Source organism: Mustela lutreola, chromosome 3 (genome assembly GCF_030435805.1).
Source record: "Mustela lutreola isolate mMusLut2 chromosome 3, mMusLut2.pri, whole genome shotgun sequence".
NCBI classification, from domain to species: domain Eukaryota; kingdom Metazoa; phylum Chordata; class Mammalia; order Carnivora; family Mustelidae; genus Mustela; species Mustela lutreola.
In genome coordinates this window covers 143,022,853-143,167,031 of record NC_081292.1, presented here as the reverse complement: position 1 = coordinate 143,167,031, position 144,179 = coordinate 143,022,853, and the positions used below count along the sequence as shown (strand labels likewise).

At 44.1% G+C, this 144,179-nt stretch overlaps 1 long non-coding RNA gene across 1 annotated transcript; it reads left to right on the top strand.

The window, feature by feature from the left end:
* The first annotated feature begins 54,522 nt into the window (after positions 1–54,522).
* LOC131828121 (uncharacterized) lies at positions 54,523–133,256 on the top strand. Its single transcript, XR_009352241.1, has 2 exons — positions 54,523–54,682; positions 132,924–133,256. It is a non-coding gene; the product is annotated as an uncharacterized LOC131828121 (long non-coding RNA).
* Positions 133,257–144,179: the final 10,923 nt, after the last annotated feature.

Below are 144,179 nucleotides of genomic sequence, written 5' to 3'. Positions count from 1 at the left end.
ACCAGGCTTGATCCCAGGATCCTGGCAGATGCTTAACCAACTGAGCCACCCAGGAGTCCCGATATTCCTTTGTTCTTGCCCCAGTTTTTTAGTATGGGGAATAGTGACCCTTGCTTTCCCCATCTACCAGCTAGAAGGGCCTGCCCCCAACTGGTACATGAACCAATGGTGAAGTATAGACCCCTTTTCTAGTGAGTAAGTTTCAGACATGATCTGTGGTTGGTTCCCCCATGTCCCTCTCTGGGTTTCTGGCTTGGAAATAATTTCTGGGGCACCACTTAACCAATGGATGTGGTCCCCTGTCTCATTTCCCTAGTGTCCTGCCTACGCTCCTTACCCCAAACATCTCAGTCATGGTGTCTGGCATGTCTGGATCCCTGTTAGCAGAAAGTACCCTCCACTTCACCACATAGCCCGTTTGTTAAATGTGATCAGCCTGAATGGCAATTACTTAAAAATTGTAAAGAAATTTGGTTTGGAAGCCGCTACTCGTAACTAGGGAATGTGGATCTCAGCTGTTCAGCCCCTGTTAAAATTATTTAGATCAATGGGAAAGCTTCAAAACAACCTGGGAGCATTTTCCAAGGACATACTCTTGGGGCCCATTTTTAGAAATTCTGATTTAGTGAGTCTGAGGTAGGGCTTTGGCATTAGCACTTTTCAAAAGTTCCCAAAGTGATTCAAGCGAACACGCTTGATTGAGAGCCATTAGCTTGGCAATCATCAGAACAGATATTCTCCTACTATCATTTAAGGAGTTAACCAAGTAATATATTTAATGTCAAGATTAGATGGTTAATATTTTAGTTCAAATTTAACAGGATACAAATTTGTGTGTTTATATATATTTCGTGTGTGTGTGTGTGTGTGTACTTTTTCATTTTACATTCCCAGCCATGAGCACACTGCCCGGCAGATAGCCAGTTCTAACTAAATGATTGCTGCATTGGTGACTGTGCATATCAAATATGTATTTGCAGAGAAAATATCTTTAAAATGTATTTCAGGGGATTTTTAAAAGACAGCCTTAAAATATTTTTAAAAATGTTTTGAAGGTTCCCATCACAGTTCATATGTTTTAAATAAATGAGAAATTCGCTTTGAAGGAGTTGGGCAGGTGGCGGCCGCGTGAATGCGGGCTTCGGGGTTCTCTCTGCACGGAAGACTTGGGAGGCGAGGCGCGCTGGTTCACGAACACACAGCAGGACTGCCCCGGCCGGAGTCAAGGCCCTTGGCAACGCCCAGCTCCACGTGGTGGCAGTTACTGGCTGCTTCCTGTCTCACTAACCTGGGCAGCCCGGAGCCTGCTGCTTGCACGCCACTGGCCCTGTTTAAGGTGGGGGACAACCAAGAAGCCGGTCTGCGCGAGGCAAGTCTGCTGCAGGGAGCCTGGTCTGTGGGGCACCCTTAGATCCAGGAGTGATTTCCGCCTTCAGCCAAGCTCATGAGGCCGCCCTGTGCTGGGCACTCCAGGAGCATAAATGCAGCCGTTGGCCTCTTCACCCGAGCTCACCTTTCTTGACCTTGAGATCTCTGACCCTGGATTGTTCTTTGGTGGTTAGGTCTGATGTTTCTGCAGGCCTCTTTGAGCTGCCCCTCCACACCCACACATTTCTTAGATTTTTCAAGAAGAAAAAACCCACAAACATTTAAAAAAAACAGTTCAATGGTTGCGGAATTCTAAAAATGACCGAAGAAGAACACTTGCCGAGTATGAACCTATGTCCAGAGCAGCGCTTTCAAGGGCCCTGTGGGAAATCCACGCCCACATGGTGGGCGAGCTGCATCTTTCCACCTACCAGAGTGGGTGAGTTTCATTAGTTTTCAGTTTAGCAAGAATTTGTTTAGGGATGTTCCACTTTCACCACCAGTTTGTCAGAGCGGAAAGAAGGGCCATGTTCTCCAGTTGTTGGCCCCTTTCTTTGTTAAAAACCGTTTTGTCTCTTCCTTGCTCAGGTACTACCCTCCCCATCCCCAGACCCCCATGAGCCTTTGTACCTGCAGGGGAAGGAGGGGTCCAAAGTGGAAGGTCAGCGGAGGCAGAGAGGAGCTGGTGCAGACTTTGCACGGGTGACTTGCATGTCCCCGAGTTCTGCCTGGCACCACCAGTCCCCATCCAGGCTTCACTGTCAATGACAGCAGGTCGGTGCAAAATAATCTTAAGAACCCACAGGCTGCCTGAGGGACGGTCGGCACCTCTGGCTCGATTGGAAATTATTCTCTGCAAGGAGTGGGCAATCTATAGGCATGGACGAAAATTGGTCTCAGATTCAGAATTTGAGAAGGAGCAGGCAAGGAAGTCTTCGGGGATGCAAAAATATTGGAAAATCCTAACTTACAAGTGGGACATTGGCACTTTCTTCCTCTTACTGCTGGGTTTTGTGAGAGGGACGACTGTCCAGTCAGCACATCTTTACTGGGTGTCTGTTGTGTCGGGCTCTGCGCTAGCTGCTGGGGGCACGCTGGTGAGCAGGAGCCCTGCTTTCGCAGAGCTCAGAGCGGTGGCCTCCAAACTTGTCTTCGTACATCCCTGTAGCATAAAAAGAAATTGAGTGTATCTATGCTTTTTAAATTTACTTATAAATTATGAAATGTATTGCTATTATGTACATCATAAAATATACATTATAAAAAGGACATACAAAATAAATTAATTAAGATGACGTAAGTAAATATATACATAAAGAGAGAGATAAATTCCATACATTCTCCCCTCCCATGACTTATCTTGCACAACTTCTGAGGATGGGGGTCAGGCACCCAGTACAGAGACCATAGATGGGATTAAGAGTGTGACCTGGAGTCAGATTTCCTGGCCCCAGAATGTACTTTTCATGTGGCCTAGGATTTGTTCTTTAATTTCTCCGAGCCTCAGTTTCCCCATTTGTGAAACGGGTGTTGTAATAATGCCTTCCCCGGAGTTGCAGTGAAGATTAAATGAGATAATTCACATCAAGCACTTAGAAGGCTTCCTGGTATTTGGAAAGAGCTCAACAAATGTTAGTTATTATTATAATTATTATAGGCTCTTTGGGGAGAAAAACATTAATTAGCCAACTAAGTACTTAATTTCAATTGTGATAAGTGTCACGAGGGTAAGTATAGGATGCCAGGAGGATGTGCACGAGGGGAACCTAACCTGTCAGCTTGGAGCTGTGTTCTCAGTATAGGAGGGAGCCAGGGTTTAGAGCAGGGACAGAGCATTCTTGGCGGAGGGGTGAGCCTGGGTGAAGGCCTGGGGCAGGAAGGAGCTAAGGTCCTCGGGGGAGAGGGACAACCGCCCGTGAGAATCGAGGACACCAGCAGGTACAATGAGAGTTGCACGCTGCCTGGAGATCAGGCAGGGCTCCATGGGCGTGGTGTCTCTTAAGGACCTTAGTTACCAATGACTAACCCCCTCACTGAAGCTGAAGTGGAAAAGGACTTTATTAAAGGGTATGAAGACTCAAAATCTCTGGGAGGGCCAGAGAGTCAGTCAAGTGTTGAGGTCAGGAAACCAGAAGAAGACTCAGACCAACCACATCCCTAGGGGGAAGCAGAAAAGGGCCTGTGCTGCTGCCTCCAGGTCTAGACCCCAGAGCCCAGCTCATGCTGCTGGTGCCCCTGAAAGCTGGATGCCCACCGCCACCCTTTCTAGGAAATGGATTTTGCACACTTGGCTTCCTCTATGGCTCATTTCCAAATGAAGCCTTGCGTAAGAATCTCTGACTGGCAGAGCCCAGATCCCTCGGGTGAGGCCTCGCTGCAAAGGGGTCAGGGAAGGTTTTTGGTTTCTACCAAGAGGAGGGGAGCCCTCTTAAGGTGGGACGTGCCTGAGATGGAGAAGCGATGTCAAGGATTTTGTACTTACCGGCTTTCATGTCGTCAGCTGTTTGCTTGGCTGTGGTCAGTAGGACTTGAGGGGCAGACAGATTCAATGTTCTTTGCAGAAATGGAAGAGAAAAAAGTCTCAAACAACCAAATCCCAAAGGCGACCATTTAAGAAACAGAGAAACTATTACCTCCTGAAAACCGTGTTTCTTTATTTGCAATGAATTTAACAAACCTTTTAAAAGAGATGATGTTGAAGGGAGCGATTGCAGGTATTTGGATGTATGTGAAACCAGTGCTGGACAGACGTCCCTGTTTGAAGGGTGTGTCATTCCAGTCTACAGTTTCTCTTGAGCCAGTTGTAGGTTGTTTTCCTCAAACTTACCACCTGGAAAAAGGCCTGCCTCAGGTGCCAACATTAGCTTTTTCTATGGAGTTCTGGGTCAAGAACTGGAAGGACCTGAAGGTACAGAAATATGAGATGGAGGCATTCGCATATCAGGTAGACAGGGCAAGGAAATGAGGTGAAGGATGAACCGGGAAGCTGCTTTCTTAATAGAAGCTGCTTCAAAAAAAATTTTTTTAGTTTATTTTTTTAAGGATTTATTTGCTTTAGAGAGAGCGAGTAAGTGTGTGTCTGTGGTAGGGAGGGGCACAGGGAGAAGGAGAGAGAATATTTTTTTAAAATTTTTATTTATTTGTTTGAGAGAGAGAGAACAATGAGAAAGCATGGGCAGGGGGAGGGAGAGGGAGAAGCAGACTCCCTGCCCAGCAGGAAGCTCTGTGCTGAGCTCGATCCCAGGACCCTGGGATCATGACTTGTGCTGATGCAGACACTTAAACAACTGAATCACCCAGGCACCTCAAGGAGAATCTTTATTTTTTTAATATTTATTTATTTTTATTATTGTGTTAGTTAGCCACTGTGTAGTACCTCGTTAGTTTTTGATGTAGTGTTCAGTGATTCATTAGTTATGTATAATACCCAGTGCTCATCACAACACCCTGTTACTCCCTCCCCCACCCCACTACTATATCATTCTTTTTTTTTTTTTTAAGATTTTTATTTATTTGACACATAGAAAGATCATAAGTTGGCAGAGCAGCAGACAGAGACAGGAGGAAGCAGTCTCCCCAAGGAGCCGAGAGCCCGATGCGGGGTTTGATCCCAGGACCCTGAGATCATGACCTGAGCTGAAGGCAGAGGCTTAACCCACTGAGCCACCCAGGTGCCCCTACTATATCATTCTTAAAGAGTCTATCCAACAAGAAAATCTAACAATTGTAAATATCTATGCCCCAACATGGGAGCAGCCAACTATATAAGCCAGCTGTTAACCAAAATAAAGAATCAGACGGACAATAATGCATTAATAGTAGGGGATTTTTAACACTTCACTCTCAGCATTGGACAGATCATCTAAACAGGAGATTAACAAAGAAACAAGAGTGTTGAATGACACATCGGACCAGAAGAACTTCTTAGATATATCAAGGAGAGAGAATCCTAAATGGGCTTGATCTCATGACCCTGAGATCATGACCTGAGCTGAAACCAAGAGTCAGACAGTTAAGTGATTGAGCCACCCAGGTGCCCCCGCCTTTTTTTTTTTTTTTTTTAAAGTATTGCTTAATGCTATCATTTTTTGTTGACTCAGGAAACTGGTTCAGTTGGCAGAGCTTTTTTATATTAAAAGAAACAAATTACTGCTTTAGTTCAAGTAATAAATAATGCATTTCTAAACACAGAACAAGTATATATAAAAAATAGCTGAGGGAAAAAAGGTCAAAAGGAACCTGGGGCAGAATGATTTCTGCGCAGCTCAGTATTTTCTGCTTAGTGGTCTGACAAGGCCAAAAGTAGGATTCTCACTCAACTGTATTATTCAAAATAAAGTGGCACAGTGCTTCACCAGTGGAAGGTTGATCAATTCTCTAGGATAAAATATATGCCACTTTAAAATAGTAAATTTTAAGTCATTATTTGAATGATTTGATTGTAATCAGAAATTCTCAGCTGATTATCAAGTTAAAAAGATACTACAAACAAGTTAAAAATATTGCAAGCTGGTTGAACAGAATGAGTTTGTTCTTAATCACATATATACACAAATGTCTTTTTTTTCTTTTACTTTAAAGCATGCTTTTGTGGTCAAAGAAAAAAAAGAAAAGCAGATTGGTTATGTTTTTGGTATCAGCATCTCCCTGAGGCTTGTACTAACTTTGGTTTAGTGTTTTTCTCTTAAAACAGTGTTTCTTCAACTTCTGGGGCTCATAGATCCCTTTGGTACCTGATGAACATTATGGACACTTTACCTAAAACAGTGTAGTCCCACCATCGTCCTGCAACAGATCGAATGGATTTCAAGGAGTTTCAAGGACCCCAGGTTCAAGTCCTGCTTTAAATCCTAGCTTTCTTTCTACACATCCTGGGGAAGGGAGACAGCAAGCTCGGGCTGGGGTGATGATGTCTGCCATGATTAATGGTGGTAGGGCTCCTTGTAGGTAGTCCCTGGAAATACTGGGTTGGTGGTTCTGACTTAATGGTCAAGAGGAGTTTTGCACTAGGAACTAATCACTTAGTGTTTATGGACTGCAACGGGTTAGGTAGAATGGAAACAAAGACCACCAAACTGCTTCCTCCCAGGCAGTTTGCTGTGTTAACGGTTTTGACTGATAGGATCTTGTTAACTTCTTAGTAATGGAGGATAGCTTCCTTTCTGAGTTTCTACATCCAGGTTAGGCCTGTGCATTTTGAAAGGAAGCAGACGTTAATGTCTTAACCCAAACGGGTATCCTCTCTAACAGGTCTGGTTGGGAACAGAGGCTGGGAGCAGTTTGAGGATGGTCCCTTTGTCAAAATCCTAAAACTCCTGAACTGAAGACAAAGGCTTATAGTTGCAAAATTACACAGAGGAGTGAAAATGAAATACCTTTTTGGACCGTTAATAGGAAATATACATTTCTACAAGGAGGAAGTGGCTGAGAGCCATTCTTTTTCAAAGAGGCTGTGGCATAGTGTCAGGGCAAGATTGAGAGTAAAAACCTGGTTCAAATCCTGCCTCTTATCTTATCAAGCTTCTAGGATCCTTGGAAAGTGATTCCACCCAAGCATATACATGCCTCATTTTTTTTTTTTAAAGATTTTGTTTCTTTATTTGTCAGACAGAGATCACAAGTAGGCAGAGAGGCAGGCAGAGAGAGAGGGGGAAACAGGCTCCCTGTTGGGACGAGAGTCCAATGGGGGGCTCGATCCCAGGATTCTGAGATCATGACCTGAGCCGAAGGCAGAGGCTTAACCCTCTGAGCCACCTAGGTGCTCCCACAGGCTTCATTTTGTGCCTTCGAGTTCTGAATGTTGCTGGTGAAATTGTGACAGTAGGAATGTCAATACTGCAGGCTTAATTTTGGGCAAGTTTCTCAACTTCCTGAGCTTAGTTTCCTTGTTTGTGAAATGAGCCTAACACCCGTCTCATGGTGTTGTTACATGGGATTCAACGAAATGACATATACTGTGAATTTCCTCAGTTCTAAGACACGTATTCCCCTCCCTCTGACCACCCCTGCAATGCTAAAAATTCTCTGAAATTGAGATGGCCTCTAGGAGTGGTCCAGGTTTTATGCCACCTAAATCATATATATATATATATAAACCTTAGATTATTTGGGGACTTTATAAAAGAAGAGAATGTAAAATAATGCATACAAGATTAATTAAGAATGTGAATATTTTTTGAGATGAGAAAAAATATGGCAACAAATTAGAAAGTTATAAAAAGTTGACATAAATCACAAACACCATAAAAACCCACAAAACACCATAATATTTATATTAACTTCACATGTCTGACACACTTCTGTAATACCTCTTTGTCGTTTTTTTTTTTTTTTTTTTTTTTTTTTGCTATATAATTGGTGATTTTGCCATGACATTTTCTATAGAGAGTTTAAGTAGACCGGTTCAGTCTTCCTTCTCTACAGTTAAGATTTTTAACCATATGTAATTTACAAAAGTGTCTTCCAGCTTTACTACTTACTTTAGGTAATGCCAGATAAATTTTCCAAGATTGTCCTCAAATTTGGGAAAATCTCTGTGAAGTTTCTTTCAGATGTGAGATGTAAGATTTGGAAGAATTTTTAACAGGTTGATTTTTGGCCTCTTATACTTTAAACCTTGTTCCTTTGCTGTTCTCAATGCTCAATGCCGTATATTTCTGGTGTGCACGGTGGGACATGTTTATATTAGATACAATCTTGAGCCTGGCACCTCCCACTGTCAGGAGGGCAGACATGGTGGAAACAATTGCAAAACAGGCTGACTAGCAGTAACTTCACCGTATGGATATAACTCTGACCACATAGACTTTATCCCACTGCTCCCAGACTAAATGCATCCCCAACTCAACTTCCCCTTTTGGAAGATCCCCAAAATTGCCCATGGTCTTGCCAGGCCGCCCAACATGAGGGGAAGTGTGGCAAAGGGGAAGTCAGAGTAGAAGGAGACAATGGTCTGAATGCAGTTAAAATATCTTTTGCACATTTTACAAAAACATATGGTCATGTGGACACGTTGCAGAGGCCCCTCTGGAAATCTTGGAAGCATCCGTGCAAATGTGGGGGCCTTGAGGCTTATTATTATTTCCTTAGCTTCACAGTGAATGCACCCTGGATGGTATCTTTCTGTTCACTGGTAGTGTTTTTGCTTTCCTGGCGACACGTGAGCTAATGGGTGTGTTACAGGTGATGGAGGCTTAGCTCCTACAGAGTATGTGTACAGCATCTGACACAGTGCCTGGCACACACCAGTGCATTAGTAAGTGTTCCTTCCTTCCTCCCTTAGTAAAAAAACAAAACACAGGGTTCCATCAGTGGCAGGGGGCGATGCCTTTCAAGAGTGTTATTGAAGAATCAGCTTTATATATGTTGATATACCATTAGTTTGCCTATAAAAATTTTAAATTGCAGTTTTTGAATTCATGTGTCTTCATTCAAAGTCAATAAAAAGTGATGGATGGGTAACCAGCAGGTGCCCAGGGACAGAAGAAGTCCCGTTGCTTTGCCAGTGGTCGATGATAATGTACTCGCTTCTAGCCGATTGCTAATAAGCCAGGCCCATTGCTAAGAAATGGGAGAAAAATGGACAACAATGTATTGAAGACACCTGACTTTTGCAGAGTGAAGGAGAATTCCCCCCAGAAACAGTCTTGACCTTGCTCCTCCACCTTCCTGAGGGCATGTGAGGACAATCTGAGCTCAAGTCCAGTCAGGATGCAACGAAAGCCATTATGTTCTTTTTGTTACTGTTTCCTTCTTCAGCTTCTCTTTCGCTTTTTCCTTTCCTCCATCCATTTTGCCCACATTTTCTAAATTGCTTACCTGTTGTCACTTCCTGAGAAAAGAGGAAGGATTCCATTTTTCGTTGTGTACTAGTGCTTGTAAGTATGCTGACTCGCCTGACTCCCCACCCCTCAAAACTATATATAATCTATTTATAGGAGTACGTGGGTGGTTCAGTCAGTTAAGTGTCCCACTCTTGATTTTGCCTCAGGTCATGACCTTAAGGTTATGAGGTCAAGCCCCAAGTTGGGCCACATGCTGGGTGTGGAGCCTGCTTGAGATTCTCACTTTCCCTCTGCCCCTACCCCCTACCCTTGTACTCAGACTCTAAAAAAAAACAAACAAAACCCAAAAAACAAAAAACAAACACCAACCAACTGTTTATAAAATTATATATATGTACACACACACACACACACACACACGTACACACACAAGATTAAGGCATGGAATACTGAAATACAGTGGCTTTGGGAAGTCCATTTGTGAGTCAGTTAAAAGGCATGTATATTTCTTCCTATGGAACTAGCTCAAATTTGCTGTAATTCTGGGGCTGCCTGCATGTTTCGTGTAAGACCGTATGATGAGGTGGCCGCCAACCATGGCAACCTCACTTGTCCCGTACCCTGGGTCAAGCTCCATTTCAGAGTAGGCATAATTATGTCTGTGTTATTTCATGAACAATATAGGGATTGTGAATATTAAGATTCATTCCAGAATGAGCAAGAAATTTACCAGATTAAAAGGATAAGATAAAAAAGCAAGAGTTCTTTCAATTTTCAATGAGGAATTTGGTGTGTCTGTAATCTGATTTTGTAACAGTTGTTTTCCTTAAAGTAATTAGGATGCTATGTTGGTTCTAAGTATTATGATTTCCTGTTTGGAACCCAGATACCATCTTGATATGTCCCCAATACTGTATTTCTGGAAATGACTGCAACCAATTACATTAGCTCTTACTCCCTCATTTCAGTGTGGTTCACCAGACAGGAACCAGGCTGTCCAAGTGTGCGACGCAGATAGTACAGGGCGAGGCAGTGGGTAGAAATAGTCTAAAATTATGCCAAGGGGCTGTGTGGTCTGAAGGAGGGTCTAAGTGGAGGACTGCGACGTAGCTGCAGGGTGGGGAGGGGGCCCTGTGTTGGATGTGTTCAATGTCTGAGATGTCTTACCCAACTGGGCTGATATTTCAGGGCTGATACTGGGGACTCTGTTTCATCTGATACCAAATCCACTTCTGGTGTTTGACTAGTGAGGATGACTATTACCACATCGATGATGAAATTTATCTTAAAAAAATTTCCCTTAAATGTAGTAGGTGTCTCAGCATTAGAACAAACTTGAGAAGTGTCCTTACAGTCCTTACAATAGTAGTGACTCCTTAATGTCACTACTATTGTAAATTGTGATGCCTTACTTACAAAGCCCTTTTCCATACTATACAGCAGGTATCGTCATTCCCATTTTACAGATGTTCAAACTGAGGCACAGGGAGGTTTGCTTATGTATTCAATGTGGCTTACAGAGTAAGCAGCGGAGAGGGGAACTGCCACCCAGTTCCCTGACTCCATTTCATCCTGTTCCTGCTGTCTCCCCCATGATAGCACATTCCACACAGCAGCCATGGCAGGGGTTCCTAGGAAAATGACATGGGTCTTTAGTACCCACAGGGTCCCCTCTATGCTCTGTGAATCTGCCAAAGAAGCAACACCCTCCAGTGCTAAGGGGTGTGGGCCCTCTCCCCATATACATGCTGGTGGCAGGGGAACTGAGGAAAGTCCACGGGAGACGGTTTTTTTTATTTTTTAAGATTTTATTTATTTGATGGACAGAGATCACAAGTAGGCAGAGAGGCAGGCAGAGAGGGGGGTGGGAAGCAGGCTCCCCGCTGACCAGAGAGCCCGATGCGGGGCTCAATCCCAGGACCCTAGGATCGTGACCTGAGCCCAAGGCAGAGGCTTAACCACTAGCCACGCAGGTGCCCCGGGAGACGGATTTTTATAACATCTGCACTGACCTGCTCAAAGAACCAGAAACATCTTCCGACTACCCAGGGTGAGCTGAGAGTTAAGGCATTTAGCATGGAGAAAACACATTCTTCTCGAATCCGTCTCCACCACTAAAAAAGGAGAGAAAGATTGAGCAAACCTACTTTGGGTCAAATTAGGGTGTTTGTGTGTGCATGTGTCTCTCCTTCTTCCTCCTCTGAAACTGAAGACAGGAGGCACACTTCAATGGTGTCTTGTCCTCCGGATACACAGAAGAAATACCCAGAAGAAAGGCACTGTGGGGATCTTGTGAAAAACATTCAGCCTAGGAATGTGCAGAGCGACAGAAAACAAGATACTCAGAAAGCACAGACATTTTCAACCCCGTTTGGTAAAAGCAACGCTTTCCAGTCCCACTTAGTCGCAGGATGCAAGAGCCGGGAGACAGCTCACTGTGAAAGAAGTGGTTATTTACGGTAGATAATAGCCCGGCGGGTTTAATTTCCCCCAGTCCTATAAGAGCGTGTAACTTGAAACCGGTTTAATGAAATAACTCCCGGATTTCAATGGCTGATGACTCGGGGCCAGAAAGCCCGGAACCACCACGGTTACTAAGGATGTGGTGGACAGGGGGCTGGGAACCTACTGGTTTCGGTAACCATGGGCCAAAGCAGGCCTTCTTCAACGATCCCTCCAAAAGTTTTCCTCCAGGCCTGGGAGCGGGGAGGCCTTTGAGAAGGCCAGGGAGGGCTGCCAGGAGTCACAGCTTCGGACTGTGTGACTGTGCTCTGTGCACGAACCCAGTCTCGTCCCCCACTCGGTGTTCCCCCGCGCGGAACATGGTATCCCCAAGCTCCCCGCGCCTGAACCCCTCCCCCCAACCTCTGCCAGTGCCCCCCGCGCCGGGACCCCATCACCGTGGGCCATGGACTGCTCAATATAACTGTTTGGTGGTTCTCCCTGGGCTGGGGCTGCTGGGGAGGCAGGGAATCCTTGGGGCTTTGAAGGCCAACAGGTTTGGATTTGGCAAGGCTAAGAGGTCTCTGGATATAGTCCAGGGCACGGTGCTCATGTGTGGGCAAGAAGTTCTCACCTTGCCGTGAACAGGGCCGGGCGTCTCTCCTGCTCTCCCAGAAGGGCCCCAGAAAGTCACTGACACAACACGCTCTTCCTGGTGCCTGAGGTCCAGGAGCTTGGAGCCAGAGCAACCAAATTTCAAAACCTGCTGCCCCCGCCCAGCCCCTCAGAGAATTACTTAACTTTTTTTGAACTGTCATTTCTTCAACAAGAAAATGAGGGTAATGATAATTGACTTTGTGGAATTGCTGAGAAGATTAAGCAAAACAAGATATGGCATCTTATTTCGCTTCTGTGGCCAAAAGTAGGCCTCTGCTCATTTTGGCCATGAGGAAAGATGCCCCCTGCTCAGCTGGTTGATGTTTGCTGGAAGACACCTTAATATGTTCATCTTTGTTAAAGGAAATTGGGAGCAGAGGGTCAATCCCCCATTTTTCATCAACTCAGTTTATGTGACATATATTTACAGCATCTTCTAGGCCAGGCACGGCAGGCCCAGAGATGAATAAGGCAGAGCTCTGCCCATAGTAGGAGTGTAGAAGTACTTTCTGGCATGGTGGGTTTTAATTATGACCCATGGTAGGAAATATCACAGTGCAGTACACATTCACACACACGGTATTTATACGAAAACTGAAACAAAAGTTTCTTGAAACCATACTTGCCCTTGCGTGCAAAGCACTATGATATTTTTATGCTCTTTTGTTTCATTAAAAATGCTGATGGTGACGCACTACATTGATTTTGTGCCTGCTTATGGATCATAACCTTCAGTCTGAAAAATACTGACTCTGACCTTCGGAACGAGTGGGGCTGGAACCCCTGTGAAAACTGTATGGGAGTGTAGGAAGGCGGACACTCAGAGGGAGCAGAAGGGGGTCTCGATCTTGATGATTCTAAGTCAGTCCTGAATTCCGTCTCCTTTGATTATTGGTTGAGGGATGGACCTGTGACACTCTTCTAGCCAATGAGATCAGAAGAGACATCTTCAGATGAGCTCCCGGGAATGGTTTTCCCTGATCCAAAAAAGGGGCACAAGGAAGAGGCGTTCCTTTTTCTGACCCTGGGCATGGTTGTCTACATGTGTTGCCTGGACCTGGGGCGGGACCATAATTAAATACAGAAACAGCATATGCAGGCCCCAAACCTGGTCATCACAGCGTGTGAATGAAAGGGAGAGACAGAGTTCCTGATGAATTCTGAGCCGCTGAATTATCCAACTTTGAAATTGTCCTTCTTTTGGACCAGTTATATGAAACAATGTCTTTTTTCTTATTGTTTAAACTCCTTTTAATTGGGGTCCTCGGTTGTTTCTATCTCTAACGATGGAGTGGTTTACCTGTCTCTTGCTTCTGGAGCGTGTACCTATGAATTTTTACCTTTGACTCACCTGGGAGTGAGTCAAAGTCCCAGACTTTTACTGGGAGTCAGTAAAATTAAGCTAAGGCCACTGAATTATTCCTTCAATGTTGTATTTAGTCAAGTTCACACCATATAAATAGACACTTTCTAATCATTTCTTGTAAACTGCAAAATGACCAAATCACTCTTAAAATTTTAGTTAACCAATGCAACACTAATTCAGTGGTGTGATTTGGGGCAAGTTACTTAACCTCTCTGTGTCTCAGTTTCTTCATCGGTTTATAAGGCCAGGTTATTTGACTAGAGATGATTCTCACCTCTAAGATTTTGTGGTGCTATAGAGTAAGTGCCTGAATAAAATTCCACAAGGAAAGGAGTTTGCCTCTACGTGGCTGTCGTGACTATTAGTGGGGCCTTCCTACTCGAACAGGAAGTCTGATTTGGGAAGTTGAGGGGTGGTGGTGGTCCTATCTTGAGATTTGATAGGGTAGGGCTAGCAATCAGAGGATTTGGATTCTGTGGCCATAAAAATCTCAGAGGCTACATTGTCCCTGTGTAAAAACTGTCTTGGACACTTCACTCTTTTATGGGCATCGGTTTCCCCTGCCATTTAATGGTGATAAGGGTGCCTCATCTGTTGACTTTTCAAGGTGATGTAAAAATCAAATGAAGGAATATAAGGACAAGCACTTGGTCAACCACTAGTGTGTAATGCAAAAGATTTTGCTGTTTTGGTGACGTTAAACCATAAGTGTGCATCTTGCTTGTGAAATTCTGTGCTGTGTATGTAACAGATTCACAGAAACTCTTTTGATCTGATTTTATACCAGGGGAAATCACTGTTCTCCTCGGCTGTGCCCTCTGACTCTCTTTTCTCTGTCTCCTTCTGGAACAGATTGTTGATGGCTGCGCAGAAGGCACAGTCCCCTCATTTTATTCCACGACTTATCTCACTTGCTCATAAATAACTTGCATTATCTCTATAATAAGGGAACAGAGAAAATGGGTTGAGGGTTAGAGAGGTGTTTGGGGTTGAGTATAGAATTGCCCGGGGTTGATTTTCTCTTAGAAAAACCCAAACTTTCATTCAAATACAATTTTGGCTCGGAAATCCAAACACCTGGTGATCCTCTGCAGGCAAGTCAATGAATTAGACCTAAATAAACAAACATGTTGATTTGGTGATCCCTGACAATGTGGTCTGGTTTTAAAATAAAAGGGGACTAACTTAGGGGCCTCTGGGTGGTTCAGTGGTTAAGCATCTGCCTTCAACTCAGGTCATCATCCCAGGACCCTGGGATCGAGCCCCACATCAGGCTCCCTGCTCAGTGGGGAGCCTGGTTCTCCCTCTCTCTCTGCCTGCTGCTCCTGCTACTTGTGCTCACCCTGTCTGTCAAATAAATAAATAAAATCTTTTAAAAAGCAGGGATACTAACTTAATTATTTCAAACTAAATGTGTACAGTCAAGCTCTTCCGTCCTTTCCTCCCCCCAGTATGAAATTCTACAGGTCTTACTCATTCTTGTTGGTGATCTAATCTAAAGTACTGAGAGATTAAATGATTTCCCTAACTGGTGAGTGTCTCTTACAAAACCTGTCTGTCTTTCGACCTGAGGTTCAATGCCTGGGCTCTGCTCCTAATGACCATCCCATATGTCTCTATAAATAGACCATTATTGAATGCTTTTTATCAGGCTTCAATTGGACAACAACCATGACTCTCAACTTCCCTTCCTTCCCTCTCATCTGATTTTAAATTATCTCCGACAGTCAGGATATGATAAGTCTACTGTGTTCAGAGTTCAGAGTTTTGAACAGATTTTTCCAACATAAGGCAGGCTAGAAATACATATTTTAGACAAAACATGGAAATCCTACCAAGTGGTGGTGAATTCCCTCTGAGTTTCTCTCTTCCCTTGCAGGAAATGTGGCTCAGGTCTCCCGTCCTTGTTAACACCAGCTTCTCCGGTCTGGCTCTAAATCATTGCCTTGGCAACGCCACTTCCCACGGTCCACAAAGCTTTGGACAGGCAGTCTCTATTTTGCCTTTGTCTCCTATTCATTGGCCGATAGGGGACTAAAGCCTGTGACCTGGCTCATCCCAGCTTTGTTTTGTCCAAACTCTTTTGTGCAAAGTGGAAAACCAGGATTTTGAAGCATGCTCTGGGCAGGGTTGGCACAGCACCCTGCAGAAAATCATAGCTCCTGGATTTTAGAGCAGGTGAACATAAACACTTTGAACAGAGAGGAGAATCTGGCCAAGACAGGACTGGAGTGGGACAGGGTCATTCTTTTAGAATGCCTCTTCTCTGTTTTTAATATACCCTGAGTCCCCCTCCCTCCCAGGCAGCTGCTGAGATGAAGGTGTCCCACAGCACGCGTCCCGCTCACAGGCCTGTGCTGATGCTGCAGATCGTGCAAAGCCTGTATCTTTCCAATTGACTTGCACATAAGGATGATTTATCATGAACTCTGCAAAAGTCAGGAGAGGAGGCTTAATTTAGTAAAATTAATTATAACATAAACACAACATAAGTTTGTTCTAATCAATAGTTTCATCTTCATTGAGCGAGGCTTTACAACTGGTTCTAGAGGGGAAAAGAACTGACATTTCCTGAAAGCCCCCTAGGTTCCAGGCTCATTAATTCTCCCAACAACCCCATGAACCCCTCACCCTTTTGGAAGTCGTGCCAAGAGTCTGTGGCGGTAGTGGATGTTGATGCTGGCGAGAAGCAAGGAGGGAATTTCAGAAGCAGTATCTGAGCTGCAAGACAATTCATTGACCTGGGAGTCGTCCCTGTTGAGTGGTTACACCCACCGGGACTCCGATGGCCAGGGGTACTGGCATGACTTCCCATAAGCACTTGGAAAACACACTGTATGACCCCTTTGAGTTACGTTGACCTCAACTGCATGCCTACATTGTGGGACACAGTTGGTTCAATCAACTGTATCTTCGAGTAACACCATGACTTTTTAAGACCTTTATCTTAGTTTCAGCTGCTGTACCAGAAGGCCACAGCCTGGTGGCGTAAAAAACAAATGCTTATTTCTGATAGTTCTGGAGTGTGGCAGGTCTAAGAGTAAGGTGCTGGCAGACCTAGTCTCTGGTGAGGGCACCCTCCTAGGTTTGCAGACATCTTCTTGTTGTATCCTCATGCAACCAACAGAAAAACCATCTCTCTTGTGTTTCTTTTTATAGCAGTATAAGCTCATGCACGAGGGCTTCATTCTCATGGCCCCATCTCTGAACACCAACACACCACGGCAGTGGGGGTGGTTAGGATTCCCACGTATGAATTGTGGTGGGGACACAAACATTAAGTCCATGACAATTTGGTTTCAATGTCTCTGAACGTATCAGATTAATCAAAGGTACTTGAGTACTTGAGTATGGTTATATCTATAAGACCTGACTTTCCATTCTGTCTGGCTGGTAAGAGCTTAGGAGTTGGAGTAGGACAAGGGATTTTCTTCTGTAGAAAAGTTCTACATGCAAGAGGCAATAGCGTACGGCACTTACTAGCACAGATTTGGGGTCAGTAATTTTGGATTTAGATGGAGGCTTCTCATCCAAATTCTCCCGCTTGTTTCTTGTGGGATATTAGGCAAGTTACTTAACCTCTTGGTGCCTCGGTCTCCTCATCTATGAAATGAGGATAATGAAAATGATGCTTCCTTCCCACAGAAGTTATGAAGGTTAAATGACTTAATACATATGACATTCAAAGTAGCTCCTACCGTTTGGCAAAGCCTTTACGTGTATTTGTTATTACTATTGTTATGGCACCTGTGATGGTTTGCCGGGGCTGCCATAACAAAGTCCCACAGACTGGTTGGCTTAAACAACAGAGATTTATTTTCTCTCAGTTCTGGAGCCTGGAAGTTGGAGATCAAGGCTGGGTTTCTTCTGAGGGCCATGAGGGAAGAATCATTTCCAGGCCTTTCTCCTTGGCTTGTAGATGGTCATCTTCCTTCTGTGTTTGTATAGGGTCTTCCTTCTGTGCTTGTGTCTGTGTCCACATTTCCTCCTCTTATAAGGACGTTTTCCATATTGGATTTGACTCACTCTAATGGCCTTATTTTAACTTACCTCTTCAAAGACTCAATCTCTGAGTAAGGTTATTTTCTGAGGACCTAGGGGTTTGCAATTCAACCTCAACATTTTTGAGAGCTAGAATTCAGCCTATAATAGTGTCTACACAAGGTTCTTGGTCAGAGTCACATTCAGAGTAAATTTTATTATTGCAAAGTTGCCTTTCCCCCCCGGTTTTGAGTAATCAATATACATTTTCTGCCTTTCTCTTGCTATCTCCTACTTACAGAATACATTTTTTCAAAAGATTTTATTTATTTATTTGACAGAGAGAGAGAGAGATCACAAGTAGGCAGAGAGACAGGCAGAGAGAGAGGGGGAGGCAGGCTCATTGCTGAGCAGAGAGCCCAATACGGGACTCCATCTCAGGACCCTGAGATCATGACCTGAGCTGAAGGCATAGGCTTAACCCACTGAGCCACCCAGGCACCCCATTTTTTTTTAACCTACATAGATATCTTTGTCAATGTTCCATGGGTGCTGGAGAGGATGGATTCAATTGTACCTTCCCCCAAAGAAAAGTCCATGGAATTATAGGTTAAGCAGTAACTCAACACCTAAATCTAGGGCAGAGACATTATAATATACCTAAGCCATTTTTGGTGGACTCAGATTATTATTTTATGAATGGTAATTAACTATGAGCAATCACTTTTCCAAAGGGTTGTTATTTGTTAGGAAATATCATGGCAGTTGAGTCCCCAAATGCTGATGCCTGGCAGGAAGAAATACATCTGTGTGTGAGCTGGGACCCTTCAGGCATGGCTGAATACTGGTGGAATTTACCTGGGCTTTGACAGTCTTAGGTCAGTGATTTTCACACAGGCTGGGTGTGAGATTCTTTGGGTGGCAAATCTCAGAAAACACTTCCAGCTAGCTCAAGCGGAAAAAAAAAAAAAAAAAAAAAAAAGCTATTTGGGGAACATACTAGGAAAACTCAAGGAGTCCTGGAAATCCCTGAAATTCCTAGGATTCAGGAGACTGGGACCAGTCCAGGCCCATGCTTTCCCATATGCCCTTCCAGTCCATTTTCTTACCCTACTTCCTGTTTCTGTGGACCGTATCAGTGGGCTCTACAGACTACATCAATGGCCTCCTACTCTTTAGACGTTTGGTTGGGTTTGGCCAATGGTTTTTTCCTGGAAGGAGCTCAGAGAAAGAAAGGAGAGTGAGGTCGGGGTGTTCCTCCCCCTAAATCCTACCTTGGGGAATGCCTTGGGAGGGCCAAGTCTCTTAGCCAGTAGTCTCAGGTCATCTGATGGTGGCCTTCTCAGCATGACTCCTTTTATGTTCTAGTGACCTTCTTTCCTTTCATTCCTTTGGCCTTCCTGTGGTAACAGCTCTGTTTCTACCACCGCCCCCAGGGAGCTGCACTATCACTTGTGGTTTCCCTATACCTTGATTAGGACTGTGCTGGGCTGTATTGGAACTTGAGGCAAAAGGAAATCTCAGTAATACTGAGTCTGTCTTTACTTAAAATGTTGACATTCTGTTTATCATAGATTTTATTTTTTGGTGTTAACTTTGATTTTTTTTTTAAAGATTTTATTTATTAAAGAGAGAGGGAGCTCACAAGTAGGCAGAGAGGGCAGGCAGAGAAGAGAGGGGGAAGCAGGCTCCCCGATGAGCAGAGAGCCTGATGCGGGGCTCGATCCCAGGACCCTGAGATCATGACCTGAGCCGAAGGCAGAGGCTTAACCCACTGAGCCACCCAGGCGCCCCTTTGATTTTTTAAAGTACCGCATTAAAATATCACTTGTCTTACTTACTGAGGTTTTTGGTGTCCCCTAAATTTTGCCTCAGAGGCCAGTGCCTCGCTCACTTTACCCTAGTCCCAGCCCTGCATTACATTTTTGTAAATTGTCCTATTATGAAAATTCTCCTCTCTGAGCAAGCAATTTGTGTCCTCCTGGGACTCTGCCTGGTTTAGAAACCTTCTCAGAAGCACAGACTATAAATCATTGGCCCTCAGGCAATATTTTACCAAAGGTATGATTTATATAACCAGTGTAGTTCTGAAATTAAGTTGACAGGTTAAAAAAAAAATTAGAAGGTCTACACATAAAAACCTAGATTTCTGGTTTCTCTTGGAAAAAAAAATAAAATAATATGGCAACATTAGGCCCCTCTCCTGCTGGGCAATGATTGGCCAGAGCTGAGTGGAAGCTGCCCCTTTAGATTGGCATGTGTCTCCTGTTGGACATAGTCCCTACCACTCCTTAGTAGCCTCCCCAAAACAGAGTGTCAGTTGCCATTATCACAGTGGACTGTTGTGTTTATCACACATCCTGCTTTCCCAGCTAACCCCTAGAAGGTACTGATTTTGAGATACCTGTTCTAGCTTGGTACTAGACTCTCCCTGCAATTCCCAACCTCTGTAACTTCTGGTTCAAACATGACATTCCCAGGAGAGGGGATCGGATTGTCTGCACCTGAGGCAAGTAGCTGCCTCGGCACTTAGCAACTGTGATCAGAGGACCCGATCTTGTGGTTGAGTCCTTGCCGGGGGCCCAACCCGGGAGAGGAAGAGCAGAGATTTCCAGAGAGGAAGAATTGTTCCCAGGAAGGAAGGACCGCTACATGCTGTGCTATTTCTTGGATCAAAGTAGTATTGTACGCATTTTAATCTTTACTCAAACTCTGTTATTCAGAGTGAGTGACTGATGCTGTGCTGTTCAGTGAAGTCTGCGGATTAAATGCTTCCAAGGACAAAAATGGCAAAGATGGGTGCCACAGGCTGGTTCTCCAAAATTCCATGTAGGACACAGATCTGTAGTGATCTAGTTTGAGGCTGATGGACTCACACGTCTGAAATGCCAGGCTAAGGATGGCAAGTGTGCAAGCCTACCATTCTGCCTTTCGCCTGGCCCATGGCAGACGTGGCTGGTAAGCTGCAGGAGTCCTTACCACTAAGGGCCAGAATCCTTCAACACGGCTGTCCAGGAAAGCTGCACTAAGCAGGTAGCACATGAAAAAAAGTAAAATATACCATTTGCCATTCCTGCCCAGAGGGCTCTCTGGGGGACCCATCGTGAAGCCTCCTTGAGCTGCTGGGGCCAGCATTTTATTGGCTCTTATGAGAGTTTGGATGGTGGCCACCATTCTGAACAGATTAGAACAGGATGCTCTCAAGTCATCAAGGTAGCTCCACCAGCTGGGATGTCGCTATAAACCCAGGGAAACCAGTCTCTGTCCTCTCCTCCAAGATGCCTCAGACAGACCTGGGCTGTCTCTCATTTAGTTGAGAGCACACACATGGTTCGGCTGGGCCACAGCTGGGAAGGTGAGGGAGTGGACCCTCAGAGGCCTCTGGAGTTAGGCTGGAAGGGGACTCTTCAGAGAGCCCAGAAGGCATGACTTCCTGGGGCCTGGGCTGGCCCAGCTGAGGAAGGGCCATCAGGGAAGCCTGCTTCTTCCCTCCCAGTGACAGGCTCTCCATCCACAATGCAGATACGACCCTTGCACAGATGGGTACAGAGCCAACCTGACCGCCTTATTCCCCTGGCCTCTTCCCTGTTTCCTGATAGTAAATCAACAATCAGATGTGGATTGATTTTGTTTGAATGAAAGCCTTGGAATTAAATGTCCCCACAGACATTTGCGTGTCCTATGATCTAGGGCTCATGTCTTAATTTCATGGATCCTCTCCTGTGCCCATCCTTCACCACCCCCTGCTTTGAGAAAGGCTTTGGGGCAGGTAGATATGAGGAGACTGGAGCTGTTTCTATCAGCCCGAGTGCCCCATTCGAGTGCCCTTGTGTCTCTGGGCCTCTATCATCTCATCTTTAGAATGTGGGGCTCAGCTGGGGTGCCTGGGTGACTCAGTTTGTTGGGCAATTGCCTTCAGCTTGGGTCATGGTCCTGGTGTACTGGGATCGAGTCCCGCATCGGGCTCCCAGCTTCACGGGGAGTCTGCTTCTCCTCTCTCATGCTCTCTCACTGTCTCTCTCTCAAATAAATAGATAAAATCTTAAAAAAAAAAAATGTGGGGCTCGGGACTGGCAACTAATTTCCCCTCAGCTCTCATAGCCATCAGTTTAGCTCTGGGCTGTTATTAAATGCTCTGACCCTCTCAGTCACTTAATAATAATCATACTGAACAGTGATTGAGACTTACTGTGTGCTTAAAGTGGTGCTAAAAGTTTTATATACATCCTCTCATGGAGTTCTCACAAAACCATGTTGGGGTAGTTAATAATGTCTCATGAATCAGTCACTATTCAGTTCAGCTGCTTATGCAGAAATCTCCTAAGCAATCATGGCTTAATTAAGATAGAAGTTTATTTTCCTCCTATGTAAAAAATAAATCATCTGGAAGTAGGACAGGCCACTAATGATATGGTGGTTCCGTGGCATCACCAAGATGTCATCCTTTTCCTCCACCATCCTCAGCACATGGCTTCGAGGTCACTTCAAGGTCCAAGATAGCTGCAGTAGCTCCAGTCATCACATGTCTGTTTCAGATAGCTGGAAGTAGGAAGAGAAGATAAAAGGGTCACTTTTTTTGAAATGAAATTAAAATTTTTTTCAAGGGTCACTTTTTTTTTTTCCTAGAAATCCCAACAATATTTCTGCTTGCATTTTATTGGTCAAAACTTAGTTACACCTAGTGGCAAGGGAGGCTAGGATATATATAGTCTACTGTTTCGCAGCCACCAATGTGAATATTTGAGTTCTGTTATAAAGAAGAAGATGAGCGAGGATACTGAAATAAATTCTAAGTTTCTTCCCATCATGTTTGACCAGGGAGCAAACAGGGCCCAGGGTGGTTAAAGCTCTAAGAGGTAGAGTTGCTGGTGATTGAGGCAGGATTTGGAGCCAGTCCCTCAGCAGGCAGAGCCTGTGGGCTTCTGTGCCATGCATGCTGTGCTCTTAGGTCCTTCTGGGAATCCCCTTGTTGATTCTTTGACTTAATCAGGGGCTTCATGCAGCCTCTGCGCTAAGCTTTCATTCTCTTTCTGTGTCAGAAAAACCCCTCATTGAGGCTTCATGTCCAACCACCTCCAAAATGCAGAGAAGTTGGACAGGGCTGCGAGCTGGGGGTCAGACTGCCCTTCATCAGGGGTCTCCTGTAGCCAGGAAGGCACAGAACACCAGTGGGGTCTCCTCAGCCCTGCAGGCCCAGCCTTCACCCCGGCAGCCCTTGGTCCCTCCCCATTTCTGCATCCCTGAGCTCCCTCTGTGGGATTCCAAATACCCCGCAGTGCCCTCCATTGCTGCTCCCTCCTAACTCCTGGAATACATTGGTGTCTCTCTTCTTAGAGGGTTCATAGTTAAGAACACAAAGGAGAAACTTTCTTTTAATAAAATCTCAGGTAAGTTTTAATGTTTTTGTTTTCTTTTCCTTTTTGGAAGTGGGAGGTGCTTCCTTAGCAAAGCCCTCAAATCCACTGTTGACATCTATTCAGGCTGTCTTGTCACCAAAGCCACTGCTGGGAGCGCCATCTCCTCCTCTTCTTGTCTGTTTGGTGTGGTCTAAGAGCTGGACCCTCAGGCTTGTTAGGGGACCAGCAGCTTTGGGATCATCTGGGAATTGTTGGAAGCACAGGACCTCACACCCCACTTTCGACTTCCTGAATCAGAATCAGATTTAACAAGGCACATCACAGGCCACCAAAGCCCTGGCCTAGGTCAAAGGGGATGTGGAGTTCTTAGTGAGTGATTATGAATTGAAGAAATTCACCCAAGTAAGAGTTTACTTATTAAATACGTTGCTTGCTTTGGGAGAAACTAGACCAAGAAAAAGAGAGCAAGTAAGAATCAGATACTGACATAAATAATTGCCATTTTTGGCACGGCCACAGACTTCTGTCTGCCCAGTGCATCACGCAAATGTCAACAGCTCATTGACTGATTGATATATTAGAAGGGAGAACAAGACAAGAGTAGATAAAAATTCTCAGGCTTAGATTTCTTCTTAAGATTCCTTTGAAAAATTACCCAAATCTGTGCACTTAAATCTCCAAATGGCTTTTGCAAACCCAATAGGCTTGGCGTTTTGGGTTCACATAATTGGCCGGGTTAGCTAAGAGACTGCTGAAAGCACCGTTGTCTAAACAACTATTTTAGTTTAAGGGTCCAATCTAGATTTAAAAGCCAACATGTGACTCACTTTAAGATTGTTAAAAGCTCAGAGGAGAGAGCTGTTGTATTCTCAATGTCTTTTTTTTTTTTTTTTTTTAAATCCTATCTCTGTCCAGACACCTGGAAGAATAACAGAACAATTTACTTCTGTGAGCCCAAGCTTAAATTGTGGAGAGCCTCAAAGAATTTCACATTTGGTACTTTTGAAATGCTTGCCTCCTGGTTCTTCACGAACAGAGGCTCATGAAGAGATTTTTACTTAAGTAGACAGCATGACATAGTGGTTCTAAGTGTGGGTAGTCAGGACTCGACCAGCTGGGCTCCCATCGAAATTTACCAGCTCTGTAAGCTGGGAAAAACAACCTACTCGCTGCCACCAGTACTGAGTTAATACAAGTAAAGTCTCAGTACGGTGACTGACAGGTAGTAAGGATCATGTAAGCATTTCATGGTTCCTCTGCCTTCCTACAGTATCTAGACCTTTGGCTCATGCTTTTTATCTTACAAAGGCGGAAATGGAGACCTAGAGAGATTCAGGGTCTATCTGCTTTGGGGTCCGGGTTGGGAGCCTTCCTTGCCCTCTCTGCTCTCTTGGGGGTGGCTCTTTGCTGGGTCAGCAACCCCCTCAGCGACTCTGTGGGGGTTCTTTTCTTCCTTTTCCATTTCACACACGCGTTTCCGTGCCCTGGATGAGGGTCAATGGCAAGAACAGAATCTGAGGCTGATTCAGGTTCCAAGTGTTCCTTGTATGTTGCTATGTCTCATCACCCCCACTCCAAGCCATTTTCACCTACTCACCCCTGACCAGGCAGGTACGGTCTTAGGAGACTGCTGGAAACCTAGCCGGTCTGTGACAACCGAGACGCTAGACCAGCTCCGTCGGCTGTTAGTAACAGCAGAACTGTTTTAAGTGACTACACTCAAAGCTACTTTTTCCCCAGGGTTTTGATAATTCCTCCTGCCAATTATAGCACTTTGCTGAGATTAACTAATTAATCCTCACCATATACCCAAGAGACGAAATTAAAGATAATTCTTTCACACATGTAAAGCACTTTTATCTAAGGATTACCAACACGGCTGCATTTGTCTCCTGTGACAGTATTGCAAGTCTCAGAGATGACAAGGAAAATCGTTACCATTTCCAGAACTGGGAACAAAGAAGACTCCCCTCCAGGACCCAGGGGAGGAGATGGGGGTCTCAGAACAGGTGTACGTCAGCAAGATGGGCACTGGAAAACTACACCTATGTTCCCGGGGTGAATGGAACATTCCAGGTGGGGCTGTGACCACCCTCTGGCCACCTTTCTTCCAGAGGTTCACAATTACCCATGGAGCTACAGAACAGGAGCTGGTTCCCTGGGGGTATTCAAGCCTGTGTTTGGCTTCCTCCTCTCCCGCTTGTCTCCAGAACGTAGGTTCCTCGTCATCTCTATTTGCCAAGTTCTATTTGTGACTGAGATGAAGAGGAGCCAGTAGCCTAATCCTGTGGAGGATAAAACTGAAAAAGACATTGCAAACCAAGGACTTCAAAGGGGGGGAGGTGGGCGGGGTGGCAGAGAGAAAAGTCAGTCTGCCAAAGCTCTGGAAATAACATTTGGGGAAGAGGGGAGAGAGCAGTCTGTACTTCAAGACCCGATGACAGCTTTGCTCTGACTTCCTTGTAATTTTTTGGCAGCACAGACAGTGGCTATGGACTGCTGCTGAGTCGGGGGACTGTGTTGGGGGGGGTCTTAGAGCATGGAGGCTCCTCTCTGGGGGGGGTCTCACAGACACTGACCCCCACACAAGGGCTCACTTTGGAGACACTTTCCCCATCAAGGCCAAACGATTGTGTTTCTTCTAAGCCTCAGATTATTGGCACAGACAGCACTCCTGGGAACAACTGGCGGTTTCCCCTCCCGATGACAGCTGCACCTGCGGAGCTCGGAACCCTGGGACTGCTGGGTCTGGAGCCCCCGAGGCTGCCACAACTCCCTCCAGGCCTCGGAGCAGTAGGGGTGTCAGAAGAAGAGGCTGTTGCTTATCTCAAAATTCAAGAAAGAGAAACTAAAAGAAATCTAAAAGAAACTCTCCTGGGAGCCTGACCTTATTTAAGGCTTCTGAGAAGCATGTAAGGCTAGGACACCCCTTCTTTTGTCAGCCCAGCATCGCTCTCTCTGGAAAACTGCCTTTTCTCCAATTATTGCTTCCAGTGAGGCTGCCAATCACAGGATTGTCCCCCTTTGAAACCCATTTGACGTCCCACATTCAAGGTCAGACATATGGCTCTGGCTAGGCCACTGGACTCTTTTGGTCAGAGATTCGAAACTTTGGGGACCTCCCCTGGGAGAGAAAGATGTTGAGTTGTGCAAAGAAAGAATGCCTGCAGGCTCTTATTACCAAGATCCCCAGGATGGCCCCAAGGTGGACCATTCCACTCTTCTTTCCATCATGTGGGTTATTTTCATCTCCTTCCAATACTGTTGTCTTTAGCGTATGTGAGCTGGAGTTCACCAAAGAAACCTACGTTGTAAACACCCCCTAGTTACAAATAGCTGGGAGTCAAGCCCTGGTCTTCCCCCACCAAGTCAGCTACATTTCAGCACAAGTAAATGCAAAGATGCACAGCGTCTTTAAGGAGGGAGAACTGAGCTGCTGTGTCAGAGGGGTTGGAAAGGGGGACAGTCCTGTGATTGGCAGCCCCACCAGCTTTTTACTACTTTACTACCATGTAAACTTCCTGAGTCTTTACCTATGGAAACACATATGCCCATATTAAAGCATAAGGCCCTCTCTCCCTCTTGTGACTGTTCTTGTACTTTCTGCAATGGTATTTAATTAAGGGTGGAGGATCTCTTTTGTGAGCTGGATCTTTTCTAGATCAAACCTAGGAACACTGAACTCCTGAACGGTGAATGTATTTAGAGTATTTCTGGCCCAGGACTGGATCCCAAAGGGAATCAGAAGGGATCCTAAGACTTTTGAAGTTTTTTCTACATAGTCATTGGATGACTGAGTGAGTGGATGAGTGGAGTGCACAGAGGGCAATGCCAGGAGCCCAGAATGCTAGATCTGGAAGGGAATTTGCAGATCACTCAGTATAACCCTGCATTGGTTGTCTATGATGCATAACAGATCTCCATTGAATTCCAATTCTTGGGGGCTTACCACAATAATCATTTATTTTCTTTTCCCCGTAGTTTCTGTGGGTCATGAGTTCAGACCCAGCCTGGCCAGGTGCTCCTGGCTTGAAGTCTCTCAGATGGTTGCCGTCAGACGTCACCTGGACTGTGGTCACCTGGCGACTCACCTGGGACTGGATGATCTGATTCCCAGGTGGCTTGCTCACCTGGCTGGCAAGGATCTTGGTGGGAAGTTTCAGGTCCTCTCCGTGTGAGCCTCTTCACACAGCTGGGTGAGTGTCCCCTAGCATGGCAGATGGCTTCCCCTAGAGCCAAGGGCACAAGAACAAGGCAGAAACCATAGTGCCTTCTATGACCTAGCATCAGAAGTCATACACCAGCACTGAAGGGAGGGAATCACACAAGGGCGTGAATACCAAGAGGCCAGGATCACTGGACCATCTTGGATCCCTACAACCAGAAACCCTTTCTCTTAAAATATGACCGAAATTTATCACAAAATATTTTCAGTACATAAAAAGAATAAAAACAATTAAATGGATACTTATGGACCTACCACTCTGCTCAAGAAAGAATGTTCCTAACATTTATCAATTCAGTTGACAACCCCTGTGCACTCATCCTGAGTTCATATCTGCTTCTCCTGTCCCACTACCCTTAAAAAGTTAATATTCTGAATTTCATGTTTATCCTTCCATACATTCTTTTATGCTTCCACGACAACTTTGTGTCCTTGAACACTATGTGGAGTTGTTTGGCATATTTTCAAAAGCTAGGTATGGCATCACCCTGTGTGACTCTTTTGCAACCTGCTCTTTTGTTTCCAGGGTTGAGTTATACATTAGCCTGTGTGGCTCTAGTTCATCTATTCTAGTCACTGTATGGCATTGTGTCACGTTAATGCATCGTTTGCCCATTCTCCAGTTACGGACATTCGGGTGGCTTACATAGAGATATTTTTGGCTATTACACAATGTTTTTATTTGTTTGTTTCTTTTTAAAAGATTTTATTTATTTATTTGACAGAAATCACAAGTAGACTGAAAGGCAGGCAGAGACGGGGGTGGGAAGCAGGCTGCCTGCTGAGCAGAGTGCCCGATGCAGGGCTTGATCCCAGGACCCTAAGACCATGACCTGAGCCGAAGGCAGAAGCTTAACCACTAGCCACCCTGGCGGCCGTCTTATACAATGTTGTGAGAGTTCTTGCCAGCTCTCCTTGTACACAGGTGCAAGAGTTTTTCCAGGGTATAAATCTAAAGGTAGAAGGGGTTAGCCCATATAGTATGTACATTTCAACTTTATTTGCTAGTGTCAAATTCTCTAAAACAGTTGCATTAATTTATACTATGACTAACAATGAAGGAGTTTCCTTGGCTGTTCATTCTATTCAAATTAAAAATGCCAATGCCCTCATGCCAAACTGAGGGACGTGAAATCTGTCCATTTATGGTTTTTAATGCACCTTTCCTTGAAGACCCATGGGGTTTATGATTATTATTTTCAAATATGTTTGGTTTCTTCTTCTGAGCACTGCTTGTTTACATCTTTTGCCAGCTTTTCTATTAAGCTACTACTCTTTCTCATATTGACTTGGAAGAGTTCCTCGTAGATTCTGGATACCAACTTTTGTCAATTGTACATGTTCCTAACATTTTCTTTCCTCTCCAGTGTTTGTCTTTTGTACCTGTCTGTTGTCTCTGTTGAGCAGAATTTTTAAGTTAATTTAATTAAGTGTATCCGTCTTCTCCTTTCCGTTGAAAATGACAGAGACTGCCAGCTGTCCACGCATCTGCAACAACTCTCTTTTCTAGCACCAGAGTTGTGGCTGGTGGTGTGTGGAGCGCTTCTAGAAGGGATATGGGCAGCGTCTGCCTCACTTGCTTCTGAGATGTCTTTGTTTCTAGATGTCCACCCTTTCCCCCAGAAGCAGGCCAGTATGGTGACAACTGGAGAGCCAGGAAAGGCTCCTTCTGATGTCGGTGGACCTGGTGTCAGGCTGGTTCTTAGTTCAGCAGCCTGGCCTAGCAAGGTCATGCAGATATCCTCTATGTGTGCATCCAAAAGTTTTCAAGTTTTTCCTTTCACGTTTAGATCTTTCATCTGCTTTCATCTGTTGGGAAGGTCACAGAAGATAGAGTCTTTTTTTCAAATGGATAAATGACTGTTCTGATACCCAACATTTTTCTTTTCTTTTCTTTTTTAAATTCCCTATGTGAATGAATCCCAGAGAAATGAAGGAACTAGATCAAGTTCACACAGCTAATCAGTGAATTGTAGGTTGTGTGAAGAGCTGGCATTGACAATATCCTTCCCTAAAGCCCTGTGGAGTAGGAAGTAGCATTATTATCCCATTTGCCCCTGTGAAAAAGTCAATGCTACACCGCCAAGGTAAGCACATCATCTCCATGCCCTCATTCCTCCTGTTCTGGCCTTTCCCATGGTCATCATGCTTTAAGAGAGAAAAGCAGCTCAAGCAAATCCAACAAATATTTATTAAGCACCTCCCACACGTAAATCCCTGTGCTAACATGCACGCCAGGGCGAGTAAGACACAGCAGCACAGCCGGTGGTATGAGGAGCTTACACGCTGGTCAGGGGACAAGGCCAAGCCACAAGTGTTAGTGTGTGCGTCCACTTAGGCTAGCAGGAGAGATCCTTCTAGTATTTGAGATTCCATCAGGCAGCCTGGGGGCAGGGGATTTCTAGGAGCCAGGAGCAGTCTGAACAGAAGCACACAGAGGGAAAGCACAGCCGTGATTGGGACCCAGCCAGACATACCCTGAGTTTGACTAGTGCCAGGTCAGGTGTGAGGTTGTGGCCAGTGACCCTGCACCATTCCAGGCTGGATCCCCCACTGGGCAGTTTCTGGAAGGAGTAGTAATGGTGGCCAGAGAGGTGTGGGGCTGCAGATTACAGGGATCGTGGGGGGAGCACTCCAGGGGGAGTCTTGCCTTAACTGCCTTTGAAAATATACATGTCAAGTCTATATCCCTATATTCTGGCAGGGGTTTCTGAACTTTGTAGAACCTCCTATCAAAGGCAATTAAGGAGGTTGCCAAAAAATGGAAAGAGCTTGGGATTTCTCTTCCAGAATCACTTTCCCCTCTTGGGAAAAGGGCAGAGTGTGTATCTGTAGATAGAGCCTGAGAGACATGGCTAAGGTCTCTAGCTTGATATCAACTACTTTCAGCAGAATTTCTCGGCCCTCTGAATTTCTCTACCAACTCACGCTTGTATACTTCTGTGACCAGTCTGCGTGGAAATACTGCCTTATTCATGTTCTCTCTCCCATAAATAAATAAATAAATAAATAAATAAAATCTTAAAAAAAAAAAAAGTGCATGGAAGATTCATAATGACCAAACTCATAAGAACATGCCACTGTTAAACTTTGCATTTGAAGATAAGGCTGATTTTCATGCTGGCTCCGCAAAATTGCAGCCTGTGGGTTTTAATATCAGTATTGATACATTTGTTCAAATGTCGTGTTTCTGTTTGTGGATCCCCAGATTCATGTGTCTGCCATGTGTCTCACATCTGTGCTACATCTCATGGCAGGGACAGCAAGCTGTTTGCCAATATCTAGTATCTCTAGGGGATAAGAGGATAATAAGTTGGTGCTGGCTCTCAGAACGGGCTGCATGTTTTCCAGCTCCCTTTGCAGCTAGATATGGCCATGTGATGCGGTTCTGGCTCTTGGGATGTGAACAGAAGGGATATGTGCAATTTTCTAGTTGTGCCCTTAATTGGAGGAGGATGCCCCTCCCTTCTGCCTCTCCCCTCTCCTTCTGCCTAGCCTGTGGATCTAATGGGGGGAACCAGTGGATAAGGCCTCCATCTGGGAGCAGTAGGACAACAGAGCAGAAGGCACCTGGGTGTCTGACAGTTCTGGAGAACTGAGCACAGACTGACTTGGACTTTCACATGCACGAGAAAATAAACCTCTATTTTGTGGAAGGTGGGCCTCCACCTCCACCCTCCAACTCAGCATAAGGCAGCTATCTGGGCACCTGGTCTTGGCTGTCCTGGGCACAGCTGTGCCGCGACAGCCGCTGTGTGCAGCTTCGGGGAATTTATTCTTCCATTCCCTTCTACCACATGTGTGTGGAGCACCTGTCTTGTGCCAGGCCAGGGGCCAGGCTTTGGGAACATAGCAATGAATAAGGCAGTATTTCCACGCCTTGAGTTTTCTGGAGAAGACTGGTCACATTTAGAAGTAAACAAGCGTGAGTTGGTAGAGAAATTCAGAGGGCCGAGAAATTCTGCTGAAAGTAGTTGATATCAAGCTAGAGACCTTAGCCATGTCTCTCAGGCTCTATCTACAGATACACACTCTGCCCTTTTCCCAAGAGGGGAAAGTGATTCTGGAAGAGAAATCCCAAGCTCTTTCCATTTTTTTGGCAACCTCCTTAATTGCCTTTGATAGGAGGTTCTACAAAGTTCAGAAACCCCTGCCAGAATATAGGGATATAGACTTGACATGTATATTTTCAAAGGCAGTTAAGGCAAGACTCCCCCTGGAGTGCTCCCCCCACGATCCCTGTAATCTGCAGCCCCACACCTCTCTGGCCACCATTACTACTCCTTCCAGAAACTGCCCAGTGGGGGATCCAGCCTGGAATGGTGCAGGGTCACTGGCCACAACCTCACACCTGACCTGGCACCAGTCAAACTCAGGGTATGTCTGGCTGGGTCCCAATCACGGCTGTGCTTTCCCTCTGTGTGCTTCTGTTCAGACTGCTCCTGGCTCCTAGAAATCCCCTGCCCCCAGGCTGCCTGATGGAATCTCAAATACTAGAAGGATCTCTCCTGCTAGCCTAAGTGGACGCACACACTAACACTTGTGGCTTGGCCTTGTCCCCTGACCAGTGTGTAAGCTCCTCAGACTAGGGGCTGTGCTGCTATGCTGATGTGGGGCTGGATCCCAGGACCTTGAGTTCTGAAGGCAGACGCTTAACCAACTGAGCCACCCAGGTGCCCCTCTTCCATGTACTTCGGAGAGATAAAGTGGCCAATCAAACATGCTTCTGCATCACAGCTCTAAGAACAATAGTGAGGTGAAGGGGAGAAATAGTGCCCCATGATTGGGTAAGTGTGTGCTGGGGCATACCCCTTTTTAAGTGATCAGACCTCTCTTACCACATGTTTGTTTTGAGGGGTTGGTATTGGTATTGTCCACCAAAGCTGTCCTCCCCTTCTTGCTGGGTCCACGACTAGACTGTATTTTCCACCCACGTTGGATGTAGTTGTGGCAGCGTGATCAGGTTCTTTCCATGGAAATCTGAGCATCGTGTGTTATTCTAAGGCCTAGACCTGAGGACTGCGTGTGCCCCTCCAACATCTCTTCTCCCTTTGCACCATTGACAACACTGATGTGAAGCAATCTGGCTTTAACCAGATAGATGACAATGATGCTGTAGGATAGTGGCAGACAATAACCTGGAAGGAACTGGGTCCATGACTGACCTCATAGACAACAGTGGTCCACCAGCCTGGTATGCTCATCTGGGACTATTACATAAGGGAAAGAAATTTCTTAGCTCTCTACTCCATGCTATTGCTAGGTCTTTTGGGTATAGCAACCTAGCCTTTTAGTTTAACTAATACACATTTCATGCATGATCTCCCCACCCCTAATTGTGGGACCGTGGATAGGAAGTTATCTGTCAGGGCTCTATGCTCTAATTCCTCTATCAGTGGAGGAATGAGGTTGTTAACCTGCCATGGTAGGTTGTTTACCTGCCAGGCACCCCTGTCCAATTGTACTCTTGAAAAAAAAAAAAAAATCTCCCCTCAAAAGAATTCACAGTAGCAGTAAAAATAAACTACCTTGGAATAAACATCTCAAAGGAAGCATACAGAATTTATATGTGGCAAATGGTAAATACTTTGGGGTGCATAAGAGAGACTAAATTTAGAGATAGACCACATTATGAAAGATTCAGTTGTGAAGATGTACTTTCTCTACCTATTAATTTGTAAGTGCTAAGTCATTCTAATAAAAATTATTATGAGATTGTTTATGGATTATAATAACAATGATTTAAAGAATGATTTACAATCATTTAAACAATGATTGTAAGAAGAGTAAATGGAAGAGGATAACCAAGAAAATACAGAAAAATAAGAATTTGGGGGAGGGTTTTCCCTACCAGACATCAAAATGATTAGAATGCTGGACGCCTGGGTGGCTCAGTTTGTTAAGCATCTGCCTTCAGTTCAGGTCATGCTCCCAGGGTCCTGGGATCTAGCCCCATGTCTGGCTCTCTGCTCAGCCAGGAGTCTGCTTCTCCTCCCTCTGCTCCTCTCCCTGTTCATGCTCTCTCTCTCTCTCTCAAGTAAATAAATAAAATCTTTAAAAAAAACGCTAAAAAATTGTTAGAATGTTACAATATATAAATCAACATTGTTTCAAGATTGGACTTACAAATTAATGGATATATGATAGAAAATCCTAATAATTGTGTACACATACACACACACTTATATGAATTTTGTGTATTTTAAGTGTATGCTTTATATTAGTAGGAAAAGTTTACACTCCTCAATGGTCATAGGATGATAATTGGTTGGCTAAGTAGAAAAAGTTTATATACTTATCCCCATAAACAATAAGACTGATTTTTAAAAAAATATTTTTTTTTTTTTTTTTTTAAAGATTTTATTTATTTATTTGACAGAGAGAGTTCACAGTAGACAGATAGGCAGGCAGAGAGAGAGAGAGGGAAGCAGGCTCCCTGCTGAGCAGAGATCCCGATGCGGGACTCGATCCCAGGATACCGAGATCATGACCTGAGCCGAAGGCAGCGGCTTAACCCACTGAGCCACCCAGGCGCCCTAAAAAAATATTTTTAAAATAAAGAAAATATATGTAAATCTTTATCTGATCTTGGGATGCCAGGGTGACTCAGTTAAGTGTCGGACTCTGGATTTCAGCCCAGGTCTTGACCTCAGGGTTGTGAGTTCAAGCCCCGCTTTGGGCTCCACACTGGGCATGGAACTTACTTAGAAAAAAGTATCTGATCTTGCAGTAAGAAAGCAAAAGATGAAATCATAAGAGAAATAGTGACATATTTGACTACCTAAGAATTTAAAAATTTTGAGTAAAAAAACAACCATAAGCAAATCTTAAAGATAATTGACAACTGAGAAAAAACCCCAGAAAATAAGTAAAGAGCTTTTATATATAAAGAGCTCTTCACATCAGTAAGAAAAAACTCCATGAAAAAATGGACAAGAGACCTGATCAGACAGATTGCAATAGCCAATTAATGTATGCAAAACTCCACCTTCACTAGTGACTAAGTAAATGATAATTCAAATAACAACGTAGTATAGGGCTTCATTTATCAAATTGCCAAAAGTTTTTAAAAATTGTTACATCGGGTAGAGAAATGGAAATCCTTACACATACAGAGTTATAATTCATCAGACCTTTTCTGGGCAAAAGTGGCAAAAGTGTATCAAAAATCTTTTATGTATGTATATTCTTTGACCAAAAAATTACCTGTCTAGGAATTTCCTATATGGACAAAATCAGAGATTGCCTAAAGATTTATGTGTTAAGCATCATGCTATTGATAACAGAGAAAAATAATTATTTTTTTTTTTAGAGAGAGAGAGATATCACAAGTAGGCAGAGAGGCAGGCAGAGAGAGGGGGGAAGCAGGCTCCCTGCTGAGCAGAGAGCCCCACGTGGGGCTCGATCCCAGGACCCTGAGATCATGACCTGAGCCAGAGGCAGAGGCTTAACCCACTGAGCCACCCAGGTGCCCCGAAAAATAATTTTTAAAACCACAAAAGATATTGTTTAAATACCTTATGGACGGCCTATGCGGTGAAATTTTATTTGACTTATTTGACAAGAAGTCAAACAAAATAGGACACACACTGGCTTACATGCCTTCCATAATCTGACCTCCCCTGCACCCCCACCCTTCACTCTGCTCCTTACTCCCTCCACTCCAGCTACTCGGGACTCCTGAATCTTCTTCTGACAGTTGTGGCCCCAGGACTTTGTACTTGCTCTTTTTCCTCTGCCTAAAACACTGCCCCGAGATACCTTACAGCTGCTTCTTCATTTTCTTGAGTCTATGGTAGAGTCACCTTGTTGACCAGATCAGCCCTAGCTTTCGTATAAAAATAGTGGCTACTCACTGCTACCCCCACCCACTGCCACCCCATGCTTCCTGTCCCCCCCCCATGCTTCCTGCCCCCACCCCCGACCTTATGTTTCTCTATTGCATTTATTGCGGTCTGTCACAGGGCACATTTTCATGTTTATTTATTTATTGTTTCCCCAAGAGGAGTGCCAAGCTCCATGAGGACAGGTGACTTGTCTGATTTGCTCATTGCCTCCTCCGCAGAGAAAAGTAGGTCATCAATAAATATTTGCAAGATGAGTAACTCTAGTAATGATATTATATGGCTTTGATACAGAAACCTTAAGTTTTAGGTAGCTGCAGCTCTAAAGGACGAGGACAAGGCACACCGAATATTAAATGTAATTATTCTTTTGTGGGTGATTCTTGCCGGTGATTTTGATGATCTCTTTATAACTTTCTGTGTTTTTGCCACTGTTGGCCATAAACATATGTGGTAATAATGCGTTGTTATTATTTCAAAATTCCATGATTTGTAAAAATCACTCAATACCCAAGCTGGCCAAATGTTCCAAAGTGTAGAACAATTCTCTCCTTTTTTAAGGCCTTCTCACTTTTTCCATTTTACAAATCGTGCGCCTCTTCCACAGGCTATATTTTATCAGCCACTGCCTCCTGCTATTTCCTTCCTCTGCCTTCCCCACTGCAAAGAGCACCTCGATGATGTGGAATTTCTTTGGGAGCACTTTTTAGTTTACAGAAGCAACGGATTACTCTTTACATCCAATGCCCTTGGCCCCATGCCAAGCCTTCCTCCCGCTTCTCCTCTTCCTCTTCCTCCTTTTTCTCTGCCCAGCCTCTTCTTTAAGTTCCTTCCTGGGCCCAGTACTGGCAGGTGCCTGGAGGCCTGAGGGAGTGGCCTGTGGGACCTTTGGGTCTCCAAGGGAAAGAAAAGCTTACTTGAGGGTAATTAGCTGAGAGCCAGAGAAGCCTGGTTTGGTGAGGACGGCTTGTTTATCCCCTTAAAAGACGTCCCTGTAGGGCCTATCTCTGGAGTTGCACCTGCGTGAGGACGGGCAGCTAACTACTGTGAGGAAGCCGTGTCCCCCGCAGCCATATTGATCCACAGGGGCTGGAGCTGGAAGCTTCTTTCCCTTGGAAGGACGGTGACCCTTAGTCCCAAACCTCAGGGTTCCCTTTATTTGAACGCTCATGTGTTTCTCTAGTCTGGCGTACCTAGCTACGCATGGTGAATGAAAGGTTATCCCTTAGGAACAGGCAATTTTTTCACATCTCACAGCACCTCATTTATTTAAAAATAATTATCCAAGTACAGAGAGTGGCCACTCCTTGAAAACCAGAAGCACACCCACAATGACCAGTGGGTGCCCAGGCCTGTGCTTGAAGGGAGGCAAACACCAGAACTCGACAGGGTGATGCTCCTTCCCCAGGGCACTGATGAGGACAGAATGAGGAGGGTGGCAAGCATTTTGAAGGTGAGGTGGATTGTGGGCTCAGCGGAGGCTGCCAGTGCCTGAGGCCGTCAGGGACAGCACTGGCTTTGTTTGAGGGAAGGTGACTGTATGCAGGCTGGTGGGAGGGTGTGCTCCTCCCCAGGACTCCAGGCTGTCTGCCCAGAGGGAGGGCTTCCTCTTCCCGGCCTCTTAAATATGGGTTCCAAGAGTGGTAGTTGCACCTTCTTAGACCGTGTCTCAGTGTGCCTGGCAGTTCCTGGTATTTCTGAACCACAGCTGCCCTGGAAAAAACCGGAAAATGCATCTACTGTCCTAGGTCTGTCCTCGCTGCCATATAAAAATCCTTGAACTGCATATGAGTGAAATTGTAGGTATTTGTCTTTCTCTGACTGACTTATTCCACTCATATGTGGAATTTAAGAAACAAAACTGATGAATATAGGGGAAGGGAAGGAAAAATAAAATATGAAAACAGAAAGGGAGGCAAATTGTAAGACACTCTTAACTCTAGGACACAAACAGGGTTGGTGGAGGAGAGGGGAGCTGGGGGATGGGGTAGTGGGGCGATGGGCATTAAGGAGGCACTTGATGGAGTGAGCACTGGGTGTTGTATGCAACTGGTGAATCACTAAATTCTACCTCTGAAACGGATAATGCAGTATATGTTAATTAAATTGAATTTAAATAAAAAATTTTAAAAAATTCTTCAAACCCCTACATCAGACCTGTCATCGGCATTTTCTGAACATGGGGCATGTCTCTGTGTGACGCTCACCATATATGAGTCATCTGTTCATATGTCCTTTTCTTCTCCTAGACACTCTCCACTCATATTTTAGGTACAGTGTTTGGCACACTGGAGGTGCTCTGTAAGTGTTTCATGAACCTATTTTTGGAGTCCTGTTTTGAAAGTTCATTGTAAAACCTTCCAAACCATGGTGATTCCTTGGAAAATATTTCATTTAGGGCAAGACTCATGGGGATACTTCTGGGGATTGACTGCTTCTGAGTCTTCAAATGGTGAAGGGGAAGGGGTCTTCAAGGCATCAAGGGGTCTCTGAGGCACTCAGTGTCTCAGGTGGACTTTGTTACTATTATTTGATATAATGATTGTCACAATGGAAATCTCTTTCATGTGTCTAACACATCATAGTTTAAAACCCTTTTAATTTTCTTATCACCTATTATTATGTTCTGATCTCAGAGACATTATCTGGGGGGCCGTATTTAAAAATCTTATAGGGGTTCCTGGGTGGTTCACTTGTTTAAGCATCTGACTTGATTTTGGCTCAGGTCATGATCTCAGGGTAGTGAGATATGGCTCCCACTTGAGAGTCTCTCTCTCCCTCTCCCAGTGCCCCTCCCCCAGCTCTTGTGCATTCTCTTTCTCTCTCTCTCTAAAGTAAATATTTTTATTTATTTATTTATTTATTTATTTTTAAGATTTTATTTATTTGTTTGACAGAGAGAGATCACAAGTAGGTAGAGAGGCAGGCAGAGAGAGAGGAAGGGAACCAGGCTCCCTGCTGAGCAGATAGCCCAATGCGGGGCTCGATCCCAGGACCCCGAGATCATGACCTGAGGTGAAGGCAGAGGCTTTAACCCACTGAGCCACCCAGGTGCCCCTAAAGTAAATATTTTTAAAAAGTCTTACTCTTTGCAATTTATCTGAAAGCCTAGTTTTAGAATTAGGCACGATTTTTCAAGACACATTTATTGCACATCTGTTATGTGCCAGGCACTGTATAAGACGCTCATGATACACAGATGAAAAGTCACAATTACTGCTCAGGTTAGAGGCATTGATACAAAGTGATAAGGACGATAATGAAAGGGTCATTAAAAGCTCTGGGAACTTTGGGCAAGAATGCTTGACTCTGCCTGGAGAGCAGTGGGGAGAGGTGTCAGACCAAGATGATGTATATTAAGGATGGCAATGCGGACGGTGGTGGTGAAGACAGATAGCATCAGCAATATATGGTTCTTACCGTGTGCCAGGCACGCTTCTGGGTGCCTCACCCATATTAACTCATTTAATCCTCACAACTACCCTGTGAAGTAGGGGCTCTTGTTGTTTCCACAACTACCCTGTGAAGTAGGGGCTCTTGTTGTTTCCACTTTACAGATGAGAAGATTTAGGCATATGGAGATTAGAGAAATTGTTTAAGATTATATCAGAAAGGGGTGGACATTATCTACTATTCCTTGGGTTTCTGGACCAAAACCAGCAACAGTAATACTGGTAAAAAACAGGGTCTTTGGCTATTGCCAAACCCCACTTTCCATGGTTTCTTAGCTGAGGTGCAACCCACTTATTTCTTGAGCCAGTCCTTGAACTTATCCAATACTCCACGGGCCTTCCTATACAGATGGTAAGTCTGGTGTATGGCCCTGGCCCCATGTACTCAAACAGCCCCACAGGGAAAAAGAGAAATGGTTAAGATACGGGGTTTCAAATGAGACCACTGTGGCTGGACCTCTTGTCCTGGCAATTCTTAGCTATTGACCTGTGAGCTGTAGGTTCCCCACCTAAGAAATGGGGATCATAGCTGTATCTGTGCCTCTATGGCCTCACATGTCAGCTACTTCTTGTCAACCCCCTCGCCAAAGATGAGGCCCCCGAACCACACAGATGCTGAAAATGAGCCAACCTGGAAGCCTGTGGAGTTCCCCAGCATGACTGGAGCCATTGTTGTGTTGAGGGGGGAGGGCCCTCTGGCTGGGGAAGCAAGGAGAGAGGCTCAGTGCCCTCAGCCGACATCTGCCTCAGAGATTTCCTCTGCCTTGCTGCCTGGAGGTGCAAGCTCTTCCTTCAGAGGCTGAAGGGAATGTGGCTGAAAGAAACCGCTTCATGGAAACAACAGTTGTGCCGGACCAGAGGCCTGGCAAGAGGGTTGGAAGTGGGCTTTGCCCAGCCGTGTGTCCCTGGGGTACAGCTCAGAGAAACCTTGGGGCCAACAGCACACACTCTGTTTACTCAGGGGTTTCCTCGCTGAGCCCGCTGAGGAAACAGCTTTGTAAGGAAAGGGAAAACAGATGGGTTAGGCAAGGGACCCGACGGGCCTGACGGAGCCCAAGGGGCTGCCTCCAAGTCGCCTTCTACTTCCGTGCCAAAGGGGGCAGAGTGCCGTGCCGGTCCCGCCCGCGGGGGGGCAGAGTGCAGTGCTGTTCCCGTGGGCGTGGGCGGGGGCGGGGGTGGGGGGCGGCTGTGGCCCTGCAGGCCCTTCAGAGGGGCTGGCCTTCTGGACGCCACCTCCTGGGTGCACCAGATGCTTTTTAGGGAGGGCCATGAACTCTTTGAAGCCTTTTGGCCCCTTAAGTCATTTTGAGAGGAAGAAATTTGCCTGTGACAGAACTGTCTCTTCACTTCTCGGTTCCACTCACCCTCCGCCTTGGTGGGAGGGGCTTTTTAAAGCATGCTCATGCTTCACAGTTACGCTGCGAAGGATTACGATCTTAGCAAGAGCCAAGTTTGTTTGTCTGATGAGGGTTGCGCTCGAAGAAGCGAATTCATGCATGCAGCTCTTTGACAATGAGGGGCAGGCTCTGGGCCTTGGTGGTGCTGGCGGTGGGGGTGGAAGGCAGAGGGCGTGTGGGAGGGAGGGAGGGAAACTGAGGAAGCAGGAACTTGGGCACATGTGGAGTTTGACTCTGTGGGGTCTGCAAGGCGACTCGGTTGGAAGGAAATAGATGACTTTGTCATCTTCTGGACTCCCAGCTACCTGTGATCAGCTACGAGAAACTTTGGCTTCTTTCTGGAATTGGACTGTTTTAGGGGAGAGTACAACAGACCTTAACGCAGTGGCCCCCGTATTTGCTGCGTGCTGGCTCCATGCTTCTTGGGAGGAGAGATGGAAGAACTTGTCAGGTGCTGAAGGGCTGGTGTACTTCCTGGAGGCGTGGGGGTGGGGAGGGGGGAGAAGTCCTTCTGTTGCAACAGCAGGAGCTAAGGAGCAGTGAGGGCCTCCTGTGGGTGATGGTCAAGGGAGGAGACACGGAAGAGGCAGATCTCCTGGCCCTGAGGGATGACAGGACAGAAACAGGGAATGGGAGTTGGGGTTGGGCCAAGCACACCGCATTCCAGAGCTGGCTTTCCAACCTGGCTGTAGCATAGCCTTTGAGGGGAAACTTTCCCTGCCTTCAGATCCTCCTTCCTGCCAGGGATTACTGTCCTCTGACCAGTCAGTGTGCAGGACTGGATCCAGGCTGCAACGGCATTGAAGAGCTTGACCAATCTGGGTTTGATGGCTCAGGGAATTCTCTGGACTCTGGACTCCGTGATGTTGTACAAACCCCAGTTGTACATATGTGCTGGGAAATGAGGGAAGCTTATCCCTGTGCCAGGAATATGTGCCTTATGCCTGTGCTGAGGAAGACACTGGCAGAAGCTCAGGAGGTTTTGGCTGATGGGAGAACTAAGCATGCTGCCCACTGGGAGTGCAGGCAGCATCTCCGCCCAGACCCACTGCTGGGGGGTTACAGCTGAGCAGAGAGGGTGGGCGGCGCGCAGAGCTTGAAGGCTGGGCTGGGCTCGAGCATGTGCTCTTGCTCCAGGAGGTTCTGCTGGTGCCCAGATGGCTACAGAGCGCTTAGTATACCGCTCAAGTTCTGATGTCCAAGTCTGAAGAACCTCCCGGTCCCTCCTCCAGGGACTTCCTCCAGATAGATACAGCATCACATGATCTGGACTGTTCTCCCCAAGACCAACACCCACCCTGCCCCACCTTGTTTATCTGCCCTCTGTCCCATGGGCATATTATACCTCCTGGAAATGTATTGCTCCTCCCCCACTCCTTTCTGCAACTATTTCAAAAATGTTCTCCCTTTTGTTTTCTCCTTCAAGAATTTCATAGGACAGAAGAATCTCAGAATGGTTGGTGCAAGTAAGGAGAAAAGCAGGATGGGCTGGGTAGTTACAATGTCAGGGGATTTGGAAGAGGAAATTCTTCTTTTCTCTTGTCAGTGCACGCAGCAGGTAAATAGCTTTAGCCACTCCAAAAATGGGAGTGTTGCAGAGGATTGAATGTGACTTGGTAGCAAAGCACATCATATATGGTATCTTGTATTCATAAGCAGATTTTATACGTAATGAAGAATACCACTTTGAAACCAGGGCAAGGTGTCAGATTGATCTTACACGACGACAACCAGCATTTGCTAGCATGTACAAGGCATCCTGAGGTCAGAGCTGAGAGTTCTCTGGTCTATAGCATCCAAGGGGAAGGATCCAGAGAGGGAAGATTAAAAAATTTTATTTATCTATTTTTAAAAAAGATTTTATTTATTTATTTATTTATTTGACACAGAGAGAGAGAGAGTGTGTGTGTGTGAGGAGGGGGAGCAGCAGGCAGAAGGAGAGGGAGAAGCAGGCTCCAGCTGAGCAAGGAGCCAGACGTGGGACTTGATGCCAAGGACCCCAAGATCATGACGTGAGCTGAAGGCGGATGCTTAACTGACTTGAGCCACCCAGGTGCCCCAAGAAATCTTTTCTAGATTTTTTAGAGTTGAACAGCAGACCTTAGAATTTAGGACTTTATACTGGTTTAGTAAGACCATGATTGCCATATATATATTTTTTTTACACTGTAGACAATGTAGAGTTTATAAGATGTGTTTTTAGAATGTCATTTAACATGTGCTCTGATACCACACTATTTCATTGCTGGGTTTGTTTTTAGGATCTAAGTGTGCTTCGCTCCAATTCTCTGTGGAGGGTCTCTGTTAAGGCCTTTGATACTTAGCATGTTTATTTTTTATTTCCAACCAGAAAATTTTTAGTAACAGACTCTTTTATTCTTTTTGTCCAAATGAAGCCCTATCGATGCAAAACTTTCAGCAAAACAGCTCCATTTGCTATTGCCACATTGGAATGTGCACGTGATCCGACCTCTATTTTTTCAAATAGTTCAGGTCCCTACCATCTCTCCCTTTTATTATTGTAATTACATGACTGCTTTTCTTACCTCCACTCTTATCCCCACTCTTGTCCATCAACCATACTGTTGGTAGAAGCTATTGAAATGAATGATGGTGTTTGGATGATGGCATCTGTAAGAGCCATTTGCTAGTTGCTACCTTAGAATCCATTCCTTTTTGCTCCCTCCTAATTAATTGTTGGTTGGTATTAACCCCACTCTCACCTCCAGGGAGTGAACCAGTTGGTGGGAGCTAATCAGTCCATCCTATTTCCCTGGCCTCAGAACTGTTTTGTGTAAAATGAAATCTTGTCCATTCAGAATGACTTTGAGGCCGGAAGAGCTACAGCCATGGGAGATAAGCCTGGAGCTTCTAGGAGACCAGAGTGGTAGGTGCTGGGAAGGTGCTAATCCCACGATTTGTGGCTGGAGGAAGGAGCCCACTGATAGCAAGCTAGGTGACTTGTTTCCACTGGTTTGAGGTAAGTTGTCTTACATTACCGGCAGGATCCTCAGTGCTGAAGAATGCTGAACAGCCTTGAAAGAAAATGAAGTTGATCTGCTTTTGTCCATGAGGAATTACCTCTGTGATTCTTCGTAGAGTGAAGGTGTTAAACAATAAATAGAGAAGATATTCCCTTCTATATAAACAAAAGGCTGTGAGAATGAGTGCCTGTGTGTGTGTGTGTGATGTGTGTAAGTGGTCTCAGCTATCCATGCAGTGCCTTTGAACAAATTAGGAAAATGTACTTGTTCTGGTGAGTCTGATGAAGCCATGTCCACGGAGCAACTTGGCAAGCAAGTACGCAACGGGCTCATCCCCTGGGCTGGGTGGTTTTGCACAGTACACAATATGCTGTGGACCTTTATATATATGCTTGTATATACCTCTGTAGAATATATGTGAAACTAGAAATAGAGGTTGCTTCTGGGAAGAGAAGACTCAGAGTTTGGTGCTAGTGGGGCAGAGAGGAGTCTTGTCCTTCCCTATTGCTCTTGAGGGGGTGCCTGAATTTTGCTACCATGTATACAAATAACTTTTAAAACCTTTTCTTTAAATAAACAAGTAGGAAAGCGAACGAAAATATAGGTTTGATCTTAATTACTCCCTTGCTTAAGAAAGACCTTTAATGAATTCTTGTGGAGAAATGCCAGATCCTCTCAATCATCATGCAAAGCTTACAGCTGGCCTTGACCTGCCACCCTCCCTCCCTTGTCTCTGGCTGCTGCCTGCCCTCTCTCTCCCTGTGCTTCAGCAAGGCAGGTGTGCCCAAGATTTCTCTAACAGCACGCTCCTGGGCTTCTGTGCCTTTGCACAGGCTGTTCTGCTCTTCCCCAGGCTCTGCCCAAAGGACACTTGTGATCTTCTGGGGCCTGCTTCCTTGGAAGCCCCTGCAGACTTTGGTGCTTTCTGCTCTCTTGCTACCAATCGCTGTTCACTGTAATTAGTTGCTATCTGTGAGTGAGCTCTTTGAGACCACTGACAGGACCTCGGATAGTCAGTGCTGGTGACAGGATGGGAAGAGGCGCCTCGTAGCTGTTCTGTGAACAAAGGGAGGTCGGTTCCAATTCCAGCTGTCGCTTCACTGAACTGTTCTATCTCTTTCAGGTTTCTCTTCTCTTGAGGCTGCAAATTCTCATCTATGCTTGGTCTCCTTGCCCCGTAGCAATTAGCGAGGTTGTAGCAGAAGGAAGGTTTCCAGCCCAGAGCAGACTGCATTTCCTCACTCTGAGTGGCTCCGTGTGGAAGCAGAGGACAGGAGAAGAGCCTTTGTAAAGATACAGTCTTTCCCATCCAGCAGTCTGCCGGCTTGATAAGCCCGGTGACCTGGAGACTTGTCCAAGGGCTATTACGATGGAGCCTCCATTCCTGGGAAATAATTACCGCGCCCAGGACAAATCTGCCATCTGCCCACCAACTCAGTGAGGCAGTGTCCTTCCAGGAAAGGGATGGGATGGGGCAACAGTGCACCCCTCACTGGCACACAGGAAAGAGTGTTCATTTCTCTGGTGGGCATGACCCACTGAGAGCTCAACTCCCACTCAAGCTCTCAGCTGGGAGCCATCATGGAGCTTGTGAATGGCACAACCATACTCGTGGCCCAGAAGGCATAATGCTGGGGGCATTTAAGAAAGGTGAGATGAGAGAAAAGTAAATTGGTAAGTGATTGGTCTTGCCATTATTTAGGGTTGTTTTTCTCAAAGTGCGGAACTCCTTATCAGAATCACCTCAAGTACTTGACAAGAATGCATATTTCGGGGACCCGTCTCGGAATAACTGAATTAAGCTCTCCAAAGGGTGAGACCCAGCAATCAGGATTTTAACCAGCGCCCCCAGACATTTCTAATGCCCACCAAAACCCACAAATTGCTGGCTTAGCCACTGTTCTGTCAGAAGTCCTTGGGATCTGTGTGCCTGGGAACCTAGAACTCTGACTGGACAGAGGAACAACAGACTAGGCCTCCTCGGAGCTCAGCAGCGTCCTCTCATGGGTCCTTGAGGACTCCCTGAAGGCCGCTTCTCTGGAGTGAGGGGCTGATGTCATTGTTTGTTCTGGCACCACTGCTTGGCTCTTTCTAAAAAGCACTTTTAAAAGTATCAGCTTTTAGGATAAAAACTCTAGGAATCTTGAAACAAAGAGTGGGTAGGACTCATAATGCCACGCTTGTCCTTCCTCCTCAGCCTCAGGCTCATTTCCTGCCTCCTGGTCCTGTGGTAGAGAACGTTTCGCCCTGCATCCCTTTAAAGGAAGTCTTCTGGAGACACTTTGTTTCCATCTCCCATGAAGGTTAAATGATATCCTAAATTCCAAGGGGTTGATCAGTTTGCTTTGTTGAGCTGGTATTTCTGTCATTTTGAGTAATGCTTGAAATATGAATGTGATCTCCCATATCAGACCACCCCTCTTTTATTTAGAGAGTTTCACTGGAGGGCAGTTTTAGCTGAACTCACACGTACAGATAGATACCCACTGCTCAGGGCCACAGCTCAGCCTTCCTCCCTTGGGGGATGAAGTCATTCAGACACATTGTTCACTACTATAGAAGGAATGTTTATGTCCCCTCAAAATTCATATGTTAAGTCCCAACTTCTCACGTGATGATCCGTTGGAATTGGGGCCTTTGGGAGGTGATTAGGGCATGAGTGTAGAGCCCTCATGAATGGAGATGAGTGCCCTTATGAAAGAGATCCCACAGAGCTCCCTTGCCACATGCTCCCCACCCCCTGTGAGGACTCATCAGGAAGATGGCCATCTGGGAATCAGGAGCCAAGCTGTCAGCAGACACTGAGTCCACCGGCTTCTTGACCTTGGACTTCCCAGCTTTCAGAATTGTGAGAAATTGAATGTTTTTTGTTTAAGCCACCCAGTCTATGGTGTTTTTGTTACAGGAGCCCAAACTAAGACGTTCACATTATTGTCCTTCTGTCAAGCACAGTGTCAAGATATGCTAGTGTGAGAAGTTGAGCATGTGCCTTGCCTTCAAGGTGTTTGATCTAGAATTTCACTAATACGGTAGCCACCAGCCACATGTGGCTATTGAGGCCTTGAAATGTCCCAGTGGAGATATGCTGGAAATGTAAAATACATACCAGATTTGAAAGACCTCATAGGGAAAAAAAAAAAAAAGCATGTGAGAGATCTCATTAACAATTGTTTTATATTGATTACATGTTGAAATAGTATTTTGGATATATTGAAATTCATTAATAAAATTAATTTTACCTATTTCTTTTTACTTTTTTTCTAAAGATTTTATTTACCTATTTCTTTTTACTTTTATTCCCTAAGGACTTCATTTATTTATTTGACAGAGAGAGAGAGTGCACGAGGGGCTACAGGCAGAGGCAGAGGGAGAGGGAGAAGCAGGCTTCCTGTCTGAGCAGAGAGCCCGACTTGGGGCTCAGTCCCAGAACCTTGGGATCATGACCTGAGTCAAAGGCAGAGTTTAACCAACTGAGCCACCTATATGCCCCTCTTTTTACTTTTTAAAATGATTCCACTAGAAAATTAAAAATCACAGATAAAGCTCACGTTATATTATTATTGGACGGCACTGCTCTGGAGGGTGGGAAAGATAGGTAACTGACAATCATAAGGCCATGTGATTACTGTTGGGGGTAGTAGGACAGGGTGAGCCAGGAGCAGTTTGAAAGAGCCCTAACTCAGCCTTGGGAGCTAGGAAAAGGCTTCTGGGAGGAGCTGATATCCAACTGAGACCCAAAAGCTGAGTAGGAGGGACGTGCAGAGTGAGGTAGAGAGCAGTGCTGGAGGTGAAAAGAAATGGTACAATTGGGGAGCTGTAAGCCCTTGGGGGAGGCCGGCTACAGCTGGATGGTAGGGATGGGCGAGAAATCCACTGAGGGAGAAGGGAGGAGTCAGGCTATGGGGAGGGGGCACTTTGCTTCTTTCTGCATGGGAGCTCTGACCTCCTTTTCCTGGAAGTGGAATTGGAGGTGTTAGAAATGAACGGATATTTGGTTTCCTTTCCACCTGGGGTGGGCAGTTGGTGGGGGGGGGGGGAGGGGGAGGAAATGCTCAGCAGTGCTGGGGGTAGGAGAATAGTGTTTAAGTATTTGACTGTTTTGCCATGTGTGGAACTGAGGAACAAGAGCAATTCTTATCAGTGAGAGCGTATATATGTATATGAAAGTGCTTTGTCCGTGTAATGCTCCTGTATAATATTGCCTTATTAAGCTTTAGTTGGCCCTTGATCTTTCTATAAGAATGTTGAAATTATAAATTCTATGTTTGGGAAATTTGCAACATTTGCTTCAGATTTTAGCCCATTTTATTTTTAGAGGAGGTGATTTTCAGTAACAGCGATCCTAATAATGATCATAATAATAGCAATCCTTTTTAAAGCAAAAGAATCCAAAGAAAGTAACAGTTCTGATGCTGAAGATTCCCAGTGCTAGAGGAATGGCACAGGCCAGGTGGTAAACCAAGGATATCATGCCATGTTACCTTCTCTCATAAGGTACAGTGCATCCAGAAGTTCAAGACCAAAGGTTTTCACATAGAAGATCCATCAGAGCTTCTCTGTTCTTACACAGCTTGTCTTTACTCAGATGCCTATTGTCATCAAAATTCCAACAGAGTAGTAAACTGAATGCTTGGCGTGGGATGTTCAGGAAGTTTCGCTTCTGTGTGTGGTTTGGCTTTGCTCTTAAAGCACAGTAAAACTGTTAGCGTCTGGGAGCACACTTATCTGGAGGCGGTTAGTTTGCACATTGCCTTCTTTGCTTTGGGTTTTCTCTAGGGATTGGGGAAAGGCAGAATTTGTTCACAGCGGATGGCTTCCCACAGATAAATATCCTTTGGCCCCTGGAAGGCTCAGAACTGGATTACTTCCTCCTAAGAAAGGAGACTCTACAGAAAAGGAGATGATTTGGGCGGCTTGGTCCTTCACCCTTTTTATTCATTGAGCACCTATTCTATACCAGGGACTGTACTGGTCCCTGAGGAGAGATGAATGAAAAAGGAGCCCTTTCTTGGATTGAACTCATAGCCAGGTCAGAGGGATGGACATAAATTCAAACAAGTCAGCTGCTCTGTGGTTTAATGTCACAGTGAAGGTTAGGACACAGCGCTTATGTCTGTGAAGGAAAGAAGGCACTCAGGTTCCGTCCGGATGAGGGCAGACAGGGCAGGAGAGCCTTCACCTGTGAGAGTACATGGCTTCTCTGGGGAGTTGTGGGCTGAAGGACGAAGGACATGAAAAGAGAAAGTGTCTGACAGGACTGGCCGGTACAGGAAGAACCAGGAAGAACCTGGTATATGGGCACGGACTTCTTCCAGGACCTTAGTCACCAAGTAGGGCTGTCTCGGTGAGTCTCAGTGTGCAGCCTGCTCTGGCAGGTGGTGTAGGGCCCGGCTCTGGTGCCTGTATCTCTAGGGCCTCCGGAGAGGCCGGACACTCTCCTGGGTGATGGTAGGCCGGCAGGACCACGACTGAGTGGCAGGAACCTTGGTGAAATGGGAAGTTTCCGTTGGCTGCCGGCCACTGTTCCCACTGCTCGCTGACGCTCCACCCAGAGGCAGGATGCCCTGCCCTGCGGAGCAGTGGGAAGTGATAAATACATTTGTTTTTGAATTAGAAGCTTTCCTGGCACTGGGGGGAAATGCATCTGTGGCCGGCCTGGCCTCGCCGTCCCCTGGCTCGCTCTCCCGCACAATCCAGAGCCCTGGGTAATGATTACACAGGCTTTCAGGAGCCCAAACCTCCAAGGACGCTGGTACTGAGATGAAGGGCCTTGGGACGGCTTAAAAACATCAAAGATATCCTAATCACGCCGTGCTTGGTAATCAAAGCCTAGCCCCGCCTCTCCCCTCATTTCCCTTATTATGGCAATGCCTCTGCTTATCTCAACCCTGTGAGTGGCGGGAGGTCAGATTGCCCAAAGGTACTCATCCAGGCTGGGAAGCAGCATTATTTCAGTCGTCCCTTGCTTGGCCACATTGAGCAATCCAGTGCATTTTCTTAAAAGCACCAGAGGCTTCTGTGATCTCTAAAGCTGTGGGACACTCCTGAGAGCAGAATTGCCTTGGGCAGGAGCCTGCTGGCTGGGAGAGTTGAGCTTGCTCAAACAGGGGCAAGGGGCTCTTCCGGCTCCTCGGCTGGGCAGCTGTCCCCTGCATTGGAAACTTGTCCTTGTGCAGCACACCTGTAGACAGATACTTGCTGGGCACTCCTTGTTACCATCTGCTTATTGTGGAACGAATAAACTACATGGGTGTGTTCTCTTTTTTCCCCCTTTTTAAGTAATCTCTGCACCCAATGTGGGGCTCGAACTCACAACCCTGAGATCAAGAGATGGCTGCTCCACGGACTGAGCCAGCCAGGTGTCCTCACCATAGTTTTCACTTGAGCTGTGCTATGTGTTATTAACTAGGCAGTGTTTTGGAGAGCCAATTATCTTTGCTTATTACGCTTTGGCTAACTTCTTAGGATGGAGAAATTAAAATACTAATAGTTGTTTTGCTTTTCACTGTCCCAAGCTGGTGAGATAGGTCGTCTGTTGATAAAGAACAAAATCCAGAAGTGGACTCTTCGTTTCTAAATCACAGTTGTTCTGTTTAACTTAAAAAGGGACTGTGGACCACAGATTTGCTGAACCAACAAACAGTATAGCATTGCAGTTAAGAACATTCAGTCTGAAGACTGCCACTAAGCCAGAGCTTCCCAGATCTAACCCTGGACAAATTACTCTCTTTCCTTAAGTTTCCTTTTCTATAAAAGAGGGACACAAATATTCACCCTCTCATAAGGCTACTGAAGATTAGGAGGAAATGGGGGTAAAGGTCCTGGATCAATGTTTGGTAACATTGTTACAGGCTACTCTGTGCTGGAATAGGTGAGCAGAATTTGACTCCTTTTTATAGGAGTTCCAAGTCCAGTGGGAGAAGCAGAAACTAACACCTATACTAAGCGAGGAAATACAGGCATGTACAATGTGCCAGTGGACTAAGGAGTGTTCATGGGGTCATTATGGAAGACTTCATGGAAGAGGTAACCCTGAACTGACAATGCAGACAAAGATGGGGAAGAATCCTCTGGATAGTGCCAGCAGCTGTACAAAGAGAGGCAGGAAAGAGCATGGCCCAATCAGAGAACCACAGGAGTTATCGAAAGGTTTAAAAATTTTAAGGGCGCCTGGGTGGCTCAGTGGTTAAGCAGCTGCCTTTGGCTCAGGTCATGATCTCAGGGTCCTGGGATGGAGTCCTGTATCAGGCTCTCTGCTCAGCGGGAAGCCTGCTTCTCCTCTGCCCCTCCCCCTGGTTGTGTTTCCTCTTGCTGTGTCTCTCTCTGTCAAGTAATAAATAAAGTCTTAAAAAAAAAGTTTAAAAATTTTAAAGAATAAAATTATGACACTCATAGAGTTATATATCAAGTGTCTGTCAAAGGGTTAATTTAACTCATTAATTAATAAGGAAACCAGGAAAGATGTCACAAATGGTTCAAAAGAGAATTCAAAGAACATCTATATGTAAGTGACCAGAAAAGAATTTACAAATAGACACAAAGCTGGTTAATATCCACAGGGCAAAAATCTGCATCTCTGGGGACACAGTTTGCCCTCCTAGGACCAAGAATCAGTTACCTTGCGTTCAGTAAGTACAAATAGAAAAATAAAAATGTAGCCTACATTTATGGAAATAAAACATAGTCTACAAATTATAGAAAGAAAAGGGCTCAAAAACAAGGAAGGATGAAGGTAACTCAGTAAGATATGCAGAACAGGACACCCAGTGGTGGTTTTTTGGCCTGTTTCAGAAATGTTCACAATTTTCCCTGTCAGTGGGTTATTTTTATTGGGGAATTAGAGGGGAGGGTGGGAAGTAGGTGAGAGGGGGATGGGGCCTGAAATGCAGACCGGGACCAAGTGTATAGGTCTGACCTCGGTGCTGGGAAGTCAGAACCGTACTCTGCAGCCCGCACTGCCCAGGGGCGGCTAAGTGAGACAGGCTGGAGTGTGAGGCCCCGGGGGGAAGTGAGGAGGTCTTGGACCAGGCCCGGTGAGTGGAGATGAGGCATGGGAGTGAGCTGGGTATTGTATGAAGGGAAAGCTGAGGAGACTCTGGTTTCAGGAGGACAAAAGAATATGCCTTAAGAGATTTTGAGGGAAGAGTCCTTCTGTTTATATACCTGAGGGCACTGTTTTCTCAGAACACCCTCATGGAGTCATTTGAAGACATGGACCTTCGACTCTGACCTGACCTCTCAGTTAAAGAGAAGAATATTTCAGATAGCTTTCTTAGGAGAAAACACAGACCTTGATTTTTCTGTCCAGATTTTCTAAATACTCTGATTCCCAAGATAAAGTGTGGAAAAATCCTGTATAACAACTTCTTTCCCTAACCCATTAGGATCCCTTGATTCTGTCATGGAGACCGGAGCTCATTTCGCTGGTGTCCTTACACTATTGCCCTATCCCTGTCCATTTTTCTCACCTGGCTCCCTTGCCCTTTGCCTGGAGTGTAGGAGGGAGAGAGGCCAGGACTTTGTTTCCTCCCTGCTTTTGGTGGTTTCTGGCCCTGCAGAGCCCCCCATGACAACAGCCACTCTTGGGTTTCAGGTCCCAGCCAGGCTGTCCAATGGAACTTCTCCCCGCTTCTTGGGCCCTCTCCAGGCCCGAGAATGTGGTGTAAGATGAACCGTGACCCTCTGAAATTCCTGTGTTGAAGTCCTAACCCCTAGGACCTCAGAACATAACTGTGTTTGAAATAGTAAGATATAATTGCAGATATAACTAGATAAGATGGGGTTATACTGGAGTAGGGTGAGTGCCTCATCCAATAGGGCTGGTGTCCTTATCCAAAAGGGGAAATCTGGACACAGACACACAGGGAGAATGCCACGTGAAGACTGGACTTATGCTGCCCCAAGCCAAGGGACTGCCAGTGTCTAGGAGAAGGGCATCAAACAGATTTTTCACCAGAGCCTTTAAAAGGAGCATGGCCTTGTTAACACCTTGATTTCAGTCTCCTGGACTCCAGAACGGTGAGACAATAAATTGCTGTTGGTCAAGGCACTCAGTCTGAGGTAACTTGTGGCAGCTTTGGCAAATGAATACAGGGTGGTAACGGCTCTCTGCTGTTGTGGGTTCCTTAACCCTACCTACACCTCCAAATATCAGTCTCTTCATTAAAAAGTCTCTTCAGAACTTCTAGTTGAGAGTGGTGTCTCTCTGGCCATGACCTTCATGACAGATTCTGTATTGTGCACCAGGTATAGGACTCCCCCGTCCCTCTTTGCCTTCCCTGCTGAGAAATGGTATGTTCCTGATCTTTTTGTGCTCCTCTGAGCTATTTCCCACTGGACTCATTGTTGTGGAGAATAGTTCGCATTTGCTGGGCTCCACCTCCGTGAATGGCAGCCTGCGAGAGGAGAAGGTGGTGGCAGGAGACACATGCGCCCCTTCTTTGTTGTTTCACAGGCAGACTCTTGAATGGTGGTGCCTACCAACTGGATGACCAGCATTCTAGGCCCTCATGCTTGGATTTCCATATTGGGATCACGTCCACGTCGGGGTCTTCACCTTAAACTCCAGGAAAAGCAATATTAGACCTAAATAGACACACTTGTTTGTGTCAAGCCTCAGTGTTGCCAAAGGGTTTGTTGTGTGCTGTGGAGTGGTGCGTCCTGTCTGCTCCCCCAAGCTGGACACACAAATATCTCTTTATCCCAGCAACACTCTGCTCTCTTCTTATGGGCCTCTGAACAAAGCTTAGCCTGTATTCTTTGGCTGGGTTTCCAGATTTCTCCCCTCACCAGCAAATGAAAAGATCTCTTCTTAGCCCAAGAAGGCTTATTTATTTTCTCCAGTTAAGGCTAGACACATCAGCTGTCATTATCGGGGGTGATAAAGTGACACTTGAGCAAGGTCATGCAGATGGCAGATGGCCATACAGTTAATTTTCTCAAATTTGAAATACCAACATCTGTGTTTTTAACTGTGGAGTGGCCCTTATGTGTTTAAAAGCTGGTTCGATTTATCTCAGTTCTGGCACTTTCTCTCCATAGAGCATTGTGCCAAACAGGTGGATCTTTGGTGGTTGGAGAATCCTTGTAGCACTGCACTCATAAAGTTTACAATAGTGAATTTCTTTCATATTGTTACTTAATGTTTTCCAGTAGTTTTCAAAGTGGTTCTGGTCATAAAAACTCTCTGGCCTGTGAGTGGTTGATCCTGCCCCAGTGTACCAACCATCTTTTTCTTGGCCATGGTATTCCTCATTTATAGAGAGTAAACTCTTTTATTTTAACATTTTTACTCTTGTCTTCGTGGTGGGTGATCTGACTTTTCCATTGGGGGAGCATTATAAAACTGTTTTTTATTTTTTTAATTAATTAATTAATTTTTAAAGATTTTATTTATTTATTTGACAGACAGAGACCACAAGTAGGCAGAGGCAGGCAGAGAGAGAGAGGGAAGCAGGCTCCCCGCTGAGCAGAGAGCTCGATATGGGGCTTGATCCCAGGACCCTGAGATCATGACCTGAGCCAAAGGCAGAGGCTTAACCCACTGAGCCACTCAGGCACCCCTATTTTTTCTTTATTTTTAAAAAGATTTTATTAATTACACAATCCCAGGACCCTGAGATCATGACCTGAGCTGAAGGCAGAGGCTTACCCCACTGAGCCACCCAGGGGCCCCTATAAATGCTTTTTTAAGAAGAACAGGTGATGCACAGATTTGACAAATCTTTTTGATGGTAGAATGACCAAAAAGTATAGGAAATCCTGGTCTTTGAGAATGCAAATGTTTCCTTACTCAGCAAATAGATCCGGTTGCCGAGAAAGATTTTAGTGCAATCCAAATAAAAGTAGGCTAGAAGGAAAAGTCAGAGGCTTTTTCCCTATGCCCAGCCTTAATGGAACATGTGGGGCAGTTCTCATGGTTGTGGCTGAGCCACTCCAGCTGAACTCAGCATCTTACAAGTACATTTAGAGACCCATGCACCCTCTGCTCAGGGCACCATCTGGGTTCCCTTCTCACACCCAGGAGTATGCCTGGGAAGGACTTGCTTGGATTGTGGGCAATGCCTTCTTGGGAAGCTGAGGCTGTGGCCGTCTCCTGGTAGCTCCTGCAATGAACCTAGCCTGACCCAGGTGTGCTGGGGGTCAAGCCAGCTCTAGGCTGCACAAGGCTGTCATAGGGACCATCCAGTGTTCACATGCTGTGTTGGTTCCCTATGGCTGCTCTACCAAACTGCTACAAACATGATGGTTTAAAAATAGCAGATATTTATTCTCTTACAGGTCTGGAAGGCCCAGGACCTTCGGAGGACCTAAATCCAACTGTTGGCAGGGTTAGTCTCTTCTGGGAGTTCTAAGAGAAGAACTAGTCCAGCACACTCTCAGAGCTTCTGGTGTTTGCACACCATCCTGGTTTTCCTTGGCTTGCGTGTGCTTTACTCCAGTTTCTGCTTCTGACTTCACATGGCCTTCTCTGTCTGTCTGTCCAAACGTCCCTTTTCTTAAATGGACAGCAGTCATTGGATTAGGACTCACCCTAATCCCAAATGAATGTATCTTAACAGGAGTCCATCTGCAAAAATCCTGTTTCTCAATAAGGTCACATTTACAGGCACGAAGGGTTAGAATTTAAACTTTTTTTTTTTTTTTTTTTTGGGCAGACACGGGTCTATCCAGCCAGCGTGCATGGTTAACTAGGAGCCACAGCATTTTAGAATTGGGAAGTGGTGCTCAAGTGTTCCAGACAAGAGCGAGATAAAATCCTGGCTTTCCACTCTAACTGCGTTGGGGGCTGACTGTGCTCTGTCCCTGCTTCCCTGTCAACCAAGGTGAGACAGTCTTGGTGGGGCCTGCCCTGGGAGGCTGTGAGGGGATTAGGTGAGAATATCTGGGTGAAACCCAGTGGCCGGCACAGAGCAAAGCCCCGATCAGTGTTATGTAACTTTATATGACTTCCCCATACGTCCAGTCAGCCTCTCATAAACAAGGAAGTGTCATGAGGGATCCCTGACCATAAAAAATGACACTTTCCTGCTGGTCTGGGAAATGTAAGTAAGCTTTGGGGATCAGGGATAAGTGCTCATGTGTGGTTATACTTTGATTTGAAAGAATAACCCTTTTGATGGTTATACAACACTGTGGTTTCTTGTATAAACTGTCAAATGATAATCTTCTATTTGAACAAGTCTTCTCCGTTTTCAAAGTTTTTTCATGTCATTCTTGCCCAGACCCTAGGAAAGTGGCGGGGTAGGTATTGGTAATCCCATTTTATAGATAAGGAAACTAAAATGAGGGTTAAGAGATTTGCTTCAGATCAGTGAGTGTAGCCGAGATGGCCCACTGCCCACCTGATCTATATTCCGTCCTTTTCCTTGCTAACAAGACCTCTGTCTTGTTCAGATGGTGATATGTCTTGCTAAAAAAGAACATTCCCAGACTCTTTTCCTAACAGGGTTGGCCAGTGATGCGTAAGCAGCAGCAGAGGACAAGGGAGATCCAAGACAACGTTTTAGAGAAGGCCCATTCATCTGGCAACAGACCAACCACCACCACCCAGTGTGTGTGTGTGTGTGTGTGTGTGTGTGTGTGTGTTTAACATTTGAAGTCCCTAATTAAGAATCCATACCCAGGAGCAGCTGGGTGGTTCAGTGGGTTAAAGCCTCTGCCTTTGGCTCAGGTCATGATCTCAGGGTCCTGGGATCAAGCCCTGCATCGGGCTCTCTACTCAGTGGGGAGCCTGCTCCCCCCCCCCCCTCTGCCTGCCTCTACACCTACTTGTGATCTCTGTCAAACAAATAAATAAAATCTTAAAAAAAAAAATCCACACCCAGGGCCTGGTGGGGTGTCCCGATCAGCACTCCCCAAACGTGGCTGAAGACAATCACTTGCATCCTGACTGGAGGGACTGTTAATTAGCATAAGGATTCTCAGGAATGAAAGGTGGATGGGCCAGAAATATTCTAAAGAAACCCATAGGCTTGCATTAGTGTGACATCAGAGCCAGCCCTCCAGTTTAACCTCCCTCAGAGAGGTGCTAGAAGGGGGCTCTTAGAGTTCTGTTCCCTGATGCGAATCAGAGGATTCTGCCACGCAGGAAGCTAGAAGCTGAACTAATTCTGTTATTGGAGCTCTGTCACTGCTGCCTTCCTCGAGTGAACTTTCCACTGAAAGTGTTGTCAGTTGCTGCTTCTCTGAGCAAATATGAACAAGTAGTATCACGTTTTCGTGCCTGCTTATTTGTAAACGTTGTTGTGTATGGCAGAATTCTGAATGAGACCTGCCCTCATTTTGACACCCCTCAGAGGGAGGTAGTTGAGGAGGGGAAGGTAGCTCTCAAGTACCTCAAACCAGTGGGGGTCAGCATTATCTTTAGACAAAGAACCTGGTGAAGATGAATGATCAGATTGACTGAGGGCAGTTGTCAACACCTTGGCAGCCATGTTTGAATGGGTGACCGTCCTCTGGCTGTGGTTACTTGGAACAGAGGGAGACACAGGCCCAAGCATTGGTAGTTGGGTCCTTCCTCTTGCAGTTCTGTAAGAGAGACTGAAAAATACTGTTGTCAGGCTCTACTTATTGCTAAAATCGAGGTCGTGTAAAGGCAGGCGTGGTGGGGAGGCCATGTGGATGGACAGGGAAGGAAGGAGGTGGGCCAAGAGAGAAGGAGGGGGCCGCACATGCCAGAGACAGGGATAAGAGGCTACGTGGCCCTTTGGAGTGAGGATGGCAGAGGGCAAGACTGTAGGAGACTTCCTTGTTCCCATCAGCTTGATTTTTCTGGGTCTCAGTTCCTGGGGAATGTCTGACTGATCTTGTCCCAAGGTTCTCTGGATCTTGAGAGTAAATTACTCCTTATAGTTGCTTAAGTGTATTTAAAGTGCTCTCTTCCTTTAACCAAAGGGACCTTGATGCAATTCAATATCATGTTGGAATGTATATAAATACCTTCTTAAAAGGTTTGTATATCTGTGGGCTCTATTAATATCCATTCCTCCAAACTCCATTAACATACATCATACATCTTGAGCACACACACACACACACACGCACACACACTCTGCACTCGGTCTGCTCAGTTCAGTTCCTGGACTGGAATTCCACCCCCATACCTTGGTGTCTTAGCACCACATTCCTTTCTCAGACTCCATAGTACTCTTGAGTAGGTTTTAAGCAGATCGAATAGATCAATGAATAGAACAATATTGCTAAAGTTTTCTTGGAGGGGAGTGCTCCTTCTCATCATTAAATTCAGCTCCAGGGTGAGTGTGAGGCAGACCTCCCAGCTTAGCTCTTGGACTGATTCCCGTCCTTTCCCACACAACATTCAAGAAAAGGAGGCACGTGTTAAACACAGCTCCATTCAGTAGTCATTCCCTCATTGCACTGGCATTTCTTGAGCCTACTGTGTGCTCTGCTCTGTTCCAGATGCCATGAGTCCAGGGGTGAGGGAAATTCAGTCCCAGTGTATTCATACCCGGGGTGATTTCTTGAGTCTAAAGTGCTACTTTCATTTCTCAATGATATTTTCTGGTTTTCCCTGGCCATTCTGCTCCCACTGCTACAGGTTTATACCTCCAGGTTCTCACTTTTTCATTCTTTCTTTCTTGAAGTTTAATTTTTTGCATCTTTCTGGAATCGGGGAATGGTAACTCTCCCTGACTTAGGATTCTTTCCCCAATATGTCATCCATCAGGAAGTATGTGTCCTTGACAGGACCACACACAGTCATCTTGGGAACTTCATCCTGGCTGTTCCCTCTGCTGGGAAAGCTCTTGCCTGGATATCTTCCTGGCTCATTCCATCACCTCCTTTGAGTCTTTGTGCAAACATTACCTTCTCCTGATCACCGTCCTTAGTGCTCCTGATCCCCCAAAACTTTGTTTTCTTTTTTTTTTCCCCAGAGTATCTCCCATCTTCTAGAATGCTATATACTATACTTATTTTTAATGTGTACTGCCAGCATGTTAGCTCTCCTAGGGTAGAGGTCTTGGTTTTCTTGTCCTATATTCCCAGAACAGTGCCTGGCATTCAGTAGGCCCACAATGAATGTTTGCCAAGCGCATGGGTGGTGATGTGGGGGGCAAGTCTGCTGGGTGAGACACAGAGGCAAACAGCTGGAATCTACTTAAAATCAGGTGTTTGGATCTGTACTCACTCAAGTGACCGTAACAAAGGCAGTGTTATGATCAGAAAGCACAGAGGTCAGTTGGAGCTAGTTTTGTCAAGTTGAATGAAGTCAAGTTTCTGCAAGTGCACAAAGCATTTGACATCCATGGGCAGAAAATACGTGTATCTGTGACATGCTTTATGAGAACATGGGGTGATGGAAATATTGACGGGGAGTAGTTTCAATTGTGTATTATATTAGTGTCTATATGTAATCATGCAATATTTAAGATTGTGACTTTCCCCTTGATGTATTTAGTTAGTAGGTTTATGTTAAGTATTATTGCTGTTAAAAAAGCAGCATTTAAAAAGAAAAGAGGAGTGTCTGGGTGGCTCCGTGAGTTGAATATCCAGCTCCCGGTTTCAGCTCAGGTCTTGATCTTAGGGTCATGAGATCAACCCTTGGGTCAGGAACTCCGCTTGGAGCCTGCCTAAGATTCTCTCTCTCCCTCTCTGCCCCTCTACCACCCCCTCTCTTAAAAAAGTTTAAAAATTAAAAGAAAAGAGAAAGTTGGGCTATGATGGGATGAGCACAGAAGATCAGATTGTGATGTGTGCGTAAGATATTTACTGAACATTGGTTCTGTGCAGCATGGTAGCATGGAGGGTGCTAGATTTGAGATGGGAGGTCCAGGCCAAGTTTTGGTTTGGCCTCTTCCTTGAGTTTTTTTGGTAAATCATTTCATCTGTTTGGGCTTGCCTAGACCCTCTGCAAAAGAAGGCGACTGAACCAGATAAATGTGAAGATCTCTTACAGCTCCCAAGGGCTGTGATGGGGAATGCTTTGGGCACTGTGATGTATCTGTGGCCAACAGAAGAATGGAGCCAGCCCTGAGCCCTCATGGAGGTCAATGTTCAGCAGGTGAAATAGCCATCAAATCTAACTTAGTTGATGAAGAGACAAAGTGCTATGGGAAAACATTTGTTTCTTCAATGATTATTGACTTAAAAATGTACCATGAAGTATGAGACCATTTTAAGTTAAAAATGGAGACATTGATCATCTAAGGAAAGAAAGATCATCTAAAATAAAGATAAGGTAGAGAGACACGAAGAGAACTAGAATTTTCCCTCTTGCTATGGACTGAATGTTGTGTCTCCCCACTCCAAAGTTGTATTTTGAAATCCTAACCCCTGGTGTGATGGAATATGGAACTGAGGCCTTAGTTCATGAGGGTGGGGCCCTCATGGACTGGATCGGTGCCCTTATGAGAGAGACCCCAGAGAGCTCTCTTGCTCCTTTCACCTTGTGAGACGTATAAGAAGTGTGCAACCTGGGGAGAGCCCTCGCCAGAACCCAGCCATGATGGTGCCCCAGTCTCAGATTTGTGGCCTCCAGAATGGGGAGAAATAAATTTCTGTTGTTTGTGAGTCACCGAATCCACGGTACTTCATTATAGCTGCCCAAGTGGACTAAGACACCATCTCCCCATTATGGGCCTTGCTTTTCCTTCCTTTTATATTCTTTTTTTAAAGGATTTTATTTATTTATTTGAGAGAGAGAGAGAGAAAGAGAGAGTGAGAGAGAGCATGAAAGGGGGAGAAGATCAGAGGGAGAAGCAGACTCCCCATGGAGCTGGGACCCCGATGTGGGACTCTATCCCAGGACTCCAGGTTCATGACCTGAGCCAAAGGCAGTCAGTTAACCAAGTGAGCCACCCAGGCATCCCCTTCCTTCTATATTCTTAAACACAATCATGTAGAACTCTTGTTTTTTTTTTTCCCCCAAATCACCATGTTTAACTATTTTTAAGCTAAAAAAAAGAAATGCCCTTTTAATGGAAAATCTGAATTTCAAATGAAAGATGAAATAAGGTAAGGAGAAGAGCTAGGTCACAGGGCACCGGGCAAGTATTGCCCCCCGCCACACACCCCACCCCCTGCCCTGCTACCAGGGCCAAGGCCACTTTTTGATAGAACTTATTGGAGAAATGGCGGTGCTGTACACCTACCTCCCTTGGTTATTATTATGAATATTATCTTTAACACAATGGGCAATTTAATTTAATTTTATGTTAGTGATAGTTTAACAATTAACAAAAAAAAAAATTCTTTTAATAGGTGGAAGCCCTCCTCTATCCCTAATTTTTACAGGAGGAAATGAAGCCCAGGGAGGTAAATAAGTTAACCCAAGAGCATACATCTGGTACCTGGCAGAGCCAAAGTCAGATTCTACCACTTTGCTCTGTGGACTACGGGCCAGCAGATTTCTGCAGAGCAAGTGTGAAATCCAAATAGTGAGAGAGGACTTTTGGTTAAGCATGGAAGGTTGAAGACATTCTCTTCCCAAATCCCAACTAAACATTTCAGTAGAAGAATAAAAAAGGTATAAATGCATAGAAACCAGATGCCCTGGAAGGGAAACTATGCAGGTTTTGAAAGGGCTACATAGTTTTGGCAGATGGGAAGCAGATGGAGAGGTGGTGACTAGTTTAGCCAGCAGGAAGGCATCCCAAGAAACCCCAGAAAGCCTGGGATTCTGTGGCACCTGGTAGGAAGGTGTGCAACTGAATATAGAGGATTGTTGGGAAGTTTAGGTCTAGAGCCCCAAGTGTCCTCCCCTTCCCATGCAATCAGACAGTGTTTCACCCTCTCCCTTCCTCCACCCCCTACTTGCATTGCCTAGAAGGTTTTTTTCCCCCAGATGTATGGAACCAAAAAGACTCTGAACATAGCCACATTATGCAGCACAGGCCAGGAGTGAGGTTTGGGGTTGGTACCAGTAGAAAGCGAAAATCAGTACTGAAGTCATCATGGAATGACGGAATGACGGTAATTCTGGCACCCAGTGCCTCTGCTGGCATCCAGCATCTTTTCTAGCAGGACAGCAGGGGTTCCGCCCTGGGGGAAGTGAGTGACTGCAGAGAGAGAAAAGCCCTGCAGAGAATGTCACTTGGGGTCCCACCCTGAAAAGGCTGAGCTCACTTCCTTGGCTCTGTCAATGAAATTCACCAGCTGATATGCCCTGCCCACGTGCCTCAAAGCAAACCCACAAATCAGATTGTGTGATTTTAGTCTTCAATGGGAATGAACATCCAGGGGTTGTCTGATTCTGGAGGAAAGGCTTCAACATGAAACAGACCAAAATTATTCAAGCAGGAAAAAAGATTTAGGAGGAAACAGAAACGGAGTAGGGGAGCAGAGTAAAATTTCTCAAACACACACCAAACATGTATTTAATATTCTTAGGGAGATAAGAGGTGGTGGTACACCCATTAATCAAAAACAGGATGCTTTAATTCAGGAATGATCAAAGAAGAAGAAAGGAGAGTTCTTAGAAATTAAAAATAGAAGAGCTTAAAAAAGAAGATTTGGCAGATGATAAAGTGGGAAAATCTCCCAGAAAGATGAACAAAAAACCAGAGATGGCCCCTAGGAAAGAAATGATAAGATAAGAAAATTAGACTGGTCCAGGAGGGCTAACAACATTTACCTAGTAGGAATTCCAGAAAGAGGGAATAAAGAAAATGAAGTTGAAAGCCTTGGGAAATCATATCATGTCCCTAGATGGGTGAAATAGCCTCTGTTCAAAGGATCAGAGCTGAAATGGCCCTGGGGGCTTCTCAATGGCAACACTAGATGCCAGAAGACCAAGGGACTCATTATAGTTCGCTGCGGTCCTCAACAGTGAGCAGTATGGGACAAATAAACATGGATTGTCAATTTCACCAAAAGTTGTAACTCATCTCTACTAAGAGAACAGGGGGAGGAGCATAGGGAAGAGGGTATCAGAGTCTTCTGACGTAATAGGAAGCCAATAGATGATGTCCCAGACGGATCAATTGATAGCTGTATAAGCTTATTATTTAGAAATCTGGAGGAAAATACAAGAAAGAGATAAAAGGGGACATATTAAAGGGGGACAGAAGACTGCTTATGTTATAGGACTTGTGTTATTGGACCATTTCATCTACTTGCATGTTCAGATGAGAAAATCCATGGGAGAACTTGGAAAAAGATCCAATTTCCTTCTTCCTGTTCCCTGATCTTGGTGGCTTTGCCTTCTTGGAGGAGGCGGCCTAACTCTGGCTATGTCATAACCCCTTTGATGTTAGGTGATCTGGGCTGCCGTGCTTGGGTTTCCGTGGCTTGCCTTGTGGCATAGTGTTGTCACATCATGTGGAGGAGAAAGAAGTCTCCAGTATGGCTTTGTGCCTGAGCTCACATGGGTAGATAAAATACATGGACATTGTTCTTTGTTTTCATGGTGATATTTACGCAAAGTTCTTTTCCTTCTTGGTGTTTATCTTTTGGCCTGGTTGTAAGGACGGGATGGACTCAGGTGGTGAGTAATGGCTGAGTCCTATTGTTTCCCCTCCTGGTGACCCCAGGAGAGCCTGAAACCTGGTAGCAACTTCATGCTGTCCAATGGGGTAAAGCCTGCCTTGCCTTTGATGTCCTATGAGTTATAAGGTTTTTTTTTTTTTTTTTTTTTGGCTTTGATGTGCGCATGAATTTGGCTTTGCAAAACTCAACGCTGGACAATGTCACGATAAACCGAAGCTTAGAAGTTATACACAATGGAAATAAATCCTTGAAAAAGTTGGGGTGAGAGGAGGAAGCTAGATTAGGCAATAAACTATAGAGCCCCCCGATTTAGGTTTTTAATAGACCCCTCAGAAGTGCTATAGCTGAGGGAAAAGGAAGAATTAAAATATGGACTGTGTAGCCTTATCCCTTTGGGGTTTGTGTTATCACACCTATGGGGAAGGGGGTTCTCCCTCCTATGAATCACAAATTCCTGGAGCGCCTCACAAAGGGGGCTACTTCCTGGACCCTTTATTTGGTGGGGAGGCTGTACCCAGCAGTGGGCAGCCCCAAGGGAAGAGAGGAGAGGCTGCTCAGAGTGGAGGTCTCTTAGCAGTCAGCAGTGAGGCTGCAGACCAATCACGCAAGGGCAGTGGGAGGGGCCCTTGGCGGGCGTGGGGGGGTGGGGGGTGGGGGGGGGTAGGGGGTTGGGGGGGGGCGGTACTGCCCATCCTGGGGGCTTTCTTCTTCCTCCAGGGCTTCAGGTCCATTTCACTGCACCAGACCGGGGAGTCCACAGGAATGTCCGGGCCGCACCACCCACTCCCCGTTTCTTGTTCTGTCCCCAACGTCCTCTCCTTTCTCTCTCATCTCTCCGTTCTCAGATAATCTGGTACCTTTTTTGGCTACGTGTTGAATTCTTTGGACAAAAGCGATCTGTGGGTGCTCCTGGTGAGTTTATTGGGACTGCGGGAAGTGAGGAATTGATAGTTCCCAAATTTGACTTACGTACAGCCCTCCTGGTGACTTGGGAGGAAAGCACCAGGCCTGCCCTTAGATGAGATCCTCGCTGAGCTTCCTCCAGGGCTCGCCGTCTCCCTCAGCCTCAGACCAGGGTGTGTGGGAGCAGAAGTCGTGGTGAAAGCCTCATTTATTTGATTAAGAACGCTCATGAACATTTGAAAAAGCAAACCCGGGCCTGTGCTCTGCTTCTGCTTGTCTGATGTCAAGAAGCTTGTCCAGTCCCTGATTTTCTCTTCTAGAAGATTCCTCTCATGACTCTTATTTTTTTTTTTTTTTTTAGATTTTATTTATTTATTTGACAGAGAGAGATCACAAGTAGGCGGAGAGGCAGGCAGAGAGAGAGGAGGAAGCAGGCTCCCCACTGAGCAGAGAGTCCGATGCGGGACTCGATCCCAGGACCCTGAGATCATGACCTGAGCCGAAGGCAGCGGCTTAACCCACTGAGCCACCCAGGCGCCCTCTCATGACTCTTATTTCTGCACCTGTCAGTGAAATTGATCACCCTCATCTCTTATAGGACCGTCTAGAAGATGCTCGTGTTTTTATGGTGTTTGCCACAAACAAAAGCCAATGCTTTCAGCGGCTGCCCAGTCAGAGGGGTTGTAAGTTCCAACATGTCTACCCTAAATTGCTGACCACCCTCCCTCCCTGGGGCTTTCCAGCCTCCCTAATAGTAGCCCCAGCCTCTGATGTCAAGATGGGCCTTTCCTAGCCTCTCCCTTAGAGTGAGCTTTCTTCCTTAAGAACAAAGGGAAGGATGTACCTCTTTCTTACCTCAGGGGAAAAGAAGTATTCAGTGTGCAGCTTGGGGAAATGGTATGGTATTTAAAAGAAATCATAGAGTTTTATGTGGCATTTCTATAGTATTGGCCACAGAATGCCAAAATTTCTTCGTTCTCTATGCAGAGAAACCAGGAATAAGAGAAATTCAATTCCATTCAGTTCATAGACAGTTTTCTTTTTTTAATGTACATTCAATTTAATTACCATATAGTGTATTATTAGTTTCAGGGGTAGAGGTCAGTGATTCATCAGTTGCATGTCATACTCAGTGCCCAGCCCATCAAGTGTCCTCCTTAATGCCCATCCCCCAGTTACCCCATCCCCCTAGCCCCTCCAACAACCCTCAGTTTGTTTCCTGTGGTTAAGAGTCTCATATGGTTTGTCTCCCTCTCTGTTTTCGTCTTATTTTATTTTTCCTTTCCTTCCCCTATGTTCATTTGTTTTGTTTCTTAAATTCCAAATATGATTGAAGTCATATGTTTGTCTTTCCCTGACTTATTTTGCTTAGTATAATAACTACCTTCTAGTTCCATCCACGTTGTTGCTAATGATAAGATTTCATTTTTTTTGATGGCTGAGTAATATTCCATCACACACGCATGCACGCACGTGTGCGCGCACACACTTTCTTTATCCATTCATCGCATAGGCAGTTTTCTTAAACATAACTGGCATCAGGATAACTTGGGAAACTAATAAAACGTGTCGGTGGGACTGCGTTTTGAGAGATCTTAACTCTCCAACTTATGACTTTAAGTATCACAAAATTGGACAGGATCTTAAAGCTCCTAAGTTTCAATCCCTCTTTGACAGAGGGAAGACTGGTTCCGAGACCTGAAGAGACCCTCCCAGGCTTCTACAGCTTTCATAGCCCATGTGGTTCCTGGGAGGCAGAGCCAGGTGGTGGTCTTGGTCCTGGGCTCCCTGAGAACCCCGCTCCTCCTGGTAACCCCAACTATCCTGTGACCTCATTTATTGTTCTCCGCCAACCTCCCCCATTCCTGCTTCCTCCCTTGTCTTTATTCTCACTCACTCAAACCAGAATCCTAGACTTTGGTCCTTCCTTCCCCCTGGCCCCGCCCTCCTTACCATTCTTCTTCACATTCTCCTACCACACTGATGGAAAGGAACCCTTTCTGCTACCTGATGAACTGCTACTCAGCCTTCAACACCTAACTCAACTTTTATTTTCTGCCAGTCTTTCTGAGGCCCCCATCAGAAACTCGGGTAATTTCTCCTACCACTTAAACTTTCACGTCATCATGGTATTTCTATAGAGAGCACTCCTCCCACTGTATTTAATCTCTGTTGCTTGTCTGTCTCCACTAGAGAATGAGCGCTTTAAAGGCAGCTACTCTGTCTCTCTCCCTGTGCATCCCCTGTGCCTTGCTGTTCTGGTTAACTCTTGTGGAAAAAAGTACCCCAGGGCATAGTGGCCTAAAACAACAAAAATGATTTAACTAGCTCATGCGATGTGGGCAGGGTTGAGCTGGGACAGCTCGTCTCTGTTCCATGCCCTGTCTGCTAGGGTGGCTCTGGGTGACATTTCCAATATCAGTCACTCACATGGCTGGCCATTGGTGCAAACTGTCAGTTTCTCTCCACACCGCCTTCCTCATACAACAGTGTCTGGGTTCCCAAAGCAAACATCCCGGGAGAACCACGTGGAGGAAGCTGTATTGCCTTTTATGACCTGGCCTTGGAAGTCAAATGATGTCTAGTGTGGTAGGGAAGGGAAGGAGGGTCCCACTCCTCCATGGGAGGAGTGCCAGCGTGTCAGGAGAGAAGAGCTTATGGGTAGGAAATGTTGGAAAACGCACCCATCACCCTAGCACAGGGCCTAGGGCATGATAAAGGATTGGTAGATGAATGAAGAACTGAATGAACAAATAAATGGCTAAATAAAGCCAAAATGCCAAATCTTTGCAGCACGAGAAGGAACAGTGGCTCCTAGGGGGTTCTAATAGGTATTGAGTCTCTTAGACTCTTTGTAGTAAGTGTAATTTTCTCAGTTGTTTTGGATGTATGGAGTTTTTATATAATTGGTGAAGAAAATGGGTTCAGAGAATCTCAGGATGCCTTCTGAATTTTAAATTCTCACGCAGAGACATGGGGTGTCGATGGCATAGGATTGGAAGGGAGATTAATTTTTCACTCTTAAACCCTTGAGTACAGTTTGGATTTTGATCCAGGAAAATCATGTACAAGTATATATTCCTTTAAGTGTTAGGTCCTAAAATGAAATTTAAAATTAAATTTATTGTAATGGCCATCATCATCACTTACTCTCAAACGATTCAGAGAAAAATATGTATATAAATATGGAGAAAGACAGAGAACAATAGAGCAAATGGGCGAAATGTTGACCACAGAGACCTTTGGGTAAAGGACACTTGAATGTTCTTAATGTTTCTCTTCTTTTGTATGCACAGCTTTCCTGCAGATTTGGCATTTTCCAAATAAAAAGTTTTTGAAAATCCTGATGGGATGAACATGGACCCAAACTTCGGGGAGACCAGCATGGCAGCTTCTTTTTGGGAAGGAAGAGTCTTCTTAGCTGTTTTTGTGGTTGCTTTCTTAATGCAAGTTTAGGTTTTCTTTTCTTTTTTTTTTTAAAGATTCCATGTATTCATTTGACAGAGAGAAATCACAAGTAGATGGAGAGGCAGGCAGAGAGAGAGAGGGAAGCAGGCTCCCTGCCGAGCAGAGAGCCTGATGCAGGACTTGATCCCAGGACTTCGAGACCATGACCTGAGCTGAAGGCAGCGGCTCAACCTACTGAGCCACCCAGGCGCCCGCAAGTTTAGGTTTTCATTCACACACCCTCTTCTTTTTAAATTTTTATTAACATATACTGTATTATTTGTTTCAGGGGTACAAGTCTGTGAATCGTCAGGCTTACATACTTCACAGCACTCACCATAGCACATACCCTCCCCAATGTCCATCACCCAGCCACCCTACCCCATCTCTACACGCTCCAGCAGCCCTCAGTTTGTTTCCTGAGATTAGGAGTCTCTTATGGTTTGTCTCCCTCCCCGGTCCCATCTTGTTTCATTTTTCCCTCCCCTCCCCACCACAAACCCTCTCCCTGCCTCTCAAATTCCTCATATCAGAGAGATCATATGATAATTGTCTTTCTCTGATTGACTTATTTTGCTTAGCATAATACCCTCTAGTTCCATCCACATCGTTGCAAATGGCAAGATTTTGGGTTTTTTTGATGGCTGCATTGTATTCCTATATATATATGTGTGTGTGTGTATACATACGCCAAACCTTCTTTATCCATATATATATATATATATATATATATATATATTCCACTAGAAATATATATATATCATATGTATATACACACACGCACATATATGAATACCGAATCTTCTTTATCCATTCATAATGGATGTTGATGGACATCTAGGTTCTTTCCATACTTTGGCTATTGTGGACATTGCTGCTATAAACATTCAGGTGCACGTGCCCCTTCGGAGCACTACATTTGTATCTTTGGGTAAATACTCAGTAGTGCGATTGCTGAGTAATAGGGTAGCTCTATTTTCAACTTTTTGAGGAACCTCCATGCTGTTTTCCAGAGTGGCTGCACCAGCTTGCATTCCCATCAACAGTGTAGGAGGGTTCCCCTTTCTCCACATCCTCGCCAACACCTGTCATTTCCTGACTTGTTAATTTTAGCCATTCTGACTGGTGTGAGGCAGTATCTCACTGTGGTTTTGATTTGTATTTCCCTGATGCTAAGTGATCACAGACCCTCTATTAATAATTTTCTGGAATAAATCCTTTAGTGAGTTTCATAGTAGCAGAAGTGAGGAAAACATAGTTAATAGCAACAAGGAATCCTTTCAAAATTGGTGGCATCAAGACTAGCAGGTGACATAAAGGATAGACAGTCCTATAAGCTTCATGTGTGTTGAACATGGCCTCCCTAATATTTAAATGGAAAATTTCATAAGAGAGAAAGGGAGAAGAGAACTCATATGGACTTAGTACTTTCTGACACAAGCCACTGTGCAAGGAATTCTAAATGTATTAGCTCATTAACTATCCTCAAAATCCTTTCAAATAGATTTCACTATCCCTCTTCTGTAACTGAGGCAACAGGCAGTGGTTGTGTCCATTCTGATGCCCTTGGCTTCAAGTAAGAGAACTTCAACTTGACTGGCTCACACAGCAAGGACATTTATTCTCTCACATGCAAAGAGTCTGGGAGCAAGGAAAAAGGACTGATCATATGCCAAGGATTCTGCTAGCCTTGGCAAGATGAAGATGAGGAGACCTAGCTCCTGCTTATGGGAATTTATAAGAGTCGTAACACTGGAAAGTGGATTTGCCCGGTGTTTGCCATCACCTGGTCCTCCGTCTTTATGGTGATAGAAACACGTGATTATTATTAATGCGCTTATAGCTTAAAGATAGCTACTAAATAAGTCACTGCTTTCTAAGAGAAATATTTGCATTTCAAACCAATGATGTATTTTCTCACCAAGACTAATACTATTTCTGTGTATCTACATATGATTTTATTGGCTTATATTTTGTGTAATCTTAGATTATTTTGCTTCTTGGCCTTATTTGCAAATAAGGCAGCTTTCTGGCCTGAAGTGTCACTTTTATGTTAGGTCAAAAACAGTTGGAAGGGTGCCTGGGCGATGTAGTTGGTTAAGAATCCAACTCTTAATTTCAGCTCAGGTCATGATCCCAGGGTCGTGAGATTGGGCTCTGTGCTCAGTTGGGAGTTTGCTTGGGATTCTCTCTCTCCCTTTTCCTCCGCCACTCCCCCACTCACACACACTCTCTCCATCTCTCTAAAATAAATGAATAAATCTTTTTTTATTAAACAACCCATTTGAGTAGTTTTAACATTTTTAGTATTAAAAATACAAAAAATAAGAATTCCATCCATTTCCTGGTAAATAATCCTTATTGTTGCATGGAAAATAGTCTTGGTCCTATGAAAAACAGATGTATTTAAAATCAGCACCACAATGCGTCATTGACATTCTTCAGAAGTTCCCATCTGACGTCTCTTTTACATCCTTGCTTTTTTTCTCATGATCTTCTACAAGCCTTTCCTTATCAGATTCTGGCTTCGATCTCTTGCCACTCCAATTTTCTCACACTTGGTTTGTGGAAAGTCCATTGGACTAGCAACTGGGAGACCTCAGTACCAGTTTCAGATGGCCCTGATTGGGCCAGCACTGGGGCCTCAGTTTTACACCACGTGTCTGACCTGTGTGAGAGGTGCAAAGTAGATTGGATCACAAGACCTGACTCTGGCGGGTAGTGTGGCAGGTAGTTATTGAGATATAACACATATTTAAAGCACAGTTTGATAAATTTTGTCATCTGTATTGTGTTAGGGTTTTCCAGGGAAACAGAACCCATCATGTTTAACTTACAAATGTTGAAGCATGCATCCCAAGGATAAACCCTATTTGGTCATAAGACATTACCCTTCTTATATATTGTCGGGTTTGATTTACTAACATTTTGTTAAGAATTCTTGCATTTTTGCATGAAGAATATAGATCTGTAGTTTTCATTTCTTGTAAGAGCTTTGTCAAGATTTTGGTGTCAGACTATTTGCTGACCCCAATGGAAGGAAAGTATTTCCTTCTCTTTAATTTTCTGGGAACATTTGTATAGAATTTATATTATTTCTTCTCTAAACATTTGGTAAACTTACCAAGTGAAGGCATTTGTGTCAGGAGTTGTTTTCTGGGGAAGGGTTTTAGCCTCAAATAAAATTTATTTAATAGGGCTATTCAGATGATCTGTTCCTTCTTAGGGAAACTTAGTGAGGGGGACTGATGGAGTGTTGAGTCTAGGGTTAGTTTCCCCCATGGCTGAATTGACACCATTCTGAGTAGTCTACCCTATTCCCTGGTCCTGCGCAGTTTCCTGTCAGGCAGACCCAAAAGAACTTAACTGAATTCTTAAGGAGGACCCTCTGCAGAACTCCAGAGTCCTTTCTCTGTGCAGTTCTCCACCCCTCCCCCCATCCCCTGTGGATTCCAGTCACCTTGGCTTCTCCAGTTTTCTCTACTCAAGGACGCAGCCAGACCCTATCCAATTCCCACTCCTTGTGCAGTGGCCTGGAAATTCTCTCAGTGCAATAAGCTGGAGCAATTTTAGGGCTCACCTGATCTGTTTCTCATCTTTCAGGGATCATGGCCCTTCACTACTTGATGTCCAATATCTTGAGAGCTACTGTTTCATATATTTTGTCTGGTTTTTCAGTTGTTCCGGATAGGAAAATAAATCTGGGTTTTGTTTCTCCAGCTTGGATGGTGCAGAGTGTAAGTCTCCAGGTTTGAAATTTTTTCAGGGTTATTTAACATCACGGTTCCAAATCTCCACCGTCACCTTCTTGTGATTTGGAACAGAGTTTGGTTGCTTAAGTTCCTGTTGTGTTTGAGAGTTCTTTGCTCTAGTGTGTTCTCTTTTATAGACAGATTTTGGTATTCTGCTTGGGCAGAATGAGTACACTTTTAAAGGAATACCAGAAAGTTCCCAACCTCACCGATGCTTAACCTTTCACCATCAGCCAGCCTTTTCTTTGGGTAAGGCAGCCCCCTTCTAAATTTCTCTTCCATAATCCAGATACCTCCAGGGAAAAATAATATACGTTAAGTCCTTAACATATATTTTTTAAAAGGTTTTATTTATTTATTTGATAGAGAGAGAGAGACATTGAGAGAAGGAATACAAATAGGGGAAATAGGAAAGGGAAAAGCAGACTTCCCACTGAGCTTCTCGGCTTGCAGATGGTGGCCCTATTTTTTTTTTTTTTAAGATTTATTTTTTGATTTGAGAGAGAGTGGGAGAGATCACAGATGGAGAAGGAGAAGCAGACTCTCCACTGAGCAGGGAGCCCACCATGGGGTTGGGTCCCAGGACCCTGGGATCACGACCTTAGCTGAAGGCAGACACTTAACGACTGAGCCACCCAGGGGCCCCAAGTTCTTAACATCTTAATGTTAACAAATTCATTACTTTTTTTTTCTCAATAATTCATTATTTTTTCTTTTTATAATTATGAGAATCCCAGTGTCAATAAGTAAGTATAAAAGATGGGGAAAAGGATACAGAAATGGTGTTACCTCTAGGTCAGCTTTCTTTGCAAACTGAATGCCAGTAAGATTAAAATGTTCTTAATACTCCAAGAGACAACATCATGTGGAAAGAGTGTGGCTTGGTTCTGACCCAAGGATCAAGTCACTTAACTCATTTCTAGAATTCTCCTGTTACTGAAGTGCTCTACCTTGGACAAATAACTTACTCTTGCGGCCACAGAGGGGTTACTTATGAGAGGGTGGGTCAGTGTCTTCCGCCATGTCGGAGGACACACGGAATTAGGTGGACGTGCTTTGAATTCTTCAGAGGCAACAGGCAGACACAGAATATGTGAAGGATGCGTTGTCAGTTTTGCTTGCTATTGAAACAAGTCTGTGGACCCAAAATTGATTTTTATCCCTCTGTTAACAGATGAAGAGTCATCTCGGGCATAGGAATAAGATCTCATTTGTTTTTGAAGGGAGTGGTGACTTCAGCATTCCTGTGAACTTTCTAAAAATAGAGTTGAAATTAGTTCTCAAAATCTTCACGTTATCTTATTTTCTAAACAAGTAAGATGGAGATCAATGGCTACAGAGACCTTGCTACCCAAAAAGAAATCCATAGGTTTGTGCCACCCCAAATGGGCACTAAACTATCACGTGGCTCTCATGGGATGGGAGTCGGAGGGGGGAAGGGCTAAAAATTCTGTATAGAGATGGGGAGGGAAGTTGGTCCACGAGCCTAGGTTTTTAGGTATCCTCCTTGCGCAATTATCCTACCTACTGCTGGGACTTGATAACATGAAGTCAGGGAGAAAGAAATGGACTCCTGCCTCCAAATATTAATTATCTTAATCATTAAGCTGACATTTTCAAAGTTCTTTGTATTTTTTTTTTCCCACAGAAGTCTCATAAGAAAAGATCTGCAGGTCATAGCGTACAAAACTATACCCTACTGCCAGATGTAATTAGTCACACCCACACTGGGTCTTACAACTTTAGTGTACCTCACATTTACCTGGGGGGCTTATTCACAAGCCAGATTTCCAGGCTCTCCTCTAAGAGATTCTAGTCAGAAAGCTTGGGATGCAGCCCTTCACCGTTGTTTTTCACAAGCACCCCATGTTTCTTTTTTCATTTTCATTTTTATTTTAGTTATTTAAGTTAACTCTACATTCAGTGTGGGGGTTGAACTCAGGACCCTGAGATCAAGAGTCACATGCTCCTCCGACCCAGTCAGCCAGGTGCCCCAAGCACCCCATGTTTCTGATGTAGACCTCAGTTTGGAAACACTGACCTTGATATTTTAAGCTACTCAGTGATTTTTACTGAGTGTTTCAAGTTTCCCAGGAAAGGAGTTTTTCAGGACATGAAGAGCTGTAATAACTGAGGCGCAAAAGAATAATTAAAGAGAACCAACTGGCAGAAATGCTGGAGGGTGATTCTTGCATGTATGTGTGTATATATTCATTTATTTGAAAGGGAGCATGGGCATGAGTTGGGGGAGAGGCAGAGGGAGAGGGAAAAGCAGACTCCTTGCTGAATATGGGGCTCCACATGGGACTCAAACCCAGGACCCTGAGATCATGACTTGAGCTGAAGTCGGATGTGTAACAGCCTCCACCCAGGGGCCCCCAGGAGGGTGATTCTTGAAAACTATTGGAGCTGTGGCTCCTGGAAACTCCAGTCTCCTCTTCTCCCCTGTGTCCAAGCCTTGGACCTGGGTTGCCCCAGGTCCTACATGACAGACTGTGAAGGTGGCATGGGCTTGCGGAGAGTGGGGGCAGGGGTGCCTGTGTCACAGTGGTAGGATGTGGAACTTGACCGTGCTTATCCACCGAACAAAGGCAGGACCTGTGACCGAACACGCCAGCAGCCAAGCTGGTACAGCTGTCCCACAGAGAGAGGTGGCAGCAGGGCCAGCCAGAAAGTCATGGGAGAGCTCTGTGTGTAGATAACGAGCCAGGGTGGGGCCTGAGTTTGGCAACCGATCTGCTGGACATTTGTAAGGGCTGTTGGCAGGACGTTGCATGCCAGGGCTGGAAGCCAGGCCAGGCTGGTTGGTCCCATCAGACTGGGAGACAAAGGAGAATCTAAGGTTAGGGGGTCTTTAGACGAGGGTCATTTTTTTGGTGACCACGTCAAGCCTTGGTTTCATCTGGAAATGGAGGGTGTTATACTGGAAGGGGTTCCATGAGGTTCCTGTCCAGCTCCCTGTTTTGTGAGTGAATGATGTTACCTGTAAAGTCCTCATAACCTGGAAGCTGTTGCCCATGTCTGGAAGACACCAGACATGGTCCTTGGCTGCTGTGGTATTTAGTAGGTCCGCAAACTACTTGAGATGTTGGTGTTGGGCAGCGATGAGGGGAACTCTGGGAACATGCGGTAGAACGTGGGGTACTGTGCTTGTACCTGTGTGTCTGTGAGGGTGAGAGAGTGTGAGTGTGTGTGTGTTTCTAACCTAATTTTACTCATGGGGGAGCTGCAAGAGGAAAAGGAAAGGATTCTTTTGCCATGAGAACAACTTGGGTTATACAAGGAGATTTCATCTAATGCAATTGGTGGATTCTGTTTCCAGGAACAGGGGCCCTTCCCAGCCTTTGTAACTACTGCTCCATTGTTCCCGCCACACCCACACCCCCCTCCACCCCACACCCCTGCTCAGCACACTCCTCCCCAGACAGACATTCAAGTGGCTCTGAGATAGTCCCTCCTCCCCCCGCAGCCTCGTCCCCTTGGCACTTTTTATTTCTGTGGATCTTCAGTTTCCTTTCTCCATGGCTCTTCCCTTAAAACTTCTGAATCACTCTGGAAGCCGTCATTGGCTGGGAAGGCAGCCACTCAAGTGGCCTCTCTTAGGCTTTATTTGTTTTATAAATATCAGAGCTCTGTGGGGGGGGTGGGGGGATGGTAAACTCTTTCTAAGAAGAATCCACTGGTCTCTTTGCTTTCTCCACAGACTATTTTCCCAAGTTGACATCTCTTTTGCTTGCTGCTATACCAGGAAAAAATAAATACCCGTGGAAGAAGACAGGACACTCTAAGTGGGACATAGCGGGGGTGGCTATGGGCAAGCTGGGGAGATGAGGTAGGGGGGAGGGGCTATGTTTACCTGTCGGGTAAGGACCAGAGGGCAGGGGAGAACAGAGTCTCTGTCGGGACAAAGGAAATGGACAGTCTTTCCCAGCCTTTTCCAATCAAGTTTCCATTGCTGTGGGCAATGTACTTTCATTCAAGGTGGGCTCGTTCTTCCATGCAAGGAGTTATGAATTCCAGCAATTTAAACATATTCATTTCACAATGTCCCCCAGAGCCAAAAATGTCTTTGGATTATTAGCTATTTGGGATTATCTGCATCTTTTTTATATGAGGAAGGACATACTAGTGTTCAAATCCTCATCATGGCTGATGTGAACGTAAGTAATGGCAATCAGAGCCAGCTCAAGGGGAAATGGGAAATTTCTCATAGGAAACAAAGATGTTTCAGGAAGATAAGAATGTCACTGGGACCCCGTGGGGGCCTAGAACCAGAGAGGGCAAAGCTGTTAGTGATCGGGGCAGCCATCTTCTCTGTCCCTGGGGATAGGCACACGGGGTATAGGGGGCTGCTGTTCTCTGTTCTCTTTGTCCTGCTCCTTCAGAGGAATGCTTACCTACCCCGAGTGTAGAGGTACTCTGGATGACAATTCCAAATTCCCAGGAGAGAGAATTTGGCTCAGTTTGATCAGATATCCTCTCCTGTTCCAAACAGCCATGGCTGAGGTCAAGAGTGAGCAATGGTGAGCAAACATGGTTGTGGTGCAGTGTCTGAGGGGAGAGGCAGTTCTCAGAGAAAGCAGGTTATTGTGGGCGGGATGGATATCCCAGATACGTTTTCTGTCGCTGTTTTTATTTTATGTGTGACCAATGTATCCCTTTTTCCTTTCTCCCTCAATATTTATATTAATCATTTGTACAGCTGGGTGCATCTTCATGTTGAAAGTTCTTGGAGACCAGGCCTACCCAGTTCTATAAACAAGCAGGTTGCCTCATACAACGTCTTGAACCTTATGAGGGTTACAGTAGAAAACACATGTGGGGGGCGCCTGGGTGGCTCAGTGGGTTAAAGCCTCTGCCTTGTGCTCAGGTCGTGATCCCAGGGTCCTGGGATTGAGCCCCGAGTTGGGCTCCTGCTCAGCGGGGAGCCTGCTTCCCTTCCTCTCTCTCTGCCTGCCTCTCTGTCTGCTTGTGATCTCTGTCAAATAAATAAATAAAATCTTAAAAAAAAAAAAAAAGAAAAGAAAAGAGAGCACATGTGGAATGCCTAACATCTCCAACTTGTGCTTCACTAAGGTCAGACACACTTTGGTCTAAGACTTAGCATCTACAGAATTTTAAGAGATTGACGATTAGCAGAATGAGACTTGCGTTCCTTTTCCAAAGGTAAAAATAATACTATGAGGATTATTTTATTGATTTAATAAAATTAAAGAGGGTTTCTTTGATATTCGCCTAAGGAAAAAGGGGCAGCTATTAGTAGCAAGGACTTTTCAAGATTTCTTCCAGCAGCCAGCTTCATGTAGCTCACATAAGAACTTACACATGGAGGAATTAAGTCATGGAGAAATTAAGAGGCATGGTTTTGGAGCACTTGTTGGTAGAACTAAGACTCAAGTGAGTTCTTCTTCTCAGGTGCCCTGCTCTATCCTTTGGTCTGTCCCTAATGAACTGGAGCTCCTGCCATTTGGAGCTCCTGGTAGACACACTCATAGGCAAGGCAACAGCCTTTGGGGTTGCTGACCATGGCAAAGTGAGTGACTGCCAATTCTGTGCAACCAGCAAACAACTGGAAGTCCATTTTAAAAAGGAGACAGAGTCATTACAGCTTTTCTTACTGGGTGTTTTGTGGGTGGTGTTAGTGATATTGTATCACTAAAGTTTACTGAAATGATTTGACCTTCAAATATTTTGCCCCTAAGACTCCTTAAAAGAGCTAGAAACTGGAGGAATGAGCTAAGCTCCATCTATCTGAGAATAAACTGGTGAAGTTGGAAGTTGCTAATGGCTGTTTTTATGTCATTGACTGGTCATCTTGCATGTTGCTTGTGTCTTTAAAAAAAAGTAGGTTTGAAATGCAGCATTTGAATGGTAGGCTTGGAATATTGACCCTATTGAAGAGAGTGAGTACTTATCCCATGGAGGGTAGATTTAAATTCATTTAGACCCAGGTCTGATCACATCCCTTGAAACATAGCTATATATAGTGAAGGCTGACATTAAACCCTTTACTGATAAGGCAGGTGTCTGTTCTGTCCCCCAACACCACTCCTGTATCTGTGACCCCTGAGCACACTGACCTTGGGAAATGATACCTCTCACTCCTTCCATTACGCAGCTTGCCTATGTGCCCCTCATGGTGTTTGCTGAGCAGTCACAATGAGGATTCCAACTCCTGTCTGTCCCCGTGGCACACTGGAAAGCCACAGATAGGCTTCAAAGCAGCAAGAGGGAGCAGAGGAACATCACTGGAATGTTGTCATCAGCTCTTGGTGTCTTATGTTCTTTCTATCCTTGGTTCCTCTGGGTCAGCCTTGAGTCCTTCATGTCCATTCTCATGTTTGACCCCATTGATAAAAGCCAGGAGCATTGCTGTCTTCATTCAGGCAACTTTAAAGCACATTAGGAGTGATTCAGACTGTTCCTCGTTGACAGGAGATAGGGAAAGAGAGAGTGTAACAAGCAGGTGGGGTGCGGATCTTGGGGGTATCCAGAGCAGGAATGTGGCCCAGCCTAAGGACTCAGGCAGCAGATTGGATGAAACAGAGAGGGTACAGGGCTCTGCCCTGCCTGGCCTTGCATCTCTTTTATACCCTATCATCTGCATCTTCAGGGGGTGAGGAAGGGCCTGACAGGTCATGGAGTTCAATACCGCCCGCCCATCCCCAGCTGTGTCTTATCTATTTCATCCTTCTGATGGAATGCTTCCAAGGGTGGGACTCCCAAGGCATACCATTCTGTGTCTGGAGCTGGTGGCTAGAAAGTTCTATTAACCTAGAAATAACATGCATGTCTAACAGTAGGGGAATGGTTGAATGAGAAATAGCATATGGGATATTCTGTAGCTACTGAAGATTGTATTTTCAAAGAATTTCAAAATATTATGGGAAGATACTCAAAATATTAAGTAGAAAAAACAGGAAATAAGAGTTTTTTACAATACACATATGTGAGAACTTATATGTGATCATATGTGTTTATTTGAACACACATATGTTTGCATTAAGGGGATTAAGACAATCTATTGGTAGTTGATTTACGGTGATTTTTTCTTATGGCAGATACTATTGAGATCTACTAAAATGTCATTTTCTTTTTCTTTTCCAGCTTCACACTATATAGGCTGGAAAAGCTAGATAATCCTTTTCTAGTCTCTCTTGTGGGTAGAATTGGCCACATGACCCAGTATGGCCAATGAGATATGAAGACATCTGAGAAATTATTTACCTTTTCACAAAAGTCTACCACCAATAAGGAAAAGGTCCTCTTTGTTACATTACCTACCCCTTCACCATCACCCCCCACCCTTGCTTTGAATGCTGATTTGTTTCTGTTAGAGCTTCAGCAGCCATCTTGTGATCATGAGGCCTCATAGGAGGGTGAAACCAGCACCCTGAGGTTGGTGGAGAAGAAGATTGGAAAAAGCCTGATATTTTAATTGTGGGTTATTTCTAGGCTTTTATTTAAGTAATGGAAAAAAATTTTAAGCTATGATTAATCAGATTTTCTATTACTTCCAGTTACATAAATCCTAATGGATACATTTACTTTCTTTATTATATATTATTCCACTTGCTCCCTGAAGCAGCCACCCACCATCTTGATTTCACTCCTCAGGGCTATCCATTATAAGCCCAGTCTCCTTTTCACGAGGCAGAATTTAGATACTTATAAAGAATTCTTTTTTTTTTTTTAAAGGTTTTATTTATTTGACAGACAGAGATCACAAATAGGCAGAGAGGCAGATAGAGAGAGCGGGAAGCAGGCTCCCCGCTGAGCAGAGAGCCCGATGCGGGGCTCCATCCCAGGGCCCTGGGACCATGACCTGAGCTGAAAGCAGAGGCTTTAACCCACTGAGCCACCCAGGTGCCCCTTATAAAGAATTCTTACTTCTCCCCTGATGCTTCTTTTCTCCGGCAAAACAGCACTGTTCCCAGTCTTCTGTGGATTGGAGTTCCCTGATCACACTGGTCATTCATTCTTTCCAGTTTGCTTCCTTCTCAATGTACAAGTGGACAGACCTGGAGTTGACATTACAGGGGTCTAGCCAGGAAGAATGGACCCGATCACCACCTCCTTCCTTCACATCCCATTTTTCTATTAGAATAGTTTCAGATGCCACCTGCTTTGAGGTATTCCCCATCTGAGTCAAACCCCTGACCCCTTTTTATGTGCTTGGTACAGATAGTTCGTTTTTTAAATCTCAAGTGCAGGACATTCCCTTTGTCCTTATTAAGTTTCCTCTTATTAAATTCAGCTGGCATTCTAGCTTGTTGAGACTTTTGTGGATTCTAATTATGTATTTGCTGTTCCTTTCAGCTTCCTGTCCTCTACAAATTTGATAAGCATGCCTCCTGTGTCTTCATTTCAACTCCTTGATAACAAGTATAACCCAGATGTCAGCTGACGTCACCCTGTCCTTTGAGATCTAAATAAAATTAGCTCAAGCCCCCTATCACACATCCTGTGGGAAGTCAGACGCCCTCCCAAAGATCTTTTGGAAACTCCCAGGGCTTCGTCACTTGTGGTTCCACGTTCCTCCTCCTGCTGGCCTCTGGCTCACACACACCCCACGTCTGTGGCTGCTCTCTCCTCTCAGGTTTGTGCGGGCCAGGCCCTTCCCTTGATGGCTTTAAAAAAACAGACATTTAGGGGTGTGGCAGATTCTGCTCAAGACTTGCAGAGATGGTATGTGTGTAGGCGTGGAGTCATGGTTGCAGAATAGGTCCTCAAATGGATTTCATAGGTCTCCTTGTTCTGTCCTTAAAGTCCCTCAGTAACACCACTGCTGGGACTTTCTTCCTGGTCTCCTTTCTCCCATGTTTCTCAAAACTACACAGAGAGCAAGGCCTTAGGATTTCCTAGGAGCAGCCTTTGTTCTGGAGCAGAGAAGGGGGGATGGGGAGACTTAGCGCAGACCCTGGACAAATATACAAGTGCTTTTAAGATGCCCCTCTCCTTCCTTTTAAATTTATATTTTAATAATAAATTCCATTTAATCCCAATTAACCCCAAATTTATTTTACCATCTATTATGGATTGGATTGGATTGATTTCCCCCCAAATTCATGTTGAAGCTCAAACTCTTATACCTCAGAACCTCAGACTGTGAATACACTTGGGGATAGGGGCTTTGAAGAGGTGATATTAAGTTAAAATGGGCTGTTCACCTGGACCCTGAGCCAATTTAACTGGTGTCTTTATGAGCAGAGGGGCTTTGGACACATGAGTGACCTCCAGGATGTGTGTGCATGGAGAAAAGACCGAGTGGAGAGGCAGCAGGAGGGCCACCATCCATAGTGCCTGGGTGGCTCAGTCAGTTAAGCGTCTGCCTTCAGCTGATGTCATGATTTCATGGTCCTAGGATCGAGCCGGGCGTCAGGCTTTCTGCTCAGCAGAGAGTCTGCTTCTCCCTCTGAGATCTCTCTCACTCTTGCTCTCTCTCAAATCAATAAATAAAATCTTTAAAAAAAGAAAAAAGAGGGCCACCATCTGCAAGCCAAGGGAGGACCAAACTTGGCTGCCATCTTGATCTTGGACTCACAGCCTCTGAGTCTGTGAGAAAATAGATTTCTGTTGTTTAAGCCACTGAGTCTGTGCATTTCGTTATGGCGGCCCTAAGTGAATTCATACCCTATCACCAACGCTAAAAAAAAAAAAAAATCAACAAGTGTCGTGAGTGGAAAGTGGTCCCCTGAAAGTTATATCTGCATCCTAAACCCTGGAACCTGTGAATGTGACCTTATTTGGAAGAAGGGTCTTTGCAGGTGGAATTGAGTTAAGGATCTTGAGTTAAATCATGGGATTATCGGGCAGTGTCTTAAATCCCATGACAAGTGCCCTTATAAGGGACAGGAGAGGAGACACAGACCCCAGGGGGAAAGCCATGAGACTATGGAGGTGGAGGTCAGGTACGCAGCCACGAGCCACGCCTGCCACCAGCCCTCTAAGAGAGTACAGCTTTCAGGCCCCCAGAAAGGTGAGAGAACACGTTTCTGTTGTTTTAAACCATCAGATGTGTGGTGATTTGTTACATCAGGACTAGAGAACTAATATAAGGGGGTGCTTTATATGCTTTTTCATACCTTGACGTGTGGGAGATATTTTGTATTTCCAGCACAGCTTGATTCAGAATGCCCAAAGTGCATGCAGATTTATTTGGAAAGCCATCCCAGATAGCTAGAATGAGGGAAAAGATAGAGAAACAGGGGAGGGGGGAATGAAGCATTTTCAAGCCCGTCACCACTACACCCACCCTTCCTTTTAGAGCTCACGTTTCTATTTCCTGTGCCCTTGATGGTCAGTGCCTTCTGGTACAAAGTGACTCCCAGGACTCCCGCTAATGCCGGGGTTCCCCTCCAAAGCAGTGACTCTTTCATCCACCAGGAAACTACCTGAACAATCTTTCTCAGGGTGCCGGTACCCCAAACTAGTATGTGAGGTTTCTCTGGGGATGTTTGCATGCTGCCGCTTCCCATCAGTAAGGATTTATGGGGAGTCAAGCCTCCCCATAATTTTTTCCTCTGGTATCGATTTGCTAGGGCTTCCGTAACAAAGTACTGCAGACTGAGTGGCTTAAACATCAGAAGTTTATTGCCTCCCCGTTCTGGAGGCTAGAATTCAGAAATCAAGATGGCAGCAGTGTTAGTTCCCCCAATGGCTGTGAGGGAGGGCTCTGGTCCAGGCTTCTCTCCTTGGCTGGTAGATGGCTGTCTTCTTCCTGTGTCTCTTCACATTGCCTTCCCTCTAGGTGTGCTAATTTCTGTGTCCACATTTCTCCTTTTTGTAAGAACAGCATTTCTGTTGAGTTAGGGCCCTGAATATGACCTCCCTTTAACTCGATGCCCTCTGGAAAGATCTTATCTCTAAATAAGGTCCTATCCAAAATATTGGGGTTGGGTGTGTGAGGGCTCCAACATATCTTTCTTAGGGTGGGGTGGGGTCACAACTGAACCTATAATAGATACTTTTGAATTTCACTTCATCAACTGGCCCAGTGTTCCTGGATTTTACTTGATATATTTATGGGCCACTATATTTCTCTAAATCTAAGTTTTGTTTCCTCCTTTCTAACACAGGAACAATAATACTTGTTTCAAGCTATCATGAGGGTTAAATGTGATAAAAATTGGAACATGTCATACAATATGAGCTGGTGTTATTATTATCTCCCATCACCACCTCTGGCCCCCAAGTACCCTGGAACAAGGCCAGCGGGTCCCTGGAGTCTATCACTAATAGTAAAATAGCCCAAGATTGGTGATATAGCATCATGTGGAAATTTTCAAAAGGAACAAAATAAAACACAACTAGACACAAAATCATAGAAACATAAGTATATAGAACACCTTTGATGAATTTAACAATAATGGCCTTGGACTGGCTTGGCGGGATTATGGCCTATGAAGTGGCACCTGCCAGCCCTTTCCTCTGCCTCAGCTCTACTGCTCTCATCACCACCCCCCCACCCCCGCAGCAGGCATCCTTAGCTATGCCGATGGCCCAAGATAAGCCCGGATAGCCAGTCTTGTGCCATGATTCATGGCCTCCCCACTGAAAGGCTTCACCGTGGTGGAGATCGGTGCTCCTGTTTGGCTCATTCTTCACTTCCTTCCCTGGATCGGGGCAAGTCCCTTGGAAGCCTCATGGTCCAGCCCAATGGAGTTTTGACAGAGCCTGCTCTGTAGGGACCCACTCTCTCTAGAGTATTTTCTTGAGTAAATGGGGAAAATAAAATCTTCATTTCTTAGCCCCCTGTAAGTCTTACTTCACCAGTTGTGTTGAGAATATACTTTCATATACTCTCCAGAGTGGAGAGACAACAGACATGGTTGAATATTAATAGAAATTTGTGGGGCTATTTTCCCCACTGGGGGGAGGGACTTACTGTCATGGTTTCGTGTATTTATTTTTACTGTGATGAAATTCATATAACATAAAAGGAACAATTTTCAACTGAAAAATTCACAGTATTGTACATCTACCACCCCTGCCTTATCCAAAACATTTTCTGTACCTCAGAAGGAGACCCTGTACTATTAAGCAGTCACCCCCATTGTCTCTTCCCTCCACTGGCCTGTGGTAGCCCCAATCTTCTTTCTGTTCTGTGGTTCTTCCTACTCAGAATATTTCATATAAATGGGACCTTATGACATGTGACCTTTGTGTCTGGTTTCTTTCACTTAGCGTCATATTTTTAAGATTCATCCATGTTGTAGCATGTGTCAGTGTTGCATTCTTTTTTAAGGCTGAGTAAGATTCCATTGCATGGATATGCCACCATGATTTTATTTTGCTAAGTGAGATATGCAAACTGAGCACCAGAACTGACTTCCCCTGGAGTTTCAGAAACTCTGTGAGGGAAAAGAGAGAGGAAGGAAAGTGAAGTGGTGACCCACAGAGAAAAATGTTGAGAAAAAATTAATGATGGTTAAAAAAAGTCTTCTATGAAGGGTTCAGTGTGCAGTATAAAGTGAAAAGTCTTTTTTTTTTTTTTTTGCCTTCCTGTGAAATCTTCATTGAAGTTGACGTGACTGATGTTTTGTGACCTTATTCTTTTTTCCCATATAACAAACTGCCAAGTACAACCTGAAGGTATGATCAGGGCAAGAATGGAAGTTCCTGAGGCCAAACCTAGGTCATCTGCTTACCTGGGTTCATAGTTTGAGTTAGAACCAACTTTCTTCTGGAAGGTGAGTAAAGGCTTAGCTTCTCAGTAGGGCAGGTACAGATGTCGATGCTGCCACAACCTGCTAAGAGCTAAGTCCAGTTTTGGCATATCAGAATATCATTTGGCTGCTAAACCAATAGACAAATTTCCTTTTTTTAATTTTTAATTTTTTTTTGAGAGAGAGAGAAAGAGAGCCAGGGGAGGGGCTGAGGGAGAGACCCCGAGATCATAACCTGAGCCGAAATCAAGAGCTGGTCTCTTAACTGACTGAGCCACCCAGGTGCCCCCAATGTTCCTTTTGATCCTGTGTAACTGGGCCCATTCTCTTCACCCTCAGCACTAATATAAATGACCAAGGTGGTGGTGGGAGGAGGGGGGATAAGACCTTTTGTACCAAGAGGGAGCTTCTCTGAAAGCACTGAGTTGTTTTACTTCCCTCCCTGAGATGGGTTAGAGAAGAAAGAACTGACTTTCCCATTCAGATTATATCGCAGGGAAATTCACTGTGGCACAAAAGCATAAACCTTTGGCTTCATGTTATAAAGGCTTTAAAAATCTGATTAGGTGCCTGGAATTCAGAAACATTTAGTGCCTATTGTACAAAATGAATAAAAATGTGCTGAACTTCAGCTGCTTAATAGAACAAATAAAATTATAATTTACTGGGCAAATATATCACAAGAAACAAAGCTGTTTCCCTTTGGGGAATCTAGAGACCTGTGATTCAGGAGCCTAGAGACTCATTCAAATTCTGAAGAACCCATAACAACAGGCTACACACAGGTCACAAGCCAGACAGCAGAGCACACCCTTTCCCAAATTCCTCCTCCACTCGTGTTTACCACATCTGGAACACACCAGTTCTAACAATATTTTTATAGGATTCGCTCATAAGACAATAACCTTACCACATTTGACTTTTACTACCCAAACTATTCCACCTAGAATGTATAAAAAAGCAGGGGAAGCTGCATTCGACCTCACCTTTCCATCTCTAATTTACTTCCTTTCTAGTCAGTTAATAGGCCCCAAGAGGATGCTTTAAGACAGCATGTTCAGAAGCTCTTGATTTTATTGATTCTGCTTGAAATCTGTTTTCTCTGATCCACAGTATCACCTTTCCACCAACCCTGCCAAAAGAAGCCCCCCCAAACCATTCACACACACACACACACACACACACACACACACACACACACACAGCTATGGCTTTTCTTTAATAAGAAAGAGGAATAGGGGGAAGCTAGTTAGTGTGGGCAGAGGAAGGCACATGGGCTTGGAACTTAAGTGATGATATGTATGGCCAACAAGGATGCACAGAGAGCCTGGGTAGGATCTGCCTAACACAATCCAGTCTCTCCCTGTGAGGGCCATCTGCCTCTGAGCAGTAGAGAAGAGACATGAATGCCTGAAAACCATACATAATGGGCCATCTTGGACTTGATGTTGATTGTCCGGCATTACTCCTTAGAGAAGGAACATAGACAAATGAGCCCAAGTGTAGAAGTGGGGTTAAGCTTTAATACCTGGCCTCTGTACCCTGCCTTCATCAGTCACAAAGACACCCAGGCAAAGGCACCCTGTGCTGCTTCAATAGAATGGATTTTGCAGCCTTACAGCCATGGAAATCTGTTGTGTGAACATTTATTGGCTAAACAGGCTGTCAGGATGCCCCCATGGGCAAACCTGTTTGGGTGTTTGCTTTCGTCTTGGGTGAATCCAACATTGGAGGACGTCTCCCACTACTTTCCCCTTGGGTGCTCTGTTCCACTCCTACTGTTCCTTGAACATACCAGGGAGGCTTCTACCCCAGGAGCTTTATACTTGAGTGTTCCCCTAGCCACAAGCACTCTCCTGAGGGCTATATATTTGCTCCATCACCTCTTTCGTTAGATCTTTCTTCAAATGTCACCCTCAGAAAGAGTTCCGTCCCTCCCACTCCTGGCCCCTCAGTTTGGCTTTATCTTTTACTCACGGATTTGTTTGTTATCTCTTTCTTTGTCTCTGAGAGAGCAGGGAGTTTTGTCCTTTTGGTTCCCTGCTGTATCCTCATTACCTAAATTGTGCCTGACATGTAGTATGCACTAAAGAAGTATTTGTACAATGGCTGGGCCGGTGAATGAAGGTCCTCCTGAAGCCACTTGCCTTGAGAAGATTGGCAGTTCTTCATAACATCAGCACATTTTAAGGGGATTATCATCTAGGGCCTCGAATGTACTTTTGTTATTTCCATGACCAGCCCTAGTCATGCTTTTTAGATATATTTATTTTCTGGATAAAAATCAGAACAACAGGAAAGTCATCCAATCATTTAGCAATTCTTCACTGAGCACTCACTTTATGACAGATCCTCTTCTAGGTGCTAGAAATTCCAAAATTAAGACATAATTGTTGATTTTTAGAAACTTCTAATGGGGAAAGGAAAACCAGTAAACAAAAAAGCAAATAATATGTGTTACAGGGGAGTGTGTACTATATTGGTCACAGTAGAGGGATAAACAGCTATAAAAATAGACCCAACAATTCGGTGGCGTAAAAAAATGAATTTATCTATCTCGCGTTAACAGAGAAGGTAGGTTAGGCAAGTTGCTCAGCTCCACAGTCCTTGAGAAATGCAGTTTCGCTTCCTATTGCCTTCCTCCTAGGACTTAACTCTTGTCTGCATGGTTGAGTTGGTTAGATTATTTCTTTCCAAACCTAAGTGGGAAATACATTGTGCTCTTCCCCTTGAATTTGGACTCCGTCATGTGACTTGCTTTGGCTAAGGTTAGAAGGTTCGTAGATATGGCTCAAGCACTCAAGCAGAACTTTGAAATGTGTTTGCATGCGTAAACTTGCCCTCATGTCCCTGCGCTGTGACAATGAGACTTTACCTTGGTAGTTGCTGCCCCTCCAGCCTGGGCCACAGAGTGAACCTGTGAAGCAGATAGGACCTCGAGCCCAGCAAGGAGTCAGGTCCTGCCAGACCAACAGCTTGGAGTGGAATCACTTAGCTGACCCTTGGACAGATCAGATTATTATTGTTTTAGGTCTGAGCTTTGGGGTGATTTGTTACAGAGACAACTCACTGATACAGTGGTCAAAGCTGAGTCATGGTTCGTTCATGTTCCAGCTCACCTGACGGGGGTAGAGCATAGAGGAATGATGCTTGAAAGCCTGGAAGTGGCATGGATCACACCTATGTTCTATGTGGTCACACATAACTGGAGACTGGGTGTGGGCTGGGAAAGTAAGTCACTGGCTGGGTGACCCAATGTCCAGTTGCCACTCTGTTAAAGAAGAGAAGAATGAATTTTAGGGAACAACCAGCAGTATCCACCATATGAAGACAATGAAACAAATGCCTTACTTTGGAGAAGGGAGAGAGAGAGAGAGAGAGTCAGAAAAGTTTCCCCAGAAAGGCAAATTATTGAGCTGAGGTTTTAGGGGATGAGTAGGAGTTCGCCAGATGGAAAAGGACTGGGGAAAGCATTCTAAACAGAAAAAACACAAAAGGGAAAGGCAAATAGGAAACCTCAGCTTGATCATGGGGCAGCAACAAGCGTGGTGTAATTGGAATGTCCTCGGTGCTGCTAAAAGAGAGATAAGTGTAGGCATAGCATGACTGGGACACTTTATAGCAGACAGAGCACATAGTTTGTTTGATTTGACTTTCTTTCCTTAGATCTTCATGATTTTTATATTGTCACAGAGAAAATGAGAACTGAGGTATAAGCTTTATAATGGACAAGAACTGTGTGTGCCCTTTTTCCATTCTGATTTTGCCCCCTAGCAAATGGGGAGCTGGAGATGTGCTCCAAAATGGGTGCCCCCAGGAACCTTTGACATGATCCTCACCCTGGGGCTTCAGGGAACCACAGCACATCTTCTCCAAATCTCCGCACTCCCAGTTCAAACTCCCCATCTCCCCTTCTCCAGATGCTGTCTGGGAAGCACCCAGAGTTTTCTCCCCACCTCGGTAGCTCCAGACTTCCATGCAGAAACTAAATGAAGCCGAAAGATGAGCCTTCGACCAAGAAATGGGGCTTGAAATTTTCAATACCTCAATTACTGAATAATGTGAACCTGTTATAATGTAGCCTGTTACATGGGATTTGTGGTAACAATGTGACAGCTGGATAGGTTCATACCTTAGGCCGCTCTCCAGATATTAGTCTCATCTCTTGTCTCCTGGTAAGTCCCTTGTAACAGGGACTTCTGCTTTGGGCTTTGTTTCTTCTTGCTCCTTCTCCCAGGCCTGGCTAACAGAAGCCGGAGCCCACATTTTATGTGGCTTCCTGATCTTTATTCCTTTTAAGTGCTCTTGGGGTGGGATGGGGGAGCTCTATAGAGAGATGAATTTATGTGGTGTCAGCAGAATCCAGCTCCAGATGCCGCAACGCTGAAAAAATTCTCTGCAGCAGGTGCTCCTATGCGTCTGCTTCACTTAGGAGCTGATAAATCACAGATGTCTTAAACATCTGCAGCCGTCAGTATGAGGTCCGGGTATAATCGTACCGCTGGACTCTTGTACTCGTCTTCGCAGCAATCTTATAAAACAGCTCAAGCTTCAGAACACTAAGCCAGCTGAATTACATAAATGGGGGAAATTAAGGCTCCTTCTAAGCCCATTATTTTCCACAAGGAAGCTCATTCTCCTGGTGCATTTTTTTGAAACATACCCCCATGATATAAGGAGCCTGAAGCTATGGCAGGAAGAGATGGCAGGGAAATATCCCGCCCTCGGTGCATGCTGTGTGTTTGCAAGAAACTCTTGGAACCCGGCTTCCAGACAGCATGATCAGTTGGCTCCTTTGGAGCCAGAACTGAGTCGGTGGGCTTCTGGAGCTGATGTAGCTGCAGTGGGAAGGTTAGACCTGTGTCCTGGCAATGTCCCGATTGTCCACCAGGGTGCCGAGTGTGGCAGCCCAAGGTCGTGTCCTGCTCATCGCCAACCCGATCTGCTGCACGTGAGAGTGGCACCAGGAGTTTCCACCCCAAGGGCTGCTGCTCTGCAGGCTTGCTGGGCAACAGTGGTTACCCGAGGGGTGGGGGTTGGTAAGGATGGAGACTAACTGGGCCAACCAGAGCCATGTCCTTCCAGGATTTGACTATAAAACGCAGCCAGACGGTAGGGATCAGGCCAAGAAGACAAGTCTGAAGAGAAGAAGAAATGGAGTGAGTGGACGCGTGTCATGACTGCTATGTCCTGGAGTACGAACCAGTGAACTTCTAAGCCTGAATCAACAGATAGATAATCTGGTGTCCAGAGCGGCATTGTCTTTCAGTCCAGGGCTCTGTGCACGAAACAAAAATAAGCAAACGCTTGCATAGCACTTTGTGGCAGTCGCTGTTCTGAGCACCTTCATCAATCCCCTCATTCAGTCCTCACCAGCCTGAGCTAGGTGCTTTCACCATTCTCTCCATATGAGAGGGAAACGGATGATACAGATTAGAAATTTGCCTAGAGGCACCGGGGTGGGTCAGTCGGTTGGGCAGCCCACTCTTGATTTCAGTTCAGGTTGTGATCTCAGGGTCGTGGGACGGAGCCCCGCAGGGAGGTCCAGGCTCTGCAGGGAGTCTCCTTGAGATCCTTTCCCCCTCCCTCGGGGAGGAAGGGAGGGAGGGAAGGAAAAAGAAAAGAAAAGAAAGGAAAGAAGGAAGGAAGAATGGAAGGAAGAAAAGAAAAAGCAAAAGAGGAAAGAAGGAAGGAAGGAGAAACAAAGAAAGGAAGGGGGAAGGAAGGAAGGAAGGAAAGAGAAAAGAAAAGAAAAAAGGAAGGAAGGACAGAAGAAAGAAAGAAAGGAAGGAGGGAGAGAGGAAGGAAGGAAGGAAAAGAAGGAAGGAAATTTGCCTAAAACCACACAGTTGGTAAGTGACAGAGGAAGATTTAAGGTTTGCCTTCTGGTTCTGGAACCCATGCTTTTCCCCATTCCACAGTGCTATCGGTCAATGCCCAGGGGCTTTAGTTTCATAATTTCTTTTCTTATTGCAAAGGGACTACATACATATTTAAGAGACAACATGCTTTGATGCAAGCAAAGAAACTGGTTGTACCAACTTGAACCAAAGGGAATCTATCTGAAGAGAACGAGACAGCTCAGAGAATGCAAGGAAACACCGAAGGCGCAGGCTTGCGTCCCACAGAAGCGAGGCTAGCTTGCAGCTCTTGGTACCAGAACCAAATACGCACTGCCACAGAGCGTGGAAGGAGCCCCAGGCACTTCTGTTCTTGCACATCCCAGGGAGACAGCGCTGCTGGTCCAGCCCGACTTCCACATCCATTCTTTGACTTAGGAGAGCGGGGTGCGCAGTGAATGGTTCCTCTAAGACAATGTGCATGTGGGGAGCAGAAATTTCCAGAAGGAAACTGGGAAGGCTTTCTGTGGAAGGGGAAAGATGTTGAGTAGGCAAAACCAAGCCGCATTCACCGCAGGATTCCCACATGAAATTTTCTAAAAATGGTCATCACTCGTGCTCACCACCCTCCTCTCTTCCTCTCTTGTTCTCGCTGAGGTCCAGAGCCTCACAGACCCTGCTGACCTCTTCAAAGTCTTTCTTCATCACTGCCCCTAGTTCAGTGTTTCTCTGAAAATCTGTGATGAAGAGCCAGATGGGTTTTTGCATTTTTTTTTGAATTTCCAGTCTGACCTAATATTTTTTTTATAAAATACAATAAAGTTAATTACCAGAGACTGAAGTTTTAAAATCAGACACAAAGGACACTCCCCAATTTTTTAATTATTATGTCAGCAGACATAACACCAATTTGTTAAACTGTTATAAAATTGCTAAATGCTTAATTATCAATTTCTGTACTTAACCAGGGAAGACTGTTCACAAATAGACTGAGTGCACTGACACTTCTAAAAATTCCATTTATTGCAAATATAATTAACATACAGTTATATTAGTTTCAGGCATAAAAGATAGTGATTCAACAATTCTATTCATTACTAAATATTCATCATGGTAAGTGTAATCTCTCTCTCTCTCTCTATTTTTTTTAGATTTTATTTATTTATTTGACAGAGAGAGATAGAAAGTGAGCAAGCACAGGTAGGCAGAGAGGCAGGCAAAGGGAGAGGGAGAAGCAGGCTCTCCACTGAGTTGGAAGCCCGATGCGGGGCTCAGTCCCAGGACTCTAGGATCATGACCTGAGCCAGAGGAAGACGCTTAACACACTGAGCCACACAGTGGCTTAACACACTGAGTGTTAACACACTGGGCCATGATAAATGTATTCTTAGTCCCAACCCCTGTCACCTATTTCACCCATCCTCTCCACTAACCTACTGTCTGGTAACCATCAGTTTGTTCTCTAGATTTAAATACCTATTTTTTGGTTTGTCTCTCTTTTCTTTGTTCCTTTGTTTTGTTTCTTAAATACCACATATGAGTCAAATCATATGGTACTTCTCTTCTTCTGACTTATTTCACTTAGCATTATTCTGTCTAGATCCATCCATGTTGTTGCAAATGGCAAGATTTTGTTCTTTTTTATTGTTAAGTAATATTCTATTATATGTATACCCATAACTTCTTTATCCATTTATCTATCAATGGACAGTTGGGTTGCTTCCATATCTCAGATGTTGTAAATAGTGATGCAGTAAACATAGAGGTGCATATATATTTTTGAATTGGTAATTTTATTTTCTTTGGTTAAATACCCAGTAGTGGAATTACATATGGTAATGCTATTTTTAATTTTTTTGAGGAATCTTCATACTGTTTTCCATAGTGGCTATACCAGTTTGCCTTCCCACCAGCAGTGCACAAAGGTTCTTTCTTCCCCACATCCTCTCCAGCACTTGTTTCTTAGGTTTTTGATACTAGCCATTCTGACAGGTGTGAGGTAGTATCTCCTTGTGGTTCAGATTCACATTTCCCTGATGATGAGTGATATTGAACATCTTTTCATGTGTCTGTTGTCCATCTGTTTCTTCTTTGGAGAAATGTCTATTCATGCCTTCTGCCCATTTTTTAAGTGGATTACTTGTGTTTTTTGGTATGGAGTTATATAAGTTCTTTATATATTTTGGATACTAACCCCTTATTGGATATGCCATTTGTAAACATATTCTTCCATTTGGTGGGTTATCTTTTTGCTTGTTGATGGTTTCCTTCACTGTGTAAAAGCTTTAAATTTTGATGTCCCAGTAATTTAGTTTTGCTTTTGTTTCCCTTGCCTGAGGAGACATATCTAGAAAACTGTTTCTATAGCTGATGTCCAAGAGATTACTGCCTATGCTCCCTTCTAGACATTGTAAGGTTTCAGGTCTTCCATTTAGGTCTTCAGTCCATTTTGAGTTTATTTTTGTGTATGATATATGAACATGGTCCAGTTTCATTCTTTTGCATGTAGCATATAGCTACATTTTAGCAGGTAACATGTAGTAACATTACATGCATGTTACTACACAGCATGTAACTGCTATGTAGTTTCCCCAATACCATTTGTTGAAGAGACCATCTTTCTACCATTGTGTATTTTTGCCTCCTTTACTGAAGAATTAATGGACCATATCATCATGGGTTTACTTCTGGGTTTTGTATTCTGTTCCATTGATCATTGTGTCTATTTTTGTGCCGGTGCCATACTGTTTGGATTACTGCTGCTCTGTAGTATATCTTGAAATCTGGGTTTGTACTACTTCTGGTTTTGTTCTTTTTCAAAATTACTTTGGCTATTCGGGGTCTTTTGTGGTTCCATATAAAGTTTAGGATTATTTGCTCTGGTTCTGTGAAAAATGCTATTGGTATTTTGATAGGGATTATGTTAATTCTATGGATTGTGTTGGGTAGTATGGACATCTTAAAAATGTCTGTTCTCCTAATCCATGAGTATGGAAGATTTTTCCATATTTCTGTGTCATCTTCAATTTCTTTCATCAGTGTTTTACAGTTTTGAGAGGACAGGTCTTTCACTTCCTTGGTTAAATTTATTCCTAGGTATATTTTATTATTTTTGGTGCAATTGTAAATGGGACTGTTTTGTTAATTCTCTTTCCCCTTCTTTATTATTAGTGTATTGAAATGCAACAGATTTCTGTATATAGATTTTATATCCTGTGACTCTGTGAATTCATTTCTCAGTTCTAGTGGTTTTTTGGTGAAGTCTTCAAGGTTTTCTCTATATAGTAGCATGTCATCTGCAAATAGTGAAAGTTTTACTTCTTCCTTTCCAATCTAGATGCCTTAGTGGACACTGAGTAGAATTGTCTAGATAACTTTAATGCTTTCTTTCCTTCTCAGCTTAGTTATCACTTTCTTCAGAAGTCTTCCTGGCAGCCCTCCTCCAATTGCATGTGGCTGGCTGGTCTCAAAGATTTCTATGAGAGCAGTCACTAATCAAGCTGTGTTCTAAATGAATCAGTCCTACTTAGTTGATGGTACTGCTGGTTACTTCTGAATGTGTCAACCCCTTGCAAAAATTCAAGGTCAAAAGCCAGCAAGGTCACCACAATCCCTTCAGCAAGCCTATTGGTCAAAGGAAGTAAGTCTATGTAAACCTGTTTGTTTAAATGAGAAAAGAAACAGCATGGTTCATTAACATTAAGATGACAGAAATTAAGGGCGCCTGGGTGGCTCAGTGGGTTAAGCCGCTGCCTTCGGCTCAGGTCATGATCTCAGGGTCCTGGGATCGAGTCCTGCATCGGGCTCTCTGCTCAGCAGGGAGCCTGCTTCCTCCTCTCTCTCTCTCTGCCTGCCTCTCTGCCTACTTGTGTTCTCTCTCTGTCAAATAAATAAATAAATAATCTAAAAAAAAAAAAGACAGAAATTGTAAGATGCATCCCTAGTTCTGCAATGTGAAAACAAGAATTGTAAGACACATCTAGATTTCAGAAATGTTAAAATGCAGCAATAAGTATCTTTGAACAGATGAAATGTGGTTATTAAAATCTTAATATTCTCACCCCCTGGTAACATTGCCAAGAGCTATGTTGGGAAGATCGTCCTGTAAGGCAACTCAGGAAACTTAATTAACTGGGCAGGTCTCATTCTGACTCTATTTTCTCATCTTCATATGGACATTTCTCATCTTCATATGGAGATAAAATCTTGTTGGGATGCCTGGGTGGCTCAGTCCGTTAAGTGTCTGCCTTCTGCTCAGATTATGATCCCAGGGTCCTGGGATCAAGTCCTGCATTAGGCTCCTTGCTCAGCGGGGAGCTGCTACTCCCTCTCCCTCTGCCCCTCTGCCCTGCTTGTGTGCTTTCTCTTGCTCTCTCAAATAAATGAATAAAATTTAAAAAATAAAATAAAACAAAAGCTCAGTTGTTTGTCTTTTGAATAATGAAAGTCTCACCTGTTTCTGGAGAGAAGATTTTATAGGAATGAAGAATACCCATAGTCAAGCATATTTACATTTCTGACTGTGGATATTCCTGCCCTACAAGGTGTCACCCCTTGCAGATATTGTCACTAATCCCTCCTCCATTCCTCTAAATTATGTAGTTACTTGGGATTCTTACTTCCTCATCCTCCTTCTTTCCCTGGGTGCTTGAGTAAGTTACCCAAGACACTGCAGTGAGTGACTCAGTGGGGAAAGGAATCTCTGTTCTCCTCACCCCTAGGTAACATTGCCTAGAGCTATGCTGGGAAGATCACCCTGTAAGGCAACTCAGGAAACGTAATTAACTGGGCAGGTCTCATCCTGACTCTGTTTTTCCATCTTCATATGGAAGACTGATGAGTAAGGGTTAGACAGAAGAATCCATATTGCCTAGTCTGGGAAACAATTCCTTTGAAAGGCTTATAAATTGATCTATACCTATTATCAGTATTCCAGAACCAAACAAGGGCCTCGGTGACAGACTCCAATGATATATAAGCATGACTCCATGTTAATTTGAATGTGAGAAGTACCCAGAAATCTCTTTGTGGCCAAATGTATATGTATTTTTTTTTCTCATCTTTGACAACTGATCTTATAGCTTCTATTACCTCCCAGATATCATGAATATATTTTTGGAGATTGAAATATCTATTAACTAGAATGATTTGGAATTTACTCAACTTGATCCAAAATGATGTTTGACCAGGGTATGGGTAATCCACGCATACTGGGGATATCAATATGTAAGTAGTTCATATTAATATCATATTAATTAATAGTTCATATTAATATCAATATGTAAATAGTTCATATTAATGTTGAAGAAGACCACAGATGTCAGCAACAATGCCAAGTCTTTCAGTTAGATTTCGTGATGCCAGAAGCAATGGAGGAGGTAGAGAAGTGGAACATTTAGAAAATGGTGGTCCAGAAAACGTGTCAATTCCTTGATACTAGAAAACAATGTTGCCATAAAGACAACAATAGACAGATCATTAGAGTTCTAGGCCTTCCCAGGAACACCTGTGTACACATCAATGAAGCCACCCTCTTATCTAGATATCACTAACCTGATCTCTGGCAGCTGGGACCCAGGGATAAAGAAGAGGAAGGAGGAGAAATAAGACATTTGCCCCAGATCTTCCTTTATTCCTGTCTTTCACTTCCTGGAGCACCCCCACTCCTGGGTGGCAGTGCTCTCAAGCGATTTTATGGAGATCTACCCCAGACTTGCTCAATTTCCCCATGGGCCTCAAACATTTCAATTACTTCCTTCTTTTTTGCCCAGGCAAGACTTGCATTCCCCTGTGGCAGCTGGAAAGCAATCTGATTGAACTGATTGGCACCAGTTTGTGTTTCACTGATCATTCCTATATCAGTCTATTCTCCATGCCTGCATTATAAAAAGTCTCCTTCAAATTGTGTCCAATGGGTGGACTTCAGGCACGGAAACAGACAGAAGGGAAAAATATTCAGTTGTACAGTGGGATGCTGTTTAGACACATACCCATAAATACAACGTGTAAATAAATGTAGTGTAAGTATATATTTACATTGTATATCAATTATGATTCTTAGGTGCCAAGCAAGAGAAAGAAATTCTGGCTTATAAACAGAAAAGGCATTTACTTAATGGCTGTGGAGTAAGTCATAGAATCAAAAGGGAAGTTCAAGAAGTCAGCTTTGGACAGGCAGGAATTGTGAAGTTTAAGGGGAAGCAGAAGGCCTGTTCTAAGCATTAGGATTGTTGATGCTGTCCTATTAGGAGAAATTGACTCTAACAGTGATGTTGTCATTTTGTTCAAAATTCAGATTCCTGAGAGAGAGCATCTAAATAGTCTTGCTTGGGTCAGAGGCACTCTCTTTGGCTGTATGTGAGCAAGGTGTTTTGACTGATGGCCCCAACCAAGGAGAGACGCTAGGTCGCTAGGGTAAAATTAGAGAGTACTGCTTCTAGAAGAGTGGATGGACCCTGGTGAGAAGAACCACCATCTGCTAAGTGCTGTACGTGCCAACCTCCTTGAGCAGCAATGCCTGGGAATCTGTCCTTGGGTTCAGTTCCCTATTCTCTAATTTTCACACCTTCTACCTTTTCTTATTTTAGAACTCACAGCTTCCTAAAAGATCCAAACTAGTTTACACAATAGTTCCTACAATAATAGTAGCTCTAATAAAGTGCCTGGTCAGCCTGTCCTGCCCTTAATTCCCAAGTTCTTGGTGTGTATAGGCCATTGGAAAGTCTGACTTGTTCATGTGAGCTTGGGAGGGAGTGGGGGCAGGGTGGGCTGGGTTGATTTCCAGGTGTAGCAGTCTTCATTTTGGCCCTCTGGCCAGTGTTCCAGTTAAAATGAGAAAAGCAGGATTAAATCCAGTGACATTCCCATTGCCCTATAAAACTCCAGAGTCCTTTATCTGTGACTGCCAAGTATCTGGCCTCTTAGAATGTGAAGAAACCCTTGCTTTGTTTAAGATAGCCTTCCTGGGAAGTGACTGTCGGAATTACTTATTTAAACAAAACCTAATTAATGCCCAAGGCAGGAGCACAGCCATGGATTAATATTTAACCATTTGGAACGGGTAATTGAGTATATGGGGTTTAGCAACAGATTTGCAGCACCGGTTGATTGGTCTCTGCCTAGACAGCGCTCTTGGGGTCTCTGTTCCCTGGACCACATTCTTTCTTTGCCTCCTCACCCTCTTCCCCATGAAGAACCCAGGAGGAAACATGGATGGTGAAGTGTCAAGCTGGGACTTGCTAACCAAAGGCGTAGCTGAATTTAAGTTTAATATTTACTCAGCCAGGAAATGCTCTGATTAAAACAAGCTCTTTCAGTATTAAAGCTCTACCCTAGAAGGACAGAAAAGAGCTCTCCCAAGAGGGTTCTGCCCTCAGGGGTGAGTAATCCTTTTCTGCCCTATACCCAGATGTCTTAGAGATCTTCCTTCCAAACTCAAGTAAGACTATAACTGGGATTGTGGATTGAATTTTCATGGGATGTTCAATGGTTTCCAGAATAAGAGCTGGCTGTGTAGATCTCCAATCCTAGATGGTCAAAAAGAAAAAAACAAAACAAAACAAAAAAGAACAGGGGCAAAAAGAAGATTTTTCAGCGTGGGGGAGCAGATTCATATAGGAATAAAAGTAGGAGTAAGAAAGATGTCCTGGGTCAAATGTTGACTCCACCAGCGTTTCCTGTGTGACCTTAACTCTCTAAGCCTTGGTTTCCTCTTGGGTAAATTGGTTCTAGAATGAATCAGACATAATAATCCAGTAAAGTGTTTAATACATAATAAGTGCATATGAATTTATGCTACCATTAGTTTGATCATTCATGCCATCACTCATTCAAAGAATATGCCAAATGTTCAAAGCATACCAAATAATGAGCTAGGTAATGGTAATACAAGAAGCTGGCCCTTTCCTGAAGGAGCTCACAACAGTGTACAGAAACAAATATATAAAGTTTCCTCCCGTGTTGGGATAATTGCAATTGTGACAGTATGAACTAAAATGTTATTAATATGCAGCAAGGGCATTCTTTCCATGGGGAATTTCAAGAAGGCTTCCTAGTGACATTTAAACTGGGTATTTAAGGAAGGTTAGGACTTTTTCAGGAGGAGAAAAGAGAAAAGTTTATCCTGGGTAGAAGGATAGCACAAGTAGGAGCACAACAATAGAAAAAAGCCCAGTGTGTATGGGAAACAACAGGAAATTTGGACAGAATGCCCGAGGGCTAGGTATAAGGCAGGCATGTGAGCGAAGAGGCTAGAAAGCCAGGGTCAAGGATGTCCTGGGCTGTATCAAAGCATTTAGACTTTATTTGCATGATCAGATCTCTATTTAGGAAGATAATTCATAATTGGACAAATAAAGAGGGGATTAGAACAACAAGAACAGAGAGAAGAGTATAGCCACAATCCAGGCAGGATTCCCACAACAAGGGGAAAGGTGAGCAGGTCAGAATTAAGAGATACTTCAGTGAGACACTTGTCCAGTCTCCTTAGAGCAAATCACTTCCTTTGCCACTGCTCCTGGTACCTTATATCTAAAGCTGGTGTTAAGAAAGAGTTTGTTGGGGCACCTGTGTGGCTCAGTCAGCTAAGCATCTGCCTTTTTGCATGATCCGGGGGGCCTGGAGTGAGCCCTGTGTCAGGGCTCCCTGCTCAGTGGGGAGTCTGCTTCTCCTCCCTCTGGCCTTCCTCCTGCTTATACTCTCTCTCTCAAATAAAGAAATAAAATCTTTTTTTTTTTTTTTTTTAAAGAGACAGTTTCTGAAAAAATGTCTGGAAACAGTTGAGTGTTTCAGAAGAATATTTATAATGATATTTTGGGTAATGATTCATCCATATTTTCCCCAAATGATCAAGAACTGTTAGGCAAATTTCCCAACTACCTCCCACACAGAATTATATCACTTAAATTTGACTTGATTTTATTTCCTTCCATCTTTTCCTTCCTCCCTCCCTCTTCCCTTCGTCCTTTCCTTCTTTCCTTCTCAGTGATTTTTTTTTTAAAGATTTTATTTATTTATTTGACAGAGAGAAATCACAAGTAGACGGAGAGGCAGGCAGAGAGAGAGATAGGGAAGCAGGCTCCCTGCTGAGCAGAGAGCCCGATGTGGGACTCGATCCCAGGACCCCGAGATCATGACCTGAGCCGAAGGCAGCGGCTTAACCCACTGAGCCACCCAGGCGCCCTCCTTCTCAGTGATTTTTAACTAGAGATTTTGTTTTGCCTATTCCAATCTCTCTATTAATTAGGACTCTACTGCAAGTGGCAGAAATCAACTAGCTTAATTAAGAAGAGTTGGGAGGAGGAAGAAGAAGAATGGGTGGGGGCAGGGAGAAACTGATTACTTACCTGCCTGGGAACTGCGAAGTGCAAGGATCTAGTCTCAGCTGGATCCAGGGAGTCGAACACAGATGCCACAGACCAATGACTGTTCCCAGAGGGATGGAAGGAATGCTCTAATTTGGCAGAACTGAATTATAAACCCACTTCTGTGGTCAGGAGGGCTGGACCAGTTACCAAAAAATGGGTGTGTATGAAATTTTTAGACCCAAAGAAAAAATGTATGACCACGGTCCACTACCTGAAAAAAATTGCTGAATGAGAATTATGGCAGCCCCTTCTTTTATGTCTTTTGATCCACAGTCAAGGATATTTTCAGGCTACGGAAATATATTTTCTTTGCTAAAAATTCCAGTGTTGTAAATAAAAACATAGTGTCCTCTGCGTAATTTCGCCAAAAGGATTGTGCTAAAATCCTAGGCTGTGGAGAGGGGTCAGCTAAGGTGGGAGTGCCTTTCCACTTTCAGCCTGTCACTAATGTCACCCACACTCTCGGGAGTCTTGAATTTATACTCTGGCTTTTGTTTTCAGTCTGGAGTCCTGATCTCGGTCAATTTTTGTTCTATTCCCTAGGCTTCCTGCCTTACTCTGGAATTCTTTTCAAACTCAGAGGGAAGGGTTCTAGAATTGGCACACTCCTTAGCCTATAGGTAAGCATATACTTTGTCCAGACCTCAATTAAATTCCATGTGCGCGTACACGCATGCACACACATTCACACGTGCACACACATGCACACACATGCACACACACACAAATGCACATGTCGGTGTGCTCCTGAGAGCCAGCTCTTAAATTTTCAGGAAATTGGGGTGCCTGGGTGGCTCAGTGGGTTAAAGCCTCTGCCTTCAGCTCAGGTCATGATCCCAGGGTCCTGGGATCGAGCCCTGCATTGGGCTCTCTGCTCGGCAGACAGCCTGCTTCCTCCACTCTCTCTCTCTGCCTGCTTCTCTGCCTACTTGTGATCTCTGTCTTTCAAATAAATAAATAAAATTTTAAAAAAAATTTGTTTTCAGGAAATTTGCAAGCCAATGGCTAAACACAGCCATGACTAAAATTTACATAAACCTCACAATTAAATGAATTATTTTAAAAGCAGAATAAGAAATACTCAAGATCCATCCCTTTTTGATGATTTGCATCTATTATATGTGTATGCTGGGGACATTATATAATAATGTGCTGCCATATATTTCTTCCCAGCTGTGTTCAGTGAAGTCAACCTCTGGTAGCTTGAAATCACCTACGGTGGGAGTATTTACATCATGGGAATCTGCAAATGCTACAAACCAGGGCTTTATATCTCACAGGGTTGGTGGTTAAACATCTACCAGCATGTCCCTGTGTTGACACAGGCATACCCTTTTCTGCTGTAGACTTCTTCTACATCCTTCTTAACACTTGTGTTACTACCCTTTGTCTGAGCACAACGTATCAGGGAAAACCTTGTCATGCGTCAAAATATTGTGCTGTGCACATCACTCATAGCTAGGATTTCTTACCGAGATATTTACCTTTCTGCTTATTGGGGCAAGTAGATGAGTATTACCAGACACCACAGTGATTAGATTCCACCTCAACTCCCTTTAAGGAAGTGCCTGTTGGGAGAGACCTCACCCAAATAAGATTCTTCCATCTATTTTCTTGGGTCTGGCGTTTCCCCCCTCTAAGATTGTATTTAAGAATATTGCTGGCACTGAACCACAAGTCTTGTCAATTTCCCAAGTCCTTGGAAGAGTAATCACTCAGGAGCCAAGGATAAATTTGCATTGGATGGCTCCTTTGGCCTCTCTCACTAACAGAAATATACTTATGAATGCAATGGCTTCACTGTTATATTATTTCCTTGCTTTGTCAAATGAACCCAAGTGTAAGTTCACCATAGAACCAAACCCTGAATAAATACTGTCTTAAGGTTGATACAATTTTTAAATTTTTTTTGCAAGATGCAATTGAAAATATGTATCTAATAGATCTGCTGAATACGAGGCCAGTCAATGCTTTAGACTTTTAATCTATTTAATGAGATAGAGGTTAGACGTAATTAAAGGTCTTGAAGCTTGCCTCTCTCAGTGCAATAAGCAAATGACTGAATTAAATCCATCCAGGGGATAAAATAAAAACATTTATCAAGGTAGCGATTTTGAAGGAATAACTCTCCTTCTGGTTGAACTTAAAAATTGTTTAGTATTTTGGCTAAATACCTGAAAAATACATATCAGTTTTAGTATATTAATAGTAAAGGCATTCATAAACAGAGTGGATAGAAAGATGAATTCCCTCATCTCAGTCTAAAATTCTGAGCCCCAGAATTTTTCTGTTTTTTGGGGTGGTGGCCTGGGTGGGGGGGGTGTTGTTTCTTCTGTATTGTCTTGTGACCTTTTTGGGAGAATGTTGAAGGCCTTGAAGCAGCAGATGTCTTGGAATAGCAAAGGTCCAGCCTTCTAACTCTGACACACTGCAGATTTTCCTCCAGCTGATCACCAAAGGCACTGAGGACAGGCAAAGCCTCTGCTCTGAGAAGATGATCTGTTGCTAGAAGGAAGTGCTCAGCCCCTGAAATGGCGATGGCTCCCCATGGTCAATGAAGCCCAATTCCAGGGAGGCGCTCCCAAGCACATATCCTCTTGCCTCAGACTCTGTTTAGAACCACTGCTCCCAGATCTCGGTTCCAGTTCAGCATGGAACTCTCTGGGCCCATGACAGCTGACCTCAGTCACCTCAGTCACCCTGTATCCTACTCTGCCTGAGCAGACTGGTTGGAATGGCCGCCTGTGCCAGCGTAGCTTGGCATCCCAGCTTGACGCTCTTCTCTCTTACCTGTGGACAGAGAAGAACTCATCTACCTGCTGTCCCATAAACCAAACCAGGCAGAGAGTCCTTCCCTGAGAGAGTCTGTACCGTGTCTGCATAGAGACCTGCACTGTTCTGGGCCAGTGGCTTGAAGGTCAGAGGAAGGGAGTGAGTGAGTGACGGGAGAGAAGAAGGGGGCCAGGGAACCAGCATCCTGTACAAAGACAGATCACGTGAGTATTATGTGAATGTCAAATCAATTACCATTAGCTGTACTAATGCCCTCATCTCTAATGTCCTAGGCTTCCCTTCTAACTTAAAAACTTAATCTTGAGGGCTATTTTTTTTTTTTGCGTCTTAGAATTAGGGAATGAAAGAAAGGGTCCAGTGGCCAAAAGATCGGTCCTTGCTTCTACCTTCCTCTCTTTATACATAGGCGTGTGTGTGTGTACATATGCACACCCACATACACATCTACAAGGGCACATGCACACACAGACCTGCACTCGTGTAAGTATGTGTAGTCCCAGTGTTTGTTTCTGACCATGTTGTGCATTTTAAGATACTTTCCTGGATGTCTGCTTTAAGAACTCCCTATTATATTATACTTCTGAGTTATGACCTATGTTAGCTGATCTTTTACCTCTGTGCATTTTGAGGCGCTGATCCTTGACACTACGTTTTTAATATTCTACATTTTAAATTCTATCAGTGTGCACTGTGTAACAGAACTTGTTTGGGGAGTGTGTGCTTAACAATTGAGTAGATTCTGTTTCCTGGTTGACTCACTTCAAGCCCTAGAGAATGGAATGCCTGGCCCTCACAGGCTGCCTGATAACGCCAAGTGGCCCTGTTTGACTAGGGGGATGGGGAGTGGACACAAGAAGAAGATGCTATTTAAGCTGTGATGACCACGTCAAGCCCTTCCCTCAGCTCAAACTCCCTCAGAGGAAATTCTCCCTGTGGAAATGCAGGGATAGAAATTTTTCATGAGACCTAGAGGTAGAGGAGTCGCGTTTATGACTGACAAATGGGGAGGGACAGACAGAACTGTGGTTTGAAGGAATTGGGCCCAAGACCAGGGCTTGCTGGGTGAGAGCCAAAGGTGCAACTGCTCCTTCCACCAGCCTGGGCCCCTACAATGCTACTTTCTGCTCACTCCTGGATCACATACTTCCTATGGCCAGACCTCTGGGATGGCGCCATCTTTGAACCCCTGGAAGTCCTACTTCTGGGATGTCTGCTTGGTTTCCTAGGGCCATAAGCATGTCTTTCCTGGTGTTGAAGTGGTAACCCAACCCAGTCACGCTTTTCAGCATTGTTTCTGAAGTCATGGAAAGGAAACGAGGAGAGGGGTGTGATCAACATGGTGCCAGGGGTTCTCTGGCCCTGGTGCCTTTGTCCAGACTGATGGACACTGCTATTCCTCCCCTGAGGCCTGAGACTCTGGGGGAGTCCTCACGGGTGGGACCCCTACGGGATGGACCTGAGGTCTGAGCTGCTGGGGAGTATTCAGGCAGTGAGCAGCGGAGAACCCCGAGTTGGTTTAGAGCCTCTGAGATAAAGGCTGCTTATCCGCAGCCACCACTCTCACAGGCCCGCTGTCCTTTAAAATACAGCACATGTAACTCCAGCAGCTGGGCTCTTTGGTGCCAAACCTGTAAGACCTTGCCCCATGCTTTTCCCCACCGGCAGGGCTCTCTCAGTGCTTCGAGGTGATGGCCCTCAGCTTGCGTCATCTGCGATTTCTATTTAAAGGCAAATCCCAGACAGTGAAGTATTTGCTGTAAACTCTCGCAGCAATGTGACACATGGCTTTTCTGCCACTCAGGTCACTCGGCCACAGGCCTCGTGCTTCCTCCTCAATCGTGGCTCATTCCAGGAGGTTTCCTCCATTTCAGCCATTCTGGGGCAGAGCTGCTGGCCCAGCCATTTATCACTGGTAATAACCAGCAGAGCTGTGATCTTTCACATCTCCCCACAATGACCTGAGTCTTGGAAGGCGTCCTAAACTCCCGGATCCCCTCTGCCTGGCCAGGGCCTCTCTTCCTTTCTAAGGGCAGCGGATCGAGTTCAGAGGCGGGGCTCTCCCGCTGCGTAGGAGCTTGTGGGTCACTGGGAGGGCCAACAGCCTCATTAACATAGCAATCGAAGGAGAGAAAAGAAGGCCGGGTTATTCTGGTGAATGCTGAGCTTGTTCTAAATCCTCATATAGAATCCTCCGAGGCCCACAGGAGGAGGATTTGAGGCACTGTGTTGCAACAGAATTTCTGAGCCACAAAGGCATGGGAATGGAGCCATTAGGAAGGAAAGCCAGGCACTGCGAAGACATACTGCAAACACGCTCAGCTCTTACCTTATGGGATGCCCTTTCAGAACCGGAGGAGCTTCCTGCAACTTCTAGACATTTCCATAGTGTTTGCTGGACCCGCCCTGGCTTTGAGCGTGGGTGTCTCGCTGCAAACTCCCAGGACCTACATTTCTTGAGGAAGCAGGCCTGAGTGTACCTACATTTATCTCAATTATTTCCTCAGAATTGTCCGGCCTGTGAGTGGCCTTTTAAGACAGGCACCCCTAGCTGGCTTGCATGGTGGCCTGTGAGGTTTTGCCTGTGAGGACTCTGGGGTAATCCGTAGCCAAGAGAGCATCAGCACATAGGATCTGAGCAATGAGCCATCTTGAACTCATAACTACATTTTGGGAACAAGAACTGTGCCTTGAGATTTCAGGAATTCAGCCTTCAGATACGGAGAACAATGTTATAGGAGAGGGGTGGGGGGCTGCCTTTTGGCCCACCTACTTCTCTTGGCCACAAATTCCATAAAACTTTGGGAATTGCTTATAAACAACTCCATCGGAGAAGAAGTCTGAAACGTTATCTCTAGTGGTGTATGTGTATTTGCCGGCCACTTTCTCATACACGAGTGTACTGTCCAAGTACCAGATTTGGGACTTAAAGAAGAATCCAACAGACCCATCACCCCACCCTACTTTGTGACTACTTGTAATCATACTAGTAAGTTGCATTTTGGCTTTCGAAGATGTCCAGTTTCTCTCTCTTTCCTATTTATTTTGGCAATGAATTGCTGTATAGACATGTAGTGATAGATGTGTTCGCTCCCTCCTGGGCTTCCCTCCCTGCTGTTCTCATCAAAGAGCAAGCTGAATACCGATGGCTGTGCTGGTCCCTCATGAGGGGGCCCCGTGTCACACGCTCCCTACTCAGAAGGGGCCCGGGTTGCCATTTGTCAGTGGCTCGTCGTCACGGCTGCCTCAGGTCATTGACCTGGATCCCTCTTGTGTCACAGCCAAAGGGGCTGTAATGGGAGCAAAGAGAGAAGGCTGACTTTGGTGTTTGAAAGTGACCAAGTTAGGGCTGTCTCTTGGAAGCGCAGTGAGATGGCCAAGGTTGGAGACACAGGGCAGGGGGACGGCTCCAGCCGCTGAGGAATGCGCTTTCCTGCCACTGCACCTTCTAAAAGGCTATGGGGCAGGACTGCCTTGCACAACTCTGGGGGTCCCATTCACCCTGGAACTGGATCATGCTGGCTCTGAGGTCTGTGGCTTCCCGACCTTGTGCCTGAGGGGAAGACGGGAGAGGAGTGGGCAGACCAGTGACTCCGCGCCCGCTCCTCCTGCAGGTCCTGGCATGCTTCCATTCGGACATTGAGCCCATGTCTCAGGGCCAAGGTGTGCCCCTCCTGGGGGAGAGTCTCTTCTGGTTTTGCCACGTACTAAACATATGGCAGATTATTCTATTGCCCCCATAGAGACCCATGACCAAAAGAAGGCTCATGAACAAAACTGGCTTTTATTATTATTCTTTTAAAATATAAAGATTTTATTTATTTAGTTATCTATCTATGGGGGAGGGGCAGGGAGAGAGGAAAAAACAGAATCCCAAGCAGACCCTGACACAGGGCTTGATCTCACGACCCTGAGATCATGACCTGCGGTGAAATCAAGAGCCTGACACCCAATTGACTGAGCCACCCCAGCGCTGCCATCTTCTTTCTATGCCAAGGGTTTCTGCTAGCCCACAGCTCAGGGATGTTCACTGACTAACGTTTACATAGAACTTTGGTTCACTTGCGGACTCTGCTCACTGCCGATCTGTGCTCTCATGCCTTATATTCAAGCATCTAGAAGGCACGGAATGTGACTGGTCTGGGTTTGTCACCAACAGTCCTCTGGGCTACACACCAGTCTGTGGATTGCCTGCCTAGTCCTGTCTCCTTGCAGGAGGCTCGGGTGCTTTCCCCAGTGGAAGACTGCGAGCTTACCGCACTTGATGGCTCCCTCTAGAACATAAGACCAAAGGTGAGAAGGAAGAAAGTGAAATTTGCTATAATTCCGCAGCAATCCGACAGCACCCCTGATGTCAAGGCATCCTGGGTGGCACTATTACGGAGGTCCCTGTTATGTAGATGGCATTTCTACCAATGTCAGAGCCTGCAGGTTGCTGGCCTGAAAGCAAGGCTGCCTTCGTGTAGAACAGCAACAACAAAAACCCCCAAACTTTCACTTGAGGCTGTGACTACTCACATTTGCCAAAGGAAGCAGTGGGAACCGCATTACTTAAATCCTTTCAAAATAGCCTGAATAAAGCACTTCACTCAAGTAAGCAGAATAGACTGCCGCTGACCCTGCAGGGCATCCATAAGATGACCTCAGAGCTTTTTTTTTCTCGTGTCTGGTTTCTATGAAGGAGAAAGACTGGAGCTGAACCATGAAACAAAGAAGGAAGTTCACCCGCCCTCCCACCCCCTCACCCTTTAGTCCTCAGTTGCGTCCTGACCTCTAGATGGTCTCCACCAATGAGGTTGTAAGACCGCTCACACATACTGCCGTCCTGAAATACCGTAGGATCCTCCTTGCCACTTTAAAGACAGAATTCGTTTCAAAAAGCCTTTCGTGGTCCCATTTCTTCTTCCATAATTCCTGCAGGTGGCCTTGTGAGTGGGCCCTGCGTAATTCTCCCGATGGGTTCCGGCGCCTCCAAGTGCGTCCCCTACAGCCGCCAAACAGGGTAAACCGCCCCTTTGCTCCGCTTTACCCTGTCAGTTATGGAGTCAGCCTTGTTTGCTCTTTGAGATCCAAAAAATCACAGGGCAGCGTCTCGGCAGCAGCTGGAATACAAAAAAGTGAAAGCAGAAGGAAGTGGACATCTTTGGCAGGAGGTGTAGTTTTGCTTTCCTTTCTCCTTCTTTCATTCATCTTTGTCTGGAAAACAGATAAGGAGGCATTATTTATTGAGAAGGAAGTGTGTGCATTAGCTACCATGGTAACTTATGTAACTATTGGCACTGTCCGGGCCAATTAAGGCCCTTTCTTAATGCTCATTTTCTTTCTAGAGGCTGAGAAAACCACTTACATAAGAGACTGATAAGTATTTTACAGGCTCTGAGCATGAGGCTTCAAAGGTTCCTCTACCTGACTCTCCCGGCAATCTGGGCACAATGGAGTTCCATTTATTCCAAGTCTCTGGGAGGACCCTGGGCCCCAGGAGTGCCCACCTGCCGCTTTGGCAGGAGTCAGTCTTGCCACTACACCCTTCCACACCTGCTACCCATTCACTCTGCAGTTAGATTCTGAGCCTCACATGGTTGGTGCTATGGAGATCCTCCCTCCCTGAGCTCTTTGCCCAGGCCCTTGGTCCCTGCTGTCATACCTCTTTGGTGCTAAAACTGTTGGTCTGCCTCTGATCGATCCATCCATCCATCCGTCCATCCCTCCATCCATCCATCTATTGATTACCTTCTTACCACATGCCAGGTGCGGGGGATACTGAGATGAATAGGGCATGGTTTCTGCCCTCAAGGAACTTACAGTTTAATGGACGAGGCAAAAAGGCCAGTGGTTTTATACATGAACACACAAAATTCACAGCATATGGAAGATTTAGAGTGAACCGTTTTATTCCCATTCCTATTGTGCAGATTCCCAGTTCCCCTTCCCACTACCTTCAACCACTTAGTTGAAATGCCTCCAGGGATGCACATGTAAACACAGGCAAGTACCTGGGGATTGAGGGTGGTACATACAGTAGATGTCTTCTGGACGAGAGGACCCTGATTGAAGAGGGAAGTGTATGGTCACTCGAGCAGTGTCCCCAGCCCTTGTACACTGGCAAACACACTTTGATTTTTTTTTACTCTCATTTGTACAGCTGTAGGTTAAACCTCCCAGTACTACTATTACTACCTGTGATGTGTACTGATCCTTAATTGCCTACTGACCTTGATATGTAAGTTTCCTTAGCCATCTGTTTGGAGGTGGCGCGAGGCCCCCTAAGATGTGCATTTCCAAATCCTACATTCCATATCACTTCCGTTGCTCCTTGGGAGGCCCAGTGCCATAATTTCACACCTTATTGGCCATGGTGGGTGTTCGGCATAATGTAAAATGATGGGCAGGGAGAAGGTCCATCTTGCGTTAAAAGTATGTTTGTTAACTGAGTGCTAGTGACTCATAGCATGGAAAAAATACATACTAACAGAAGATTTCTGGTGCATAAATTTTGAATTGTCAGTGGATGTTCAGCTCTTTCATTCACCTAGTATGTACTGGGACAATACACTGGTTGTTAATAGCTGGTGTATTTTCTGATTAGTTGGTGTCATGCTATACAGATTGGAAACATTTCAGTGACTCACAACGTTAATATAAATAAGTATTTCATGGGACAATTTTAAATGAAGAATGCTGTATTTTATGCATAATCCATCACATGTATTGGGCCTGGGATTTTAAAAGCATTTCTGAGCCTCTTTAACCTTTCCTTGGCTATTGCTCAAGGCAGCCTCTTTCGGTAAAGAATGAGGCCAAACAGGCAGGTTGGCATAGAGTCTCCCTCTTTCTCTTGCTTCCACACTCTCAGAGCACTGGCTCTTTTGCACTGAGTTCTGAGTAAGATTTCTTTTGAAGAAAATGCTCTGCTAATTAGACGTAAGGTTGACACCCCATTCTAATACTCAGGCAGTGTCTCCATGAGGGCCATGAAGATACCTGAGGAAGGACACCTAGTCCATTTTTGAGGGTCAGGAATGCATGGGTTAAAGCTTTCCATGATAAAGTGATTCCTGAATGTGTGTGTAAGGTCAGGTGAGGAGGCTGTGTACCTCCCAGGCAGAGATAGCCATAAGTGTGAAGTCCCAGAAGCAAGGTGAGGAAAGTTTAGCTTCTTCAGGAAAGTTGCAAGGTATTCAATATGGCTGGAGTGTCTGGTTTCAGATGAGACTGGGGAGGTGAGCTGAAGTCAAACCTATGTTCTTGCCCATTCCACCTTGTCTGTTTCACTTGCTTTGACCAATGCTCTGTGTCTGGATGATGTCTCTCAAACTCTTGAACTTCAAATCTAATGTGGGTATCATCTGTTCCTCTCTATTCTTCTGGCACTATTGCACTTTGACCCCAACCCACATTCTCAGACCGTGTGATCTATCTTGAGAGACCTGTCATTGACCAGTCAACTCACCCTTGTATTTGCTTTTCTGAAGTCTGTACTAATTCAGATACCAGATTCCTAAGCATCGAGCCCAGGACCTGATGTGTCTAAATCAAGTGCTGAACTTTTACTGGCCATGACCTTGCTTTTTGGCTCTCATTTGGTTTCTTAGTCAAGTCTTTGGATAAAAACCTTGTAATGGGATGATAGAATGACTCAACACCCTATAGTAAGCAAACATGGCATCCATGTTTTGGAAGCCAGCCTTTAGTTACCTACAGTTTCATCTGGCTAACCTTCAAGAATTACTGTGTCCTTTCTTCGGCTTGTGAAGCTATTTCTTGTACTAAGTTGTAATCAAATTTTTCATTTGTGGGAAGTGTTCCATCCTTTCTTTATCACACTAGACTTCTCTTAGCCGAAAGGGATCTCCATGTTGTGAGAATTGAAAATGCCAGAAATCTCCACCACCATGGTTGCCAGCAAGGGACCTCTGGGCTCATCAAAATCAAAGAGCTCAGTTGAAAATCTTTAAAGAATGTCCTTACTGGTGGAGAAACCATCAAGTTCCACATTGCTTATTATGGTCTCCAAACTGTTGATTGTGACAAAGCAAGTTTTATGTACAGGAAACAACCACTTCCCTTCTCCCTTTGGAGGACCTAAAAAAGTTTGATCTTAGATAAGAAACCATAAATAATTACATAAACAATTACTCAGCCTTTGCCTTTCTTCTTGTAATCCTATAATGGTACTTTAGCAATAACATCAAACACCACTATTTTTCTTAAGTTTTTACAGTGAATAAAAATAGAAAATTTAAATATGGTAAGTACTTGGTGTTTAGGACTTTCATTAGTTGTGAGAAGACACTGTTATTGATGAATTGCTGGCCCCATGCATGACTAGGACACTGAATGCAAGTTTTTGTTTTCCTCAACCAAAGAATTAGACCATTTTTACAGTGTGTCATTGAGGACATCAATTTTCCGGCTAAATTAAGTGCTTAGATGCATTTCGATGTGAACCCTAGCTCCAGTATTTAGTTTTAACTATCAGAATTTTAGGTTGTCCCAAACCATAACGAAGTTAAAAGCCAGGTCACTCCCTAAACAGAGGCTGGTCTTGTCCGTCCGTCCTTTCTTTCTTTCTTTCTTTCTTTCTCTCTTCCTCTTTCTTTCTTTTTCTTTTTTAAAAAATTTTATTTATTTGTTTGAGAGAGAGAGTGAGTGAGAGAGAAAGCACAAATGGGAGGGGCAGGGCAGAGGAAGAAGGAAAAGTAAACTTCGGGTATGTGCTTTGGTGAGTGCTGTGAAGTGTCTAAACCTGGTGATTCACAGACCTGTACCCCTGGGGATAAAAATATATGTTTATAAAAAATAAAAAATTTAAAAAAAAAGTAAACTTCACACTCAGTGGGAAGCCCGATGTAGGGTTTGATCCAAGGTTCCTGAGATTATGACCTGATCCGAAAGCAGACACTTGACCAATTAAGCCACCCAGGCACCTTAGGTTGGGCTTTCTAATATGCTGTTATTTTTTTAATGGGACAAAAAGTGATGCAATACTTTATAAAGAGTAAGCTAGCTTATTTTATGTAGCATCTTATGGGAAGTTAGGAATAAAAATGTTAATAAATAAATAAATAATTTTAAAAGTTAGGACCCCATCAATGTGAGCAATAAATATTTGCCCTGGGCTTAGTGACAGATTAGACATGAACTGTTTGGCAATGTTTTAGAAAAAAAGTTTTAAAAAGGAGGGTGCCTGGGTGGCTCAGTGGGTTAAAGTCTCTGTTTTTGACTCAGGTCATGGTCCCAGGGTCCTGGGATGGAGCCCCGCATCGGGCTTTCTGCTCAGCAGGGAGCCTGCTTCCTTCTCTCTCTGCCTGCTTGTGATCTCTGTCAAATAAATAAAATCTTAAAAAAAAAAAAAGTTTTAAAAAGGCAGGGCCATTTTACTATGGAGAATGCAACTGTCCATTAGAATGTTCCCTGGACTTGAAGTGACATGAAAATTCATTTAATATTTAACATTCATGTTATATACATTTTTAATATTTTATAACCACAAAAATACTTGATATAATCTGAATGTTACAATGCTGGATAATACACTGTGACTAGGAAGGTTCATTTCATAAAAGTTATCAAGGTGTGAGCTTCATTTAATGCTCTAAAGGAATTGTGTAATTGTACCTTTTGTTCTCTTAAGCCTATTTGCTTCAGAATAGTAGAATTAATCACATAAACACCCTTCTCCATGTCGCCCTATGCTCCCTATTCATTCAGTCTCTGACTGGCCTGTTGAGCATCTACAGGGTCAACCCATTGTGTAAGGTAAGAGGATGCAGGATTCCAAGATGAGTAGGACCTGGTCTTTGCCCTCCAGTAGTAAAAAACAAGTGGAATGGAGTGTTTGCCTAGCTTTGACATAAGTGCGAAAAGAATGCAGTGGAACTATGGAGGAAGGGGCCTGGTCTACATAGACAAGGACCTGGTCCTCACAGTCCTTCTACAATGAAGGATTTACCCATGACAGATGATGAGAAGGTGTCAGGAAAAAGACCCTGCACTGGAGATTAGGTTTGAGTTTGGCTCCTTGTTCAGTTACTTCCTAGATTTGTGACCCTGGGTAACTTACTTCAATTCCCCAAGTTTTCTCATCTACAAAATAGAAATAATAATAGCTGTTCACTGGTCTCATAGAATCTTGGTTTTAAGGCTCAAATGAGCTAGTGCAAATGGAAATCCTTTTTAAAGTTTATATATATAATCTTATTAGAACTAACAGATGAATTCAGTTAAGTAGCAAGATATAAAATTAATATACAAAAATCTGTAGCATTTGTATACACCAACAACAATCAGAGAGAGAAATTAAGAAAGCAATCCCGTTTGCAATCACATCAGAAAGAATTAAATACCTAGGAAAAAATTAAACCAAGGAGGTGAAAGACTTATATTCTGAAAACTGTAAGGCACGATTAAAGAAATTGAAGAGGATACACAAAAAAGGAAAGATATTCCATGTTCATAGGTTGGAAGAATCAATATTGTTAAAATGCCATATTACCCAAAGCAATCTACAGATTCAATGTAATCCCTATCAAATACCAATGGCATTTTTTTCACAGAGATTAAATATTCCTAAGTTTTGTATGGAATCACAAAAGACCCTGAATAGCCAAAACAGTCTTGAGAAAAAAGAACAAATCTGGAGGCATCAACCTTCCTGATTTCAGACTATGTTACAAAGCTTTAGTAATCAAAACAGTATGGTATTGGCATAAAACCAGATACATAGATCAATGAAATAGGATAGAGAACCCCAAAGAAAATCCACACATGTATAGTCAATTAATGTATGGCAAAGGAAGCAAGAATACACATTGGGAAAGGACAGTATCTTCAATAAATGGTGTTGGGAAAACTGGACAGCCACATGTAGAAGAAAGAAATGTGACCACCATCTCATACCATAACACAAAAGTTAACTCAAAATAAATTAGAGATTTGAATGTAAGACCTGAAACCATAAAGCTCCTAGAATAAAACAGCTAGTGATCTCCTTGACATCGATCTTGGTGATGATTTTTTTTAATCTGACACCACAAGGAAAAATAAATAAGTGGGACTACATCATACTCAAAAGCATCTGCACAGCAAAAGAAACCATCAATAGACTGAAAGGCAACTTACCGAATGGGAAAAATATTTGCAAATCATATATTTGATAAGGGGCTAATACCCAAAATATGTAAAGAATTCATACAGCTCAACAGCAAAAAGCAAAAACAAAAACAAAAAACAATCTAATTAAAAAAATAAACAAAAGATCTGAGTAGACATTTTTCCAAAAGAGACAATACAGATGCCTAGCAGGTACATGAAAAGATGGACAAAAGTAGGGAAATGTAAATCAAAACCACAATAAGATATTACCTCACACGTGTCACAATGGCTGTTATTGAAAAGGCAAGAGATAACAAGTGTTGGCAAGAATGGAACGGAAAGGGAGTTCTTGTGCCTTGTTGGTGAAAGTGTAACTTGGTGAAGCAACAGGGGAAAACAGCATGGAGTTTCCTCAAAAAATTAACAATAGAACTACCATATTATCCAGCAATTCCACTTCTGGGTATTTATACAAAGAAAACACAAAAACACTTGAAGAGATAGATGCTTCTCCGTATTCACATCAGCCTTAGTTACAAAAGCCAAGATATGGAAGCAAGATAAGCCAAGATATGGAAGTGTCCATCAATGGACACTTGGGTGTCCACTGGGTAAAGAAGACGGGCATACACATTTACACAAATGGGTAAAGAAGACGTGGCGTACACATTTACATGATGTAATATTAGCTATTAAAAGAGAATAAAATCTTGCTATTTGCCATAACATGGAAGCGGCTCAAGGGCATTTTGCTAAGCGAAACAAGTCAGACGGAGAAAAACAAATGCCATGCGATCTCTCTTACATGTGGAATCAAGCAAAACAACGACGAACAAACAACCGAACCAAGGTCACAGATACTGAAAACGGATTAGTGGCTGCCAGTGGCAGGTTGTGGGGGGTGGAAGAAATGGATGAAGTGGGTCCAAAAAAAAAAAAAAAAAAGATTGTATGTATGTATAATTATATCATCTAATATTTATATTACATAAATCTCACATTGGGGCACTGGTATCGGATTTCAGGTATTGTGACTACTTCTGGATTTCCTAACAAGGCTAGATTTCCTAACAAGAGTTTAGAGGGGACTTAGAAGAGATGGATAAGAAGATAAAAAAAGACGAAAATGGGAAGCCCGGATGACATGTACAACAGACACAGGAAGGACACCAGGTGTTTCCTATCTTTGCCAAGACCCAGACACGAAGAAATGAATTCACACAGCAGCACGAGGGATTCAAGTTAGGAATAAGGATGACTTTATTTTCTCTAAAGAGCTGTTAAAACACTAAAAAGGCCAGTAAAGGAGGGCTCTGGTTCTCCTCCTCTGAGAGTCTTTAAAAACAGAAAGAACGGGGAGCCATCCTCCAACAGTGCAGAGTTATATGAAGAGAGTTCAAGAATAAGAAGTCCACAGGGGATGCTTGGAACATGCTCGACCTTCAATTATTCCTTTGGGGAAGAATCAGTATTGGGAGAATGACGTCAGAGCCCCATCCACCACCTGGACAGAGTGGATGGAACAGACCTGCCTTCTCTTCTGCAGACCTCTGTTATTTTTGCTTTATTGCTTGGTATAACTTCAGGTGTTTTATGACATACCTATAGAATCTTTAAGGCAGCCAGGTACAGACCTAGTCTAGGCGGAGGCCAAAGGATCGTTTGCATAACCAGGCCAAACGTACTTCGAAGAAACCATTAGTGCTGTTGGAATTGATTTGGATTGTTCCTGAATCTATGGCATGGTTACACCTGGCTTCCATTCCCCCAAAGAGACAAGATCCTACACATGGTCAGAGGCCTGTGGGGGGTTTGCCCCTCTCGCTGTGGTTCAGTCCCGCCGTTAGTCCTTCCTCTGCCCTTCTCTGGCTGTGGGAGGTTAGAATTCGGGGCCAGAGGACACACTGATGGGTCCTCTACTGTCCAGGTGTGAGATCTGGGTCATCCCTATTCTCGAAACAGCACTAGTCTTTCTTATTTCCCATCTGATTACACTGCAGCTTGGAGCTTGTGCTGCTTTTTCCACCCTTCCTGGTTGGAGTCGGCCTCCGTACTTGTGTAGCCAACAGGGAAAATGGCAGAGGAAGGAGGGAGTTTCTGTTGTAACCGTCTATTTTTAGTGGCTCATAAACTTCTCCATATTCCTTTGGCCTGAAGCTACATATGCTTGGTCTCAGCCCAAAGGGAAGTTATTTTGGAAAGTCTGAGCAAAATCCTCTCCACTGCTGCTTGCATTGGCTTCAAGGAGACAGAAAAAAAATGGGCTTTTGGAAAATCAGGTCTGTAACTTTGGGGTTGGTGTAGAACTGGCCACTGGCCACTCTGTCCATCTCCCACCAGCCCCCATTAGAGGCCATGACACTGAGTGGAACATTTAGGGGCCCTTTCATAGGCTGCTGTCTGGTCACGGAATAGTGACGGCATGGCTGTCCCGAAGCTGAGGGCTGATAGCAGGGCCATCAGTAGGCTGTGCTGTGGTGTGAAAGGAGAAGGAACTGGACCCAAACTCAGGAAGCTCTTACTAGTTGTGTTGGCTTGGACAGATCTAGTGGCTTCCTGGAGGAAGCAGCTAGGATGGCTCTCCGTTCCAATTCTGCTCCAGAATAAGGGGATAGAAATATATCTCTTCTTGGGATGAAAGTACTCAAATGATTGGGGGGGGAGGGGCGGAAATTGTCTTCATCCCTAAGGACACGGCTGGTAAGAGGCCATGGAGACCAAAGGCAGGCTTTTCCTACAGCTCATACGAGGGAGAATAAAAACTTGAGGTTCTCAAGCACAAATTTATAGAGAACTTCCTGTTTGTGGAGGATGGAGATGCAGGAGAGATATAAACAAAATTGAAATGATGATTCTCTTGTGGCCATTCCGTGTCGTTTCCCAGAATCGAAGCTATTTATCCATCAAAGCAGATGAAAGTCAATCTCAGCTGTTCCGAAAATGTGAAAAAAGCTCCCTTATTTATTTATTCAACTATTTATTTCTTCAACTAATATTTATCACATGCCCCCTGATTTTCACCCTTTCCTCTGGGAGCAGGAAAGGCAATGGACAGAGGAAGAAAAAAGTAAGAGAAAAAAACTGGTTGCCTGGGCACAGAAGATGGGCTTGGAGCTTAGGGAGCACCCCCAAGGTGAAAAATGGCAACCCCCATGGAGGACATAGAGTACCACTGAGCAAACAGAGCGACACTTAGATGATATGTTTGTGCTTCTTTCATGCTTCCAGGTTTCAGAGACAAATCCCTCTCGATGATTAGCGGAGGTGCTGGGGCTCTGTGCTCAGGGGTGGCTGGCAGGAGGCCACCACACCTACATCAACCTTCTCGCTTCCCTGTTCTGTCATCTATTCCCATGGGAAGCTCAGAGTTCCCACACATCCTCAGCCAGGAAGGTCAGTGTGGACACATCTGTGTAGATGGTGGGGTGTGGCTGATAAGCGCCAGCTGCTGGACCCTGCTTGGCCCTGAGCACCACATCCTCTTCCATATCAGCTCTTGCAGCAAACTACAGATCCCATCCCACAAGCCCCCAGGGCCAGCTTTTAAGAAGGGGAATGTGAAACAGCTCAAGGAACTTGACTGGGGTTCTCGCCACCCAGGCAAGACCTGGTGTGGGTTCTGCTGCTGTCAGAAGCAGAAAAGGGGGAGTGGTAGTGTCCTATTCCTGAGGTTTTGATGTGAAACCAAGAGAAAACAACACCCCTATTCTGGCCCACTGGAGAAAATGATGCAGAGCCTAGAGCCATCCTTCTCAAGCTTTCATGTGTGTACACATCACTTGGGGGTCTTGTTGGAAAGCAGGCTCAGCAGATCTGAGATGGGTCTGAGGATATCTATGTCTAACAAGCACCTAGTAACGCTTGCATTGCTCATCTGTGGCCCTCCCTTTGAGAAGTGAGGCTTTATGTTCCGTTTCCTAGCACCCCTCCTCAGGGGTAAGAACTTGAACATGAACCAACAATAATATCCCAACACAAGTCAAGGGGTGGTACATGACAGCTGTGTGGCCCATCAGAGTTTTTGCTTTTTTTTTTATTGGGGGGGTTGGAGGGTGCAAAATGGAGGTGGAAGAAGGAAACCCTGTCCTCTTTAGTTGCTAAAGTGTGAATCAGAGCTGCTAGGCCAGAGATTCCCATCTCACAGAAGAGTTGTTCTGAGATGTAGCAGAAACATGGAAGAAGTGAGCTGGGGAGCAGAGAGATCTTCACAGTGTTCAGTGTCCTGGCTCTGGTTGTCCCTTCGGGCAACTCCACTGGGCCCTTCCTCTGGTTTCCTTCTGTGAGTCTGCAAATTACTCTCTCTTGCTTCAGTTGGTAGTTCTCCATCTGGCTGCCCATTAGGCTGATGCTCAAAACCCCCTTCCTGGGGACTCTGATTCAGTCAGTCTGGAATAGGACTTGGGCACAGGTCGTTTTTAAAGCTCCCCAAGTGATTCTAATGTGCTACCAAGATGGAGATCCACCGCTAGGCACATTCAAACTGGGTGTGGATCCAGCAGCAACTGAGAGAGTGAGAGAGTCCTAAAGTGGGTTCTTGGAAACCACTGAAGTAGAAGATTTAGACTGAACAAGAAAACTGGGGCAGACTCCTGAGAAGACAACATCCACAGAGGGCCTGAAGAAAGGGAGGCTGAGGACCACACTCCAGCCCTTGGTGACCTCTCTGGTCCCTAACCTGTAGTGTATGCCATACTAGATCTGAATTATGTGTAGAGCTTGTAATTTGGTCTTTTTTGCTGAAAGGGGTAGGTCTCATTCCAGACGGTATGCTGCTACAGGGCAGGGATGGTCATCTGACGCCTCTTTCATTTCTTCCAAACACCAGCCACTGTATGTGCACTTACTGGTATCCCCAAACACGATGAGCTGACGAACAGATATCCAGATGTGCGTCATAACGGGTTAGTCTCATCTTTCAAAACCAAGTCTCCCCAACTTCCTCCATGACTGTGAGGAATTCCTGAAACCCTTCACTATGTTCCCAGCTTGTGTTGGGAGAGGGGGAAAGGAAGGTTCATCAAGTGCTTATTTTATAGTCCTGACCCACATCTTAGTCTTAAGAGTGGATGGAACGAGCCAGAAGTGGGCCATTAAAGGGTTTGTAAACTCTCTTGTCACTTCAGAGTCAACAACTTGTTCTCTTGAAATAGAAATAGTTGTTGTTTTTGTGGGGTTTTACCCCCCCAAGGTCAGGCCCTTTTCTCAGAAATGCAGTTGCCTATGGAAAACTGACACTCCCTAATGAGTCCTTACCAGCTGTCAGCCTCATAGGAACAGTAATTATTCTGCAGGCTTCTTGCTAAATTCCAACGATGGTCTCTGCCAGAGCCTCGGAACACAAGCACACTGGAGATGGCAGGAACTCACAGAGCTCTTTGGGTGGTATTCTCTTCCCTTCCCTCAGGAGGACTTGCCCTGGGAGGCATCCAGGCGGCCCCTCCACAGCAGATGTGAGGAGACTGGGAAGTGCGAATAGATCTCTCAGGCTGTACTTTAGGGCTGTTCATCCTGACCTGAAGAACCCGAACCACAGAAAGGGACTGAGCTGATAGCCAGGAAGACACCAACCTTAACCTTATTTTTCCCAAGGAAAAAATAAAGTATACAAATGCTGGTGAATATGTAAGAAAATCTTTCACAATGTAAACACTATCATTCTTTCTTCTTCCATATTATTATATAGGAGAGAACCTTTACATATACAAGACACCTTTGGACCAAAGTCCTCAGATAGGAGTCCAGAGCTCAGCTATGGTCTTCTACACCTCAGTCTACCCAGACAGTTCATCTGTCTGGGCCTCAGACAGCTCTTCTACAGTGAGCAAATTCCTCCTTGCATGTGGTGTCAGTAGTCAACAGCCTTCCAATGCCACGTATGGGAAACTAATTATGATTATCGGCAAGAATGGTAGGGGGCTATCTCCAAGTAACTTGAGTCCACATGGATGGCAGTTCTTTTATTTCATGGAAATGTGGTCAAAATGAAAGGCTCATCGGGAAGAAATTATAGCCTTCTGGGAGCCTCAGTCTCCTAAATGGATCCTCTTGGGCTTAGCAAGATGGGGAATTCATTTTTCTAACTCATTTGAGAATTTCTGTTGTGCTCTCTTTCTCTCTCTTTTCCTTAAGAGACTTTCCTTTCCCAGACTCAATGGCTTCCGGGGGTGGGGTGCAGGGGTTTGAGCGGGACATCTGGGAAAGGCCTGGGGGTGTTGGGGGGGTGGTCCTAATGCAGTCAGCTGCTGCCTACAGCTCAGGCTGAAAGGGGTTTCCGCAAATAGCGTGAGATGCCTATCCCCCAGAGCCGCCCCTCCCAGGCCATTCCCTAGAAGTGGAATCTGGCCAGTTCTTCCCAGCTGGCTCTGAAACCCGACGCCCCCGTGATTGATTTCACCATCTGACTCCAGAAGACTTGCACACAGGGGTGAAACGGACGCCTCTCAAGAGTGTGATAATCCACACTTCCTGGTAAGGTTCCCAAACACCACTCTTCCTGGGTCGTCTTCTTACTTGGTCATCGATCTTTCTCTCGAGTCGGAAAGCGCTCCTTGGGCTTTGTGATGATGGATTTCGTGCTTTTTCCCTTCATCTGCTCATAGCACCTGGCGCAGAATTTTGTCTGTGTCACGAGTCACTACGTATCATAATCCCTTGTGTACTTTTTCATCTGACAATGATCTCCTGAAGGTGGGAATTGTGCCTTGTTTATTCCTATACGTTCAGCCACTAACAGCCTGTAGTTCTTAGTGCATAGTAGGTCTTAACTATACGTTATTTTTTTAAAAAGATTTTTATTTATTTATTTGACAGACAGAGATCACAAGTAGGCAGAGAGGCAGGCAGAGGCGGGCAGGGGAAGCAGGCTCCCTGCTGAGCAGAGAGCCCGATGTGGGGCTCGATCCAGGACCCTGAGACCGTGACCTGAGCTGAAGGCAGAGACTTAACCCACTGAGCCACCCAGGTGCCCCAACTACATGTTACTTGAATGACTGCTTCGCATGAACGACCTCAGGGCGTTTCGGTGACTTTCTAGGAAAAGTGAGACCACCAAGAGTCAAAATATTTTAAAAACTGCATGGTTTCCAGGTATCAGGAGAGGAAATGCTATGAGTTCAGAGACCGGGTTAACTTTTGGTGGTGATGTAATAAGATTATTGGTTAAACTGGCTTTCTTTCTTACAAGTAAAATTCTAAAGTCTCCCAAGATAACATGAAGTAGTCCTATGAGGCCTTACGCATGCAGAAGGAAAAAGCCTGTATGCTCATGTCTCCATCCAGAAGTATTTGCCAAAGTATTTGCCTAATATACAGAAGATACATAAATTCCCTTTAACTTTCTTTGAACTCCATTATTAAAAGAAATACCCTACCTTTAAAGGCAGTAATATTTATAAACATAGCATGGTGTGTGGCACATAAATAGTAGCTGTTTTGATTATTTTAAATATTTTATTTATTTATTTGACAGAGAGAGAGATCACAAGTAGACAGAGGCAGTCAGAGAGAGAGAGAGAGGAGGGGAAACAGGTTCCCCACTGAGCAGAGAGCCCGATGCAGGGCTCCATCCCAGGATGCTGGGATCATGACCTGAGCCGAAAGCAGAGGCTTTAACCCACTGAGCCACCCAGGTGCCCCACTATTTTGATTATTTTAATATAGATAATGAAGTGGCATGCTTCCTCCATCATTGCAAATCATGGTTAATGCCAAGAAGTCCCCTACCCTTTTGTTAAATTAAAAGTATATAAAAAGAATGATAAAAACAAATACAAAATAACTCTTGAAAAATTCTCTAGTTAAACACAGAGAATAATTTCTTGTATCTGAAGCCCATTTTGTTTTGTAGTTTTCATTCTTTAGGAACGCCTTCACACAGCAAGGCAAGAAAGAGTACCTTCGATGTATACGTGAAAAAATTGATGGTTTAGCTGAATTTGGCTCAATCTTAGGTCCCAGTCTCTTCAGAGACCCAAACCTGAGTTGGAAGTCCATTTGTTTTTTCATTTTACTTCTGCCTCATTCTTTTTGCTTTGCATGGAGCTCAACGAGGACAGTTCTACCACTGGGATACTGGACCCCAGGGTCTCTCTCCTAGAACACGAGGCTGGATTAAGGGACTGAGAGGAGAAACAGGGGAGATGGCATGCATTTCATCACTCAAAGCTGTCTTCAAAACTCCCGAGGTGATGGCTAGTCAGGGAACTAGAGAGGGTCTGATGTTTCTGATGTTTCCAATAATCCTGGTGAGGGAGGCTTTCTTACAGGCCAGACAGTCCCCTCACCCCCCTTATCTCAGTTAGTGAAGACAGGGTTCCATGATCCATGCTGGTTTTCCTTCTCCTTCCAACCTAGATTGGGTCCAGGATGGGTTTCCCTGCCTCTCCTCCCCAACCTAAGGAGGCACAGCTTTTAGGCAGTTTCTGGCCTCATGTGATTTTGGTGTTCCCAGATACGGACACACGAGCCACAGCCATTTTAAGGATTGTTTTGCTGTTTGGGACAGGAAGGCAGACAGGAGATGACAAAACTTATGCACAGAGGTGCACAGAGCCACCATCTCCAGAGCAAGACTGGAACTGGAATAAGGCAAGTGAGGACAAGTCACACAAACACAGGTCCTGAGCCCATCTTTATTTAAAATTTTGATATTTATTTTTGATTTTTGACATTAAAATATTACTGAAATTAATATTCAGTAATTTCAAAGAAATTACTGACTTCTTTGGCGACCCCTTTCATTTTATTGGAGCCAACAGTATTTCAATGACCACTACTGTCAGATTAGCTGTTGAATTTGTTCTCGTGATGGTCTCAGAGCCTGTCAAAACCCTGGCAGCGCTGCGCCACAGCACGCCATCTATTCTGAGGTAACGTAGATCAGGCATCTGTGCCTGGCCCAGAGCAGGGACTCGACTAACAAGTCTAGGTGCCCTTTCTTTCACCTGAGTGTGGAAACGTCTCAAAGCTTGAGGCATTCTTCTCTGCCATATTGAATATGTTTAAAGTGAACGAGGTGGGTGAGCGACTGGTGATCTATTGTCCCCTGAAGTAGAATGGGTTGTTTTTCCTTCTGATGGAAGGAAGCTGTTTACTTCCCCCTGTGGGCTCCCTCAGCACTTTGTCTATCCTGGATTATAGCTCTTACTCTGCTCATGTTCACAGACCCATCTTCCCAGGCTGTGAGTTTCTCTGTGCAAGGACGCAGTGTTGTGTCTCCCCAGCACTGGGTGTAGTGCCTGTAGTGCCTGGTCCTGGGCCTGCTCAGTACATTTTCATGGAGTGAAGGTAGAAATTTAGGCAGTGTTTCTGACTTATGTAAAATGCTTTTTGTTGGCATGAACTTTCTGGACCAGAAATTCTTTGATAAAGCAGAACCAAGTGCTTTCTGGGACCTCTACCTAGCTCTCACTCCCAATATTTCCATTTGTGAGAGCTTAATATGTCAGGTCTAGTCATGTAAGGATGTCTTTAATAACTGGCCAGAATGCCTGTCACTTGAAACATTATGCTGGTGACTGAAAGTCTTCTTGAGTTAATCAGGACCTTCTGGTTTGTAAGCAACAGACTCCAACTCAAATGAGCTCGAGTGAAAATGAGAATTTTCTCAAATAACAGAGAAACCCAGGAATGAATATCAGCTCTAGAAGCTGAAATGAATGTCACCAGGACCCTCTCACCACTAGTGCATGATTTCTGGCATCCCAAGGCTTACATGCAACCTGCTTCCAGCTCCCAGTGAGGAAGAGGTCCTTCGTTAAACTCCACCAGAGGGGCACCTGGAGGGCTCTGTCGGTTAGGCATCTGCCTTCATTTCAGGTCATGATCCAAGGTCCTGGGATCAAGCCTATATCCGACTTCCTTCTCAGTGGGGAGTCTGCTTCTCTCTCTCCCTCTGCGCCTCCCCCCCAGCTCCTGCTCTCTCTCAAAGAAATAAAATAAAATCTTTTAAACAAAACAAACGAAACTCTACCAGAAAGTCCTGGCAAAGAATCACTTGTGAACTTGTGAACCCATGGCTGAAGCTGGAGTGAATGGGCCACCTCAGACACTCTGGGGTCACATGTGGTGGAGGAGGGGCCTGGAGGGTGAGCTTAATCCCAGCCTCGAGCCTCATGGCTTTTGAGGTACTATCATAGGAAGGGGAGATTCCAATACAGATGAATAAGGGTGCGTGGGCAGGGAGAAACAGCAGGTGCTCACTATACTTACAACATTGGGTTTACTCATTTTCCATTTAATTCTCATTTTTGCATTCAGTCTTATCAATTCCTCTTAAGTACCAAGTTATGTTATTGTTGGAGCAGTTTTATAGCTTAATCTTCCCTCTTTATCTCCCCTTTGGGCATTTTTTTAAAAGCCTTTCTTGAGGTAGGTAGTTTTCTTGTGTCTACCCTCTATCTGCGGTCTGCTTTTCTTTATTTACCAGTTTTCCCCTTCTTGTGCTTGCCTCAGAGGTTGGTCTTCAACATCCAGGGTATATTTTGGGCTTCTGGTTATGAACAGCAGTGGTGTGTGTGTGTGTGTGTGTGTGTGTGTGTGTGTGTACTATTGTTTTCAATCTTGCCAATTGTCAAATGTCTCCTCCAATGGCTTCTAGATGGTTTCAACAAGCAGGCTGCCTCACTTCACAGGGCATCCTCTGATAAACTCCTTTGGGTGTGTGTGGCCTGGGTGCTCATGGAGGGCGCAGGGGTGTTTGGTGAAGGCACACCAATTCTCCCGGGAGGGTACTGTGCTCACCCCACTAAGCATTTGCACGGGCTGTTAGCTCTGTCTGAAATGCCCTTGCCTGATCAATTTCTACTTAAAAGTGTCTGATCAGGCACTACTTCCTCCAGGAAATTTTCTGGCCATCCAGCCCAGCCTAGGGCCAGGGCTCTTTCATCATCAGCTGGTGTAGCCATTTATGGAACCAATTAATTACTTCTGGAGTCAGACCTGGTTGCTCAGGTATCTGTCATGAGTACCTATGCTTAGAGCCCCTTCTCTGAGTTCCATGGTATTTCTTATATCTCCCTGGTGTGCCCTATATCACATTGTTTGGCATTCATCTGTGTATCTTGCTTTCTGCCAGTAGATAGGGAGCTCCTTGAAAACAGGAACTGTGGGTTTTTTTTTTTTTAAGATTTTATTTATTTTTGAGAGAGAGCGAGCATGAGGTGGAGCAGGCAGAGGGAGAGGGAGAAGCAGACTCCCCACTGAGCAGAGAGCCCAACATGGGGGTCGATCCCAGGACTCTGGGATCATGACCTGAGCCGAAGGCAGACACTCAACAAACGGAGCCACCCAGGTGCCCCAGGAACTGTGTTTTAACTCTATTCCTAGTTTCAGGAACACAGTAGGCCTTTGATAAATGTTTGGGAAATGACCCATGCCTTCCTTAAAGTCCCTTAAGCTCTGCGGCAGATTGCTGTTGTGCCCAGAGCACACACCTGGTAGAGTGCCATTGCTCTTGGTTTGTGTGTCTTATTTCCTGCCCTGCATTGTATACTTCCTTGTGGTAACTGACTGTGTCTTTATTAATTCCTGGTATCTGTCACCTTGTTCTGCGGTCTATTAAGTAGGTGCTAAGTAAGTATAAAAAAACATTTTAAACATAGATCGCTTTAATGAAACTGTTTCAAAGTGGTCAATTATTATACACTCTTTTGTTTGTATCTGCTGGAGTGCTTGCTCCTTGAATATGAACTAAGCCACGTGTCTTTTGTCAACACTTGGTTTGGATGTTCCTTAAATGTCCCCAGGTACCAGACTGTTAAGTAGCATGGCCAGACTGTTCTTACTCTTTTTTTTTTTTTTTAAGATTTTATTTATTTATTTGACAGAGAGAGATCACAAGTAGGCAGAGAGGCAGGCAGAGAGAGAGAGGAGGAAGCAGACTCCCTGCTGAGCAGAGAGCCCGATGCGGGACTCGATCCCAGGACCCTGAAATCATGACCTGAGCCGAAGGCAGCGGCTTAACCCACTGAGCCACCCAGGCGCCCCTGTTCTTACTCTTGATATGAGAATGAGAACAAGCTCCGAGAGACCACGAGTACGATTTGGGCAGTCGGTGTACCACACAGCCATAATTATTTTTGTTCTGAGATGTGCCTTGCAGAAGGGCCCCACGTCTTTGAGCTGAGCTGGGGTCTTAGGCCCTCAGACTGGTGGTGGAGGTGTGTGGGGGCTGGAGTCTGTGTCTAAAAATGAATGTGGGGCAAGGCTGTCTCAAGTCCACACTAGTACATGGAAAGCAAGAGCTGGATTCCAAGTAGAGAATCTAGAAGGGAGAGGAAACCAGGGAGACTCCTGAAGGAAGGTACTGGAAAGACTCCCAGAGACAACAGGATGCAGCAAGGACTTTGTCACCATGAACATGCAGCTGAGTGAACATGCAGCTGCGGGTGGAAAGGGATTGTTTGGGGTAATGAGTGAGCTCTGAAAGGGATAAGAAGGAGTTGGTCTGTTGGCTCTATACAGCGGCAAGCTGGAGGGCCACCACAAACACATCATGTGTGTCAGAGCACACCACGTAGACAAGTGTACCATGGGCCTGTCTCCTCCAGGCTTCCTTTGGGGCCTGAGATGATAGGAGGGGGTGGTTGCTCTCCTCTAACTGTTCTGAGCAGCCCAGATTCGGACAGCAAAACTCCTCCTCATCGCAGAATGAGGCAGAATGAGCTTAAATAAATATGACTAATGTTGTGCCAGAAGCAGTCTTGGCCAAGGAGTTCAGACCCAACCCCGTCCATCCAGCCAGTGACTCCCACTAGCTGAATGGCTGCGGATGCGTGGGCTGCATACCCGTGGGCTGCATGTGTGAGGGGAAGCTGGGACACAACTTCAGGGAAGGCAAGGAGGAAGCTTACTTCTACTTTTTTTGTTTTTAACTGAGGCAAAATTGGTATAGGACATTACATTAGTTTCAAATGTACGACATAAGAAGCTGATCTTTGTCTACACTGCAGTGTGGTCATACCAGTTGAATTGAGCAGGATAAAGTATGGAGAAAACAGACTTGGTCCACTTTCCTCTTGGAAGGAGACACTTTCTTTCCTAGCCAGCTTACGTCAGAGTAGAAGATGAGGATTTGATAAAACAATGTCTTTATTTCCTATGTATATTTCTTTGTTCCAAAAAGAGCTCTGATGTGTTTTCATGTTGGGTTCAAAGAAGAGATTGTCCTGGAAAATCACAGCTCCCTCAGAAGGGCAACCAGGACGTGAAAACCCTTCTGTGAAATCTTCACGCTGATAAGCTGAGGACTGAATTTCCTGGCTCAGGTGGTTTTTAATTAAAGCAATTTATATTCAAAGAATGTCTGCACATGCAGGCTCACACAAAATCAATGAAATCAAGAGAGGAAACGGAAAAAAAAAACCCACAAATGCAAACAAGAAGCACTTATGTGGAAGGGCAAATTTGTAATTTTGTGTGTGTGTGTGTGTGTGTGTTTACTTTCTGTTGAAAATATCCGTCTACGTAGGCTCATTTCAGCCAAAAGTCTAAATGTGTTGCATGCTGTTTCCTATTCTTCTTCCCTGGCTATACAATAAGCCTGAGGTTCGTTCTAGATTAAGCAGGACTCCTTATTTTTCTTACACTTAAACAAGGACGTGGTTTCAGCATCGAGCAGGACGCATGGAATAATTTGCTTCCACTTTCCCTCCACCAACTCAATGAGAATGAGGGATTAATGAGAGTGTCTTCTTAAACAAGCCGCACAGTTTTGTCATTTCCATGAAGCTTGCTGGCATATAAATATAACCCCACATTCTTTTATGAAACACATAGATGCAATAAAATAGTTGCTTTGGTTCTTTTCTGGAGGCAGAAGGAGAAAAATGTCAAACTCTCATTGTTCAGTGTTTCTAACAGACCCCTTTTGTATAACTGCTATGACTTTCCAGCACAAAGTTCCAAACTGCAGATAATAGCTTAAAAGGCTATCTGAACCCATTCTGTTATGTAGATGAAAGGAAGTCTTTAAAATTAATCTGTGGCATCTCTGAATAAGAAAGAAGGGCACTCATCCAACTCATTTCCTTGGGCCAGAGTAGTGAGCAAGCAGAACAAAAATGTCAAAATTCTGCTGGAGTTGAACATGGCACAGACACAGCCAATTAGCAACCGGATTTTTGCTTCTGACCTGTCACTGTTTGGAAATATGAAACAGTGTTATTATTTGATGTTACCACTAAATTCGGAGTTTACTTAAGGCACTGGACTCAAGTATAGTTTAAAGGTTAAGAACCTGTTATATTGCTGTTTTAGAACAAAGTATTCTGTGAGATATATATATATATATATATATATATATATATATATAATAATCCTTATTTTAAAATCGAAAGACTGTCTACTAGAAGAAGATTGTCTAAATCAAGAGAAGCAACAAGAAAACAAAATTGGACCAAACATCCTGGGAACTATGTTTGCCACGACATCCTCGAGAATCAGTTGTATGAATAAAATTGTATCACCAAATTTATTTCTATTACAGCAAGTACTGAAGTAAGGAATCAAATGCGAATATTGGCCAAATGTGAGATGGAAAGAGATGTTGAGTTAGTAAGCATCAGTTAAAATGGCATCTGCCGGGGTGCCTGGGTGGCTCAGTGGGTTAAAGCCTCGCCTTCCGCTCGGGTCATGATTCCAGGGTCCTGGGATCGAGCCCCACATCAGGCTCTCTACTCAGCAGGGAAAAGAAAAAAAAAAAGAAAAGAAAGAAAAGAAAAAAAAAATTGGCATCTGCCATTGAGGGCATTCAGGTAAAAAGACTTGAAAGTACTCAGTTATCAGAACAAATAAGCATTTAGGAGGATTAGTTATGAAATAATTGTGTAGATCAAGACTGTTCCTCTATGAGAGTGATAAAGGGAAATATAAAAACACAGATTTTATTCACAATAAGACTTAGACACACACAAAACACAAACTATATAGGAATAGAAATATGCTAGATCTATCTGTAGGAAAAAAACCCATTTCCTTTTTGAGACAAGTAAGAGAAGATTTGAATCCATGAAGAAAGACGTTCTATTTTACTACCAGTATAGACATAATACCCTTTAGTAAGTCAGTCTCCTCCAATTAAGCTTTGGTTTTTAACAAATTTATAATGAGAATGCTAAGGGGATTTTATGGAGAACTTCACAAAAATCTTCTAATGTTCATCAAAAAAAGAAAAAAAAATCCCTGTTAAGAGTTATCTAGGAAAATCCTGAAAAAGTAGAATAATGATGTAGGACTTTCCCAGGCTTAAAAATGTATCATAAGGTTATTTTGATCAAAGCAATATGGTACTATCATGGGAACAGTTGACTAGGACAGGAATCAACATATTTGGTCATCCCACCAACTGAGTAGGCATGCTCAGGAGTGAACACATATAATTGGGCTTTTCCTTCCCAAAAAGGCTTCTCACCTCCCAGGCAAATATAAATTACTACTGGGTATTTTTTTTTCCAGTTTATCAACTATGCTGTGGACCCTGAGGGTAAAAATAATATCATATTCCTCATTCTCATGCCTGCAGGGTACGTAGTAAAGGTATTCAATGTTTGATGGGTGTATAAGTGACTGTATGAATACAGGTGCACTGGAAAGAAAACTTCGAACAATGTTAGGAAGATCCACTAGCTTTAAACCTCTACTTGAGAGTTCCAGACAAAATTCCTTTTGAACAGCTGACATTTGAATGAAATTTTCTGTTTAACAAACCAAACTGCAGCTAATGCCTTAGGCATTTTCCAAATTAATTTACAGACTGATGCTGTTCATGGAAAAATTCTTATTAGCTCAAGTGATGACTCAAATTATTTTTTTAATGTAACATTCCTTAAATATAAGCACACACAAAACCAGGTTTATGAATGTTAGGCAAACATAATACCAGAATGGATGTATCAATTAAACATCCATACTTATAAAACCAGTAAAATCCAGATGAGCCATAGATGGTATTTTTATGGACACTAAATTGCTGATGTTGGGTTTAATGATGGAAAGATGTGTTTAGTTGTTATACATTTCCCTAGTTGACTTGACTCTTACAGTCTTGGAAATGAAGGAAAATTGTTTGAGGCTTCCTATTGTCACTGCTGTTATTTTTAGGTTTACAGTTTTTGAAGCTTTATCCATCGATCCATTATATTGGTTGTCCAATGAAGTTTGTACATTGCCTTGTATACAATTCGTGTATGGTGTTGTATACAACACTGAAGTTTAGTGCTGAGTCTCATAGAAGCACAAATGCAGGCGCTGAACTCAAAAGATAGGTTTGGTCACAAGCAGTTGTCATCCCAATGGTGCAGAACCCTCTTGTATTACTTTTCTTAGATCATAAGCTAAAAGAAAACCCCAAATTAAAAAATTCTTTCATGGGTACCTCTGTGGCTCAAGTGGCTAAGTTTCTGACTCTTGATTTCAGCTCGGGGCACGGTCTCAGCATTATGAGATCAAGCCCCCACATTGGGCTCTGTGCTCAGTGGGGAGTCTGCCTGAGATTCTCTCCCTCTGCCTCTCCTCCCACTTTCATGCTCTCTCTCTTTAAAATAAATAAATATATCTTAAAAAATAATTCTTTCAGGGGTGCCGGGTTGGCTCAGTGGTTTAGAGCCTCTGCCTTCGGCTCAGGTCATGGTCCGGGAGTCCTGGGATCGAGCCCCGCATCAAGTCTCTGCTCAGCGGGGAGCCTGCTTCCCCCTCTCTCTCTGCCGTCCTCTCTGCCTACTTGTGATCTCTGTCAGTCAAATGGATAAATAAAAATCTTAAAAAAAAATAATTCTTTCAGAAATCTTAGGTTGAGAAACATTGCCTTCGTTTCAAGTAGTAATTGATTTAAAAAAAAAAAAAAATTCCAGAGTAACAGAAGAAAGGAGGCAGCTCTTTGTGAATATGGTAAATAGATTTTGTGACCATTGACCCATATTTTCAGCACCCATCTCAGGCACAAACTAATCGATCTTCCTTTGGAGATAGGCACTGCTAACCCTCCTCTGCAGAACGAGAAATTGAGGCAGCAACAGCACTGGGAAGCACGAGAAAACCGTGGTGAAATTTAGATTAGTAGTCAAAGTTGTTTGTATCTCATTGAGAGGGAAATTGAGTGGTAATGACACAAATTGCTTAGCCCTTGGCTTGCTCTAACAATCACTGAGACTTGACATTTTTTCTTTTCTGGCTACACAGGACTCCTTGGTATCTCAGACCACAATGCTCAGAACCTGGTGGAGCACTTGTGTTAAATACACACTCCCTGTACCTTATCCCCCGTGTGTCCTATTCATCTACAAAGGACTCAGTGAAAGCTAATAGCCTGTCTGAGACCACGAGAGCCAGGAGTTAGCCTGAAGGGTGCTGTCCACTTCTGATTAGAGACCTGTACGGGGTGAGTGCTTACCATGGGGAGTGACTGTTCTTTCCCTAGTCCAGGTGTCGCTTCTTCCTGAGCAGCTGCCGGGGGCCTGGCAGCCAGGCAGCCCTTCGGATAAATAGTACCTCAGATTCCGAGGCCTCACAGCGGCATGTGCAGACACAGCCCTCAGGTACTGGGCATGCACTTGCCTTAGTCATAGTGAGACTAGAGAGAATGTTCCTTCCAATCAGACCAAGTTATGAGCAAGTTCCCAAATATCAGGGGAACATCGCCTCGCCATAGTTACTAGTGTAGCCAAAAGAAATCACCAGAGAACACAGAATTCCAGAGAGACTGTGTCAAGTAGATTCCTCATGAATGTTAAACAAGATAACTGTTTAGGACGAAATAGAGCTTTCTCATGCTTGCAGCCTTCCTACAGCTCAGCACAATAGCACTGGGAACTAATTTCAGTTCCACAGTTCTTATGATAAACTCTAGTGAGAGTTGGAGTCCTGTTTTTAAATGACCAGAGTTGACTTATTTGCCTGTCGGGAGTAACCCACCCAAGCTAGTCACAGTAAGCCAGGTTGCCCTCTTCCATACTTATTATTAATTTTCAGGGTCCCCAAAGTAGGGCTTAATGCATCACTAAGAGGGAGTTTGACCTATGATCTTTAATGAGGAGCTCCTTAAATCATGCAAGGCTTGAAAGCCAAATATTTATAAACATGTTCCTACACGCATAAAAGGGAGGATGTAAACCCCACTGTTAACAATGTTTACCTCAGGGAGTGGCACTGGACTGGGTAGGAAATGTCACTTTCTGTTTTAGACACATCTATTGTCTAAGTTGCTTTTCGAGCGAGCGTGTGAGTCATATTTTAATTTTTTAAAAACATTGTTTTTATTTAGAATAATTTCATTCCCTATGAAACATGAACTGGATTCACACTCAGCCCAGGGCACGTAGGATAGAAGTACCAGTTTCTTTCTCATTGGTAAAAACCCAATTTTCTTCAAGAGCCCAACTTCCATTTTTTAAAAAGATTTTATTTGTTTATTTGACAGACAGAGATCATAAACAGGCAGAGAGGCAGGCAGAGAAGGAGGAGGAAGCAGGCTCCCCGCTGAGCAGAGAGCCCGATGCAGGGCTCGATCCCGGGACCCTGGGATCATGACCTGAGCCAGAAGGCAGAGGCTTAACCCACTGAGCCACCCAGGCGCCCCAAGAGCCTAACTTTAATTAAGCACAGCAATTCAGTCAGGTATGTGTACATCCTATGTAGCCCGCTATATCATCGAAGAAAAGTCAGCCTACCCTGGGTTATAGGAACAGAAATGGAGAACCAAGGAAAGTGGTACACTCCAGGTTTCTCATGAAATAAACACTGACTCAGAATTAGGATTCAGTCCTCCAAGCTCTAACATGGGGACATAGGTGCCTTTTATTTCTCCTCCTCAGCAAGGACACCCGCTGTCCTTCAAGTGACACCTTTGCCCAGAGGCAGAGCTGTGCATAGCTCGGGAAGTGCGGGGCGGCGCCATAGCTGATATTCTGGTCAAAGCTCCGGTGGGGGCCGTTCTCATGTGGGTTCCTGAAGGCAGCTGGTAAGTCAGTTGTAGCCTGACTCTTAGGCGTCTCCCCAGGGAGGTCTGGTGGAGAGGGAGGCAGGGCAACTGCATGTGAAGTGCCTAAACTCTTAGCCACTGTAGACGTCATGCTCAACTTGGGTCACTTCTAATCCAGGATGTGGTTCAGTGACAAACCATCCTGTTACATACTATGCTATATGAAATAAGAGAGCAGAGAGTCACTTTGAACATCATCTGAAAAGCGAATGCTAACTTGACCACTTCTTCTGACATACGTCCCTGTCTGCTTGTTTCTTCTTCTTCCTCTCTTTTTCTTCTATTTCTATTTCTATTTCTTCCTTCTTCTCTGACCCATGGCCTCCCAGGGCACTTCTGCATGGTCATTAAACAATGGTTGGCAGCTCAGACCCAAAGATGTTACTGAGTTCTATTTGTCAACCATGCAAGACTTCCACGTGTTTCCTAAATGTCTTCTTGAACATCTCTCCAGGACAGGACAGTCCTTGACTTTCTGTAGCCTATGTACAGACTCTTCCTCCTGTTTAACAGAGAACTTTAACCAAAGTTCATTCCTACTTTTTATGAATACAAGTCATAATTGTGAATAAAAAGCTTCCATATCTTTGAAGACAAAAGTCACTCCTTAACTTTCTTCTCTCTAGACCAAAGAGACCCAATTCCTAAACTTCCTAAATTCCTAGCTTCATGTAATCATAATTTAATAAATTTAATTACTCTTGGAACTCTCGCCAGGAGATCTATATCTCTCTACCTTTTTTTGTTTTAAAGGGTGGCAAAAATGACAGTGTGTGCCAAGTAAGATTTAGTTAAAAGACAACAGAATGTTTTAAAAAATCTACCTCTTAAAAAATTATGATTTTTATATACTATATCCCTTGACCTATAGGTCAGTATTGTATTTTTTTTAAACAATGGTTTTGCATAGGTAAATTTTTCTTAATTTCAAGTCATTTTCCTTCTTCTTTTTATATATCTCTAGTGCCTTAACCTGTTTTGGAGTATAGAGAGGTTTTTGTCCAGAAGTGAATTGCTTTTCACTCACTTGATTTTCAGGTTCGGTTTTTCAGTTTGCAAGGAACAAAGCCCCTCTTGAGTTCTAAGGCCACGGGACTTGTGAGAGTACCCGTGGCACACAGTGGAACCTAAGAGCCGCCAGAATCTGCGGGAGGACAAAGCACAGCCACGCTCGGATATCTCGCATTCGTCTGTGTATGTCCCTCTCCCTCCCTTTTTCTTTCACTCTCTATTTCTTCATTCTCCTCTCTCCATGGACCAGCTTCCTCAGCTCCCTCCTAGCTTTGGCTTGTGTGCACGTGAAGCCAAAAGGCCTCTCCTTTCCTTTCCCTACCTCATAACTCGTCAACTTTAAGTTACCATTACCAACTGTGTCACTCTGTTGTCCAGAGCAAACTCCCAGGAGCTAGCGTCTGATAGGCCTGCTCCAGTCCTGGATGGACTGTGACCCAGCGTGTCAACCCAGCCTTCCCAGGTCAGGTGTTCATCCACATCCAGTCGCCTGTGCTGGGCATGTGAGTCTGTCAGAGCACATGCCACGTGGAATGGCTGATTTTGGCACTGGGATGAATAAACATCTCTGGAACAGCGTAAGTGAATTGAATAGTTTTTATGGAATAATTTCCCCCATTTTCTGAGCGTTGGTTTGAATTCCCATTGTCTTCCAAGATATTAACACTTTACGAAACTTATTAGCATATAAAAATTGAGGAAATACACTCTAACTCTTTCTGTCTACCTAATACTGATATTGAATGATATAGATTCTTTTTTTTTTTTTTTAAGGAAAGTTGCATTTATTTATTTGAAGAGAGAGAGCAAGCGGAAGAAGGGCCAGAAGGAGAGAGAATCTCAAGCAGTCTCCCTGCTGAGTACAATGCTGGGCTTGATCTCACGACCCTGAGATTATGACCTGAGCTGAAATCAAGAGTTGGACACTTAACTGACTGAGCCACCCAGGTGCCCCTTGACAGAGAGAGATTTTAAGAATGAACGCCATCAGACTTTCCTTGGAACATCACAGGTGGACACTGTCCCATTGACCACTACTACCTTGTGATTTCAATGAGAAAGCCATGACTCCAACTCATACCAAAATAAAGGCAAAGGATAACACTTTTTCTTGATTGGTCACCTAAAAAAGTCACATATTCTGGGAATTGGTTGGGGGTGGAAGTCATGTGTGTGGGCTCTGGAGCTGGCCTGCCTGGGATCAAAAGTTGGCTTTGACATTTCTGATCTGTGTAACTTGGGGGACTTGTGTGACTCTGCTGCTTCTCAGTTTCCTCATGCATAAAATGGGGCCACTAAGAATATTTCTGATTCCCATTATTGTGAAGATTAAATGAATGAATCAATGAAAAATGTTTGCTGCAACTATCTATTGCATGGTCAAAATCCCATAAATGTTAGTTATTATTGTGATCATTAATTCCACAACCTTTGTTGAGTAGCAATTGTATAGCTTAAGTTAGTTTGAGGTGGGATTCTGAGATTTTTAAACCATGGTGGTCTTACTCAAGAAAATGCAGGTGGATCTCTCGTTTGCTATGCCAAGCTCTTTACAGAATCACATTGGCAATCTCCTGTTACCTTCATCTATGTTATCTCGCAAGTTCCCTGTTATGAATATTCAACTGCCTGGAATCAAATTGAGAGCAGTTGCACAATTCTTGTTGTCTTCCAGAATGTTAGATATTTAATTTCCTTTATTCCAATTAAAGTTTCCATAATTTAATAGGAAATGTTCTTACAAAGCTAATTCTCTGAATCTTGTAGTGGCATTGTTCTTCACTTCTTCCCTCTCTGCTACTTCTGGGTATGGTGACATGAAGCTTAAAGCGTATTGGTGTGAAAGTCTATAGTGACTAGATGGACAAGGCACTCTCGAATTCAAGTTCATGAACTGTGAAAAGCCCGATAAAGAAATATGGTATTGCTCATTGTCATCTGAACTAAGCTGTAAAAGTTCTGCTCCAAGGTTCTGTCACACTAAATACACTCATCTTGCTAAGTATACAGATCAGGTTCAATGCCTCTGAACAGGCAGCCTCTTCTAACCTAGTGGTAAACATTTTGATTAGTGAGAAGTGTTTTCACATCTGCTTATTTCAAGCTTAAGTGCTTTTCTCCTTCTCACAGAAAAATTGAGATAAGGCAAATATCATCATCGCCATTCATTTCCACTTGCAGTTTCAGCTAGTATGTAAATACGAGGCTCAGAGGACCAGAAAATGCCTTAAATTAGCACGGTATTATAACTGCATTGGCCAATGCTAGAGAATGATGGGAAATTGGTATTCCTAATGGAGCGGTGGTGAATATTCATTTTTCCATCTGGAAATGAAGCATATGCTATTTAAGAGATTGAAAAGTGACTTGAGCACTGTAACTACTAAACTTTACAATCTTGAGGGTGTAATTCACATGAAAAAAAAATAATGTGTGCTGTGAAAGTATACGGACGAGAACTAGAACTGAAATAGTGGCTGAAGTTAACCAAGTCCGTTTTTCAGAGGAAACCTGGGGCACAACCACGTTAAGAAAATTTCATGGGTGGGGACTCAGGACCACACTTTGATCACTATTATGAGGGGCCATGGGAACTTGGAGACGTTCTCTGCTCCTTTCTCCACAGGATTCCAATTTCAACAAGAATTGCCAGAATCTCCCTAGACATACGGAATATTGAGGAAATGGAAAGAAACTGAGTAACACACAGACACACCTTATTCCTTAAATAAAATCCTGTAGTCAGAGCTTGGTTTGAAAGCCTCCTGGGGATTGACAGCTCGTTCCTCTGTTAGAACTGCTCTTTGGAAATTAATGGGCTTGGCTTTGTATCTCCAACTGTTCTGCACAAATGAACCAAACTGGGAATCAGTTGGAGTCAGTGAAGCTTAACACAACTCCAGTTATTGTTTACATGGCTCCCATGAAACCCCTGTGCCAAACTGATTAGATTTACAGTTCATTCGATAAGCTTGTCTGCTCATGGCACATCAGGCAGTGAACCCTTTCACAAAATGAAACTAGAGCTGGAGAGGGGGGAAAAAGACCTTTCATGAAGAGGGAGGCTGAGAGACAGTGCTGGGGGATCTTCTAAGCTTTTAGACAGCCTCCCTTATGCAGGGATTCATATGCTCAGTGTTGGAATGACACTTCAGGATTTGCCGTCCTGCTCACCAGGCACTCTGCAGTGTTATTTTAAAATATGTTTGTTAATGGAGATATATATATATGTGATATACATATGATGGATATATATATGTGATATATATATGTGATAATGGATATATATATATATATATATATGATGGATATATAATGGATAATAGAGATCTATCTATCTATCTATCTATCTATAAAATCAATCACACTACTGGGAACTCGGGACAGTAAAAGGCTCTTGAGGGTAAAAGTGGGCCAGGGAGCCCCAAGTGGACCAGTGGAAGGCGATTACCCACTGCACAATGCCAGACAGAGCTGCTTTTTTGTTCTTCCCCTTTCCTCCATGCTAGAGGCTTCAAGAAACTGTACAAAGCCTACCCTATTTGTACATGCCTTGGATCTATTATCGAGTGATTGAGAATTAGTCATGGAGCCTCATCACCCTCAAAAACTCTATCTAGTTACCTTGAAGCAAGTAAAACTGATCTCATTTCTCTAAGAGCATGACCCAACAGTCCTGCCAACCATAGCCTTGCACTGTGGCCTTGCTCCCACTGAGCGGAGGAGGGGCCAGCTGAATAGAAGCTGATGACCACCCTCAGAGGAGTCGCACAAGCAAACTTTATACTCCATCTGTTTTGGCTAGCTATTGCTTCCTCACGAACTATTCTGAAACTTAATGGCTTCAAACAATAACCACTTTATTAATGTCTTACAGTTCTGTGGGTCTGGAATCCAGGCAGGGATTGGCTGGGTGCTGCTGCTTTGGCTCCATGTTCTCTCACCAGGTGTTACCTGATGGTATTCAGCTGGTGTCTGGGCAGGTTTGTAGGGTCCGAGATAGCGTCTCTCCCATACTTGGCACTTTGCCATGGACAGCTGAAGGCTGGCCTCCATTGCATCTCTCCCTCTCCATATGGTCTCATGGTTGCTCCGCTAAAAGAAGTTGAACTTTTTACCTGAATGAGAGTCCAAGAATGAGTGTTCCAAGTGTCCCAGGAATGAGCTATAAGGCTTCTTATGCATCAGCCTGGAAAATTCCAGAACATCGCTTCTGCTATTTTTTATTACTCAAGAAAATCTCTAAAGCCAGTTCTGATTCAAGGATGAGGGAGTTAGACCCCACCTCTCAATGAGGGAAAAGTTAAAACTTCCTTGTCTGTCTTGAGTCTTCCTCATACACTTTCTTATGACCTTAGAACTCTAAGAAAGAATTCAGTATTATAAGTCGTTTTCCAAATCTCTAACCCAATGATGGGAAAAAATATGGAAGAAAACTCTCAAGAAACCCTTATACTGAGCACACATTGAATAATAATATTTAGTAATATTTAATAAGCTAAATTTAATTTAAAATATTTAGTATTTAATATATTAATATATAACATTAAATAATTAATTAGTATTTAGCAATTTAAAAATACTTAGTATTTATTTATTTATTTATTAATACTTAGTATTTATTAATTTAATAATATTTAGTAAGCCCTGGTATGTGCCAAATGCTTAATATTTAGTAACAATTGAGGAATTCACTAAATGGAATATATAATTTAAAGTAACTATAGGGACGCCTGGGTTGCTCAGTGCGTTGGGCCTCTGCCTTCAGCTGAGGTCGTGACCTCAGGATCCTAGGATGGATTGCGCTCTGTTCGGCTTCCTCCTCTCTTTCTCTGCCTGCCTCTCTGCCTACTTGTGATCTCTGTCAAATAAATAAATAAAATCTTTAAAAAAATAAAAAATAATGTAACCATACAGGTTCCAAATAGATAATTCCTGGCTGACCATTTTACTATCAACCTTGAACAAATTCCAGAGAAAAAGGATGTTTCTATAAAAAAATTTAGTCCCTAAGTATTAAACCCCGGGACACACACTCTAGATGCATTTCCTCACTATTTACTTAATGCTTTGTCATTTTATTGCTATGACCATACTCCCTCACCCACTAACTGTGTCTCCAGAATTCTGTGTAAACTAGAGTTGTGATTCTGAACCATAATATTATCATATTTTCAGGTGCAAACTGAAGCCCATTTTCTCCAGGCTTTTGATTTTTATTGCATTAAAAAGCCACATGGGTAGTATTGGTTCAAGTTCATGAGCCTCAGTGTCTGCCATGTGTACTCCATGCTGCTTTCTCCAGAAATCTTTTCCTGAGAAAGTCTAGCTGGCATTGAGATTCCTCCCAGTTAGGCACGTACTGCTGGAATGGGGCGAGGGCAGGGTGCAGACTGCCTCAGGGATACACTGTTGAGTGGATCGAGTGGTAGAGCTGGGGGAGCTTAGGGAAACTCCCACTTCATGCCACCATGCCTTCTTTTTATCTGGTGACTACAGGATGAGGCACACTGATGCTGGCAGCATTGTGAGGACTTGGGGACAGCAGACCAAAGAGTGAAAAAGTAGATTTTCCGATTTAGGGGATCTAGCCTTCCAGGGACCCTGCTGCTTTCTTTGCTCAAAGGACTCTTGAAATTTCAGCCTTCATACCCACCTCCTCTCCACTCTCCCTCCAGCCTCCCTCAAACCCTAAGAATTTCCACTCTAGATTATGCAGCTCATTTTCACTTTTTCCTACCGGTCTTTGAACTGTTGGCAGGATGAGAGCATTGGAGACCTTGGGTCCAGAATGGTGCCTTATTAACTAGCTGCCTAGATGCAGGAGTTTTTCTTTTGCATGAGAATTACCAATCTTTAGAGGAATCAGGGTAGTGAGGATGTGCCCTTTGTATAAAGTACACTGCTGGGTATGCTCCACTGTAAGCATGTAGTACAAGGGTGACACATTTTCTTTAAAAAACCAACACCAACGGGGTGCCTGGGTGGCTCAGTGGGTTAAGCCTCTGCCTTCGGCTCCAGTCATGATCTCAGGGTCCTGGAATCGAGCCCCGCATCTGGCTCTCTGCTCAGCGGGGAGCCTGCTTCCCCCTTTCTCTCTGCCTACTTGTGATCTCTTTCTCTCTGTCAAATAAGTAAATAAAATCTTAAAAAAAAAAAAAAAAAAAGAAAAAAAAAGCCACCACCACCACCACCAACAGAAGCAAACCCTCCAACTTCAAAGAAGCCTACTGGCATAAAAGGGAAAACCTAAGGTACCACAGTCAGTCATTTTTCAGTAGTTTCCATGTTCCAGGCCTAGGTATTGGTGCCAGGGATATAAAATACAGCCTCCAATTTCAAGGAACTAAGTTTAGTAGCAGACAGTTCTGTAAGCAGATGAATCGCAGTAGCACTCACTATGAAGTGGGGGAGAGGTGCATCCAGAGAGTTGATGGAGTCTGAGAAGGGAGTCCCTGGGCAGATGGTCAGGGTGTCGACTCAGTGCTACTTTCCTCTTTGAATAGTTATTGTAGTAGTTAATGGCTGGAATGAATATATATATATATACATATATATATATATATATATATATGTATATATATATATATTTGCTTTTTAATTAACACTTGCAAAGATTTCAACTTTGGAATATATTTTAAAAATACACGTAACACTACAACTATTTTTCCTGCATTTGAATTATCCAAAAAACACAGATTAAAGTTATTTATAACCACTATAGACATTGCTAGATGACTGTAGTCAGCACATAAAGAAAGTCTCAGAGAAATAAATGTATTTTGCTTATTTACTGAGTGCAAATTAGGAAATTCTAAGAGCCCCTCAAAATCAAAGAGCTGACTGTCTCCCATACTCTCTTACCTTCTTTTCAACCAATGTGGCATTTACCCAAACTTTCCTGTAATCGGTAGCAACTGGGGGTGGGTTAGCTACTTGGGGAAAGTAAACTTCTGGAACACCAGGGACGGGGGAGACTCTATTTGCTAGTAGGGTCCAAGGCTGAAAATTTTCACCCTGGTTCACTGGACTGGGCAGGGCAGGGCAGGAATCCCACCCCCCGCCCCCCACACCCCACTGCCCAGTCCCGCCCCAGCCATCCCATTAGCTTTTTGAGGCTTTCCGCCCTTCTGCAAGCAGGAAGAACATGCAGAAGTGTTTATGTCTGAGTAGCTCAACCTAACTGATACAATGTTCCTGGTGATGTTTTCCCCGCCAGAGGACACCTCCCATTAAGCTCACTCTTTGCGAACTGCTACAGTGCCTGGTTTGGGAGGCAGGAAATTTGGTCCTGCGGGCCAGAGCTGAAGAAGGCTATGAAGGTGTGCTCTTGGTTACCAAATCAGAAGCTGGGATATCCTGAGTCTTAATTTGGTCAGAGTCCCTGACATTCTCTCTTGTGAAAAGTCCCCGCTTTGATGTCTCCGGTTACAAAATTCGGAAATGGCTTTTGCCTTTGGAAATGCACTGACTTTCCATGACTTTTGAAAATGAAATGTGATATTAAGTGTCATTGAGTCCATTTTCCTCCTTTTTCACCGGGAATGGCCAGAAATGTGTTGTATAGTGTGGAATTGTTCGACGCCTCACTTTTAATCATGTGATCAGGGACAGCAAAGCCATTGTTACGGGAACATTCTCAGCTATCAGGTGGTCCAGATTTCTGCATTCTTTTCCTGCTTTCTTTGTTATTTGTTCTACATAGTGGGATGTTCACGGGGCCCTCATATTTCTTGTGAGATATAGTACTTATTTGTATGCAGATGGCTTGCTTTCCACATTCAAAATTTTCGAAGAAATTTTGAAGTTCAGGGTCTGGTTTCCCTATTAAGCTGCATGTTCTCCTAGCTCCCCTGCCAATTTATTTTCAGTGGTATGAGCTGCTTTAATATTAGCAGCAAGATGTATTTGATAAGCTAAAGCTTCAAACAGTAACAATGATTTGTAAATCGGTCATGGTTTTGGATAATCCTTACCACTAACTCTCCTGCTGGTTGAACAGATTGTGAAAAGAGGAAGATAAGAATGTGTTTGGGAATGTCCTTCAGCTTTCTTCTTATTCTCCCACCAGGCCTCCTAGCTGGCTAGTCCTCTGAGCTGTTTTTCTCTTTTCAGCTTATGGTGCCCAGTTTGGGGCCCATTGTTGCTTCTGCAAACACTGCGAGAGAAGCGAGTGATCTAGAGCCAGTGGGAAGCACGGACTTGCTTCCACCCAAACGTCAGGCATCGAGAAGCTGGAATGACAGGGACTATTTGCCAAGCTCTAATGGGAAGGAATGGTTTATCCTGACCATTTACATGAAGTGAATGTGGGGTACAGTGACCTCATATATGTGTTCTCTCTTCCTGCGTTTATTGCCCATTACCTGAACCTACTCTTATTTTATTTTCTGGTATATTGTCTCCTCCTTCAATTTCTTTTCTTTCTTTCTTTTTTTTTTTTTTTAAGATTTTATTTATTTATTTGACACAGAGAGAGATCACAAGTAGGCAGAGAGGCAGGCAGAGAGAGAGAGGAAGCAGGTTCCCTGCTGAGCAGAGAGCCCCACGTGGGGCTTGATCCAGGACCCTGAGATCATGACCTGAGCCGAAAGCAAAGGCTTATCCCACTGAGCCACCCAGGTGCCCTCCTCCTTCATTTTCATAGCTACCATTTTATTCACTACATATTTAAGGGTAGACGCTGTGCTACATACCTCACTTATATAATAATTCATTTAATCGGTAGAACAATCTGGTGAGATCAGAATTTGGGCTGTTTCATGGATTAGAAAACTGAGTCCTAGAGAAGTAGAGGAACTTGTCCCAGCCCCTCAGCTGGGAAGTGGAAGAGGCTAAGGTGCCTCCTTGATAATGCAAACTGGTGCAGCCACTGTGGAAAACAGTAGAAGGTAGAAGGTTCCTCAAAAAATTAAAAATAGAATTACCACATGTAATTCCACTACTGGGTATTTACCCAAAGAAAATGAAATTACTAATTCAAAAGGATATATGCACCCCTAGGTTTACTGCAGCACTATTTACAACAGCTAAGATACGGAAGCAACTCAAGTGTCTGTCTATAGATGAATGGATAAAGAAGATGCGGTGGAGGGTACCATGCTAAGTGAAACAAGTCAGTCAGAGAAAGACAAATACCATATGATTTCACTCATCTGTGGAATTTAAGAAGCAAAACAAAGGAACAAAGAAAAAGAGACAAACCAAAATACAGGCTTTTAAATATGGAGAACAAACTGGTGGTTGCCAAAGGGGAGGTGAGTGGGGGGATGGGTGAGATAGGCAAAGGGGATTAAGAGAACACTTACCGTGAGGAGCAAGGAGTGATGTATAGAATTGTTGAATCACTATATTATATACCTGAAACTAATACAACACTGTATATTAATTATAACTGAATTTTTCAAAAGACAACATTATGTGTGGCATGAGATACACATAACTTCGTATTTGATTCTGATGACGGTGGATGGAAAACCAAATTTTCCAAGAGGTGGTTTCATCTCAGTCGTGGCAACTCCGTTTTAAATTTAACATGATTCATTTAAGGTTTAGTTTATTTCTGGATGGCTGACAAGCTGTGGCTTCTTGGCTTAGAAAAATCCCTCAAAACAAACTTAAAAAAAAAAATCCCACCTGAAATGACAATGTAAAATACTATATGACATTTTGATGGGCTCCTTATAAATGAATTAGAAATAGTCAAATGAAATTTACTTTATTTTGTTAAAAGATATTATTTATTTATTTGACAGAGAGAGAGAGAGAGAGAGATCACAAGCAGGCACAATAGCAGGCAGAGGGTAAGGGAGAAGTAGACTCCCTACTGAGCAGAGAGCCTGATGTGGGACTCAATCCCAGGACCCTGTGATCATGACCTGAGCCAAAGGCAGAGGCTTAACCAACTGAGCCACCTGGTGTTCTGAAATTTACTTAAAATATATCTTTAAAAATATATCTTTAAAATATATATACTTTAAAATATATACCTTAATGTCCACTGATGGATTAATTGATAATGAAAACATGTTGTGAGTTTCTAAATAAACATATATACAGCAGAATATTATTCAGCCATAAAAAGAAGGAAATCCTGCCATTTGTGACAACATGGATGAAACTTGAGGACCTCATGCTAAATGAAATGAGGCAGACTGAGAAAGACAAATCCTGTATCATCTCGCTTATATGTGAAATCTAAAAAATCCCCCAAACCCCAAACTCATAGAAACACAACAGATTGGTGGTTACCACAAGTAGAGATGTGTGTGTGTGTGTGTGTGTGTGTGTGTGTGTGACGGGTTGTCCAAAGGTACAACTTCTAGTTAATAGCATAAATAAGTTCTGGAGATTTAATGCACAGCAGAGTGACTGTAGTTAAAAATATTGTATTTTATATTTAAAAGTTGCTAAGAGAGCAAATCTGAAAGGTTCTCATCTCAAGGAAAAAATTGAACTATGAAGTAACAGGTTAACTAAATTTATTGTGGTGATTATTTCACAATACATATGTATATATATAAAACATATTGTATGCCTTAAACTTATGTAAATTATCTCTCAATAAAACTGGAAAAAATAGATCTGAGTTTTAAAGGCATAGCTAGTAATTTGGATTCTCCTGATTCCAGCCAGAGGCAGGTTTGCCCCTATAAAATGCCCTGTGACTTAGAGCAAATGAAATGCCAAAAAAAGGCAGTAAGTTTCCGTATGGAAGGCAAACCCCTGACCACTAGTATAAAGAGACAAAAAAGTAAAATGGAAAACTTTCCTTTTCTGAAACATAAAGTCTGACATTGAATAGTACAATCCCTATTGGAAAAGTTTACTACATATGTCTAATTCATAAAACTGTTTGTTTATCATGGGTCAATGCCTAACTTGTGAAAGCCAAATTTTGAAAGACGGTACACAAGTGGAAATTCTGATTTTAATACATTTTAAGTGCTTCAGATCCTGTTAACTTTACTAATGCTTAAGGCGAGGCGATTCTTTGGGGGTAGATGCTCTCCTCATCCTCACTTCATAGCTGGAGAAACGGAGGCAGGGAGAAATGAAATGATTTACGGTCATCTGGCCAGGTTGGAAAAGAGACAGAATTTGAAGCAAGGGTCTTTGGTTCCACAGACCATGTGCTCTAGAGAACATATAAAACTATCAGTATAATGCAACCACAAAAGGAGAATAAAGAGAAGTTTTCCATAGCTAGTTTCCATGTGGCCTAAAAAGCAGCGAATATGATATTCTCTGCTGTTGGTGATGATGAAGTCAGTACAATAGTGAACTTGATAGCAAAATGATTACAGTAGGTCCCAGGAAATGGGAAATATTTCAGGCATGACATGAGTTTCTTTGACTTCTCTGCAGGTGACCAATAGTTTAAAATTATTTGAAAGCTCCCCTACCAAAGGTGGGATGGGATATAGAGCAAATGATTTCCTTTTGAAAAGTGTATTGGTAAAATATAATTCAAAAGCTCTCATCTGAGCAAATATCTATTCAAAGCTTCCACTGCCTTTTTTATTTAAAATTTTCAGTTTGTAGAAGTATCTTCAGTGATTTTATAATCATATTCTTAGGTATTGCTGTTTGTTTTCTAATCGACCTTTTTTTGGAACATGACGTGATTTTGTCATAACTGGATTTGAAGAACCCTTTTTGCGATATGCGCACATGCGCATGGGGACACACACACACACACACACCATGCCCTATACAGTCAGCACATCTTTATCACCAAGCTAACTTTCTCCCTTTGGTTCCAGACAAGTGTCTTCTTGTCTCAGATTTATTTTTTTCATTAAAACTATGTACCTCCCTCCCTAGGTCTTGACCTCTTAATTTTTAAGTTTCTTGCTTCTTTCATTTCTTCAGCCCCAGAAACTGACAATATCCTCAGCAGATCCTGAAAGACGGCTACATCTCCCTTTCCTAAGATACTTCTCTCTTATGTTAGCCTAACCCTATTTACTATGGAAATGACAACTGATTCACAAAACTTGATTGTTACAGTTAATCAGGAAAAGCTGA